Source organism: Hyperolius riggenbachi, chromosome 7, assembly GCF_040937935.1.
Source record: "Hyperolius riggenbachi isolate aHypRig1 chromosome 7, aHypRig1.pri, whole genome shotgun sequence".
NCBI classification, from domain to species: domain Eukaryota; kingdom Metazoa; phylum Chordata; class Amphibia; order Anura; family Hyperoliidae; genus Hyperolius; species Hyperolius riggenbachi.
Window position 1 is genome coordinate 26,418,795 of NC_090652.1, and position 101,711 is coordinate 26,520,505.

The following is a 101,711-nucleotide window of genomic DNA, read 5'->3' on the forward strand; positions in this document are numbered from 1 at the left end:
GCTCCTATGTACTTAACCACTTATCCCGTCCATGGCGCCATAGCTCCCAACTGTCCCTCTTTCGGAGCCCTGTGCCTCTGTCCCTCTTACCTCCTCATTTGTCCCTCTTTCAGGACTTTGTCCCTCTTTCTATGTAAATATATATATTTCTCTACTGAAAAATGTGTTTGATTGACTCTAAACTTTATTCCCATCTTTTAAATTGATATATTACTAATTTTTAAATGTTAATATGAAGGAAAATGAACCAGGATACAGAGGACCAGTGTGGTTTGAATTATAAAACGACATATTTTTCTTATGAAATCTTTATAACATGCGTGACTAGGGTTGTGACGGGGGCATGGTCAGGGGTGTGGCAGGGGCATGGCTTAAGCTACGCCTTACAGGACTACAGTTCCTGCACAGGGTTGTAGATATATAGAGTTGTCGCGAACCCACGGATTTTGGTTCGCAAACAGCGAACGCAAACCTGTGAAAAAAGTTTGTGAACCGGCGAACAACGCGAACCGCAAGGGGTCTAACACCTGGAGGGGGGCATGGCGAAGTGGGATACACGGCAAAAGTCCAAGGGAAAATTACGGATTTGACGCACAGCAGGGTTATAATCACTAAAAGGCAGAAATCACATTGCATTGCTAAATTGAAGGCCTAAAGTGCTTGAAAACATCTTGCGTGTGTAGACATGGATCAGCAGGTAGTGTAAGTAGTGTACTGCTTTACACTGACAGACCAAACTGTGTAACGCACCGCAAACAGATGGCCGTGCTGGTGCGCACGTTGGCGAGAGTGCAGGTGATGGCGGCTTTCCAGCCCATATGGTCGCCGGGCTGAGGTAGCTCAATGATAGAACAACAGTGACTGTCCAGCTGATTGATTTTGGTCTGTCCACAATGAAGCAACAACCCTATTATCTTGGGTTTGCCCCCAACACACTTATATAGCCGGTCATTGCTTCATCGTGATAAAGCTGGAGGAAGCCCCAGGTATGTATGAATCTATTGTTTTATTTGTCTCTGGTTCTCTTTAATGGCTACATACGGTGTACATCTTGGAGGGACAAGGGGGGAGTTTTCGGGAAGCAGCACTACCACTATTATCATGTTTGAATACCTAAATGGACCCAAGCACAGAATGTATCAAAAACAATTTCAAAAACATATCAAAAATAAGTATCTCTCAGAGTATAGGTTAAAAAAAAAACCTTTTTGGCACCCACGCTCTAAACTGAACTCCCTAAGGCACTTTATTGACCTGAGGAAGCGGGAAGAGACCTGTGAAACGCTTTGACTTTTTTTAAACTGTGCTTGATGAAACCGTACCTGATCTTAACCCTTGTTTTCCTGGGTTGGTTCATCTGGAGAGGTGAGATACCCCCTGTACTTTATTTTTGTTTTATAACGTATACTCTGAGAGATGCATATTTTTGGGTGCCCCCACTCTTCTACGCTGTTTTTAAAACAACCTTTCTCAATCTTTTAACCATGGAGGAACCCTGCAAATAATTTTGGGATCTCAGGGAACCCCTGCATTTATTTGTTAGGAGGCATGGTCTTTGAAAGTAGGTGTAGCTGTTTATTTCACTGACCCCTATTACAGTGCCCATCATTATACGCTCTCCTTATTCTAGTGTTTTTTAGTGCTCATCATAATTCTAACCCTCAATTTAGTGCTTCTTTTTACAGTACCCCCTATTATAATGTGCTCTATTATACTTCCCCCACGATGGTGGAAAATGCCAGGGAACCCCTGCAGAGTCCTCAAGGAACCCTGGGGTTGCAGGGAACCCTTGTTGAGAAATCCTGTTCTAAAACAACTATGTATCAGCTCCTTGGTAACATTTCTGGCCTTGTGAGAAGCTGCTTCTCTTCACAACTCAGGAGTGTTTAGAAAGGGAGGTGAGGTGCATAGCAGGGCTGGTTTAAGTGGCCCAGGGGCCCGGAGGCAGAGGTAACCTGGGGGTTCCCTCCACCCCCCCCCCCCCCTTAGCAAAGTCATCCTCTGGGGCATAGTGGCATAAAACAGCCCTCCTTTATTGCATCCAGTGTGATGGGGTATTGCATTGGCTCCAGGAACTGTGGGATGGGGTGGGGCTGCTTTGCCAGTCTATCTCCATCCCATGGCTCCGTGGAGGCGTTGCCCTGCGACAGGGTGGGCTTCTATCTCCACCAGTGAAACGCCTCCTGCTGTGGGGAGGAGCATTGCAGTCCACTTGCAGGGAGATTTACAGTATCTCACCTGCAAAATTGGCATCTCCCAAGCGGAGTATATGTATGGGGCCTGGGGGTATTGGGACTCTCTTAGGTAAGTGACTGAGAAGACAAAAAAAAAAGTAAAACCGTGCTTTAAAGTTTAGGTGACACGATAGGTGACATGATGAAATAAACGTTTGTGTACAGTAAAAAACATATTAAAGGGACTCGGAGCACCTCTCATGGGCATGCCTTTAAGACAGATGACTACCAACAAAGTCGTGCTATGACCCCTCTGGAGGGGCCTCTTGCAATGGCCATGTGTGTCACTTCCTCTTCCTGCTTCATTCAGTGATGCACTTCTCTAACAGAGAAGACAGGGGTGCCCCGGAAGTTATAACATAGCCAAGATGGCAGCCGCAATTTTTAAATTGAAATCGAACGAAAACTATTTGGTGTAGAATGGCGATTCAGGCATCAAATGAAAGAGGAGAGCAAAAGCTACAGAAAGGTATGCATCTTTAAGTACTTTGCAGTACTGGTCAGATCTTAACCACTTGCCGACCGCCTACTTCATATTGGCGGCGGCAAAGTGGCAGCCCCAGGACCACGTAACGCAGATTGGCATCAGGTCCTGGGGCACTCTCTGGCCGGGGATCGCGCGCTGGGATGCGCGCGCATCCACCGGCAATAGGCTCCGCCCACCCGCGACGTCAACCCGCCGGCCAATCGGAAGCGCCGGCGGGTTGTTAACCCGACGATCCCCGGATAGGAAGCGTAAAATACGCTTTGTAATGTTTACAAAGTGTATTATACAGGCTGCCTCCTGCCCTGGTGGTCCCAGTGTCCGAGGGACCACCAGGGCAGGCTGCAGCCACCCTAGTCTGCACCCAAACACACTGATTTTCCCCCCCCTGCCCCCTGATCGCCCACAGTACCCCTCAGACCCCCCCCTGCCCACCCCCCAGACCACCATTTGCACACAATCACCCCCCTAATCACCCATCAATCACTCCCTGTCACTATCTGTCAACGCTATTTTTTTTTTAGTCCCTAAACTGCCCCCTGCTCCCTCCTGATCACCCCCCCACCCCTCAGATTCTCCCCAGACCCCCCCAGACCCTCCCCCCCCCTGTGTACTGTATGCATCTATCCCCCCTGATCACCTGTCAATCACCCGTCAATCACCCATCAATCACCCGTCAATCACCCGTCAATCACCCGTCAATCACCCCCTGTCACTGCCACCCATCAATCAGCCCCTAACCTGCCCCTTGCGGGCAATCTGATCACCCACCCACACCAATAGATCGCCCGCAGATCCGACATCAGATCACCTCCCAAATCCATCGTTTACATCTATTCTCTCCTCTAAACACCCACTAATTACCCATCAATCACCCATCAATCACCCCCTATCACCACCTGTCACTGTTACCCATCAGATTAGACCCTTGCGGGCACCCAATCGCCCGCCCACACGCTCAGATTGCCCTCAACCCCCCCCTTATCGATTCGCCAGTGCATTATTTACATCCGTTCTTCCCTGTAATAACCCACTGATCACCTGTCAATCACCCCCTGTCACTGCCACCCATCAATCACCCCCTGTCACTGCCACCCATCAATCAGCCCCTAACCTGCCCCTTGCGGGCAATCTGATCACCCACCCACACCAATAAATCGCCCGCAGATCCGACATCAGATCACCTCCCAAATCCATCGTTTACATCTATTCTCTCCTCTAAACACCCACTAATTACCCATCAATCACCCATCAATCACCCCCTATCACCACCTGTCACTGTTACCCATCAGATTAGACCCTTGCGGGCACCCAATCGCCCGCCCACACGCTCAGATTGCCCTCAACCCCCCCCCCCCCCCCCTTATCGATTCGCCAGTGCATTATTTACATCCGTTCTTCCCTGTAATAACCCACTGATCACCTGTCAATCACCCCCTGTCACTGCCACCCATCAATCACCCCCTGTCACTGCCACCCATCAATCAGCCCCTAACCTGCCCCTTGCGGGCAATCTGATCACCCACCCACACCAATAGATCGCCCGCAGATCCGACATCAGATCACCTCCCAAATCCATCGTTTACATCTATTCTCTCCTCTAAACACCCACTAATTACCCATCAATCACCCCCTATCACCACCTGTCACTGTTACCCATCAGATTAGACCCTAATCTGCCCCTTGCGGGCACCCAATCACCCGCCCACACGCTCAGATTGCCCTCAGACCCCCCCCTTATCAATTCGCCAGTGCAATATTTACATCTGTTATTCCCTGTAATAACCCACTGATCACCTGTCAATCACCCATCAATCACCCCCTGTCACTGCCACCCATCAATCACCCCCTGTCACTGCCACCCATCAATCAGCCCCTAACCTGCCCCTTGCGGGCAATCTGATCACCCACCCACACCAATAGATCGCCCGCAGATCCGACATCAGATCACCTCCCAAGTGCAGTGTTTACATCTCTTCTCTCCTCTAAACACCCACTAATTACCCATCAATCACCCCCTATCACCACCTGTCACTGTTACCCATCAGATTAGACCCTAATCTGCCCCTTGCGGGCACCCAATCACCCGCCCACACCTCAGAACGCCCTCAGACCCCAGCCCTAATCACCTCGCTAGTGCATTGCTTGCATCTATTTCCCCCCTCTAATCACACCTTGAGACACCCATAAATCACCTCCTGTCACCCCCTAGCACACCTACCCATCAGATCAGGCCCTAATTTGCCCCGTGTGGGCTCCTGATCACTCGGCCAAACCCTCAGATCCCCCTCAGACCCCCTTCCGATCACCTCCCCAGTGCATTGATTGCATCTATTTTCCCCTCTAACCGCCCCCTGAGACACCCATCAATCACCTCCTGTCACCCCCCTAGCACTCCTATCCATCAGATCAGGCCCAATTCATCCTGTCATCTAAGAGGCCACCCTGCTTATGACCGTTTCCACAAAATTTGCCCCCTCATAGACCACCTGTCATCAAAATTTGCAGATGCTTATACCCCTGAACAGTCATTTTGAGAAATTTGGTTTCCAGACTACTCACAGTTTTGGGCCCGTAAAATGCCAGGGCAGTATAGGAACCCCACAAGTGACCCCATTTTAGAAAGAAGACACCCCAAGGTATTCTGTTAGGTGTATGATGAGTTCATAGAAGATTTTATTTTTTGTCAAAAGTTAGCGGAAATTGGATTTTTATTGTTTTTTTCACAAAGTGTCATTTTTCACTAACTTGTGACAAAAAATAAAATCTTCTATGAACTCACCATACCCCTAACGGAATACCTTGGGGTGTCGTCTTTCTAAAATGGGGTCACTTGTGGGGTTCCTATACTGCCCTGGCATTTTAGGGGCCCTAAACCGTAGGGAGTAGTCTAGAAAACAAATGCCTCAAAATGACCTGTGAATAGGACGTTGGGCCCCTTAGCGCACCTAGGCTGCAAAAAAGTGTCACACATGTAGTATCGCCATACTCAGGAGAAGTAGTATAATGTGTTTTGTGGTGTATTTTTACACATACCCATGCTGGGTGGGAGAAATCTCTCTGTAAATGGACAATTGTGTGTAAAAAAAATCAAAAATGTGTCATTTACAGAGATATTTCTCCCACCCAGCATGGTTATATGTAAAAATACACCACAAAACACATTATACTACTTCTTCTGAGTACGGCGATACCACATGTGTGACACTTTTTTGCAGCCTAACTGTGCTAAGGGGCCCAAAGTCCAATGAGTACCTTTAGGATTTCACAGGTCATTTTGAGACATTTGGGTTCAAGACTACTCCTCACGGTTTAGGGCCCCTAAAATGCCAGGGCAGTATTGGAACCCCACAAATGACCCCATTCTAGAAAGAAGACACCCCAAGGTATTCCGTTAGGAGTATGGTGAGTTCATAGAAGATTTTATTTTTTGTCACAAGTTAGCGGAAATTGATATGTATTGTTTTTTTTTTTCACAAAGTGTCATTTTCCGCTAACTTGTGACAAAAAAAAAATCTTCTATGAACTCACCATACCCCTAACGGAATACCTTGGGGTGTCTTCTTTCTAAAATGGGGTCACTTGTGGGGTTCCTATACTGCCCTGGCATTTTAGGGGCCCTAAACCGTGAGGAGTAGTCTAGAATCCAAATGCCTCAAAATGACCTGTGAATAGGACGTTAGGCCCCTTAGCGCACCTAGGTTGCAAAAAAGTGTCACACATGTGGTATCGCCGTACTCAGAAGAAGTAGTATAATGTGTTTTGAGGTGTATTTTTATACATACCCATGCTGGGTGGGAGAAATCTCTCTGTAAATGGACAATTGTGTGTAAAAAAAATCAAATAATTGTCATTTACAGAGATATTTCTCCCACCTAGCATCTGTATGTGGAAAAATACACCCCAAAACACATTATACTACTTCTCCTGAGTACAGCGGTACCACATGTGTGGCACTTTTTTGCACCCTAAGTGCGCTAAGGGGCCCAAAGTCCAATGAGTACCTTTAGGATTTCACAGGTCATTTTGCGACATTTGGTTTCAAGACTACTCCTCACGGTTTAGGGCCCCTAAAATGCCAGGGCAGTATAGGAACCCCACAAATGACCCCATTTTAGAAAGAAGACACCCCAAGGTATTCCGTTAGGAGTATGGTGAGTTCATAGAAGATTTTATTTTTGTCACAAGTTAGCAGAAAATGACACTTTGTGAAAAAAAACAATTCAAATCAATTTCCGCTAACTTGTGACAAAAAAAAAAAATCTTCTATGAACTCACCATCCTCCTAATGGAATACCTTGGGGTGTCTTCTTTCTAAAATGGGGTAATTTGTGGGATTCCTATACTGTCCTGGCATTTTAGGGGCCCTAAACCGTGAGGAGCAGTCTTGAAACGAAATTTCTCAAAATGACCTGTGAAATCCTAAAGGTACTCATTGGACTTTGGGCCCCTTAGCGCAGTTAGGGTGCAAAAAAGTGCCACACATGTGGTATCGCCGTACTCAGGAGAAGTAGTATAATGTGTTTTGGGGTGTATTTTTCCACATACCCATGCTGAGTGGGAGAAATATCTCTATAAATTGACAATTGTGTGTAAAAAAAATAAAACAATTGTCATTTACGGAGATATTTCTCCCACCCAGCATGGGTATGTGTAAAAATACACCCCAAAACACATTATACTACTTCTCCTGAGTACGGCAATACCACATGTGTGGCACTTTTTTGCAGCCTAACTGCGCTAAGGGGCCCAAAGTCCAATGAGCATCTTTAGGCTTTACAGGGGTGCTTACAATTAGGCACCCCCCAAAATGCCAGGACAGTGAACACACCCCACAAATGACCCCATTTTGGAAAGTAGACACTTCAAGGTATTCAGAGAGTAGCATAGTGAGTCCGTGGCAGATTTCATTTTTTTTTGTCGCAAGTTAGAAGAAATGGAAACTTTTTTTTTTTTTTTGTTTTGTTACAAAGTGTCATTTTCCGCTAACTTGTGACAAAAAATAAAATCTTCTATGAACTCACCATGCCTCTCACTGAATACTTTGGGATGTCTTCTTTCCAAAATGGGGTCATTTGGGGGGTATTTATACTATCCTGGAATTCTAGCCCCTCATGAAACCTGACAGGTGCGCAGAAAAGTCAGAGATGCTTGAAAATGGGAAAATTCACTTTTGGCACCATAGTTTGTAAACGCTATAACTTTTACCCAATCCAATAAATATACACTGAATGTTTTTTTTTTTTCAAAGACATGTAGCAGAATAACTTTCGCGCTCAAATGTATAGGAAATTTTACTTTATTTGAAAAATGTCAGCACAGAAAGTTAAAAAAGTCATTTTTTTGACAAAATTCATGTCTTTTTTGATGAATATAATAAAAAGTAAAACTCGCAGCAGCAATCAAATAGCACCGAAAGAAAGCTGTATTAGTGACAAGAAAAGGAGGTAAAATTCATTTAGGTGGTAGGTTGTATGACTGAGCAATAAACCGTGAAAGCTGCAGTGGTCCGAATGGAAAAAAAGGCTCTGGTCCTTAAGGGGTTTTATGACTGCAGTCCTTAAGTGGTTAAAGAGAATCTGTACTCTAATATTCTTACAATAAAAAGCATACCATTCTATTCATTATTTTCTCCTGTGCCCCTCTGTGCTGTTTCTGCCACTCTGTGCTGCAATCCTGGCTTGTAATTAACAGTTTTAGGCAGTGTTTACAAACAAACTAACCAGCTTCTAATAGGCTCAGCTAAGCATAGTGTATGAGTCATTCAGAGTATGCAGGGGGCCTGCAGAGGGTGTGTATCGCTTCTACCAATCACAAGCAGCCCTGCACATTCCACACAATCAAGCTTAAACAGGACAGAGGAAAGATACATTGATTTATTACAGAGACAGTGCAGTTAGGAAAGACTGCAGTAAGCCAGAGCAGATTAGAACAGGCATAGGAACTTATAGGATAGAAGAACTAAGGCTGAAAAAATTGTTACAGAGTCACTTTAAAGGCATGCCCATGAGAGGTGTTCGGAGTCCCTTTAATAACTAGGCTGTTTTACTTGCTTTATTTTGCTTCCTGAAACAGTTTTAGGCATGGAAGTGGCAGCTTCTGTCTTGTCGGTACAATGAGAATATAGTAAACATCACTGATAAGCTAATTACAGCCATCAATGTTTTCCTGGCAGAATTCAACTTTTGAGGACGGGGAGTGGTAGGAAAAGTTCAATAGTTCATGTATTTTCACTCTGGGACACTTAGAGAACCCGAGGTGAGTTCTAAGAATCCTATTAGCACACAGAGGCTGGGTCTGCATATAATGCCCAGCCTCTGTTGCTATACTGTTTCCCCCCAGGCCCCACCCTGCGCTCTGCTGTCCCTCATAAATCACACAGCCATGCTAACGACATAGCTAGCAGGCTGTTTACATCTGCACTGCCACTCCCCCGTCTGCGTCCCTCCCCTCCCCGCTGATTGGAGGGAAGGGATGCAGGTTGGTGCGGTGCTATAGAGGAGGCGGGGGAACGGCAAGAGTGACTGTGCTGATGTAAACAGCCTGCTATCGACACGCTGCGTGTGGCTAGCACAGCTGTGTGATTTATGGGGGATAGCAGAGCGCGGGGGGCCTGGGGGAGACAGTATAGCAACAGAGGCTGGGCATTATATGCAGACCCAGCCTCTGTGTGTCAATAGGATTCTTAGTACCCAACTCGTGTTCTCTTTAATAGATTGCCACTGATTAGAGACAGCAAAACATTCAACCTACTTTGTGAATGTTTAAATATAAAAGAAATCCCTGGGATACTTAAAACAAGGTCATTTTTAGGAGTAGGAGGATAAATATAATTGTTTATCTCATCGGTTTATTTTTCACCTTGAATTCGCTTTAAAAGACCTCAAGTAAATATGTTGTGTAACTGAAAAGATAAAGCTATATGTGACCGTTGCTAAAACCTGTCCCTTTATTGTTCAGGTGGAGAAGATTCTGGCTCCGTATCAGCATGAGAAGGTCCATCATGTTAAGACCGGTTACGAGGAAATATTTGAAGCAATCCCTTATACAGACAAGAAAAGGTGCAGTATTTTTTAGTGTTTTCACACCTCTTTGTTTATCTGTCTAGCTGTCTGTAAGGTGTATATCTAGACAAATACTAAAATACTACAGCAGGCAGCCGTTATGTATATAATGCAAAGTGTACATGTGCTAGTTTATGCAATTCAGCAGCAAAAGAGTTTATGGTCAGCTCAACTTCTTGGCTGCTGCCGGTCTGATCTGTAAGTGGCTTATAGCTTTCAGCATAGCATCGCCTTCTACATTATATAGATCAGGCGTCCCCAAACTTTTTTGGTCAAGGGCCAGGTCAAAATACTTCAAACTGCTGGGGGGCCGGAACATACATAAAATGATGTTGAAAAACATTACATTGAGTCTAGGTATTGATTCCCCCCAATCATGCCAGGAGGAGAACTACCAGCAGCAGCCATTCAGTCATGCGGTGCCCGGAGAACGTCTTTGAGCATCAGACAGTGAAGTATACCCAGGTGACTGCCTGCCGTTCAGTTGGACAGCAGTGTCACCTGATGCGGAATTCGATTGAAATACAGCGAATGCCAGGACCGCTATTCTATATGTGGGCCACCGATATTTAATGGTGCAGTGGGCCGCATCTATAAGTGTTACATTATGTGTTTAGGGGCCAGGGAAAAAGCCTAGGGGGGCCGCATTCGGCCCGCGGGCCTTAGTTTGAGGACCACTGATATAGATCATTTTTGGTATTACTTAGACTGTTTATTCAGTGTTTACTCTGTACAGTTTTACAGTATTACATCTGTTTGCCCTTTGCAGGTTAGAAAAAGTGGTGACGAAGATCCCAATGTCTTTGGCAGCCGTCATGGGTCTCATTCAGACCTTCTCCATGTACCAGCTCTTCCTGGGGGCGGAGCCTGAAAAAGCACAGAAAATGGTACAAACAACTCAGGAAAAGTAAGTCAGTAAAGTCTTTAGTATATAACTCATGTGCTCACACTTGATTTTCACTGACCACAATGAGTATTCACCGGCACACAGCAATTTTGAATAAACATTTACGTACAGATACGGCAATTTCGGCACAATGGCAACCGGCGCTGTCGGCAGCCCCATAGACTGCAGCACTGTTATTACTGTGGGGGCGTCTGAGCTTTTGATGCGGGTGTGAGAAAGCGGTGCGAGTGATTTTAAAGAGAATCTGTACTGTAAAATTCTTACAATAAAAAGCAGCATACCATTCTATTCATTATGTTCTCCTGGGCCCCTCTGTGCTGTTTCTGCCACTCCCCGCTGCAATCCTGGCTTGTAATTGCCAGTTTTATGCAGTGTTTACAAACAAAAGGCATAGCAAGTGATAAGCTGAGAGGAGCTCCGTGTGTGAGTCATACAGAGTGTGCAGGGGGCCTGGAGAGGGTGTCTATAGCTTCTAGCCAATCACAAGCAGCCCTGCACATTCCACACATTCAAGCCTTAGCCCGACAGACCAGACAGAGGAGAGGAGATTAGAACCTATAACAGAGATAATACAGCCACTGTGCAATTAGGAAAGGCTGCAGTAATCCAGAGCACATTAGAACAGGCATAGGCACTTATAGGATAGAAGAAATAAGGCTCAAAATTTTGTTACAGAGTCTCCTTAACCAGCGGCGGGTTGTTTGATGTATTTCCTTTTCCTTTTTTCTCTAGTTAAAAAGTCAGATAAGTTAATCACTTCACCACTGAGGCTTAAAGGGTCACTTAAGACTAAAAAAAAATGAGTTTTACTCACCTGGGGCTTCCACCAGCCCCCTGAAGCTGTCCCGTGCCCATGCAGTCTCCCTCGGATGCTCCTGTCCCCGCCAGCAGCTACTTCTGTTTTCAGCGACAGGCCTAGGAACGCAAAGAGATTCTTTGCGTTCCTTTTCCACAATAGCACCCTCTATACTGCTATTGCGGCCAGGAACGCGAAGGATCACTAGCGTTCCCAGGCCTGTTGGGCCTGTCGCCGAAAACAGAAGTAGCTGCCAGCGGGGACAGGAGGATCCGAGCGAGACTGCGTGGCAAGGGACGGCTGAAGGGGGCTGGTAGAAGCCCCAGGTGAGTAAAACTTTTTTTTTTTTTTTAGTCTTGGGGCTAGAGCAATTTTCACCTTTCAGCCTTTTAGGTCTTTCCATTCATTTGCCAATAACTTTATCACTACTTATCACAAAGGAATAATGTATACAGTATGATCTTGTTATAGTAAACTCTGATACAGTAAACATTTAGGTATAATAATATTTATTCAGATTTTTCTCCAGTTGGACTCCAAGCTCTCAAGAGCTGCAGCCACTGGGACGCGCTCAATGTTGTGGAGTCTTGCCTTAAACTCCTTACTGAATAGGTACCGACCCTTGCCAGTATTTGAACCCTGGTCTGCCATGTCAAAGGCGGTGCCCTTAACCAGTACACTATCCAGCCACGCTAAACTAATGTCCAGGTCCCGGCCAAGCACCATTATAAGTACATGGGAGTAACACTTGGTATAGTATAATCTGATATACTAAACCTCTGGAAATAGGAAACTCAGTCCACAAGTCCCAGCAAATGTGTCTTTATAAATATTCAATTTCCCTGCTCCCTTGGAGTTCACTATAAAAGTATAATAGAACTTCTGTTATAGTAAACCTGTTTCTTTGCCCCTGCGGTATTCTGTATCCCTCTATAGTGGGAAGTGGGCGGCTGCATGCGCCATATGTCAGAGGAGTCCCATGAGCTATGGGCAGGCTGGCAGCAAATTGTAGCCTGCTTGCTAACTGCTCACTACTCTGGGCCTGCAAGGATTAGATCAAAAATAACAGCCAGTGAGACCTATGCTTCCTGTGTAAGCTGCTGCTGCTGCTGCCTGATTACTGAGGGAATTGCCTGTCACCTGTGACCTGCTTGTGCATGGCTTCAAGGCCGGATTTACCATAAGGCACTGTAGGCACGTGCCTACAGGCACCTGATGATGGAAAGGCATCTCGCTTCTCTCCGCAAGGGCTCCCTCCTTCCCTATACAGAGTCCTAATGAGAGTGTAAATGAGAGGTTACTCACCCACCTCTCGGTATTCCTCTGGCCAGATCTCCCTTCAGTCAGGGGCACCTCTAGACACTTAATACTGAGGGTACCTCTGGCTACCTATTACTAAGGAGCACCTGTAGCTTCCTATGCCAGGCAGGGAAAGTAAGGGAGAAGTGATAGCTGGGACAGCCAGCACACTTGCAGTGCGGTTCGGAGGGGGTTTGTAGGTTCATGGAGGGTGCAGTCTAGGGTGCCAGGACATCTGTGTCTATAGGCTCCTGTGATTTAAATCCAGGCCTGATGGCTGCAATACTACAGTATCATCCAGGCTTCACAGAAATGTGGACAGATGAGCACATGTACCTGCAATAACTAGTGAGAGCTATGCTTCCTGTGCAAGCTCTTGCATGATTATTCTATGTAAATCCCTGCATTGTTGAACACTGTGCATTCTAATCTAGCTTAAACACTGTGCTCGCTTGCTGAAGCACTGGAAAAAAAAATTACTCCCAGAATTAACATACAGTACTACAGTATACTTTAAGTGCTTGAGCATGACAATTTCTGATGTAGTTAACTTCTACTATAGTAAACCACTTTTGCTTTTCCCTTGGAGTTTACTATAAAGGGATTCTACTGTATCTTGTTGTTTTTTGCCACCATGGTGGGTGTCCTGGGCGCGACATCCGCGTGCACTGCACATTACAAGCAGAAGACGAATAACTACAACCTGGAACGGGAACAGTCTTCCCACAGGGCATAGATATACTGCCACAAAGATGGCTAGTGAATAAAAAGCATAACGCTAAAACATGAACAATGCACACAAAAAAAAGCAATTGAGAACACATTAAAGTGCATGTTTTTCTTCACATGGATAAGTGTGCTCCCATGTATTACCGATTAAGGCAAATGCAGGACCACAGATTTCCTGTTCACTTATAAGACACTGAATTAGAAAACATACAGACCAGAAATAGGAAAACAAATCCTTGTTGCTCCCCATGATATCTGTACATGCTTCCAGCCATTTTTGACACAGGTTTGTTTTAATTTTAAGGTGTGTACCTCTTGGTGTGATCACATGACCTCCTGGAGTGATCATATGACATCTTGGGAGTGATCACATGACCTCTTTAAATGATCACATGGTGAATCTTGGTTCTGTTGCAGGTTCCTCCAGATTATGGGCGTGTCCTCCACGGATACGGAAGTTGAGTTGTGGATGTTTAACGTCTTGGTGCTGGCTGCCAAACCGCAGTGATGGTGAGGCTGCTGAAATGGAAGCTCTGCTGTGGAACTCAGTGCCGGCTGAACCAGAGTATTCTATTAGGTCTACATAGAAAATTTCAGTATGTATAAAAAAATATTGCACTAAAACCTTTGTATTTTTCTTGTATTCACGCACAAGGTTTATTAAAGAGAAATGGTAAAATATTGGCGACCCTGCCTGTTCTTTTCACTATTATTATAATGGTACAGAATGCGCCCACCCACTAAAAACTTTCCCAAGATTAATTAGTAGTTATGTCCACAGCAAGTTCAGAGTCTTCGCTATCATCAATCCACAGACAGTCTATTGATATATATGCAGACAGCGCTCCTCTTCTCATATCATAACCTGCAGGATGAAAACCTGTACATAGTGCATTACTGTTATATTTTCACACTGACACCCCAGTGATTTAAAGTGCTCCACACGTGCTCCACACTTGATGTAATAATTGCCACGACCCCTTCAGAATGCAGGCTCACCAGATATGGTCCACCTCACTTTTCAGGTGGGTCTCTCGCATGAATCAATAAGCCAGCGAACCAACCGCCTCAAATCTTCAAAAGAGTTTAATCCAGATTCCTCTTAAAATCACAATAAAACAACAAGGCCAAACATAGCGTAAAACCGTAAAACATTAGTAACCAATGCCCTGCGCTAAAATGCACTCACGTCATATAGGTGGATAATGCGCATATCAGGCCCAGATAAGCCTTGCGGTGTCACCTCCAGTGCGGTTTCGGCGTCCCGTCTCCGCTGCGGCGCTTCCGCTTGTGTATAACTTGTAACCGGCTCGTGCTTCCCAGTATGCTCCCAGTGACGTCAGGCGCTCCAAGCTCCGCCTTACGCGTTTCGTCCGCAAAGGACTCATCAGAGGCTGACGTCACTGGAGCGTCCAACGTCTTTTATACCAATTTCCCCCGCGCTGACTCCAACGCGACCCGTAGGTCGCGTGCGACCACGTCATCACATCCTGATTAAAATATGCTGAAGCGCATCATCCATCTTGTCATGCGCCTCAGTTTCGCTTCCGCATCAGTGGGCCTTTGATCTTATATCAGCCATATATCTCCTGCACTGACGCCATCTACTGGATGACTACCTAACTGCTATCATTCTATGTTTAATGCACATAAAAAACACTTTGGATTTGCAATTAAATTTTAAAATTTGTACATATCTTTTCCTGACTACTACATCAAAACCTCTAAAAATGGCTCATCTAATGAACAATGCCCCATTTGACTCGTCATGCATGGAGGTGGCACCCTGGTGATTAACCCGCGAATCACCATTTATTATTATTAATTTTCATTTACTTCACTTCTCAAACATCTAATTCATGTCTGTGCAAAATAACCTTCTTAGGTTAATAACCTCCTATTTAACCACGGATGTCCCAATCAAAGGGGCCCCATTTACATGTGTACCATTGCACTGTTTCACCCCGTGTTATTTTAGAAGGGCGAATGGGGAGTAGTTAAGCCTTAGGGGCACAGGGTAAGTAAATATTGGACACAGGCTTCTCCCCCATGGGTGGCCATAGTATATATGGTACACATGTAAATGGGGCCCCTTTGATTGGGACATCCGTGGTTAAATAGGAGGTTATTAACCTAAGAAGGTTATTTTGCACAGACATGAATTAGATGTTTGAGAAGTGAAGTAAATGAAAATTAATAATAATAAATGGTGATTCGCGGGTTAATCACCAGGGTGCCACCTCCATGCATGACGAGTCAAATGGGGCATTGTTCATTAGATGAGCCATTTTTAGAGGTTTTGATGTAGTAGTCAGGAAAAGATATGTACAAATTTTAAAATTTTATTGCAAATCCAAAGTGTTTTTTATGTGCATTAAACATAGAATGATAGCAGTTAGGTAGTCATCCAGTAGATGGCGTCAGTGCAGGAGATATATGGCTGATATAAGATCAAAGGCCCACTGATGCGGAAGCGAAACTGAGGCGCATGACAAGATGGATGATGCGCTTCAGCATATTTTAATCAGGATGTGATGACGTGGTCGCACGCGACCTACGGGTCGCGTTGGAGTCAGCGCGGGGGAAATTGGTATAAAAGACGTTGGAAGCTCCAGTGACGTCAGCCTCTGATGAGTCCTTTGCGGACGAAACGCGTAAGGCGGAGCTTGGAGCGCCTGACGTCACTGGGAGCATACTGGGAAGCACGAGCCGGTTACAAGTTATACACAAGCGGAAGCGCCGCAGCGGAGACGGGACGCCGAAACCGCACTGGAGGTGACACCGCAAGGCTTATCTGGGCCTGATATGCGCATTATCCACCTATATGACGTGAGTGCATTTTAGCGCAGGGCATTGGTTACTAATGTTCTTTTCACTGCATCACATTCACATCCCCTTCACTGAGCAACCACTCCAGCAAAAAAAGTAAGCAGTTAAAATCTGACAGTACTGACAGGTTTTGGACTAGTCCATCTCCTCATGAGGTATTCTCAGTTTTCTTTGGTTTCAAAAGCATTTCTTGAACAGCAGTGTAACTGCCAAAATTAGTAAGATAGCAGCCAGCCACCTTACTTGCTTGCACACTATTTTGGCAGTTAGACTTGGCAACTGCCATTCAGGAAATGCTTTTGGAAACAAAGAACACTCTGAGAATCTCTCATGAGGAAATGGACTAGTCCAAAACCTGTCAGTTCTGTCAGATTTTAACTGCTTAGGATCCGGTGATCGGATCCGGTCTCCGCTTCACCGGATCCCGATGGCTCTGTCCGCGGCCCGATTCACATAGTGAAAACGTATCTGATCAATGATTGATCGGATCAGTTTATACTCAGCAAATACATACCTAATCTTCAGTAGCAGCCGGCGGAAGAGGCTTCCTCTTCTTCCGCTGTGACTACACAGCGCGTCATGTGACTAGTCACATGACGCGGAAGACGACGGAAGCCTCTACCGCCGGCTGCTACAGAACATTAGGTATGTATAAACCCTCCCTAGCCCACCCGCCCGGCTGCTGCACCCTCCCTCACCCACCCGCCCGGCTGCTGCACCCTCCCTCACCCTCCCGACGCTCAGGTTCGCGTTGGCCCATGCCCCCATCCCCCGTGGAACGATCCGTTTGAAGAAACGTTCCGTTTTCCATTGCCCCAATGCTGCAGCATTTTTGGTCTGGATCTGTTTCGCTGGGCAGAACGGTCCAGAAAATTAGGGCCTGCAGCAATTTTTAGATCTGGGGACCGGAACGTATGGAACATATCCGTACCAACGGACGCATGTGAATGGATCCATAGGTTAACATTGGATCCTTTCACATCCGATCCATTTGTACAGTATACGTTCCGATCCAGAAAAAAACGCTAATGTGAACCGGGCCTTACTTTTTTCACCAGAGTGGTCCTTTAATGGACAACTATCAAAGCTTAGGTTGCTGTCAGAACAACAGTAACAGAGGGGAGCAGCACAGGCAAGATAAATAGTAGTTGTCCTTTTCCTTTCCCTCCCTCTCCGTCCCCTAAATTGCCATGCAAAGGGGTCCCATTGAGGTGTTGTCGGGCAGAAGAATCCATGTGCCTGAGGGGATGCCATTATGTGGGAAAGTTTCAGCTGGAATCCTTGAAAAAGAGCCTCTCCCCTCTGCACAGTGCTAAAGCCGCACATGGCATCAGAAGTGCGTGAGAGAAGCGAGAGACAACCACCTTCGCTTCCTCTCTTCTGCAGACACTGTCACCTGACAGAGGACGCTGAGTACCGCTGAGGAGCAACGGCACACAGCCTTGTCTGCAGAAGAGGAAGCGAGGGTGGTTGTCTCTCGCTCCTCTCATGAACTTCTGATGCCACATGCGCGTGCGGCTTTAGCACTGTTGGGGGACACGACACTTTTTCTCAAGGATCCCAGGCTGAAACTTTTACACATAACTGCATCCCCTCAAGCACATGGATTCTTCTGCTTTTCGACACCGACACCACATCAATGGGAACCCTTTGCATTGCGGGTGGGGAAGATACAACTACTATTTATCTTTCCTGTTCTACTCCCATCTATTACTGCTGTTCTACAAGCAACCTCAGCTTTGATAGTTGTACTATAAATTGGCGTCAACTCTCTGCAAACTGAAAGATAAAACTTTACTGAATATAGCTTAAAGAGAACCCGAGGCGGAATATTAAAATCTTAATAGGACACAGAGGCACGTCATGTGCACAGTGACATGCCTCTGTGCAGGGCTGTATTTAGGGTTCAAGCTCCCCTAGGCACCCAAAACCTATGCTACCGCCCCCCCCCCCCCAGGAGGGCGTTGGTGGCGCTAAATGGCCACAGAATGCAGTGGGCGTGTCCATAACATACAGTGGGTGTGACCAATTAAAATTTCCTAGTAAGAGTGCAGCCCAAAGTCGGTGGAGCCATGTTTTCTCTCCAGATATGAGTAAAGTGACCCTAAAAAAGCAAGTAGGAAATGTCCCCCCCCCCCCCCCAAAAAAAAAAACACACATTAGCCAGTGTTCTCTTGCACATATAGTGGTAGGTATTAGATTGCGAGCTCCCCTGAGAAAAGACAGTAACATGACTGTTCTCTGCAAAGTGCTGCAGAAGATGCCAGTGCTATTGCTATATAAATACATAATAATATGGAAGGACATTAGACTATGGCAGGATTAGAGTGTGAGCTCCTCAGAGGACAGTCAGTGACATGACTACGTACTCCGGGAGTACTGCTGAAGATGGCAGTACAATATAGTACAGTAGTATGGCAGCATGGTGGCGTAGTGGTTAGCGCTCTCGCCTTGCAGCGCTGGGTTCCCGGTTCGAATCCCAGCCAGGTCATCATCTGCAAGGAGTTTGTATGTTCTCCCCGTGTCTGTGTGGGTTTCCTTCAGACACTCTGGTTTCCTCCCACATCCCAATACCATACGATACAGATAAGTTAATTGGCTTCCCCCTAAAAATTGGCCCTAGACTACAATACATATATACACATATGACTATGGAAGGGATTAGATGGTTAGCCCCTCTGTGGGACAGTTAGTGACAAGACAATACATACTCTGTACAGCGCTGTGTAATATGTTGGCGCTATATAAATAATTAGTATAAGTACAGTATAAAGTAGCCAGGTCTATAGGTGTCCCCAATATAGACATACTATAGGTGTCCCCAGTATAGATAGCCAGGTCTACAGGTATCCCCAGTTTAGGTAGTAGTTAGGGGATTAACTAGAAATCGAAATTTGGATGCCCCCCCCCCCATAGGTGCCAAATAATCGTAATGGGGCAGCGTTTCACTATAAAATAATTGTAATGGTGCAGCATTTCACCATAAATTAATCGTAATGCAGCAATGTTTCACCATAAAATAATCGCAATGTGGGCAACATTTCACCAGAAAATAATCGCAATGAGTGCAAGATTTCAGCAGAGAATAATCGCAATGTGGGCAACATTTCACCAGAAAATAAACGCAATGAGTGCAACATTTCACCAGAAAATAAACGCATTGAGTGCAGCATTTCACCAGAGAATAATCACAATGAGGGCAACATTTCAGCAAAAAATAAACGCAATGAGTGCAACATTTCAGCAGAAAATAAACGCAATGAGAACAACATTTCACCAGAAAATAATCGCAATGAGGCAACATTTCACCAGAGAATAATCGCAATGAGGCAACATTTCACCAGAGAATAATCGAAATGAGAGCAACATTTCACCAGAGAATGATCGCAATGAGGCAACATTTCACCAGAGAATAATCGCAATGAGAGCAGCATTTAACCAGAGAATAATCGCAATGAGGCAACATTTCACCAGAGAATAATCGCAATGAGGCAACATTTCACCAGAGAATAATCGAAATGAGGCAACATTTCACCGGAGAATAATCGCAATGAGGCAACATTTCACCAGAGAATAATCACGATGAGGCAACATTTCACCAGAAAATAATCACAATGAGGCAACATTTCACCAGAGAATAATCACAATGAGGCATCATTTCACCAGAGAATAATCGCAATGAGAGCAGCATTTCACCAGAGAATAATCGCAATGAGGCAACATTTCACCAGAGAATAATCGCAATGAGAGCAGCATTTCACCAGAGAATAATCGCAATGAGGCAACATTTCACCAGAGAATAATCGCAATGAGGCAACATTTCACCAGAGAATAATCGCAATGAGAGCAGCATTTCACCAAAGAATAATCGCAATGAGAGCAACATTTCACCAGAGAATAATCGCAATGAGGCAACATTTCACCAGAGAATAATCGCAATGAGGCAACATTTCACCAGAGAATAATCGCAATGAGAGCAGCATTTCACCAGAGAATAATCGTAGTGAGGCAACATTTCACCAGAGAATAATCGCAATGAGGCAACATTTCACCAGAGAATAATCGCAATGAGGCAACATTTCACCAGAGAATAATCGCAATGAGGCAACATTTTACCAGAGAATAATCGCAATTAGAGCAGCATTTCAGCAGAGAATAATCGCAATGAGGCAACATTTCACCAGAGAATAATCGCAATGAGGCAACATTTCAGCAGAGAATAATCGCAATGAGGCAACATTTCACCAGAGAATAATCGCAATTAGAGCAGCATTTCAGCAGAGAATAATCGCAATGAGGCAACATTTCACCAGAGAATAATCGCAATGAGGCAACATTTCAGCAGAGAATAATTGCAATGAGGCAACATTTCACCAGAGAATAATCGCAATGAGGCAGCATTTCACCAGAGAATAATCGCAATGAGAGCAGCATTTCACCAGAGAATAATTGCAATGAGGCAACATTTCACCAGAGAATAATTGCAATGAGGCAACATTTCACCAGAGAATAATCGCAATGAGAGCAGCATTTCACCAGAGAATAATTGCAATGAGGCAACATTTCACCAGAGAATAATTGCAATGAGGCAACATTTCACCAGAGAATAATCGCAATGAGAGCAACATTTCACCAGAGAATAATTGCAATGAGGCAACATTGCACCAGAGAATAATCGCAATGAGTGCAACATTTCACCAGAGAATAATCGCAATGAGGCAACATTTTACCAGAGAATAATCGCAATGAGTGCCACATTTCACCAGAGAATAATCGCAATAAGGCAACATTTCACCAGAGAATAATCGCAATGAGGCAACATTTCACCAGAGAATAATCGCAATGAGTGCCACATTTCACCAGAGAATGATCGCAATGAGAGCAGCATTTCAGCAGAGAATAATCGCAATGAGAGCAGCATTTCACCAGAGAATAATCGCAATGAGGCAACATTTCACCAGAGAATAATCGCAATGAGGCAACATTTCACCAGAGAATAATCGCAATGAGTGCCACATTTCACCAGAGAATGATCGCAATGAGGCAACATTTCACCAGAGAATAATCGCAATGAGAACAGCATTTCACCAGAGAATAATGGCAATGAGGCAACATTTCACCAGAGAATAATCGCAATGAGTGCCACATTTCACCAGAGAATGATCGTAATGAGGCAACATTTCACCAGAGAATGATCGTAATGAGGCAACATTTCACCAGAGAATAATCGTAATGAGTGCCACATTTCACCAGAGAATAATCGCAATAAGGCAACATTTTACCAGAGAATAATCGCAATGAGTGCCACATTTCACCAGAGAATAATCGCAATAAGGCAACATTTCACCAGAGAATAATCGCAATGAGGCAACATTTCACCAGAGAATAATCGCAATGAGTGCCACATTTCACCAGAGAATGATCGCAATGAGAGCAGCATTTCAGCAGAGAATAATCGCAATGAGAGCAGCATTTCACCAGAGAATAATCGCAATGAGGCAACATTTCACCAGAGAATAATCGCAATGAGGCAACATTTCACCAGAGAATAATCGCAATGAGTGCCACATTTCACCAGAGAATGATCGCAATGAGGCAACATTTCACCAGAGAATAATCGCAATGAGAACAGCATTTCACCAGAGAATAATGGCAATGAGGCAACATTTCACCGGAGAATAATCGCAATGAGTGCCACATTTCACCAGAGAATGATCGTAATGAGGCAACATTTCACCAGAGAATGATCGTAATGAGGCAACATTTCACCAGAGAATAATCGTAATGAGTGCCACATTTCACCAGAGAATAATCGCAATAAGGCAACATTTCACCAGAGAATAATCGCAATGAGGCAACATTTCACCAGAGAATAATCGCAATGAGGCAACATTTCACCAGAGAATAATCGTAATGAGTGCCACATTTCACCAGAGAATGATCGTAATGAGGCAACATTTCACCAGAGAATGATCGCAATGAGTCAACATTTCACCAGAGAATAATCGCAATGAGGCAACATTTCACCAGAGAATAATCGCAATGAGTCAACATTTCACCAGAGAATAATCGCATTGAGAACAACATTTCACCAGAGAATAATTATACAGTGGGCAGCATGTCACCACCAGAGAGGATAGAGCGGAGCACACAAAGCAGCGTGAAGGCAGGCCCACTCCCTCACCTGGGGCTCCTGCACCCCCTTCCCCTCAGTGCAGCCAGATAGGGGCAACCCAGGCAGCGGCCAGCAATCAGCTTACCTGGTCTGGCTCTGCATGCCGCCGCCTGTCACTAACTAGACCACACCAGCGGCATGTAGAGTGCAGGATCACGCCCCAGCTGGCCGCTGCCATTCTGCTGGAGGGCGGGGGGGGGGGGGCGCGTTCCCCTCTATGTGTGTGTGCTCTCCGCCGTCAGTTTAGTCAGTATTTGCCTATTGTAAAAACTTTATGCTGGCAGGTGCATTACAAACAACACCTGCTCTCCCAGAGTGCTCTGGGGCTGAAGGCTTCATGATGTCATAGCCTAGGCTAAGCATCACTGGGAGGGTTGGGTTTTGCACCAATATCCATCAATTTATAGATATAGGAAGTATTTGATGATGAAACCAGGATAATTAGCATAAAACTGGGTATCCTAAATAAAGTTTTACATTCTACTGCATGGCGGGTTTAATCGCGCATGCGCAGTACTGTCACGCCAGCCGCCGTGATGACGCGAGGCGGTCGACGTGGTGACGACTGACGTCATCTTTCAGGAAGAAGGAGCCTGACACTCGGGCCCAGTGTAGGCCAGGAGCCGCCGGGGAGCCATTTCTGAGCTAGGCCTAGGAGAAGAGCCAGATGGATGCCGAGGAACCTCCCGACCTACGGTGGGCTGGAGAAAGCCCCAGCAAAGTTCAGATTTTGATTTTAGTTACTGCTCGGAGTCCCTTTAAGCAGTAGCCTAAACTGCTCCGTGAAGCTGGCCCTCCCTACAATCAGCACAAATAAAAATTCCATCATCTCTGGTTAGTGCTGCATTTGTGCAAAAAAAAAAAAGATTTGTGCTGCTTTCATTTTGATGATAAAAGCACTTATGTTGTCCAAAACAATAACATCACCCAGCCCCCGTACAAGAACCTACAGACATGAAACTGATATGGGTGGGTAGTGCTATGCATGTGCTCATTTGTGCTGCAAAAATCATATTTCTATCTTTCATAGTTTTTGAGATATTCACGTTTTTATTAAGGTCAAACATTCATTCAACCCCCCTACAACATCGCAAAGGCTGATTAAGGCTCCCTGCACACTATAATCCGTTTTGCGATTCCGATTCCGATTTGCAATTCCGATTTTCCCTGAATGCAATCAACAGAAAAACGGAGGAAAAAACACAGCATGCAGTAACGATTAAAAATCGGAATCAGAAGTAAAAAACGATTAAAAATCGGAATCGGAATCGCATGCAGTGTGCAGGGAGCCTAAGGCTGAGTGAACTTTTGACCTTTATAAAAACGTGAGTATCTCAAAAACTATAAAAGATAGAAAGATGATTTTTCCATCACAAATGAGCACTCACACAGCACTACCCATTCACACCCATTTAAAGAGACTCTGTAACAAAATTTTCAGCCTTATTTCTTCTATCCTATAAGTTCCTATGCCTGTTCTAATGTGGTCTGTCTTACTGCAGCCTTTCCTAGTTGCACAGTGGCTGTATTATCTCTGTTATATAATCTAATCTTCTTTCCTTTGGTCACAGACTGAGCTACTCTCAGCCTATCACATGCTGTTAGCAGCCATGTCTTTTCTTTGTAAACACTGCCTAAAATTGGCAATTACAAGCCAGGATTGCAGCAGGAAGTGGCAGAAACAGCACAGAGGGGCCCAGGAGAACATAATGAATAGAATGGTATGCTTTTTATTGTAAGACTTTTAGAGTACAGATTCTCTTTAACCACTTCTGCTTTCAGCATATTTTCCCCTTATGGACCAGAGCAATTTTCACATTTCAGTTCTCCTCCCATTCATTCACCAATAACTTAATCACTACTTATCACGAAGCAATGATCTATATCTTGTTTATTCCGTCACCAATTAGGCTTTCTTTGGGTGGTACATTAGACTAAGAAGTTGTTTTGCCTCACGGGAAGGGTTTTTAAACCCTCTAACTTCACTCACCACCGTAGTGGGTAAAATGAATTGCAGCAAAACATGAAGAAGGGTTCAAGAGTAATATTTATTGAGCTACAATCCTGTTATAATAATTATCTAGGCTTGCAGAATCATAGTTACATTGTATTTGAGTAATTAGTGAGCATCAATATTATTTCTTACGGAGTATTGCAGCATCACCCAGAGAAGATCGGGGGACCTCAGCGACCGCGGAGGGGAAATACCTGGCTACACCAACAGACGGCATGTCTGCTTGTCCTGCTTGTCCTTCGAGAGTCCAACACCCCCCCCCCCCCCCCCCAGAGAGTATTTTTCCCTCCTTTATATAGACAGAATTCAATGTCTGCGCGGGTGCAGAACATGTTTCATCCATGCACCTGTGCAGATAAGGGTGCGTGATCACCATGTGCTTGTATCATTGCGCCTGTGCAGACAAGACACATGACTGCGTGATCACAACATGCTTTAGAAGTGTCACAAGACACGTCTGACTATTGTTGCTTATGTGAGAACTCTGCACATCATCTCATATTTTGACTAGTGTTGTAGATAGCAACATTCCCATGGTCAATCCTCCATGAGAATATTATGGTTCTGTAGCAACACTCTCATGGTCAATCCTCCATGAGAATATTATGGTTCTGTAGCAACACTCTCATGGTCAATCCTCCATGAGAATATTATGGTTCTGTAGCAACACTCTCATGGTCAATCCTCCATGAGAATATTATGGTTCTGTAGCAACACTCTCATGGTCAATCTTCCATGAGAGTGTTATGATTATAAATATCTCATAGCCAGTTTTTGATGAGAATGAACAAATGTATTATTTTGAATTATAACTGCCAGTGTTGTAATGAACTATCTTAGTACATCCAATACTAAAAGAAGGTAACACATATATACCGTGAACAATAATCAGACATTCATGTCACTTTTGTATCTCAGAAGTATTTTATTCTAAATTCATTTTAACAGGAATAATAAGAGCAAAATAGAAAAAAATCATAATTTCTGAGTTTTGGGCCATTATAGTTTTAAAATAAATACACGCTACCATAATTAAAACCCACATATTTTATTTGCCCATTTGTTCCGGTTATTACACCGTTTAAATTACTATGTACGCTTACAGGAAGTGAAGGGTGGATGGGAAACCTTTTTTTTTTCAGAATGATCGCGGCTTCTATTAGAAGCCACCGATCATTGCTATGGGGACTTAGAACAATGAATGTGAACTGCTTTCCCATTCATTGATCTCCGGGCTAACGGGCGGTAACGAGAACGATCGGGCAGAGTGGCGATCGTGGCAGTGGTGTGTATATCTATGCCCATGAGGCTTAGGTGAAGTTTTTAGGGGCATAGATAAACTGCCGTTGAGGCAGGAAAGGTTAATGGCCATAGATTATTGTACGTGGATTGGATCATGTTATAGTTTTGGAGAAAATAAGTGCTATTATCTTCAAAACGAAAGCAGCACAAATCTTAATTTTTGCAGGCACAAATGTAGCACTAACCAAACAGGATGGAATTTTTATTTGTGCTGATTGTAGGGGGGGGGGGGGGGGGGAGTAGCTTCACAGAGCCAGTACACTATGCACTAGCGCTTAGCAAGACGAGATGGACCGACTATAGGAAAGTAAAGTTATTAAATAACGATATCTTTTATTTATTCTGGTACAAATGAAAAAAAGAGCTGAACAAATAACTGGAGTTTGAATCCTCATGAATAAAAATTCCAAAGAAAAGTCTTGTGGAATGGAAACCAATCACAGATAGAATGATGAAGGCCGGCTTTAAATCACAGGTGAGGAATTTGACCTTACTACAGTGCTGCGCTCTAAAGCTGCGTTCCCACATTGCTAAGCAGATAGTGAACGGCTCCTATGTGATACATAGAAGCCGTTCACACTTGTCATGCTGCAACAGATCTATTGGATCCGTGGCAGTAAGCGGACCCAGAGCTGGAACAAGGTCCTCCAGCACCCACGGCTGAGACGCTAAAGTGCACCCCTCCACCCCTCCCAGGCTCCCACTTGCTGTCTCACACTGATTGCTATTAGACTAAGAGGCACCCCAGGGCTCCCAACCCCCACAACACCCTAATCTCTAGTTATCTGGCTTGCAGTCACTGCCATGTATCCCCTTTTCTTATTTCTCTCTGCTTCAAACACAATAGCAGTGATGAGCGAAAATGCAAAAATTATTTTCGCTGAATTTTTGCCTAATTTTGTTTCGACAGGCGAATTTTCGATCGAATATTTTCGCGTTAATTTTTGCCTAATGCCCGTTATTTTTGTGTTCAATTCGTAGTTCATCGCGTACGTATTTCCGCATAGTCGTAGTACCGCTATGCGAAGCCTCGCCACGAATGTATTAGCGGATTATTGCGGATATTTTTCCGCATAAGAGTCCGCATTTAGCGACGTTTCGTGCGGATTATTGCAGACAATTTTCCGCATAAGGGCATAAGCGTGTGCATACAGCAAAGCTTCTTGCGGATTATTGCAGACATTTTTCCGCATAAGGGCATAAGCATGCGCATACACCGAAGTTTCTGGCGGATTATTGCAGACATTCTTCCGCATAAAGAGCATAAGCGTGCGCATACAGCGAAGTTTCTTGCGGATTATTGCAGACATTTTTCCACATAGGGGCATAAGCGTCCACATACAGCGAAGATTATTGCGGACATTTTTTTCCGCATAAGGGCATAAGCGTGCACATACAGCGAAGTTTCTTGCGGATTATTGCAGACATTTTTCCGCATAAAGGCCATAAGCGTCCACATACAGCAACGTTTCTTGCGGATTATTGCAGACATTTTTCCGCATAAGGGCATAAGCGTGCGCATACAGCGAAGTTTCTGGCGGATTATTGCAGACATTCTTCCGCATAAAGAGCATAAGCGTGCGCATACAGCGAAGTTTCTTGCGGATTATTGCAGACATTTTTCCACATAGGGACATAAGCGTCCACATACAGCGAAGTTTCTTGCGGATTATTGCGGACATTTTTTTCCGCATAAGGGCATAAGCGTGCGCATACAACGAAGTTTCTTGCGGATTATTGCAGACATTTTTCCGCATAAAGGGCATAAGCGTCCACATACAGCAACGTTTCTTGCGGATTATTGCGGACATTTTTCCGCATAAGGGCATAAGCGTACGCATACAGCGAAGTTTCTGGCGGATTATTGCAGACATTGTTCCGCATAAAGGGAATAAGCGTCCACATACAGCAACGTTTCTTGCGGATTATTGCGGACATTTTTCCGCATAAGGGCATAAGCGTGCGCATACAGCGAAGTTTCTTGCGGATAATTGTGGACATTTTTCCGCATAAGGGCATAAGCGTTCGCATACAGCAACGTTTCTTGCGGATTATTGCGGACATTTTTCCGCATAAGGGCATAAGCGTGCGCATACAGCGAAGTTTCTTGCGGATTATTGCAGACATTTTTCCACATAGGGGCATAAGCGTCCACATACAGCGAAGTTTCTTGCGGATTATTGCGGACATTTTTTTACGCATAAGGGCATAAGCGTGCGCATACAGCGAAGTCTCTTGCGGATTATTGCAGACATTTTTCCGCATAAGGGCATAAGCGTGCGCATACAGCAAAGTTTCTTGCGGATTATTGCAGACATTTTTCCGCATAAGGGCATAATCGTACGCATACAGCGAAGTTTCTTGCGGATCATTGCAGACATTTTTCCGCATAAAGGGCATAAGCGTGCGCATACAACGAAGTTTCTTGCGGATTATTGCAGACATTTTTCCACATAGAGGCATAAGCGTCCGCATACTTCAATTTTCAATGCTGATCAAAAATGCAAATATTTCTGAAGATTTTCGCGAAAATTCGCCGAATTCGAAAACGGATTTTCGATGCGAAAATGACTTGGGCGAAAATTTGCAAGCAACACTGCACGATAGGGGAATGATAGCTGAGTGAGTTGTGCACCCCCTCCTACACTGCACCCTGAGGCTGGAGCCTCTGTCGCCTCTGCCTCGACCCGGCCCTGAGCGGACCACACTTCTGTGCAGTCCGCAATAATCCCGGCCAGGCGGATCCATTCTCCCATATAGCATATGGGGGGCGCATCTGCCCCGGGCACCAGCCGGATCATAGGAGCAGACACTACACTGTCTGCTCCCGCTGGCCACACGTGATCCAGCAGGTAGTGGGACCACAACCTAACTGATTCATCAGACATGGAGAAGGAAGAATTTTTCCAAGAAATTCATGAAACACTATGGGAGGCTAATAACAGACACTGCATAAAGATCTGGGATGTACTAGACATGAATTGGTGAGAGAAGATTCAAGAGAGATGTAGTGCTGCAGTGCTGGCTACAGAGAGTTAATAGCCAAGAGGAGGTGGGCGGGGATCAGCTATGTGCTCACAGGAAAAGACTGGCTGTTGTCTCCTCCCATCGCCAGTGTGACTTCCTCCTGTGAGTGATGACTGCAGGAGTAGGAACTGTTCATGGGATATCTCCTGACCCCCCACCCAGACCTCTTTGTGCCCTTTTATAAATACAATAAATAATAACATTTTACATGAGGGGAAGTTGGTTATGGCTGGGCAAAAAGTATATGTTGACCCTTATACTGTAGTGCAGTGTGCCGACTCGTTGATGAATTTTCCAGGTTCCCTCCCTTGCACCAGAGCCTAAATAGAGGAGGAATGGCTCCAGTCTATCAAAGCGCTCAGATGTTTACCTAGGGCCCAGTAGTGGTCACATGACCCCAGGCTTCAGCTTTCAACAAAGGTGTTTACAGGCAGTGGCGTAACTTAAGTTCATGCCCCCCCCCCCGCAAAACTTTGATAGGGCCTCCCCAATATTCCCACCCCTTCCCTTGCCTCCCCTTGGTGCCCTTCACAGCCTGGGGGCCAGGGACGGATCTTGGGGGGGGGCGAGCGGGTATCTTGCCCCAGGCGCAGTTTGTTGAATTCTTAAAAAGGCGGCAAAATGAATGTCAGTTTAGGCGCCAAAACCTGACCTTTAGGCGCCAAAACCTGACCTTGCCCCAGGCGCAACTTGGTCTTGATCCGTCCCTGCTGGGGGCCCATCCCACAAGGGTCATAAAACAAGTGGGGAAATCCTAATCTTCACTCCCATAACAAGTGTAGCCACAACACACACCTGATCTGAAGTATAGTGCCCTGTATGAGAGGAAGGGAGGGTTAGGAGTTAGGGGCCCCTGCGATAGGTACTGCTTCCCTCTAGTTATACCCCTGTTTACAGGTATTTTTATAAAGTGGTTTCCTAGAAGTAGTTGGGCGGAGGAATCAGTTAACCACTTGCCGACCAAGTGATTTCCCACTGATCTGTGCTGGGTGGGCTCTTCAGCCCCCAGCACAGATCGTATTGCAGGCAGGGCGACCAGACTTCCCCCCCTTTTTTCCCCACTAGGGGGATGTCCTGCTGTGGGGGGTCTGATCGCCTACGGCTTGCTGCGTGTAGCGGGGGGGGGGGCTCCTCAAAGCCCCCCTCCGCATCGCTATTCCCCCCTCCCTCTCCCTGGCTCTGTGGGAGGTACAGGACGGCGATACGTCCTGTACTGTCTCTAATAGGCTTCAGCCTATCAGACGGCGGCAATCCCCGGCCTATCAGAGGCCGGGGATTGCTGATCTCCTTTACGGCGCTGCTGCAGCTGCAGCGCCGTGCAGTGTGAACATCGGGGATTTCTTCCCCGCTTGTTTACATTTCGCCTGCGAGCCGCGATCGGAGGCTCGCAGGCAGTTCACGGAAACACCCTCCGTGAACTGACATGGAATGCCCGCTCGTGTTTCCATGGAAACCCGCAGACAACCAGTTTACGCCAATCGGCATTAGCTGGTCGTCAAGAGGTTAAAGGACAACTATAATGAGAGGGATATTGAGGCTGCCATATTCTTTTCTTTTTAAAACCATGCACATTGCCTGGCTATACCGCACATCCTCTGCCATAGCCCCTGAACAAGCATGCAGCAGATCAGGTGTGTCTGACATAATTGTCAAGATTAGCTGCATGCTTGTTTTTGGTGTTATTCAGACACTTCTGTAGCCAAATACATCAGCAGGACAGCCAATCAACTAGTATTGTTTAAAGAAAATTCTTACAAGGCATGGTCCAATTAGCCCCAAAAGGGACAAAAATCCTTCCCGACTCCAGATGGTAGTCAGATAAAATCCCTGGATCAACATCATTAGGCATTAGTAATTGTAGCCATGGATGTCTTTCAACGCAAGGAAATCATCTAAGCCCCCTTTAAATGCAGGTATAGAGTTTGCCATAACTACTTCCTGTGGCAATGCATTCCACATCTTAATCACTCTTACTGTAAAGAACCCTTTCCTAAATAAATGGCTAAAACTTTTTTCCTCCATGTGCAGATCATGTCCTCTAGTCCTTTGAGAAGTCCTATGGACAAAAAATCATCCGCCAAGCTTTTATATTGCCTGTGGTTATATATTGGGTTGCTGATGATGTTAAGGATAATACAGGAACTTACAGTTAGGGATGGTCGGAATGCCAATTTCCGATTCCGCGGTAAATCCGCATTCCGCCATTGCCAAATTACCGATTCCGCCTTCCGCTATCAATTTCCGCATTCCAATGCGGAATTTCCGCCGGAAATCGCGGAAATTCCGCCCGACTTTAACATCGATTTTCTCAAAAACTATAAGGTCTTTTTGAAAACTTTTTTTTGCATCTTGTTCACAAGATTCAGTTTAATAAACCCTGAAAATTTGGTGTTTCTAGGACTTACGGGGGCTTTGCTATTAACTGCTAAAGTCGGCAGATTTTTACTGTAATGTAAAATGCAGAAAATAGGCAGATGCAGATTTTCTGCATTTTACATTACAGTAAAAATCCACTGACTTTAGCGGTTAATAGAAAATCCCCCTTAAGTCCTAGAAACACCAAATTCTCAGGGTTTATTAAACTGAATCTTGTGAACAAGATGCAAAAAAAAGTTTTCAAAAAGACCTTATAGTTTTTGAGAAAATCGATGTTAAAGTCGGGTGGAATTTCCGCGATTTCCGGCGGAAATTTCCGCGATTTCCGGCGGAAATCCGCCTCCTGCACTTGAATTACCGATTTCCACATTCCGAGGCGGAAATGCAATTTCCGATCGGAATTTCGGAAATTGCATTTCCGCGGAATCCGAATGAGCATCCCTACTTACAGTGGGTTGCAAAAGTATTCGGCCCCCTTGAAGTTTTTCACATTTTGTCATATTACTGCCACAAACATGAATCAACTTTATTGGAATTCCACATGAAAGACCAACACAAAGTGGTGTACATGTGAGAAGTGGAACGAAAATCATACATGATTCCAAACATTTTTTACAAATAAATAAGTTTGATCTGAGTGCAGTCAGTTGCCTATAGACATTGCCTGATGAGTGCTAATGACTAAATAGAGTGCACCTGTGTGTAATCTAACGTCAGTACAAATACAGGTGCTCTGTGAGGGCCTCAGAGGTTGTCTAAGAGAATATTGGGAGCAACAACACCGTGAAGTCCAAAGAACACACAAGACAGGTCCAAGACAGGTCAGGGATCAAGTTATTGAGAAATTTAAAGCAGGCTTAGGCTACAAAAAGATTTCCAAAGCTTGAACATCCCATGGAGTACTGTTCAAGCGATCATTCAGAAATGTAAGGAGTATGGCACAACTGTAAACCTACCAAGACAAGGCCGTTCACCTAAACTCACAGGCCGAACAAGGAGAGCGCTGATCGGAAATGCAGTCAAGAGGCCCATGGTGACTCTGGACAAGCTGCAGAGATCTACAGCTCAGGTGGGAGACTCTGTCCATAGGACAACTATTAGTCATGCACTGTACAAAGTTGGCCTTTATGGAAGAGTGGCAAGAAGAAAGGCATTGTTAACAGAAAGCATAAGAAGTCCCGTTTTCAGTTTGCCAGAAGCCATGTGGGGGACACAGCAACCATGTGGAAGAAGGTGCTCTGGTCAGATGAGACCAAAATGGAACTTTTTGGCCAAAATGCAAAACACTATGTGCGGCAGAAAACGAACACTGTACATCACTCTGAACACACCATCCCCACTGTCAAATATGGTGGTGGCAGCATCATGCTCGGGGGGTGCATCTCTTCAGCAGGGACAGGGAAGCTGGTCAGAGTTGATGGGAAGATGGATGGAGCCAAATACAGGGCAAACTTGGAAGAAAACCTCTTGGAGACTGCAAAAGACTTGAGACTGGGGCGGAGGTTCACCTTCCAGCAGGACAATGACCCTAAACATAAAGCCAGGGCAACAATGGAATGGTTTAAAACAAAACATATCTATGTGTTAGAATGGCCTAGTCAAAGTCCAGATCTAAATGCAATCGAGAATCTGTGGCAAGATCTGAAAACTGCTGTTCACAAACGCTGTCCATCTAATCTGACTGAGCTGGAGCTGTTTTGCAAAGAAGAATGGGCAAGGATTTCAGTCTCTAGATGTGCAAAGCTGGTAGAGACATACCCTAAAAGACTGGCAGCTGTAATTGCAGCAAAAAGGTGGTTCTACAAAGTATTGACTCAGGGGGCCGAATAATTATGCACACCCCACTTTGCAGTTATTTATTTGTAAAAAAATGTTTGGAATCATGTAGGATTTTCGTTCCACTTCTCACGTGTACACCACTTTGTATTGGTCTTTCACATGGAATTCCAATAACATTGATGCATGTTTGTGGCAGTAATGTGACAAAATGTGGAAAACTTCAAGGGGGCCGAATACTTTTGCAACCCACTGTATTCTTCATTTTTCTGCCTGTGTCACGTGTATGCCTGCTAGAAGGGAGCTGTTGCCTTGAGTTGCTAGCTTGGGGCAAGGAAATGGCTCATTAGGCCTCTAGCCCGTCACCTTTAATCTGCTGTCTCAGGTGTGATTGTCTGTGAAACTACATTTGCTTTGTGTTCCTGGGGTAGCAGGGAACTGCTAATTAGCAGCCACTTGAGGAAGAATAGGCTGGTCTGCATGGCTTTTGAACTCTGGAGACAGCCCATTGTCCCAATATAGAAAGCAAGACTACCATAGTCTGGGGACAGTGGAAGCTAACACAGGAATGTTTGAAATGTACATATAACAGCCTACTGGAAGTGGGTGAAGGGTTGAAGTCCTTTTGATACAATTTTACCTGTGAAAATTGGGTTTATGGAAGTGTTCTGAAATCTCTGAAAAGATCAAACACTAACACAGGAATGCTTTGAAGTTGCACACCATAAACAGGAAATTCGATTATTCCTGGTCCTGGACATTGGGGTGGCCCCGGGGCACACATTTTGCTATAAAACAGCAGCTAGGACAGTCACAGATCATCTTCTCTTGGAGGTAGCGCATAGCTAGGGATGATCCCGATCAAATCGGAAACTGCGTTCTCCCGCCAACCACGTTCTAACCTATGATGGTAACGTTTTTTTATTTGCCTTTTATTTTTGTCTTGTGTGTATCCTTGTAACTTTTATTTTGTAACTTTTTAATTTGTTTTTGTAAATCTTTTGTATATATTATTTTCTGCATTGTTCCACTTTTTCCCTGGAATATTAAATCGTTATTTAATAAGTTTGACTTCTGCTGTACTAAGCTAACACTCATAGCCTAGAAGAGACTGAAGTGTAACTGTGTATAAGTCCATGCCTGATTGTATCACTGAGCAACACTACCATATAAGATTGTAATTGCATTGTGTGTATGGGGCACTTCTGCGCTCGACAGCAGAGTGGCAAGTCGCGGAGTGGCTAACAGTATCGTTCGGAACAACTGTTAGTGGTTTTTCTTCACTACAGTGTAAGATTGCAACTGTGTGTGTGTGCGTGCGTGGCGTTCCCATATTCGGCCTAAAGCGCAAAGCTGACCCGAATACGAAAACGGGGATTGCGTGCTGAGCACTCAACAGCAGAGTGGGCGTGTCTAGCAACAGCTAGTGGTGGCAGTGAGAAGTGTTCTGAGGGGTCACAGCCTTGTTTTAGCTTGACGAAGACTGCTCCCCTCTCGATCTCGTCAAACCCGCAGTCGGGAACCGTATCTGCAGGCGTGCCGCGGGCCGGTTCCTGACATTGCCCTCTGATGTATTTATACATGTTAATTAGATCCCCTCTAAGGCGTCTTTTCTCTAGACTAAATAAACCCAGTTTATCTAACCTTACTTGGTAAGTGAGACCTTCCATCTCTCGTATCAATTTTGTTGCTCGTCTCTGCACCTGATCTAAAACTGCAATATCTTTCCTGTAATGTGGTGCCCAGAACTGAATTCCATATTCCAGATGTGGCCTTACTAGAGAGTTAAACAGGGGAAGAATCTTTGGAACTTTTAATCCGGTGAAACAGTCTTTTGATGTTAATTTCCTCCCTTTTTGCAGACGGAAGGACACAAGGGGCACTTCCCACGCGGGTGCGATAACTGCTCTTATCTACTAAATCACACAGGAGATGGTTCCTGATGAGCTCAGGCTTTCTCATGTATATTTTTGCACACAGAGGACATGATGCTTCTCTCTCATGCTGGTTCGCCCAGTGTCTCCTCACACAGTCCATGCAGAAGCTGTGCCCACATGGCAGAGTCACAGGATTTCTGAAGATGTCTGTGCAGATGCAACAAGTCAGGCTTTCAGTCAGGTCAGGGGGTGGCGACCTGGAATACAAGATGACATAAGGGTCAAATTATTCCTACATTACTTCAGGCTTAAAAGATACATGAACTACCGTAAGTAAAAATGTACAAAGTGACCATACCTAGGGCTTTTTAAAGAGAAACCGTAACCAAAAATTGAACTTCATCCAAATCAGTAGCTGATACTCCCTTTCCCAAGAGAACTCCTTTCCTTTTCTCAAATGTATCATCAGAGAGCTGTGTAAGGCTGATATTGTGGTGAAACCCCTCCCACAGTGTGATGTCAGCACCTCACAGCTTTGAGGTCCTGATATTACACTGTGGGAGCCTTGCATTGTGGGAAATAACAGCTGTTTCCAACTACCAAATAAGCAAGCAGCATCTCCTTCCACTGCCAGCACCTGCCAGCACCTGCCAGCAGTAAAAATGTCACCATGTGATAAATTTCTGAATGCAAATCAGGGAGAGGAACGATTTTACAATGAGCAAACACTGACTAAATCATTTATACATAATTATTGTGAAGGTGGCCACTAACAATCCAATCAGGGCCGGCCCGCTCATGAGGCGGGGTGAAACTTTTGCCTCAGGCGGCAAAGTTCTAGGGGCGGCATCCGCCCGTCCGTGGGTGCGGGGGTGCCGGCCGCCTGGCAGGACGGGGGTATTAGGCCTAGCGATGGGGAGAGGGGTCGGACCCCCCCCCTCCCTCGCCTGGGTCTCATAATCTGCGCTCCCCTCCAGCTTTAAATGTAGCGTAAGCAGCCGACAGACAGTAAGAGGCACGGGCGGGGGATCACTCACCTTCCTCGTTCCAACGTGCGCTCCACTGACGTCACTTCCTGCAACGCCGCCCACTGTATTGTACAGGAAGTTACGTCAGTGGAGCGCAACGAGGAACGCGGAAGGTGAGTGATCCCCCGCCCGTGCCTGTTACTGTCTATCGGCTGCTTACGCTACATTTAAAGCTGGAGGGGAGCGCAGATCGGGGGACCCAGTCGAGGGAAAGGGGAGTCCGACCCTCCTCCCCACCGCTAGGCCCAATACCCTCCCGTCCTGCCAGCTACCCCTCCAGCTCAGCGGCCCCCCACGGGGGGGCGGATGGCGATGGCAATTTTTTCAAAACTTGCCTCAGGCGGCAAAAAGTCTAGGGCCGGCCCTGAATCCAATTTCTAGCGAAAAATCGTTTTGAGCGATCAGAAATTCTGATCGGAAGAAAAATCATTCACTACACCATCAACTAACCAATCTTTCCTTTCTATCAATCACAAGCAACTTGAAAAATCAAAAATTAATTCGACGAAAAATCTATCGGATGAAAATTTTTTCGGTCGTTCATAATCGATTGCATCCATCAACAGCAAAAAATTACAGCCAATCTGATCATTTCCGAGCGAGAATTTCTGATCGCTCGAACGATGGTTCGCTAGAAATTGGACCGTTAGTGGCCACCTTAAAACTTAGGCACATTTTTATTACATTATTTTCACTGGATTTCCTCTTTAAGTGGCCTTATAACATAGCCCCTAAGCTTTGCCAGCCTCCCCTCCATGTTGGAGCTATGCCCTCTGGTCAAAGTTTCATTTGAACAGTCATTAGTAGCAAATAACAGAGTCTTATATTGTCTTTAGTACAGGAAGAGTTAAGAAACTTGTTATCTCTGCAAAAGAGCTTTTCTGAGCTTTCCAACTAATTTGAGTCAGAGACAGTCCTATTTTCTGAAGCACTTATAAACAGGGCTGTAGAGTCGGTACAAAAATCCACCGACTCCGACTCCTCAGTTTAGGATTCCTCCGACTCCTCGACTCCGACTCCTCTAATTTGCATATTACAATCTTGTTGATTGAAAGTATGTAACATGAAATTTGTCTCTTAACTGCCAACGCTTAGGAATTTTAAAAGACAACTGAAGTGAGAAGAATATGGAGACTGCCATATTTATTCCCTTTAGTCATAGACTAAAACTAGTCCCTGGTAAGAGTACTTGTAAAAGGTACAGGCCGGAACAAAGAACATCTACCACCAGGCCCTAGGCAATGTAACTGTGGGTACATGTAAGAGTGATGTGCAGGTACTCTGCAGGGGAATGAGGGTATTCTTCCTCTATTACACATCTGAACATGGATCAGGCCCTAGGCAACGTAACTGTGGGTACATGTAAGAGTGATGTGCAGGTACTCTGCAGGGGAATAAGGAGATTCTTCCTCTATTACACATTCTTCATGCACAATCTGAACCAGGTTTATGGGTGATAGACAACACCTCTTTGTTTAATGTGCACAACATTCTCAGTGGATTCCCTGCAGCTCTGTGGGGAGAGCATATGTAGAGTATAGTACTACTGTGTAACAAAGTAAACCTGAGAAAGATGAAATTAAAGTTTTATACATACCGGGGGCTTCCTCCAGCCCCCTTCAGGCTAATCGGTCCCTCGCTGTCCTCTTCCGCCACCTGGATCTTCTGCTATGAGTGCAGGTACTTGAGCCATTCTGGCGTAATGCGCATGCACACACTCCGCCGCCAGGAGCGTACTACACCTGCGCAGCACTATTGCGCAGGTGCAGAACGCTCCTGGCTGTGGAAGCGGCATGCGGCCGGACTGCGCTGACTGGCTGAATTACCAGGACTCATAGCAGAAGATCCAGGTGGCGGAGGTGGACAGCGAGGAACTGATTAGCCTGAAGGGGGCTGGAAGAAGCCCCAGGTATGTATAAAACTTTTCTTTTCATCCGTCTCAGGTACCCTTTAATTTGTAGTCACCAAACCAAATTTTAACAACATATCAAATTATTTGATTTCATCAGCAAAAGGAGTGCATACATTTGCATAAATCAGAATCAATGCAGAATTATTTCCATCTCATTGACCATCTCTATTAGGCCCGGTTCACATTAGCGGTCGCCGTCCGGAATCGCCGTGCCGGAGCCGGACCGCATGCGGAACGGACGGAACGGACGCACGGCATAGCAATGAAAGTCTATGCGTCCGTTCACATGCGTCCGTTTCGTCCGGAGCCGGACCGGATCCGGACTCCGGCGTAAGACCCAACATGCGCTATTTTTTGGTCCGGCTCCTCCGGCAGACGTATCCGGAGCGGAGCCGGACTGTTGCATCCGGCCAATACAAAGCAATGAGAACCGGAGAGCGCACAACACACTGGCCGTAAAAAACGGACGCTCCACCCCACCTCCCATGCTTCCTCCGTGCTACAGCGGCCATCCTGGACGGGGACACATGGGCCCAGCGCCCACAGAGTGGAGCAGCAGCGACCTCACGCTGGAGCTCCCCGGCAGCAACATGTCCGATACGTCTGATAACGAGGAGGTGAGGCCCTACAACGACCCCAGAGCTTCTGCCGACCTCCCAGACCCCAGGTATTATTATACAGCTTCTTATCTCAAACGGATCCGGACCGCAACCGTGTTCATACCGCACGGAAAACGGATGCAAACGGACCGGATCCGGACCTGATCCGGATAGGAACCGTACGGATTAGGTCCGGTTCGGATCCGGTGCGGTCCGGACATCCGTTCCGGTTTTTACAAAACCGCAAGTGTGAACGGGGCCTTAGTGACACGGCTTCACATCAGGCTTTATACTTATAGCATAGATGTTATTTCGTATATATGTTACGGCCAGAACCCGAAGTGTGGCCACTTCTAGTTCTGGCCGGCCACTTCGGGTTCTGGCCGGCCAATGTGCAAAGTGGCCGCAGCGCAGCGGCCAATGTTAGAAATGGAATGTTTCCTTTGATTATTAATGTAGTTTTCCGGCCGTCTCTGGCCGCAAATGTAGCAAAACAGTTAGTTCATTTAATTAAATGAAGCTGGCGGCAATGTAGAAGGATGAAGCCGCCCGGCTTCTGCTCCGCCTCCTCTCCTCCGCCCCTGCCTCTCTCTCTTCTCCCCGATACTGGCAGCGGGGGGACATGCGTGTCCCCTCCAGAGTCGTTCGTCGCGGCAGGCAATCCTGTCGTTCGTCCCTGCAGAGCGGGTGCCGGCAGAAGCAATGTCTGCAGCGTCCCCGCTCTGCTTTCCTGCCGCCATGAACGACTCTCGGGGACACGCGTGTCCCCGCCGGCTGCCCGAAGAAGAGAGAGAGAGGCAGGGGCGGAGGAGAGGAGGCGGAGCCGCCAGCTTCATTTAATTAAATGAACAAACTGTTTTGCTACATTTGCGGCCAGAGACGGCCGGAAAACTACATTAATAATCAAAGGAAACATTCCATTTCTAACATTGGCCGCTGCGCTGCGGCCACTTTGCACATTGGCCGGCCAGAACCCGAAGTGGCCGGCCAGAACTAGAAGTGGCCACACTTCGGGTTCTGGCCGTAACATATATAAGAGATTCCTGTGTACACATCATATATACAGTCACAATCAGATGTGTATATCTGACTTTAAAAATACGGGGACTGCTTTATTGAAGCAGCACAAGTAACTAATTTTGATTGGTTTATTTCATTTTTGTGGACTAAGCACAGCTATTACTGTATGTATAAATTATTTATGATGACTATTATCTGAGAAATAGAACATTTTATCATATTTTCTATTTTAATTACAGATTAAATTCATTAGGAGTCGGAGTCGGTGCATTTTTTCGCGACTCCAGACACCCGAAATTGCCCCGACTCCGACTCCACGACTCCGACTCCACAGCCCTGCTTATAAATCAAAGAAACAGTAAGACACAGCTTCAGATAAACGTTTACCACAGGGGAGTTTAAAGGGTCAATAGCTCTGCTCTGTTTCATAGTTTAAAATACAGAGTGTGGTTTGAAAACTACATACATGACAGAATTATGCAATGTCATAGAAAGAAAAGATATATAACTGAAAATAAAAATATGAGACTCTTTCCTTTGCTACTAATGGTCTAGTAATTATCTGTACTACACAACCAATTCATTATATCATAAGTTTTTTTTTTCACTTCAGTGTCTCTTTAAAGGAAACCAGAGATGAACTCTTTGGCACAAAATAAACATATCCCCCGATAGATTTTACAAAATAAATACTATACCTGGTATTTTCGCCGCTTTGGTTTGTCCGTTTTTGTGTTTTTTTACTAAAACCTCATGCAAAACACAGTTCATCATTAAAAGCATATTATTTAGTGGGCTGTGTGCAAAATGATATCACCATTTCTAAAAACCTCTTATGACTAAAACATATAGATAAAAAAAAAGAAAAAAAAAACGTTTTTCAATATACCCTTACATTAGCAGACACAGAAACATAGCTCCTTCCTCGGCACTAGCAGCTCCTCCCATCTCATCACAGCTCTCTGTAATGCTGTGAGTATACAGAATAGGAAAGCAGAGCCAGCAGGGGGCAGGCTTGGAATTGAAAAGACATCTAAGAAGACAGACGTAGCTATAATGATTCCTGAGCAAAGCCAGACTGAATGCTCAGTCAGGGATTGGATCAGGGCTGATAACAAGCAGGCTGAGCAGTGAAGGATAAAGCAGGGTAGGTGTTTTCTCTAATGTTCCCACTGATATATATGGTAAAATACATGAGGGTGCTTCGTCTCCGGTTCCCTTTAAAGGAAAAAAATAGCATGACTAAGGGCTCGTTCACACTAGGGGTGCTTTCAGCCTTTTTTCCAGTGCAGGCTATTTTCAAAATCGCCCACAAAACGCTTGTGCAAGGAATCTCTATGAGAAGGTTCATATCAGCGCATTGTGTCCGCTTTGCGCTTCCCAAAGCAGTGCCTGTACCATTTTTGGGGTGATTTTGCTACAATGGATGTTATAGGACGAGCGCTAAACGCAAAAAAAAAGCGTTATGGGGTGATTGCGTTTGCAGTTTTTCTTCCGCACAGTCTGCGAGGGCAGAAGCAGCAAAAAAACAAAAACAAAGATGTTTTATTTCATTTAACCCTTTGCGGAAATTGGTAAGGGGTACTTTGTACCCCTATACTCATTTCTCCTGGGAGGGGGGTGGGCATCTGGGGTCCCCTTCTTATAGGGGACTCCCAGATGCCACCATGAACCCCCCCCCCCCCCAGGGAGTCATCGCCCCCACCTCCTCCTGGGGCACCAGAGGTGGGGAAGAGCCCCTTGTCCATGGATTGGACAAGGGCTCCGGGGGGGAAGGGGAGGTTTGGCCGCCCCTCCCCCCAGAGCCCCCCTATACCATGGACCATGCGGGCTGGTATAGCTCAGGGTGCAAAGCCCCAGTCGGCCGGGGCTCCGCATTCTGGCTATCCCAGCCTGCATGGGGGACAAGGGGTTACAGAGGCTCGGGAGGGGGGACCCCACGTCATTTTTTTTTTCAAATTTCCCACACTCAGCACATAACAATAATAATTAAAAAAAATATTTTTTTTAAAGGACTTCCGAGGCCACAAGTATGAAAAAAGTTAAATACCTTTTCATAATCCAGATCCATTGAGGACGCCATCCGCGCCCTTCTGTTCATTCTGCCATGGCACCCACAGTAATACCGGCCCCGGTCGGGTCCCAACCCCTCTGAACGGGTCGGGTTCTCATTCCCCCCCTCAATATGGCCGCCAAAGACTGCCGCGGCTGCGCAGTCCGCATAGATGCGCTGCGGTTGCGCAGCTCTAGGGCCTTCTCCCGATGCGTCCGATGTATGAACGCATATTGATGACGCGGCGAGAGCAGGCCCTAGAGTTGCGCAGCCGCAATCGCGTCTATGCAGACTGCGCAGCCGCGGCAATCTGTGGCGGCCATATCGAGGGGGAAATGAGAACCCGACCGGGGCCGGCATTACTGCGGGTGCCATGGCGGAATGAACGGGAGGACGCGGATGGCATACAACTTTTTTCATACTTGTGGCCTCGGAATTCCTTTAAAAAAAAAATATTTTTTTTTAATTATTTTTATGTGCTGAGTGTGGGAAATCTGAAAAAAAAATGACGTGGGGTCCCCTCTCCCGAGCCTCTGTAACCCCTTGTCCCCCATGCAGGCTGGGATAGCCAGAATGCGGAGCCCCGGCCGACTGGGGCTTTACACCCTGAGCTATACCAGCCCACATGGTCCATGGTATGGGGGGGCTCTGGGGGGGAGGGACGGCCAAGCCTCCCCCTCCCCCCCGGAGCCCTTGTCCAATCCATGGACAAGGTGCTCTTCCCCACCTCTGGTGCCCCAGGAGGGGGTGGGGGCGATGACTCCCTGGGGGGGGGGTTCATGGTGGCATCTGGGAGTCCCCATTAAGAAGGGGACCCCAGATGCCCACCCCTCTCCCAGGAGAAATGAGTATAGGGGTACAAAGTACCCCTTACCCATTTCCACAAAGGGCTAAATGAAATAAAAACACAACCACGAAAAAAAGTATTTTAATAATCTTAATTAACCAGAAATACTTACCTGTACCTTTTAAAAAAATGTTCCCACGGCAATATCCTCGGTAAATGATCCAACGTATACAGTATCCTCCAATCTTGCAATCTTCAATGAAGTTGATTGAAGATCTGCCATGGCAATTAACTATACGATACCTTAGAATGCGTCCTGCCGACACATAGTGCCAGCTCCCTCTGTCCTCCCCGCCTCCTCACCTGTCACCCTGACCTAGCCTGGCACCTGGTGCACCCATGGGTGCCAGCCTAGGTGAGGGTGACAGGTGGAGGCAGGTGGGGAGAGACAGCGGGAGCAGGCGCTATACATCCGCACAGGATGTATTCTAAGCTATAGTATCAGGCTCATCAATGAGCCGGTTCTTTTTGTATTGAATCGAATGAATCATTACCGAAACTACGCGTACAAAACTACACATAAGCGTAAGCTACGCTGATGGTAAAAACTACGCCTGCCAACTTAACTAAGTTGGAGAGCGTAATGTGCGAAGTACGTGTAGTTTACGCCTAGCGGCATGTGACTACGCGTTACTACGAAAGATAAACTACGCGTGTGAAGCTACGCATAACACGCACTAAGTACGCGTAGCAAATGTAGCTACGAAGTTCGGCAGAATGACTATGCGTATTTTACTACGCGTAGTTTTCAACATACGAAATACTAGGCGATGCGCATTTCGTCAACTACGATGCGTAGATTCGCATAGGCGTAGTTTCTGATCAACCCTGCTCCTAAGTCCTTCTCCAAGTTTGATGTCCCAAACTGTATCCCATTTATTTTGTATGGTGCTAGATAGAGATGGCCCGAACGGTTCAACCGCAAACTTATTCGCGCGAACTTTGGTGGTTCGTGTTCGCAAACGAACACAAACTTTATGGCAGTTCAACCCGCCTCCTATACTACATCATTAGGGTCAACTTTGACCCTATACATCACAGTCAGCAGGCACAGGGTAGCCAATCAGGCTACACTCCTTCCTGGAGCCCCACCCCTCCTTATAAATAGCAGGCAGCGTCAGCCATTTCACTCACTTGTGTGGCTGCAGTAATTATAGAAGGTAGAGGTGCTGCTGCTGCAGAGACATTAGGGAAAGCTTAGTTAGGCTTGTTAGGTTGCTCTTTCTTGCTGATCCTTATTGCTAAAAAGCACTCCTCATCCTCAACAGCTCTTTTGAGAGCTAATGTTGTTCTTGTGATCTATTTTTTTGGTGTGTGTGTGTCCCACAGACACTTGTGTTGCATATACAGCCCTGTCAGTCAGTCTTAGCTGCTGGACCTTGGCTCCTTGGTAATTCTTACTGTTTCCTACTGTGCCACTGCCAGGTCCAGCACATTCATTGACTACCTGTGTGTGTGACAGGCAGCTGCACATTTGTAATACCCATCACTGCATATACCTATCAGTTGTTCACAGTGCACCCACCTACCTACGTGACTACACGCAGTGTTACTGTACCTGTTCAGGGTACCTGTGTGTGTGTGACAGGCAGCTGCACATTTGTAATACCCATCACTGCATATACCTACCTGTTGTTCAGTGCACCCACCTACCTACATGAGCGCACGCAGTGTGATATTTAATACCGCCAGTCACTGTACCTGTTCACGGTACCTGTGTGTGTGTGTGACAGACAGGTGCACATTTGTAATACCCATCACTGCATATACCTACCTGTTGTTGTTCACCTAAGTCACAAAAGTGTTCAGTACCTCACCTTTATCAAAATTAATGAGGCATGGATCCCGGAGGGCTACTGCCTGCCTGAAGACTAAGTCAGTCCCCACACAGCATCTCTGCCTGCAGGCCGCTTGACTGCCTTCTCCGCCACCACCAACAGGGTACAAGGCTCCAGGCGGAATCCTGAATTTTTAAGGCTGCTGCTAGCAGTGGCCGCTATAATAATTTTTTCTGGTGCGTGTACATGCAGCTACAACAACAAAACAAAAGGCATGTACATGTGTCAATTCCCCTTTGTGACCTTGCCACAGTGAAGGGGCTTGCGTATCACAATGAAGCAATGACCGCCGGCTATATGAGTGTCTTGGGGGGGGAGGGGGGGGCACACCAAAGATAATAAAGTCATTGCTTCATTGTGGACAGAGACCAAATTCTATCAGCTGGACAGTCACTGTTGTTCTATCATTGAGCTACCACAGCCCAGTGACCATATGGGCTTAAAAACCGCCATGGCCTGCACTCTCGCCAAGGTGCGCACCAGTCCAGCATGGCCGTCACTACACAAACAGCTGTTTGCGGTGCGTTACACAGTGAGTTTGGTGTGTCAGTGTGAAGCAGTACTCTAATTACACTCCCTAATTGATGTATACACATGCAAGATGTTTTAAAGCACTTTAGGCCTCCAATTTAGCATGCAATCTGATTTCTGCCCTTAACCTCCTTAGCGGTAACCCCGTGCTGGACATGGGGTAAGCCGCGCAGGAGGATTCCTCAGGCCCTACTGGGCCGATTTGCATAATTTTTTTTTCAAACACGCAGCTAGCACTTTGCTAGCTGCATGTTTGGTCTAATCACCGCCGCCGATGCGCCGCTACCCGCCGCGATACAGGGCCCCCCCGCCGCATACCCCTTGCGCAGCCTGGCCAATCGGCGCCAGGCTGCGCTATGGGGTGGATCGGGATTCCCTGTGACGGGATTCCATGGCGACGGGGGGAAGCCCTCAAGGAAATCCCGTTCAGAACGGGATTTCCTTATGGGCAAGCGGCGCCGACGGCGATCTAATGGTACGTGGGGACGCCGCAGGGAGGGGGGAAGCATGTAGCTAGCGCTAGGCTTGCTACATGCTAAAAAACAAACAAAAAAAAACAGGTGAGAAAAACCCTCCCGCGGCCACGCAGCCGCACAATTCATACCACCAGGGAGGTTAAACCGCTGCTGTGCGTCAAATCCAGATTTTTCCCCGGGACTTTTGGCGTCTATCCCACTCATCCATGCAAAAACTCAGATGTTAGACCCCTTGAAACATCTTTTCCATCACTTTTCTGGACAGAATTAATGTTTCTAGTTTTCAACGTTTGCATCCCCATTGAAGTATATTGCGGTTCGCGAAAGTTTGCGCGAACTGAACTTTTGGGGAAGTTCGCATTCGAGGTTCGTGAACAGAAAATTGGAGGTTCGAGCTCTAGTGCTAGACCATTGGTATGACCAAAATGCATGACTTTACATTTTTCAACATTGAATTTCATCTGCCATTTATGTGCCCATATAGCCATCCTATCCAGATCCTGTTGCAATATGTCCCTGTCACAGGAGCCCTTGTGGCTGACCGCACTTAGCCTTCTAAACGGTGCCAGCGCACAGATCGTGCACTTACGGGTGCTGCAGCTCCTTCAGCAGGGAGGCTGGGCGGTGAACTCCGGCTGGCCTGTTGCACTTTTGCCATGTTTAGCTCATGCTGTCGTTGGCGCTCCCGTTCTCGCTCAGCGGCATCCCTCTCCGCGTGACGTTCAGCAGCAGCAGCTTTGCGTTCTGCCGATTGGCGCTCCCGTTCCTCTCGTGCTTCCATGTACTGCATGTACTTGTCCAGGTCAGTCTCCATCAGCTTTTGTAATGCCTGCTGCATTACCGGGTCAGCACCCATGGACAGTCCAGTACTGGCCAGTTCCGGGCGAGTAATGTCAGAAACTCTGGGATTGGGGTCCATACTGACAGTCTCTGGCGTAACTGTTGCAACAGGGCCCGCAGGATGCTCAACCTCTGTACGCCTAAGATCTTCAGCCTCTGGTTCCCCTTGATTGTCAGATGGGCTGGTATCCACCTCAGCGGACACTCCCGGCTCCCGCAGTTGCTGGGCATCCCATCTGGACAAGTCTGCTATCAGGTCCCGTTTTGTCTTGCGGAGGATGCCAATGCCCCTCTCTTCGCAAAGATTTTCCAGGTCTGCTAGGCACATGTTCTGGTAGTTCCCGGACATTTCCATGCCAAATAAAATAAAACTTTGGGGAAGGGGTACTGGCTACACAGTCTCTCTGTATATATAAAAAAATATATTGCCTTCCAGCTACACCAACGAATTAGTTCGTTTCTCGATAGCGCTAGCGCTATCGCAGATACTTTCAGCACAACACAGATCCCACCCGCTGCCTAACACTGTCACAGGAGCCCTTGTGGCTGACCGCACTTAGCCTTCTAAACGGTGCCAGCGCACAGATCGTGCGAACTCTGGTCGCAGTCAATGCGCAGGAACCGTTAAGAATTAGCCGCAGACAACTCAGAAGGGAGCCTGTGAGACACGGGTAATTACAACGTCACCTACTGGTTCAGAGTAAACTGCCACCACCGCGGTTACTATGGGACCGTGGGGCCCACTAACTGACTGACTAATCCTGCGAATAAAACGGTTAAACACACGATATTCTGTCTAGCCAACAACAAACAAACAGTAGCGTATCTTCAGAGACCCGGGATCATTTCTGTGTGTGCTGATAAGCAGGGTAGCGAAACAGTGAATGACTTGGGAAAAGTCGTTTATTCACGCAATATAAATAATTAATATATACAGACAATTATGAAAATCAACAATTATTAAAACAGTAATAGCCAGTATGAAAAATAAAAGAAGGGAGAAAAATACTTAGTTCCTGGAAAGATGTCCTTATTGTGGGAAGAATCATAAAGTCCTTGGTTTCAAATTCCAGAGTTCAGAGTTCAGACCAGGTGGATGCCAGCATATCCTCAAGCTGGCATCTGATGAGTGCAAGATGGTTCAGTGTGGAGGACTCTGAGTTTGGCTCCTCTGCCATTCTTATGCCCCTGATTCAGTAGGAGGAAGTGAGGGCGGGCCCACACACCCCCTTAGAACATGAGATGAGTCCTGCCCTTGTCCTGGAGACCAGAAATCATGCCTTAACTATATATGGGCTCTATCTCACAGAACCGTACAGGTCAGGGCAGATTTACTAATATTTTCAGGTCTGCCTCGATGTACCCAGCAGTCTGATACCAAACATGAGGGGTGGGACCCCTGTGGTACCATTAGGGCACTGTTGAACTGCCTAACGGGCAGTCTTTACCTCAGAAGGTTCTGAAATGTTCTCAGAACCAACGCCAGGCAGGGCCCTACCTGCTCTGTTAGTTTGGAGGGTCTGCCAGCCTGGCAACACAGAAAATATGATACATATAGCAGTTTATGGAATATGAGAGACCCCTGGGATTTATACCAGGTCATTCCCAGGCAAAGGTTCTTTGAAGTTGGCAGCAGCAAGCCACATGTCGGCTCCCTGCTGGGAAAAGGAGTCGGAGTGTCTGAGTTTCGTCACTCTAAATTGGTTCTGTCATGGTGTTTGTCACCTTATACCTGATGGATGGGCCATCAGCACAGCTTGAAGCCAGGGACTCTCTGGGCCCAGGCTCATTAGCATATCAAAAGGGCCAACCAGCATTTAGGCTGGGGCTCTCTCTCTGCTGAGAAAAGACTGCAGCTGCCCCTACACACTCAACCCGGATTGTATCGATTTGAAGCGCAATCGATGCAGGAATCGAGTGCGATCGTTCTTTTCTTCACGGGCGGTTCCAGGACGCGCCTGCGTCCCCGCAATCGTCCGTGACAGTCCCTATCTCCCTGTGAGTTGATGATTCTGCACAGTTTTGTATCATCTGCAAAAATAGCAACATTGCTTTCTACTGCATCTACTAGGTCATTAATAAATAAATTGAAGAGCACTGGGCCCAGTACAGACCCCTGTGGGACCCCACTGCTATAAGTCACCCATTTTGAGTATGATTCATTGAGCACAACACTTTGTTTTCTGTCCATTAGCCAGTTCCCTATCCATGCACATAGACTCTTCCCCAGTCCTTGCATCCTCAACTTTTGCACCAGACATTTGTGTGGAACAGTGTCGAAGGCCTTTGCAAAGTCCAAGTATATCACATCTACAGCATTCCCAATATCCACATTAGCATTCACCTCATAAAAGCTGAGCATGTTTGTCAAACCTGTCTTTAGTAAACCCATGCTGATGGTGAGAAATAAGATTATTTTCTACTATGGAGTCTTGTATAGTATCTCTTAGTAACCCCTCAAATAGTTTGCATACAACTGAGGTTAGGCTTACTGGTCTATAATTTCCTGGATCAGATTTTTTGCCCTTCTTAAATAATGGGAAAACGTGGGCTGTACACCAATCTACTGGGACTCTGCCAGTTGAAAGAGAGTCACAAAAGATAAGATAAAGGGGTTTATCTATAATTGAACTTAATTCCCTTAGGACCCGAGGATGCATGCCATCCGGGCCAGGTGCCTTGTCTATTTTTTATTTATTTAGTCTTGCCTTCACTTCTTCCTGCGTTAAGTATTTAGTATTACAATTGGAAGATTGAGACTTTTCTGCCTCTGTAATTTGCAACAGTGCTGTTTCCTTTGTAAAGACAGAAGCAAAGAAAGCATTTAATAACTCTGCCTTACCTTGGTCATCCACCATTGAGTTCCCACCCTCATCCTTTAGGAGTCAAATACAGTCAACCTTTCTTTTTTTAGAGTTGATGTACTTGTAAAACTTCTTTGGGTTAGATTTGATATCCCTAGCGATTTGATTTTCAGCTTCGATCTTTACCAGCCTAATTTCTTTTTTACAACTTTTATTGCACTCCTTATAAATGCTTAATGCAGCCTCAGTCCCCTCCTGTTTTAGGACCTTATAGGCATTCTTTTTACACTTCATTTTATCTCTAACCTTTGTATTCAATCATAGAGACCTTTTTTTATTCCTAGATGTTTTGTTTACAAATGGGATATATATACTACAATATTGATTGAGAATAAGTTTAAAAGCTTGCCATTTCCCTTCAGTCTCCTTCCCTTGTAGTACATTAGTCCAGTTCACCAAACTTAGTGCCTGCCTGAGTTGACTGAACTTTGCTTTTCTAAAATTCATAGTTTTAATTGTCCCGCTGCCCCTCGGCCTATTAGTCACTGGATCAAACGTTATCATTGTCAGAAACCGACCCACTGCACGCCTGCAGGAATGGTTCCCGACTGGGGGTTTGACCAGATCGCGAGGGGAAGCAGCCTTATCCACGCTAACACAAGGCTGTCACCCCTCAAAAAACACTTCTCACTGCCACCCCTAGCTGCTGCTAGACACAATTCCCACTCTGCTGTTGAGTGGCCTGCGCTCAGTCCAGCGTTTTCGTATTTGGGTCAGCTTTGCGCTTTAGGCCAAATACAGGAATGCCACACACACAATACAATCACACAGTAGCAAGGCACAATCAAGCACTGAACTTGTAAAGCAAATTACACTGCAGTCTCTCTCTAGGCTATGAGTTTTTGCTAGTACATCAGAAGTCAAACTTATTAAATAAATATTTAATATTTCAGAAAAAAGTGGAACAGTGCAGAAAGTAATATATACAAAAGATTTACAAAAACAAAGTAAAAATTACAAAGACACACAACAAGACAGTTTGTTCAAAAATAAAAAACGGAATTAAACGTTACCAGCATGAACAGAGTGTTGTTTGCAAAGAGGCACGCAGTCGCTGGTCAGAAACCAGGATAGTCCTAGCTTGTTTGCTATCTCCAGGGAACTACAAGTTGTGAAGGTCCTATGCTGGTTCTTATAGGCTGATTTGTGGCCTGGGGCAGTTAATGTTCAGTCCCAAAACTAATGCAATTTCCCAGATTGTGACATCACCGTCTGCAGAGCCCCCTGTCCCATCTGGGCTTGCTGTGACATGCAAATTTCAAGAATTTCAAGGGTTTCCTGTCCCACTTTTGAACTTTGCAGACTTCAGTCAGTCCGATTGTATAGTGAGAATAACAGGTAGCTGTTTACATGAATAGACGTCAAAGCAATGCAGCACCTTTCCAGGAGGTGCAGGACAAAAGAGTGTGTGTCGTTATGCAATTACCTGTTTCCTTGCTGGAGGCTACAGTGTCCGGAGGGACTGAATGCAAATGTACTTTACACTGCCATACAGACAATCAAATTAGCAGCTTCCTTCATCCTGGTGCCCAATTATACCCCAAAGCCAGCTGCCAGACTGGCTTCTGAACATACATACACATATGACATAGACAGAAAATGAAACATGGCTTCCAATGGATACAAGTTATACAAAATGGCCGCTGTATTATATCCAACATTACAATCATGCTGTGATCAATATTTCCCAAATGTTCTTGAACCTGCACATCTGATACACAGTGGTGCTCATTAGGATTCCGGATATTCGAACTAACAAATACTCAAACTGTTTTTCCAGTATTTGGGTTCGAATACCGAATCCGGATAGCTGGATAATTCAGACTAGCTTCTGAACATACATACACATATGACATAGACAGAAAATGAAACATGGCTTCCAATGGATACAAGTCATACCAAATGGCTACTGTATTATATCCAACATTACACCTCCCCTTTTCAAAATGGAGCAGGGCAGATGATCTCCACAGATCATCCTGCCAGCGCCTACACTGATGGTTCTGCTTGATGGGACAGTCCATCAGCATTCCCATGATTGTTCCCCTTCCTATGTTGAATGGTGAAGTTATATTGTTGGAGAACTAAGCTCCATCTTAGCAATTTGCCATTGTCACCAGAAACCCGATGTAACCAACTAAGAGGGTTGTGATCAGTGACGACCGTGAATACGTGAGAGTAGAGATAGTCCTGCAGCTTTTGTAGGGCCCATACAATTGCGAAGCACTCCTTCTCTATGGTGGCGTAAGCTACCTCCCGGGGTAGCAGCTTCTGACTTAAATACAGAATCGGATGTTCTTCCCCAGCTTGGTTTACCTGGCTTAACACAGCACCTAGGCCAAAGGCTGAGGCGTCTGTCTGGACTACAAACTGTCGGCTGAAGTCTGGAGCTTGCAACACTGGAGGGCTGGCCAGGGCCCTCAAACTGTTTTTCCAGTATTTGGGTTTGAATACTAAATCCGGATAGCTGGATAAATTCAAGTGCACTATTCGAGTACACTCGAATTTGCATTAGGTATTAGGGGTATTCGGACTAATACCTAGTTTGAATACCGAATCTGAATAGTGTAATCACAGAGATGTCGTCCATTGATGTCATTGAGCCAATCAGAGGGCTCCCAGCTGAGGTCCAAACAACCAATCACAGAGGGGAACCCTGGCCAGCCCCTCCTCTATATAAGGTGGGCGCCATTTGCAAAATCACGTCCTTGCTTTTGTGACTGCTTACTGAGAGACATCTCCAGTGCTGTTGGTCGAGCAAGTGTTTTTCAACCATTCTGAACCTAGCGTTTTTGCTCCTAAACACCTTTATTACACCAGTATTATATTGTTTAATAGTTAGCTAGCTTATATTTTGATTTTAGTCAGTGACAGTCAGACTCAGTGCTGCAGCTGCTAGGCTAGGTTAGGGGGCTGTGTGCGCAGGCTAGGCCGGCTGCTAGCCTTAGCTACAGTATAGCCTGTAGGTTAGGGATTAGATTACTGTACTGCTACTAGTGTTATTGTGTAGTTAGTTGTCAGAGTACTACTACTGTGTTAGCTCTATTTACTACAGATAGTTACTGCAGTGCTGCTGTTAGAGTCAGTGTGACAGACAGATAGACAGACAGTTAGTGTGTGCTCCTGTCACTCCGTTAGTTGAAGTTCTACTAGTACTACTACAAATAGTATACTACTACCAGTTATATATAGCTAATTTGTACTGAGTTAGCTTAATTTAATTACAGTGCTGTTAGAGTGTGACAGATAGACAGACAGTTAGTGTGCAGTGTCTGCTACTCTTCTGACACTCCGTTAGTTGAAGTTCTACTACTACTACTACTACTACTACTACTACTAGTCTACTACTATCAGTTATATATAGCTAATTTGTACTGAGTTAGCTTAATTTAATTACAGTGCTGTTAGAGTGTGACAGATAGACAGACAGTTAGTGTGCAGTGTCTGCTACTCTTCTGACACTCCGTTAGTTGAAGTTCTACTACTACTACTACTACTACTACTACTACTACTAGTCTACTACTATCAGTTATATATAGCTAATTTGTACTGAGTTAGCTTAATTAAATTGCAGTGCTGTTAGAGTGTGACAGATAGGCAGACAGTTAGTGTGCAGTGTCTGCTACTCTGCTGTCACTCCGTTAGTTGAAGTTCAACTACTACTACTACTACTAGTCTACTACTACCAGTTATATATAGTTAATTTGTACTGAGTTAGCTTAATTTAATTGCAGTGCTGTTAGAGTGTGACAGATAGACAGACAGTTAGTGTGCAGTGTCCGCTACTCTGCTGTCACTCTATTAGTTGAAGTTCTACTACTGCTACTATCTGCTACCAGTTATATATAATTAATTTGCTGCAGCTGCTAGGCTAGGTTAGGGCCTGTGTGCACAGGCTAGGCCTGCTGCTAGCCTTAGCTACAGTATAGCCTGAAGGTTAGGGATTAGATTACTGTACTGCTACTAGTGTTATTGTGTAGTTAGTTGTTACTACTACTACTGTGTTAGCTTTATTTACTACAGATAGTTACTGCAGTGCTGCTGTTAGAGTCAGTGTGACAGATAGACAGACAGTTAGTGTGTGCTCCTGTCACTCCGTTAGTTGAAGTTCTACTAGTACTACTACAAATAGTCTACTACTACCAGTTATATATAGCTAATTTGTACTGAGTTAGCTTAATTTAATTGCAGTGCTGTTAGAGTGTGACAGATAGACAGACAGTTAGTGTGCAGTGTCTGCTACTCTGCTCTCACTCCATTAGTTGAAGTTCTACTACTACTATCTACTACCAGTTATATATAGTTAATTTGTACTGAGTTAGCTTAATTTAATTGCAGAACTGTTAGAGTGTGACAGATAGACAGTTAGTGTGTCAGTGTCTGCTACTCTGCGGTCACTCCGTTAGTTGAAGTTCTACTACTACTACTACTACTACTACTACTACTACTACTACTACTACTACTACTGTTAGAATTTAAGTATTATATGATTGAATTCGTAGGCCTCAGTTACTTTAACTGAGGTTAGTTAAAAGACTTGATTTGCAGAGTACCTTTAAAAAGGATTTCTAGAAGCACTGAAGAACAGTGTGGTTCGGACTGTGAAAGACTACGTGATGTGCAGACAGATAGATAATCGTGTTCTGTAAACATCTAGCCAAGTACAGTAAACAAAGTTATTCCTCAGAACAAGATGACCGGTGCCTGGAAACATGGAATTTTACAGGCCATGCACAGTAAAGACTGTGCTTGTCATGATACCACGGGGTATCTCACGGGGTCTTAGCCAATAGCAGGTGATGAGTTATTGATACGTCTCTGTTCAGATGATGTCACATTTAACTCTTTAGTGGTCGGTATTAAAGCAGCCGACAGGCTCCAGGGAGCCACTTTTGACTACTGCTGCTTCTTCTGATGTCTGGCTGATGACTCCACCCTCTACTCTTTATGTAATGTATTGCCATCTTATCTAACTGTATGCTGTATATAGGCCTCAGTGCCACTTAGGATAGATGTAACATAAGAGAAAACCTGGGTGCTATGCAATGGAACCAAGAGCTGTAACGCAAAGAGGACTTACTACAGAACAATTGCTTCACTAAGATGTAACAACCTGTAGATATAAGCATCTGTATATCTGTTTACTGAATAAACTCCTGAAACTGTGATGATGCCCAGTGGTGCTCATCTGAGCTAAGATATCCGAGATACTCGGATATCCTAGCTCTTTTTTAACTATTCGAGCTCGAATACCGAGCTCGAATAGTATTAGCTATCCGGGCTGTGCTATCCGAGGGCACTCGGATAGCAAGCAGATATCCGGAGATATCCTAGCTATCCGAGCTCGTATAGCGTCACGAGCTCGGATAGCGTCACGTCTGCCGTCACCTCGAGTCCTCACAAGCGAATCAGAGGGCTCCCAGCCCTCTGACTGCAGCCAATCACAGAGGGGGAGCCTGGCCAAGCCCCCCTCTATAAATAGCGGACGCCATCTTGCCTCACTCGTCCTGCTTGCGACTTACTGACTAACTGTACTGAGAGACTGCTCCAGTGCTTTTTGTCTGTGTGCAAGTGCATTTATTGTGTTCTAAACCTAGCGTTTTGCACTCGAACACTTGATATTCAACTGTATTGCTTTGTATTGTAGATAGATTGTATTTTAGGCAGTTTAGTTTGTGTGATTAGGGACTAGGGAGGGAGACTGTCACTTCTGCAGCTGCAACCAGCAGCTAGGCCCTGTGCCTAGGCAAGGCAGCCTGCCCTGCTCTGTGCTCTAGTCTCTAGTTACCTGTGCTCTCACCTGTCCTACTCTACTGTACTACTTCTGTGTTAGATAGATTTGTACTATTTTGTAGTTAGCAAGGCCCAGCTTTACTGCTATACCTGTCCTGTATCTGCTCTCTGTAATCTAGTCACACCTGTTCTATTATTTAGCTAGATTCTTCTATTGTTTAGTTAGTAGTACTGTAGTGTACTCTAGTCTGTGTATAGGGACCGTCCGTCACCGCGTTACCTATTATTATTATTATTATTATTTAGTATTTATATAGCGCCGACTTATTACGCAGCGCTGTACAGTGTATATATATATCTTGTCACTAACTGTCCCTCGAAGGAGCTCACAATCTAATCCCTACCATTGCCATATATCTATATTATGTAGTGTAAGTACTGTAGTCTAGGGCCAATTTTAGGGGGAGCCAATTAACTTATCCGTATGTTTTTGGAATGTGGGAGGAAACCGGAGTGCCCGGAGGAAACCCACGCAGACACAGAGAGAACATACAAACTCTTTGCAGATAGTGCCCTGGCTGGGATTCGAACCAGGGACCCTGCGCTGCAAGGCGAGAGAGCTAACCACTACGCCACCGTGCTGCCCAAGGGTCTTTGTGTGCGCAGTGCACGTCTGCACTGTCCGCACCCTCTCGTTAGTGCTACATCCATCCTATTGTTTATATTACTTGTATTGTGTATTCGTTGAATTGTACTGTAGTCTGTGTATAGGGACACCGTCAGTCAGCGTCAGCTAGGGTCTTTGTGTGCGCAGTGCACGTCTGCGCTGTCCGCACCCTCTCGTTAGTGCTACACCCATCCTATTTTTTTCTATTACTTCTATTGTGTATTTGCTGACTTGTACTGTAGTCTGTGTATAGGGACACCGTCAGTCAGCGTCAGCTAGGGTCTTTGTGTGCGCAGTGCACGTCTGCGCTGTCCGCACCCTCTCGTTACTGCTACACCCGTCCTATTGTTTATATTACTTGTATTGTGTATTCGCTGAATTGTACTGTAGTCTGTGTATAGGGACACCGTCAGTCAGCGTCAGCTAGGGTCTTTGTGTGCGCAGTGCACGTCTGCGCTGTCCGCACCCTCTCGCTAGTGCTACACCCGTCCTATTTTTTTCTATTACTTCTATTGTGTATTTGCTGACTTGTACTGTAGTCTGTGTATAGGGACACCGTCAGTCAGCGTCAGCTAGGGTCTTTGTGTGCGCAGTGCACGTCTGTGCTGTCCGCACCCTCTCGTTACTGCTACACCCGTCCTATTGTTTATATTACTTGTATTGTGTATTCGCTGATTTGTACTGTAGTCTGTGTATAGGGACACCGTCAGTCAGCGTCAGCTAGGGTCTTTGTGTGCGCAGTGCACGTCTGCGCTGTCCGCACCCTCTCGCTAGTGCTACACCCGTCCTATTGTTTATATTACTTGTATTGTGTATTCGCTGATTTGTACTGTAGTCTGTGTATAGGGACACCGTCAGTCAGCGTCAGCTAGGGTCTTTGTGTGCGCAGTGCACGTCTGCGCTGTCCGCACCCTCTCGTTAGTGCTACACTCGTCCTATTGTTTATATTACTTGTATTGTGTATTCGCTGACTTGTACTGTACTGTAGTCTGTGTATATGGACACCGTCAGTCAGCGTCAGCTAGGGTCTTTGTGTGCGCAGTGCACATCTGCGCTGTCCGCACCCTCTCGATAGTGCTACACCCGTCCTATTGTTTATATTACTTGTATTGTGTATTCGCTGAATTGTACTGTAGTCTGTGTATAGGGACACTGTCAGTCAGCGTCAGCTAGAGCACTGCGCACTCTCTCGTTAGCGCTACACCGATCTCTGCTGTAGAGTACACCTGTCCATCACCTCACACACCCACCACCACCAGTCCCACCCCATTAAAGTACCCCACTTGTCCCACCCGCCTTTACATACATTTTTTTCATTTGTATAATATTAAAAATATACGATGTCTGGCACTGGCAGCCGTGGTTTGGGCAGGGGCAGCAAGGGTATCGCCAAGAGAGGAGGTCGTGGGCGTGGCAGCCGCGCCACCACCACCATGCGCAGTTCTGCATCTGCACCAGTGGCTATTCCGCCATTAGCCACTGGCCGTGGACGCCTTGGCGGCCCAACAGCTGGGAGTCACGCTGCAGAGACACAGCAGCAGCAGCGTGTGGCGCAGATGTTCCTCCCACCGCCAGGTCGTAGCCGTCCTATTGAGGAGAAGGACGCAGACTCTGTGGTGGAACTGATGGTGGATGAGCAGGCCACCATTAGCTCTGGAACCGAGTCCTCCACCCCCGCCACCACTCCTGTTCGCAAGAGCAGCAGCAGCCGGCTAGCACTGCCTGGGGAGGAGGAGGAGGAGTGCAGTTCTCCAGCCCCAGCGGGCGACACCAGCACTCTGTCACTCAGCACCTTCTTATCCCCAAGCGCAGTGGGGTTATGGAGTGCTGTTGCGGCAGAATTGGAGGAGGAAGGAATGCTCATGGGCACTTTGGGGGATGATGCTTTGGACAGTCAGACAGTGGTGACTGTCCATCCGCCCATGCATGCAGAAGGGGAGTTTGTGGGATCCCAGCAGGACATGTTTGCGGAGGGGGAGGATGATGATGACAGGGTGAAGGACAGAGACTGGGTGCCAGGTCCTGGGAGTGGGGATGTCATCAGCTCTGAGGAGGAGGAGGATGCGTCTGTGGGCCTTGCTAGAAGGATCAGCATCGCAGGCATGGGCAGGATCACAAGTGGGCATGGTGTGCAGGCCACACAGCGTGCTGATCCGGAGACGAGTTCTGCCAGTGCCACCACCAGCCGCACCAAGAACTCCCCCCCCCCAACCCCCACAGGGAGACCAGCGGCAGCAGCACCTTCCAGCCGAAGGGGCAACCTTACCTCCCCAATTTGGAATTTTTTCATCCTGCCATATGTGGAGTGCAAGTATGCCACCTGCAACCAGTGCCGCCAGCAGCTCAGCAGAGGGAAGGAGCCCTCTGCGTTTGGCACCACCTCTCTGGTCAACCATCTTGCAGGGAAACACTTTCATGAGCATGAGGAGTTCATGAAGTTGAAGGAAGCTGGCAGTGGCAGTGGCAGACCCGCCACCCATGCGAAGCCGTCGGCAGCAGCCACCCGCCCTCCTCCACCTCCTCCAGCAGCACCAGCAGGAGTGCGTCAGAAACGCACTGCTGCTCCTCCCTCTGCAACTCCTGCCGCCGACACTGAGGCCTGTTCTGGCAGCCAGTCCTCAGTGGCCACCTCTGCTCCCTCCACTGATTCCCGGGCCAGCAAAAGGCGTCGGCAGACCCTGCTCAGCGACACCTTCCAGGGGGTGGTCAGGGTTCTGCCTCCCAGCAGCCGTCGCGTGCGTCAGCTGAACGGCTTGCTGGCACGGGCCATGTGCTTCCAACTCCTGCCTTATTCCCTTGTGCAGGAGGGGAGCGACATGCGTGCGCTCCTGATGTGTGCAGCCCCCGATTGGCCAATCCCCAGCCGACATTTTTTTGCACGCACGGCCATCCCTGCACTTCCCATGTCGGGAGAGGGCTGGAGCACGCGGTGGGTCAATGGGTCCACGTCACCATGGACTCGTGGAGCAGCCGGTTTGGGACAGGCCACTATCTGTCCTTCACCGCGCATTGGGTCAGCTTGGTGGAAGGGGGTGAGGAGGGGGGAGCAGCATCGGGCACTGTCAGAGCAGCACCAACAACGCAGTGGGTGGTGCCACCATGCAGGGTCAGCGGAATTGCAGCAGGTTCCTCTGATCCGCTTCCATCCTCCGGCACACCAACCCAAACCCCCCGTCTCAGCAGCAGCGTGAAGCCCCGCCACTGCCAAGCGCTGCTGGAATTGGTCAGCCTGGGGAAGACCAAACTGACGGCAAACCATGTCCTAGCCAAACTCCGAGAGCAGGAGAGGAATTGGCTGACCCCCAGAGGCCTCAGAGTCGGAGAGGTGGTGTCCGACAATGGGGCAAACCTGGTTGCTGCAATCAGCAGGGGAGACCTGACCCACATCCCCTGCCTGGCGCACGTCCTGAACCTGGTAGTCCAAAAGTTCCTGCGGACCTACCAGGGGATGGACCGACTCCTTGAGGCGGCAAGGAAGGTTGTGCGTCATTTCCGGCACTCGCCTGCAGCTGTAGCGAGCCTGGAAGAGGTGCAGAAGGAGCTGCACCTGCCACAGCACCGGCTCATGATCGATGTTCCAACTCGCTGGAACTCCACCCTGGCGATGTTGGAGCGTCTGGTTGAACAGAGGCAGGCTGTCAGCCAGTACCTTGCATGAGCAACAGTTGCCTCCATCACTGCAACTGGGCGTGCTGCCACCAACCTCCCGTCCATCATCTCCACGGAGAACTGGGGGCACATGCAGCAGGTGTGCTCAGTCCTGGCACCCTTCCTGCAGGCCACCAACATGGTAAGCAGGGACCATGCAATGGTGTGCGAGTGGGTCCCCTTGGTGTGTGTGCTGAACAGGGCCCTGTATGCACTGCTGGAAGAGGGAGCGGCAGCCTTGGACCAGCAGGAGCTGCAGGCAGCTTCACAGGCCACCTCTGAGGAGGAGGGCTTGGAGCTGGTGGAGGTCCCTGACCTTGCTGCTGATGAGGGGGAGCAGCAAAGCGCAGCTGGACTGGTGTGGGGTGGAGAGAGGATGAGGTGGAGGAGGCAGAGGAAGAGGAGGACAGCACTGTCGGCTCTGGGGCTGCCGATGATGTGCCAACAGACGTGACCAGACTCTTCCCAATGGCAGTGCACATGCTGAGGTGCCTGCGCAAGGATCCAAGGGTGAAGCAGAGGGAGGACATCTGGATCAGCATGATGCTGGACCCACGTCTGAAGGGGAAGCTCAGCCAGTTCCTGCCTGCAGGAGGAGACCGTGCGCAACAAATGAGGGATTTGCAGCTGTCCCTTGTTGAGCGCTTGGAGGAAGCCTTCCCTCAGCCATCCACCCCCACTGTCCAGCCAGCACAGAGGCAGCAGCAGGTGCCTGCATCCACCAGCAGCAAGCGCATGCGCACCACAGACCTGCTGTCTCTGACCCAAGAGCTCTACATGAGTGTAGAGCTGCCAAGGACTAGAGAGGAGGTGCCTGCAGCAGCATCCTTCTCTAGTCACAGGCAGCGCTTGACCCGCATGGTGGCTGACTACATGGGGTCCTTCAGCGGGCTTGACAGCGTGGCCCCTGTTGATCCTATGGAGTATTGGGTCAAGCACCTGCCGATCTGGAGCGAGCTTGCGCAGTACGCCCTGGAAGTGCTCTCCTGCCCCCCTTCCAGCATACTGTCAGAGCGTTGCTTCAGTGCAGCCGGTGGAGTCGTCACTGAGAAGCGATCTCGTCTGTCTCACAAGTCTGTGGACAGACTGAAGTTTCTCAAAATGAACCAGGCTTGGGTGGAAGGCAAATTCCTGGCCCCTGTTGTCGGCGAGAGGGGGACATGAAGTGGCGCACACACATTACACCTGCATCTGCTGCTGCTGTATTTCTTCCTGCTGTCTGTGTCTCTACTGCCAGGGAACACATTACAAGGTGCTGCTGCCCATGCGCCACCAGCTATTACGCTCAAAAATAGCTGCCTGCCCTGCATTATTTATTTTGGAAAAAAAAAAATATTTTAGAGGTGTCCGGGTTGAAAACTGTGCTGTCCCAATTGTGTATTGGACACAATGTGGGCTTCACGACCGCTGTCTGGAACTCATGCTGTGTATTTACGGCCCTGGAACCACCGCTAGGACCCAGGGCCTATTATGTCTCGCTGCCTGCCCTCCTGCCAGTCTGCCACACACTCAACCTCCTCACGCTGCCTGTTGTTGTATTTCCTCCTGCTGTCTGTGTCTCCACTGCCAGGGAACACATTACAAGGTGCTGCTGCCCATGCGCCAACAGCTATTACGCTCAAAAATAGCTGCCTGCATTTTTTTTGGGGGAAAAAAAATTGTAATTATTTTAGAGGTGTCCGGGTTGAAAAATGTGCTGTCCCAATTGTGTATTGGACACAATGTGGGCTTCACGACCGCTGTCTGGAACCTCATGCTATTTATTTACGGCCCTGGTACCACCGCTAGGAACCAGGGCCTATTATGTCTTATTGCTTGCCCTCCTGCCTGCTGCCAAATGCCAGTCTGCCACACACACTCATCCTCCTCACGCTGCCTGCTGTTGTATTTCTTTCTGATGTCTGTGTCTCCACTGCCAGGAAACACATTACAAGGTGCTGCTGCCCATGCGCCAACAGCTATTACGCTCAAAAATAGCTGCCTGCATTAATTTAGAAAAAAAATTGTAATTATTTTAGAGGTGTCCGGGTTGAAAACTGTGCTGTCCCAATTGTGTATTGGACACAATGTGGGCTTCACGACCACTGTCTGGAACCTCATGCTGTTTATTTACAGCCCTGGTACCACCGCTAGGAACCAGGGCCTATTATGTCTCGCTGCCTGCCCTCCTGCCTGCTGCCAAATGCCAGTCTGCCACACACACTCATCCTCCTCACGCTGCCTGCTGTTGTATTTCCTCCTGCTGTCTGTGTCTCCACTGCCAGGGAACACATTACAAGGTGCTGCTGCCCATGCGCCAACAGCTATTATGCTCAAAAATAGCTGCCTGCATTATTTTGGGGGAAAAAAAATTGTAATTATTTTAGAGGTGTCCGGGTTGAAAACTGTGCTGTCTCAATTGTGTATTGGACACAATGTGGGATTCACGACCGCTGTCTGGAACCTCATGCTGTTTATTTACGGCCCTGGTACCACCGCTAGGAACCAGGGCCTATTATGTCAGTAAAATCACACTGCCTGACACACACTACTCCTCCTCCTGTAGCTGCATTGAGCTTCTGCTGTCTGTGTGCTGCTACCACTGCCAGGGAGAACAGAAGAAGAACTATTTTCTGCTGCGACCTGCCCACCCACTCTCCTACCGGCAGCTATTACCACACTACAATAGCTGCAACTACTTCCTCCTCCTGCTGATGTCTGTGTTTTACCACCGCCAGGGTACACAGAAAAAGGCGCTGTGGCTTGCAATGTGCCACTACCTATTATGCCATCAACACAAATATAACTATGGTGTTATTAAAATAAAATATTTCCACAAATGAAGTAAAAAAAAAATATTACAAGAGAAAGGAAAACCAAGACACATAATATAATGATAGAGAAGAAGAGGAAGAAGAAGATGAAGAAGAAGATATAGAAGAAGAAGATGAAGAAGATATAGAAGAAGAAGAAGATATAGAAGACGAAGAAGAAGAAGAAGATATAGAAGACGAAGATGAAGAAGATATAGAAGACGAAGATGAAGAAGATATAGAAGACGAAGAAGAAGATAAAGAAGAAGATATATAAGAAGAAGAAGAAGATATAGAAGAAGAAGGAGGAGAAGGAGAAGAAGAAGAAGAAGAAGAAGAAGAAGAAGAAGATATAGAAGAAGAAGAAGGTATAGAATAAGAAGAAGAAGATATAGAAGAAGAAGGAGGAGAAGGAGAAGAAGAAAAAGAAGAAGAAGAAGAAGATATAGAAGAAGAAGAAGGTATAGAAGAAGAAGAAGAAGAAGGTATAGAAGAAGAAGAAGAAGAAGATATAGAAGAAGAAGAAGAAGAAGATATAGAAGAAGAAGAAGAAGAAGATATAGAAGAAGAAGAAGGTATAGAAGAAGAAGAAGGTATAGAAGAAGAAGAAGAAGAAGAAGAAGAAGAAGAAGAAGAAGAAGAAGAAATAGAAGAAGAAGATGAAGACGACGTAAATGAAGTCTTCCAACTTACAACCATTTTGGACACACCTTCTCATGCAAACACTTTTCATGAAGTTAATTTACTATTTTTTATACCTTTTTTATAACTACTACATCACCACATAATCACTTGATGTTTTTATTTATTAAAAAGGTGGTTTCATGCATCATTGACCTCCAATACAAGTTTTACAAGCTATTTGAGGCCAGCTCGAATATTTTACTCGAATACAGACTCGGATAGTGACGTCGGATATCCGAGGTCGAATCGAATATTCGATTAACTCGAATATTGAACTTCGAGTGAATTTGGATAGTTTACTATCCAAATAGACCAAACTTGAATAGGATAATGAGGTATCCGAGCAACACTGATGATGCCTAAGAAGTTCTATCTCCTATGCTGTTGCTGTGATGAGAGTCAAGTTATCACACTTCCTGTGATACGAACGAAGGTGTGCCACCACCACCACCACTTAAGTGACTGAGGTTCAAATTTACTAAAGGGGCGGAGCCACAAACAGCCAATCAGATTTCCTTGCTGGATAAACTGCTGCCATTCACACAATTTTGATGCCAGGAACCTGAAAGCTCACAAACTTGGTCATTGAGTTACTGTGCGTTAAGGTTACAAAAACTGAGTGGAATCAAAACAGATTTCCCTGGGAAAATATAAAATGCAACCCTTCTTCACTGTTAATGGCAGGGTTCTCAAACTTTGCACAGTTGGTCACTGGGTGACTGGGATTAATATTCAGAAAAGTGGGTGGAGCCTTTAAAGCCAATCAAAATGTGCCTGTTGATTTTAAAGGGGCATATTTAATTTGCTGCCATTCTTGCATGGTTAATGTCACTAGCTTTAAACTTGGTACAGTTGGTTATTGGGTCACTGGGGTTCAAATTCAGAAAATGGGGCGGAGCCACAAACAGCCCATCAGATTTGTTTTGCTTTTTACTGGGAAAATACAAATTATTGATGCCAAGAACCGCTAAGCGCACAAACTTGGTGAATGAGTGACTGTGTGTCCAGGTTACAAAAAGTGGGCAGAGCCAAAAACAACTAACTATTTACATTGGAAAATATAAACTGCAGGCCTTCTTCCACTGTTTATGGCAGGGTTCCCAAACTTTGCCCAGATGGTCACTGGGTGACTGGGATTAATATTCAGGGAAGTGGGTGGAGCCTATAATAGCCAAATAAAAATTCACCTGTTGATTTTCAAGGGGAATATTTAAATCGCTGCCATTTTTACACTGTTAACAGCAGATGCCTCAAACCTGCTTCAGTTGGTCATTAGGTGTCTGGGGTTCAAATGCTGGAGAGGGGCATAGCCCCACATAGCCAATATGATTTGTTTAATTTCTATGGGAATATACAAATTATTGATGCCCTCCCACAGTGTAATGTCAGCATCAGGGTGTTGACATCACACTGTGGAAGCCTTGTTGCATTGTGGGTAGAGATGAGCCGAAATTTTCAAAATTTCGAACTGCTTTTATTACGAATGCGAAATTTAACATTACGACCCAAATTCGTAATTTCGTAATTAATTTTCAAATCGTAATTTACAATTTCGTAATCGAAATTTCACTCCCGTAATGACGAATTTCGTGTCTCCAACCGAAATTTTACTTTTTCAGGTTTGTAAGGGTTTCTATCCCTCTAGATGCCTAAAATGAATAGCCCAGCCAGCCAGCTCCTCCTCTCTCTCTCTCTCTCTCTCTCTCTCTCTCTCTCTCTCTCTCTCTCTCTCTCTCTCTCTCTCTCTCTCTCTCCAGAGATCTGTAGTATTTCAAAACCATACTCACATTCATGACATGTCCAGGGATCAAACCCAGGCCAACCACATGGAAGACAGCTATGCTCACCACCATACCACCAAACACACACTAAATAGACTGCTAACCTAAATCTTACTTGTAGACAGTCATATGAGACACATGCTGGGTGCAGGGCTTTGTGATTGGACCATGGACCATGCGATAGAGTGAGGTGCAAAAATGAAATCATGCCTAGCAGAGGATGGTTTCACAGTGCTAAATGCTAGGCTGGCTGTGGTGCAATTGGTTAATGCGTCTGGCTGGTAACAGCAAGGTTACAGGTTCAATTCCATCCAGGCATGTCTTTTCCTTTTGCGTTCAACAGTTGTCCAAACAGAGCCAACAGAGCCCCAGATAGCCATGTAGAGTTAGGTCACAGCTAGCCTGGCTGTGGTGCAATTGGTTAGTGTGTCTGGCTGGTAACAGCAAGGTTACAGGTTCGATTCCATCCAGGCATGTCTTTTCCTTTTGAGTTCAACAGTTGTCCAAACACCGAGCACAAAGTTTTGCATGCGTAAAGTTTTACGCACGCAAAATACCCCATGGGGTTCAATGGCGCAGCGCGCGCACGCAAAAGGAAAAGACATGCCTGGATGGAATCAAACCTGTAACCTTGCTGTTACCAGCCAGACACACTAACCAATTGCACCACAGCCAGGCTAGCTGTGACCTAACTCTACATGGCTATCTGGGGCTCTGTTGGCTCTGTTTGGACAACTGTTGAACGCAAAAGGAAAAGACATGCCTGGATGGAATCGAACCTGTAACCTTGCTGTTACCAGCCAGACACACTAACCAATTGCACCACAGCCAGGCTAGCTGTGACCTAACTCTACATGGCTATCTGGGGCTCTGTTGGCTCTGTTTGGACAACTGTTGAACGCAAAAGGAAAAGACATGCCTGGATGGAATTGAACCTGTAACCTTGCTGTTACCAGCCAGACACACTAACCAATTGCACCACAGCCAGGCTAGCTGTGACCTAACTCTACATGGCTATCTGGGGCTCTGTTGGCTCTGTTTGGACAACTGTTGAACGCAAAAGGAAAAGACATGCCTGGATGGAATTGAACCTGTAACCTTGCTGTTACCAGCCAGACACACTAACCAATTGCACCACAGCCAGCCTAGCATTTAGCACTGTGAAACCATCCTCTGCTAGGCATGATTTCATTTTTGCACCTCACTCTATCGCATGGTCCAATCACAAAGCCCTGCACCCAGCATGTGTCTCATATGACTGTCTACAAGTAAGATTTAGGTTAGCAGTCTATTTAGTGTGTGTTTGGTGGTATGGTGGTGAGCATAGCTGTCTTCCATGTGGTTGGCCTGGGTTTGATCCCTGGACATGTCATGAATGTGAGTATGGTTTTGAAATACTACAAATCTCTGGAGAGAGAGGGAGGAGGAGGAGGAGGAGGAGGAGGAGGAGGAGGAGGAGGAGGAGGAGGGTGGGTTGGTTATTCATTTTAGGCATCTAGAGGGATAGAAACCTTTGCAAACTTTAAAATACTAAATTTCGTAATCGTAATTACGAAAATTTGCGTAATTTGCGAAAATTACGAAATTTCGATTACTGCTAAAATCGTAATTGTAGTAATTTCGCGAAATTTCGGAAATTCGTAATTAGGTCATTACGCTCATCCCTAATTGTGGGAAATAACAGCTGTTTCTAACTGCCAGAAAAGAAGCATCTCCTTCCACATACATCACCTGCCAGCAGGAAGGATGTCGCCATGTGATAATTGTCAGAATGTAAATCAGGGAGAGGAAAGATTTTACAATGGGCAAATGGGAAAACACTGACTAAATAATCTATAAATGATTATTGTAAAAATTAAATTTTTTTCATTACATTATTTTCACTGCAGTTCCTCTTTCTATAATTTATCACTGGCAGCACAACCAGTAAGGCCCCGTTCATACTCTGAATCGCAAAACGCAATTGATTGCGATTTTGCATTGAGAAGTTTAGCGATTTCTCTGATTGCTTTATGCAATTCTCTTTCCAGTGAGTGAAAATCGCAAAACAATAACCTGGAAAATGCTGCATGCAGTGTGTTTGCAATCCTTAAAAATTGTGCCACAATCACCACAGTGTGAGTAATCGCATAGGTTTACATGTGCTGCAGTGCTTTGCTGATCGCTGTCTGAAAGCGTCCAAGTGTGAACAGGGACTCAGAGTTGGTTTATACTCTAAGCCTTTTTTTTAGCACTTTTCTGATTGCTTGTGGTTCGAGAAAGCATTTATTCTAATGTAAACCTATGGCAGTGATCCCTAGAGCTAATTGATTTTTTACAAAATCGCAAGAGAGCTGCCTGGAGCATTTCTTTCAGTGACTGTGCTCAGGGGAGGACTGGGACGTTTTGGCCTGGAGGAAACACAAACCAGAGGTCCGTTATCATGGCAGCCCCAGCCCAAATGACATCACACAGGCACCCCACGTCGTATATGCCAGTAGTCATGTGGAGCGCCAATGAGGAAATACAGGCAACGGGTGCACATAATACATTTTGAGGAACAACAGCCGGGGTATACGTCCTGTCTATCATTCGTAGTTATCGCATGCCATGATTATCGCACCTGACAACCACATTGGCCCGAGATTTCCCAACATCTCCAATTGATACATTCAACCAATTTCCACCCAAAAATTTTATCCGATTCGATAATATCAAAACGGTTGGTCAATCGGCTGTCAAGTCAACAGATGTATGGCCACTTTAATTCCCCAAAGCTCATTCCTCCCCCTCCCTCCCCCACACACACTTATGTCCTCCTCTTCGCCACTATCTCTACTAATCCCTCATATATGCCCCTTTTCCACCTCGGATATTCCCTCCCCCTTTACCAGACACATCCTTATGGCCCATACTCACGGGCTACAATTGTCGCCCGTGAGTATGGGCCGTTGCACGGGAGCACACCCCGACCCGTCGCTGCTGTCGCCGGGCGATTGGCGTGGTCAATCGCCTGGCGACAGTTTCCATCGCAACTCCGCCGCAACTGTCGCTAGTCCACGTGAGTATGCAGACTAGCGATAGCAGCCTCTTACTACAATACGGCGCTTCCGGCGACGGTAGAAGAACGTCGGCGACAGCTTCCATCGCAGAGCTGGTCCCTCTTCCGCGTGTGTACGCGGAGGGACCTGGCGACGAGCTGTCACCGGCCTGTCGCGCACACGCTCACGTGTGCTGGCGACAGGCCACTTTTGCAGCCCGTGAGTATGGGCCATTACTGACCTTCCTGTTGGCAACATGATCCCTGACTCGTTAATGTTAATTTCCAAAGTTTCGATACCCCTCCTTCCATCACTGTTTTAACTACCCCCCCCCCCCAACATCCATACCTTGCTTACCTGCTTTTTACTGGTGGTCAGTGGCAGTGAATCACTGCCTGCCCACGACCCACTTCACTATAGTATGAAACCCTATAGGCCACATCCATACTCAGTACTGACAGGTGGAAAAGCCATCATGATTCGATCATAGTGAAAGAATCTGTTTGTAACAATTGATGCATGTATTGCCAGCTTTAGATTATGGTTTCTAATAACAAGATTGGAGACAGGAGAGAGAAAGCAAAGCAGGTGGTTTTGGTGCACGGCGCCAGGGCTGTGGAGTCGGTACAAAAATCTTCCAACTTCGACTCCTCAGTTTATGAAACCACCAACTCCGACTCCAGGTACCCAAAATGGCTCTGATTCCAACACCTCGACTCCGACTCCTTAGTCTAATATTTACCAGGGCTGTGGATTTTGTACAAAAATCATCAGACTCCTCAGTTTATAAAATCTCTGACTCCGACTCCTCGACTCCGACTCCACAGCCCTGCACCGGTTACCCAAACCAGAAGCCCCATAGCAGCAATAATAAACTGCGCGGGGAGCGTAAGGGTAATTTGGGGCTCAGGTGATCGCCGTACCCCAAATTACACCTCCCTCTGAGTTCCAACGACTCGGAGGGGGAATAGTATTTAACACCGCCAGGGAGTTTAGTGGCAGCAGGAAGAGCCATCATTCGGCGCTCCTGGCACCCAACTTACCCGCAGCACACAAATACTAAGGGCTCAGACACACTATAAGCACTTTTTAGCCATCAGAGCTTTCTGAGAGCTTTTTAAAAAGGGCTCCCATTGACTTACATTAAAATCGTGGTAAAATCACGATTGCGGTAAAATCGCTCAGAAAAGCGCTTATAGTGTGTCTGCGCTCTTATGCAGAGAAGGGGAGAAAAGTGAGGAGAGAAAAGCTGAAAGAGAAGGAAGAAGATAGTTAAGTGACAAGACAATATGTTCTGTACAGCGCTGCGGAAGATGGCGGCGCTATATAAATACTAAATAATAATAATAATAATAATAATAATAATATTTTGCCTCACCAGGATTGCACTTTTATTTAGCTTTCCTGTATGACAAGAAGACACACCCAGCACTAGGGGAAGAGGGAAACAAAGGTGAATGAAGGAGGCTGGTGCACACCAAGAGGGCTTCTGAGCGTTTTTCAAATCAACAGAAAATTGAAAAACACTTGGCTAATGTTACCCTATGACGGTGTTCTCACAGCAGCGTTGTGATTTTTTTCAAAATCGCAAACACGTTGCATGTAGCAATTTTTGGAGCGAGTCATTCAAAAATCGTTCTGAAAATCGTTTCACAAAATCGCACTCACAAATTGCAAGCAATTGCTATTGTGATTTTGGCGTTCACTAGCCGAGAGAGAGACTGAGAATAGCCTGATATGGAGCAGAGCTGTATTGCTGTATTGCAGTCTCACATTACACAGAGGCTACTTGCCTGTAATAGGACTCCTGTCCCTGCTGGTCTTTCACACAAGTCAGAAAGCAGCCCTCCTGGAGTCTAGGGACTGTCAAAAACTTTTCAACTTGTTTAACCCTTATCCACACATGCAGTCATTATAACAATGGGGAGAGACAAGACAGATGTTTGCCCACGGACCCTCCAGGCAAGCTCTGCATCATGCTGTGTATATTTACAAGCTTCCTGTCCTCTAATTGCACTTTTATCAGCTAGCCAAGTGTTTCACATTGCCTTACAACAACAAACCTGAATACACCAGACACTGGACCAGCCCTAAATCACTGAATGAAAGGCAGCCTGGGGGGAGATTGCCCCCCTTCCCAGTCGGCCCCTGACTGTGCTTGTGTTTAACATACAGGAATGCCAAAAAATCTCAAATGCCTACAAAATCGCTTGCTACAAATGTGAAAAATAATGCTACAAAATTGCTCAGTAATTGTGATTGCATTCCCTGATTTACAGTGTGAACTAGGCCTGTACAACACAGTCACTGCAGCAATGTAGAATCTACATGATTATAATTAAATAAATAAATTATTATCAACCAGGACAAGATGGGTGAGAAAAAGATAAATTGTTTTCAATACAATGCAATGATGTAGGTCCTACTTTTCATTAAAGATGGTGGTGAGGACTTTAGGTGCGCTCTTCTTTTCATTTGAGTCTGTGGCTGATGCAGTATTACTTGCAGCTGCTTTTGCATTGCTTGTACTTGAGTCTGATGAGGATTGTTGAGGTTGCTTAGATGGTGGTGAAAGTGGCGATCGTCGTGGTGGTGCCTTGGAAGACTTTATCTGGCCTGAGGTCTGTTGGGCTTCTCCCTTAGTTTCAGCTAATTTTGTAGGATTTGTCCACCTTTCTGTTGGATCAGCAGATTTAAAGAGGAACTGTAAGGAGAAAGAAGCATTCTTTAAAACCCAGTATATGACAGTGATTTAGGTGTACAGTATAATATTGTTATAGTAAACACCAAGAGACCAGGAAAAGTGGTTTACTATATAAGAAATTGTCTTGGAAATGGCCCAGCATGCCCTGGTACACTGGAGGTGCAGTACAGGCAATTGCACATTTGGTGGACTACAAGGTTAAAGGGAACCTTAATTGAGAGGGATATGGATGTTTCTTTTTAAACAATACCAGTTGCCTGGCAGTTCTGCTGATCTCTTTGGCTGCAGTAGTGGGTGAATCACACACCTGAAACAAGCATGCAGCTAATCCAGTCTGACTTCAGTCAGAGCACCTGATCTGCATGTCTGTTCAGGGGCTGTGGCTAAAAGTATTAGAGACACAGAATCAGCAGAAGAGTCAGGCAAATGGTATTATTTTAAAAGGAAAAATACATATCCTTCTTAGTTTAGGTTCACTTTAAGTATACCTTAGGGCACAGCCGTCTCAACCACCAGGCAGGTATACATTCTTGCCTGGAGCGGCAGGAGGAGGCAGGAGCGCTGCTGCATTGAGTAGTGAGGGAAAAAAAAGCTTCTTAGCTCACTCAGGTATCAGTTTACAGCAGCAGCAGCAGCAGCGCCTGACTTGACTCATAACTGATTCACTGACTGATTCATTCAGTTCCTTCAGCTCAATGATTCAAAGAACCACAGTAATGAGTCAGTGAGAGAAGGCACTCCTCCCAGCTCACTCAGGGATCTGAGTACAGCATTAGCTCCTGAGTCCTGACTCTTCACTCTTAACTGATTCATTGATTCATTCAGTTCCTCTCTCTCTGCTACTGGTAACTGCATGGATGTAGAGATTGAGTCTAGCAGCCAGGCATGGACTGCCCCCCAGGCCGCCTTTTATTCAGTGATTTAGGGCTTGTCCTGTGTCTGGTGTATTCAGGTTTGTTGTTGTAAGGCAATGTGAATCACTAGGCTAGCCAATAAAAGTGCAATTAGAGGGCAGGCAAGCTGGTAAATATACACAGCATGATGCAGAGCTCTTCTGGAAAGTCCATGGAAAAAAAATCTGTCTGGTCTCTCCCCATTGTTAAAATGACTGCATGTGTAGAGAAGGTGTAAAATAGGTTGAAAAGTTTTGACAGTCCCTAGACTCCAGGAGGGCTGCTTTCTGACTGGTGTGAGAGACTGGCAGGGACAGCTGTCCTATTACCGGCAACTAGCCTCTGTGTAATGTGGGACTGCAATACAGATTAGCTCTCTGCTCCATCTCAGGCTATTCTCAATTTCTCCACTCCTCCTCTCTCTGGGCTAGTGCACGCCAAAATCACAATAGCAATCTCTAGCAATTTGCGAATGCGACTTTGTGAAGCGATTTTTGAAAGAATCGCTCCAATAAATGCTACCTGCAGCATGTTTGCGATTTTAAAAAATCCCAACGCTGCTGTGGGAACACCCTCATAGGGTAACATTAGCCCAGCGCTTTTCAAATCGCTGTAAATTTGAAAAGCGGTCTGAAGCACTCTTGGTGTGCACCAGCCTCCCCTCATTCACCTTTGTTTCCCTCTTTCCCTAGTGCTGGCTGGCTGTGTCTTCTTCTCATACAGGAAAGCTAAATAAAAGTGCAATCCTGGTGAGGCAAATATCTTCTTCCCTCTCTTTCAGCTTTTCTCTCCTCATTATTTCTCTGCATAAGGGATCAGACACACTATATAAGGTAGTGAAAACCGGGATTAGTAGAGATGGTGGTGAAGGGGAGGACATAGGTAGGTGTATGTGGGGGGGATTGGTCTTGAGGGAATTACAGTGGCCCTACTTTTGTTGACTTGACAGCCGATTGACCAACCGTTTTGATATTAGCGAATCGGATAAAAATTTTTGGGTGGAAATTGGTTTAATGTATCAATCTGAGATGTTGGGAAATCTCGGGCTAATGTGGTTGTCAGGTGCGATAATCATGGAGTGCGATAACCATGAATTATAGACAAGACGGAAACCCCGGCCATTGTCCCTCAAATTGTATTGTGCCCCCCTGATGCCTGTACTTTACCTGTCACACTGTTCCCAGAGTGTCCTTGCTGTATTCCCGCATTGGTGCTCCACGTGATTCCTGGCATATACGACATGGGGTGAGTGTGTGACATAATTTGGGCTGAGGCTGCCATGATAATGGGCCTCTAGTCTGTGTTTCCCCCAGGCCAGAAGGTCCCAGTCCTCCCCTGGCAGCAGCATAGTGTGTGTGTGTGTATAGTGTATGTCTACTGTGTTCTGTGTATAGTGTGCTGTGTGTGTGCGCGTGTGTATAGTGTGTGTGCGTGTGTGCTGTGCGTGTCTATAGTGTGTGTGTGTGTGTATAGTGTGTGTGCGTGTGTGCTGTGCGTGTCTATAGTGTGTGTGTGTGTGTGTATAGTGTGTGTGTTGTGTGTGTTGTGTGTGTAGTGTGTGTGTACTGTGTGCATGTGTATAGTGTGTGCTGTGTGTGTGCGTGTGTAGAGTGAGTGTGTAGTGTGTGTGCGTGTGTATAGTGTGTACTGTATGTGTGTACTGTGTATAGTGTGTGTGTGTGTGTACTGTGTGCATGTGTATAGTGTGTGTGTCTGTGTACTGTGTGTACTGTGTGTGAGTGCATGCCGCAATAAGTATATTTTATGGTGAAACGCTCTGCTGCATTACAACTATTTTCTGGTGAACTCATGCCGCAATAAGTGTATTTTCTGATTTCCTGGTGAAATGCTGCTGCGTTATGATTATTTTCTGGGGTCTTTGGGGTGGGGTTCACCACGGGGGTGGGGGGTATGGGGCTGGGGGGCAATCAAGGGGGGGGGGCGCCACAGGATTTCTCGCCTGGAGTGACAAAATGGCTAGAGACGCCCCTGCCTTAGGGCTGCATAGCCAGGCTGGACAGATTGCTGGTACAGTATCCAGGGCTCCTTAACAATTGCAGCCATAACTGAATAGAGGCAGCCACTTGCTTCCTGTGAGTTACTCCGATACCTCAGTGGGTGGGACTTGCAGCACGCGTCCTGCAAAACTTTCTGCTCACACTTGGGCGAATCATGAAGCCTCTCTTCAGAATGCAGCCAATCACGATCAGTAATCAGCATCTATAATGCAAGTAGCTCTGATACCTCCATGGGCAGAACTTAGCACTCTTCTCTCCACTATCCTTAAAGGAACACTATCGCGAAAAAATGGAAAATTTAAAATACCCGTAAACACATACAAATGAGAAGTATGTGTTGTCCAGAGTGAAATGAGCTACTAATTAATTTTCTCCTATGTTGCTGTCACAGTAGTTAGTAGAAATCTGACTGAAATGACAGGTTTTTGATTAGTCCATCTCTTCATGGGGGATTCTCAGTATTTCATGTATTCTTTACAAAAGCACTCCCTGGAATATATCGGTATAAAGATGCAGGCTGCACCCCTATTTGTTTGCACACTAGTCTGACAGTTGGATTGAGCAAATGCCATTCAGTAAGTACTTTTGAAAATAAAAAGACAATTCCTGAGAATCCACCATGAGGAGATGGGCTAGTCCATAACCTGCCAGTTCTGTCAGATTTCTACCTACTGTAAGTGACATTATTTAGGAGAAAGGTAATTTATAGCATATTTTATTCTGGGAGAAATGTACTTCTTATTTATGTGTTTTCCTGTATTTTGACATTTTTAACATTTTTCACAATAGTAGTCCTTCAATGTTGCAGCGAGTAGGCCTGCTCTGATCTGCACTACAAGTGAAAGTAGCCTGTACTGCATTCCACACGCTACCAGCAGCATCATCGCTAACGGAACAGATACCCGGGAGTACGTACAATCCCATGGGGGGACTCTGACAATACTTTATTCGGTGATTGCAAAGTGGAAGTGGAAACGCTGCATCTTTTATGTTCACATTACTCCTCATATTCCCTGGCTGCTTATTTGTAAAGTACTGTATATCCAGCGCCTGTGCCGTTCTCCTTGTCTTACAAATGTTATCAGGCATCAACTCACCTGCAACCAGCCTGAAGAGAGCAGCTGACCAGGGGTGTGTCAATAGCCGTAGCAGCCACAGCAGCTGCTATGGGGCCCTGGAGCACAGGTGGCCCAGGTGGTACTGAGGCTGCTTACACACTAAGACGTTACAGGCGCACGTTAGAGCAGCCTGTAACGCAGCCCACCGCACAGTAATGAAAAATCAATCAGCCCATTCACAGTGCACACGTTGCGTTACATTGTAACACAGCACATCTGTTGAGAGTGCTGCATGCTGTGCGTTATGCGTGGCTAAGCTGCGTTAGACTGCTTGCACATGCTCAGTAGTGTTGGGGGGAGCGGCCAGGCACATGGCTAATTAATATTCACTGCACGGTGTGACGTGCAGTGTTTACTTCCTGGAGCGGGCGCTCTGTGCGGCGATTGGCCGGCAGGACCACGTGATGCCGCATGCCTCCAAGAGTACGCATCACGGCATCACGGACGCCAGAGTGAGCTGCACAACGCGGCTCACTCTGACGTCCACATCAGAGAGCACCAGGCGTTGTGTTAGGGGCACGTTATTTGCCCTATAACGTCCCCTAAACGCAATGTCCTGCTGTGTAACTAGCCTTAATGTATTCACCATTAACTTTCTTGTGTTTCTCCACCCTCTGACTTTGTCTCAGTGCCCATAAACTATGTGCAGTATTTAGTGCATGAGAATGTAAATTGCCCCATTAACTTATATCCATAGGGTAGGGGCAGGAGGCATTGCTTAAGGGCCGGTTCACACGGACGCTTGGCGGCGTCTACCGTCAAGCGTTCGGGACCCATCGGCTAAACTCTCCCATTCAAGTGAATAGGAGCGTTTAGCATTGCGCGGTTACCGTCGATTACCGTCGATTGCATAAACGCGGCGTTCTGATCCCGATTTAACGCATCGTTTCGGCCGTCCCTAGAAGCCGCATGCAACGTCCAGGGACGGCTAGCCGGCGCGGCTATATGTCCCCCTGCGGGGACGAGAAACGCAGATCGCGACGATCTCTGTACCGCCGCCACCGAACGGGACGTCACAGGACGACGCGACTTCCTGGCCGCCCCAACGCCGCCTGCCGTCCGTGTGAACCGGCCCTAAGAGTGCCTCCATCTGAGGACCCCATGACATTTTTGCTATCATCTTTGGCTACGCCACTGCAGCTGACCATGGGTTTCGCACTGACATATGACGCATGCGCAGCCCACTGTTACTGGCATTTCCGGACTTATAAAATTCTTCCTCTGTACCACGATGGTCTGAGCCATGCTTATGCGCTTTGAGTCCTATGGGAGAAAAGCGCTTTATAAATGTTATTTGTTGTTGTTGTTGTTTGTTGTATATCCAGAGTCACGTCATGTAGGGGCCAAAAAACATGTTTACTTTAACAGATGTTATATTATAGCCAAATTTACTATAGCAGACCAGTGGTGTAGCAATAGGGGTTGCAGAGGTTGCGATTGCACCGGGCCCCTGGACCAGAAGGGCCCACTAAAAGCACTCCCTCATCCACCTTATTAGCTTTGCAACGGTGCTATGCTGGTAATGAACACCTCTATAATTGCATTGAACAGTGGTAATCCTTAACAAACTGTTTCCTTACTCTAATTACACTTCTCTGCAACTGTCATTGGTGAGTTTTGAGGCTCCTTATCAATACAGTGCTTGGGGCCCCATGTAAAACTCACACTGGGGGCCCCAAGCTCCTTAGTTATGGCACTGTACCAGGCATTGCTCCCATAGACATATAATGGAGATTGGCCCAGGACCTGGAGAGGTAGTTTGCTATATCCAATTGTTTACTATACCTGATTTATTATAACTAGAGATGTCGCGAACGGTTCCGGAGCCGGCGGCGAACATCTCAGCATCTCTGGGCTCTGTACTACTTCCGGGTCGCTATGACCAGGAGTAGTACACCTGCGCTGGCCCGGCAGTGCACGTCACAGATCTTGCTCCTGTTTCCTGGGCACTTTCTGCGCATGTGCGTGACGTCACTCATGACACATGCGCAGAGACTGCCCGGCAACAGGAGCAAGATCTGGGAAGTGCACTGCCGGGCCAGCGCAGGTGTACTACTCCTGGTCATAGCGACCCGGAAGTAGTACAGGGCCCAGAGAGATTCGCCCGGCGAACGGTTCGGGCCATCTCTAATTATAAAGAGATTATACTGTAATAGAAAAATAGAAAAACAGTTAGGGCCCATTTCCACTATCATGAATCTGCATGCATTTTCTGCACGCAGATTCGCACAACCAATACAAGTTGATTAGCCTGTTTCCACTTGTCAGGAAAACAGAGCGTTTTTCTGTGCAGGAAAAATCTGCACAGCAGAGCCATCAGAATCCGCACACCGCCTCACATACAATGTAATTAATAGGAAATTCACATGTGTTTTCGCTAAGCAGAGCCGGTTCTAGACTGGCACATATGAGGAGGCAGTCAAAAATGGGAAGGGGGTATCATGGATAAGGAAATTTGCGGCATGTGAAATGGGCGTGGTCATGAAATCATGTGGGCGGGGCTAACTGTAATGTAGTTATACCAGCTAGTGTAGTTACAAAAAATAAATATATATTTTGTAATGGTAAACACCAACCTAGTTGGCTCATGGAACGTACAGTGCTGACCATAATTATTCATACCTCTGGCAAATTTTTCTTGCATATTTTTCACAGCAAAGAGCACGTTATGCACACTTCAGATAGTTGCAGGATTTTTGAGGTGCAACACAGAAATATTTTTCTATAAAGGTTGATATGCTATGCTGTTGAGTATTTTTCACAGCAAAGAGCACGCTGACTTGAGAGATACAGTGTGACTGACAGTAGTGTTGGGCGAACAGTGTTCGCCACTGTTCGGGTTCTGCAGAACATCACCCTGTTCGGGTGATGTTCGAGTTCGGCCGAACACCTGACGGTGCTCGGCCAAACCGTTCGGCCATATGGCCGAACTAAGAGCGCATGGCCGAACGTTCCCCGAACGTTCGGCTAGCGCTGTGATTGGCCGAACGGGTCACGTGGTTCGGACCCGAACGCGCTCTGATTGGCCGAACTGTCACGTGGTTCGGGTAAATAAATACCCGAACCACGTCATATCTCCGCCATTTGTCTGTGGGTTTAGCTTTGGGTAGGCAGGCAGGGTAGTTCGCGCTCCAGCCACGCTAGCCAGGGTCCCCCCCAGTCATTGTGTGTCGCTGCTGGGAATAGTAGTACACCGCTCGCTCAGCATTCTGTTTACTGCCACTCTGTGTACCTCGCTCAGCCACACTATATAGCATTCTGTTTACTGCCACTCTGTGTCTGCTGGGAATAGTAGTACACCGCTTGCTCAGCCACACTATATAGCATTCTGTTTACTGCCACTCTGTGTACCTCGCTCAGCCACACTATATAGCATTCTGTTTACTGCCACTCTGTGTCTGCTGGGAATAGTGGTACACCGCTCGCTCAGCCACACTATATAGCATTCTGTTCACTGTTCTGTGTCTGCTTGGAATAGTGGTACACCGCTCGTTCAGCCACACTATATAGCATTCTGTGTACTGTTCTGTGTCTGCTGGGAACAGTAGTACACCGCTCGTTCAGCCACACTATATAGCATTCTGTGTACTGTTCTGTGTCTGCTGGGAACAGTAGTACACCGCTCGCTCAGCCACACTATATAGCATTCTGTTCACTGTTCTGTGTCTGCTGGGAATAGTGGTACACCGCTCGCTCAGCCACACTATATAGCATTCTGTTCACTGTTCTGTGTCTGCTGGGAATAGTGGTACACCGCTCGCTCAGCCACACTATATAGCATTCTGTTTACTGTTCTGTGTCTGCTGGGAATAGTGGTACACCGCTCGCTCATCCACACTATATAGCATTCTGTTCACTGTTCTGTGTCTGCTGGGAATAGTGGTACACCGCTCGCTCAGCCACACTATATAGCATTCTGTTCACTGTTCTGTGTCTGCTGGGAATAGTGGTACACCGCTCGCTCAGCCACACTATATAGCATTCTGTTCACTGTTCTGTGTCTGCTGGGAATAGTGGTACACCGCTCGCTCAGCCACACTATATAGCATTCTGTTTACTGTTCTGTGTCTGCTGGGAACAGTAGTACACCGCTCGCTCAGCCAGAGTATATAGCATTGTGTTTACTGCCACTCTGTGTACACCGCTCAGCCAGACTATATACCATTGTTTACTGACACTCTGTGTACACCACTCAGCCACACTATATACCATTGTTTACTGACACTCTGTGTACACCGCTCAGCCAGACTATATACCATTGTTTACTGCCACTCTGATTCTGCTGGGAACAGTAGTACACCGCTCGCTCAGCCAGACTATATACCATTGTTTACTGACACTCTGTGTACACCGCTCAGCCAGACTATATACCATTGTTTACTGACACTCTGTGTACACCACTCAGCCACACTATATACCATTGTTTACTGACACTCTGTGTACACCGCTCAGCCAGACTATATACCATTGTTTACTGCCACTCTGATTCTGCTGGGAACAGTAGTACACCGCTCGCTCAGCCAGACTATATACCATTGTTTACTGACACTCTGTGTACACCGCTCAGCCAGACTATATACCATTGTTTACTGACACTCTGTGTACACCACTCAGCCACACTATATACCATTGTTTACTGACACTCTGTGTACACCGCTCAGCCAGACTATATACCATTGTTTACTGCCACTCTGATTCTGCTGGGAACAGTAGTACACCGCTCGCTCAGCCAGACTATATACCATTGTTTACTGACACTCTGTGTACACCGCTCAGCCAGACTATATACCATTGTTTACTGCCACTCTGATTCTGCTGGGAACAGTAGTACACCGCTCGCTCAGCCAGACTATATACCATTGTTTACTGACACTATATAGCAGACTATATAGCATTGTGTGTACACCGCTCAGCCAGACTATATACCATTGTTTACTGACACTCTGTGTACACCGCTCAGCCAGACTATATACCATTGTTTACTGCCACTCTGATTCTGCTGGGAACAGTAGTACACCGCTCGCTCAGCCAGACTATATAGCATTGTGTTTACTGCCACTCTGTGTACACCGCTCAGCCACACTATATAGCATTGCGTACTCTGCCAGTCAGTGTGTATATTGCTGGGATCAGTAATACTCCACTCACCGTCAACCACTATATGAGCTCAACATGAGTTCCCCAGAGACCTCCGCTGTGAGCAGCACTCCCAACAACAGCAACAGCCAACGCCCCACGCAAGCTATAACATCCACCCCAGCAGCCAGTGGTCAGCAGCAGCCCTCCCCGGAGGAGAACGTTGTGTCCATCAGTCCGTCGCCAGAGCGATTAATGAGGGCTGCCATTGAGGAGATGATGGGGCCTGATGTGGAGGAGGAGGTCTGGCTCAGGCCAGCATCCCAAGTTAATGTTGAGGACGATGAGGGGTCTGTGTCTGGGGATGTTGGGGTGGCAGAGGTGGTGGGTGGGTCAGACTCAGGAGAAGAGTTGTATGATGAGGATGATGATCGGGACCATCTGTATGTGCCTCAGAGTCCGACCCCGGAAAACATGTTGTATCGTGTGTTTAGGTACTAAAATCTGCGTTCCCTCCCAGTAGTGTTGGGCGAACAGTGTTTGCCACTGTTTGGGTTCTGCAGAACATCACCCTGTTCGGGGTGACTATATAGCAGACTATATAGCATTGTGTTTAATGCCACTCTGTGTACACGGCTCAGCCACACTATATAGCATTGTGTTTACTTCCACTCTGTGTCTGCTGGGAACAGTAGTACACCGCTCACCCGCCACTGTATAGCATTGTGCTCTGTGTCACTGCTGACAATAGTGGTACACCGCTCACCCACCACTGTATAGCATTTCTGTACTGCCACTGTACTGCTGCCAGTCAGCGTGTACTTTAAGGATAAGTGAAATGAGGAAGAAATCCGGTGAAAGAGGGAGGGGCAAGGGAAGAGGTGTTTCCCCTGACGGTTCACGTACAGGCCACAGGGGAGCACCCAAGAAAACCCACTCAATACTGCCCATGTTGTCCAGGACAACAACCCTCACAGATCCAAAAGAACAGGACCAGATAATTACTTGGATGACCTCTCAAGCGTCCAGCAGTGGGTTAAGCAGCACCAGCACATCACGCACGAGGTCCGAGTCCTCAGCCAGTTAAAGTCTGGGCTTTCTTTGAAGACTGCACTGAGGATGTTACCATGGCGATTTGCAAGGTGTGCAAGACCCGCCTGAGCAGGGGGAAAAGTATTAACAACCTCTCCACCACCAGCATGAGCCGCCACATTCTATCCAAACATCCCACTCTGTGGGCAAACGCGGCAGGACAGGGTACCACCAGCAACACTGCCTCCCTTGGGTTCACCAGACTCACCACCAGACCCGCCTCAGCAGCAGCAGTAGCCCAGCCATTGCGTGGTTCACAACATTCACAAACATCAGACGATGCTGACACTGTCACTTTCCGGACTAGTGCTCTTGAGGTCTCCCAGTGTTCATCAAACACAACAACCAACAGCCCTTCGGTGTGCAGCGCTACGGTTGAGTTGTCTGTTTCTGAGATGTTTGAGCACAAGAGGAAATTGCCAGCAAATGACCCCCGGGCCGTGGCAGTAACAGCCAGCCAGCATAGCCAAGCTTCTGGCCTGCGAAATGCTGCCATATCGAGTGGTGGAGACAAACAGCTTCAAGGGCATGATGTCAGTGGCCATCCCACGTTACGTGGTTCCCAGCCGCTACCACTTTGCGCGCTCTGCAGTGCCTGAGTTGCATGAGCACGTGGTCAGCTAAATAACCCGAAGCTTGAAGAATGCCGTTGCCTGCAAGGTTCACCTCACCACTGACACCTGGACGAGTGCGTTCGGCCAGGGTCGATACATCTCCCTTACCGCGCACTGGGTGAACCTTGTGGAGCCTGGCAGCGATTCCTCACCTGCTACGGCGCGGGTGTTGCCCACGCCGCAAACAGCTGGATAACAACAGCAGCACCTACCTCTCTGACTCCTTCTCCTCCAACGCATCTCAAAGCTGTACCTCATCCGGAAATGCTAACCCAGCACCAGCAGCAGTAGGATCGTGGAAGCAGTGCAGCACAGCTGTTGGCATGCGTCAGCAAGCGTTGCTGAAGCTGATCTGCCTTGGGGATAAGCAGCACACAGGGGAGGAAATTTGGAGGGGAATAAAGGAACAGACGGATTTGTGGCTGGCACCGCTGGACCTGAAACCGGGCATGAAGCTAGACACCTGGCACGAACTGGCAATGTACGCAATAGAGGTGCTGGCTTGCCCGGCAGCCAGCGTTATGTCGGAACGCTGTTTCAGTGCTGCCGGAGGCATCATCACAGATCGGCGTATCCGCCTCTCCACAGAAAATGCAGACCGTCTGACTCAAATTAAAATGAATCAATCCTGGATTGGAAACGACTACGCAACACTCCTGGACCCCAACCAAGTAACATGACCGATGAACATCTGGGATGGTTTAGCGTTTCCGGTCCCTGTTTATTGAACCTCTCATCTGTATTACATTTATGACTGCATGGCGGCAAAAAGCATTGCTGCTATATCCGCACGCTTTTTGTCCTCATGCAAGGCCTGGGTTGTTGTGTCTCACAAAGCGTGGCCTTCTCCTCCTGCGCCTCCTCCTGTTCCATCACGTGTGCTGCTGCTGCTGCTGGGTTACCGTTGCCGCGTGGTCCCTGTTTATTGAACCTCTTATCTTTATTACATTTATGACTACATGGCGGTACAAAGCATGCTATCCGCACGCTTTTTGTCCTCATGCAAGGCCTGGGTTGTTGTGTCTCACAAAGCGTGGCCTTCTCCTCCTGCGCCTCCTCCTGTTCCATCACGTGTGCTGCTGCTGGGTTAGCGTTGCCGCGTGGTCCCTGTTTATTGAACCACTTATCTTTATTACATTTATGACTGCATGGTGGTACAAAGCATGCTATCCGCACGCTTCTTGTCCTCATGCAAGGCCTGGGTTGTTGTGTCTCAAAGCGTGGCCTTCTCCTCCTGCGCCACCCTCCTCCTGTTCCATCACGTGTGCTGCTGCTGGGTTAGCATTACCGGTCCCTTTTCCTGGAACCTCTTATATGTATTACATTTATGACTGCATGCCGACAAAAAGCATGTTACCTGTGCAAAGAAAACAGACATTTCCCGCATTTAAAAGACAGTTTTCCCTTTGAAACTTTAAAATCGATTTTCTCAAAAACTATAAGCTCTTTTTGCTAAATTTTTTTTTCCTCTTGTACCCACTCCCAAGGTGCACATACCCTGTAAATTTGGGGTATGTAGCATATAAGGAGGCTTTACAAAGCACAAAAGTTCGGGTCCCCATTGACTTCCATTATGTTCGGAGTTCGGGTCGAACACCCGAACATCGCGGCCATGTTCGGCCTGTTCGGCCCGAACCCGAACATCTAGATGTTCGCCCAACACTAACTGACAGGTGCACGCAGCGCACAGGGAGTCAGTCTGCCTTGAAAACAAACAAACAACAGCACTGGCTCTAATAGAGAGGAGGCAGGAGCCAGGCAGCCAGCACGCAAGCGAGAGAGCACACAGCAGTGTCTGTGTCTCTCTCAAACACACATATGGCACGGGCAGGCTGGCATGGCATTTAAGCTCCTCCGAGTAGCGTATGATGTCATACGCCAAGAGGAGGACTCGGAGGAGTGAGGACCAATTGCGCACAGCCTTGCGGTCATGTGACTGACTATGGTACGTGCTTCCAACTGTAATAGGATATGTCCTGAATAAATTATTGATTGTGGAGACAATAGTGCGGACCATCTCCTTTTTTCACATGGGACTAAACAGTCACATGACCGCTGCGCACCTCCCACGGATTGACGTCCGTGCCATCTCCTCGCCTCGCTGGTTCTGCGGTCCAGAAACAGGAAATAGGCAGAGGAGGTGGCCGGCTTGTTTGAGGGGGCAGAATGATAATTTAAGGGGGTGATACCCCCTCTTGCCCCATGTTATAGCCGGCTCCATCACTATGCAAATTTTCCATGCGAATTCATGTACGTTTAACCACTTAAGGACTGCAGTCATAAAACTCCTTAAGGACCAGACCCTTTTTGTCCATTCAGACCACTGCAGCTTTAACGGTTTATTGCTCGGCCCTACAACCTACCACCTAAATAAATTTTTCCTCCTTTTTTTGTCACTAATACAACTTTCTTTTGGTGCTATTTGATTGCTGCTGTGATTTTTAGTTTTTATTATATTCATAAAAAAAGGCATGAATTTTGCCAAAAAAAATGATTTTTTTTTTACTTTCTGTGCTGACATTTTTCAAATAAAGTAAAGTTTCTATATACATTTTTGTCCAAATTTATTGTGCTACAGGTCTTTGATAAAAAAAATAAAATCCAATAAGTGTATATTTATTGGTTTGGGTAAAAGTTATAGCGTTTACAAACTATGGTGCAAAAAGTGAATTTTCACATTTTGAAGCATCTCTGACTTTTCTGAGCACCTGTCATGTTTCATGAGGTGCTAGAATTCCAGGATAGTATAAATACCCCCCAAATGACCCCATTTTGGAAAGAAGACATCCCAAAGTATTCACTAAGAGGCATGGTGAGTTCATAGAAGATTTTATTTTTTGTCACAAGTTAGCGGAAAATGACACTTTGTGACAAAAAAAAAAGTTTTCATTTCTGCTTACTTGTGGCAAACAAAAAAGAAATCTGCCACGGACTCACCATGCCCCTCTCTGAATACTTTGGGGTGTCTACTTTCCAAAATGGGGTGTGTTTACTGTCCTGGCATTTTGGGGGTTGCTAAATTGTAAGCACCCCTGTAAAGCCTAAAGGTGCTCCTAGGACTTTGGGCCCCTTAGCGCACCTAGGCTGAAAAAAAGTGTCACACATGTGGTATCGCCGTACTCAGGAGAAATAGTATAATGTGTTTTGGGGTGTATTTTTACACATACCCATGCTGGGTGGGAGAAATATCTCTGTAAATGACAATTTTTTTATTTTTTTATTTTACACACAATTGTCCATTTACAGAGATATTTCTCCCACCCAGCATGGGTATGTGTAAAAATACACCCCAAAACACATTATACTACTTCTCCTGAGTACGGCGATACCACATGTGTGGCACTTTTTTGCAGCCTAGGTGTGCTAAGAGGCCCAACGTCCTATGAGTACCTTTAGGATTTCACAGGTCATTTTGAGGCATTTGGTTTCTAGACTACTCCTCACGGTTTAGGGCCCCTAAAATGCCAGGGCAGTATAGGAACCCCACAAGTGAATCCATTTTAGAAAGAAGACACCCCAAGGTATTCCTTTAGGTGTATGGTGAGTTCATAGAAGATTTTATTTTGTGTCACAAGTTAGTGGAAAATGACACTTTGTTAAAAAAAAAAAACAATAAAAATTAATTTCCGCTAACTTTTGACAAAAAATAAAATCTTCTATGAACTCATCATACACCTAACTGAATACCTTGGGGTGTCTTCTTTCTAAAATGGGGTCACTGTTTGGGTTCCTATACGGCCCTGGCATTTTAGGGGCCCAAAACCATGAGGAGTAGTCTAGAAGCCAAATGCTTCAAAATGACTGTTCAGGGGTATAAGCATCTGCAAATTTTGATGACAGGTGGTCTATGAGGGGCCGAATTTTGTGGAACCGGTCATAAGCAGGGTGGCCTCTTAGATGACAGGTTGTATTGGCACTGAAGTGCAGGAAGTTCTCAAATCGTGACCTGGACATGGCAGCAGAGAACATGGGCATGTGATGTATTAGGTGCGTAGACCAATAAGACCGCAATACATTCTTTTTGACTAGACCCATGTTAAGGAGAAGGCCCCCAAAAATGTTACATTCGGAAACTTGGAGTGGTTTCCACCGAATAGGCTGGGCATAGTAGCTTCTTGGATTGGCGGTTGCATATTGTGTGGCACAACGGTTGGTCTCAGCCACAATTAAGTCGTACCAGCAGTGATCAGAAAAAAAAATTCTGTCACTGCGGTGGCGCAGGTGAGGGTTTGGCCGGGTGATCAGAAGCCCGCAGGGGGCAGGTTAGGGCCTGATCTGATGGATAGGAGTGCTAGGGGGAGACAGGAGATAATTGATGGGTGTCTCAGGGGGTGATTAGAGGGGAGAATAGATGCAATCAATGCACTGGGGAGGTGATCGGAAGGGGGTCTGAGGGGGATCTGAGGGTTTGGCAGAGTGATCAGAAGCCCACACGGGGCAAATTAGGGCCTGATTTGATGGGTAGGTGTGCTAGGGGATGACAAGAGGTGATTGATGGGTGTCTAAGGGTGTGAATAGAGGGGGGAATAGATGCAAGCAATGCACTGGGGAGGTGATCGGGGGTATCTGAGGGTGATCTGAAGGTGTGGGTGGGTCATTGGGTGCCCGCAAGGGGCAGATGAGGGTCTGATCTGATGGGTATGATGGGTAGCAGTGACAGATGTAAATAATGCACTAGGGAGGTGATCAGAGGGGGTCTGGGGGGCTATCTGAGGGTGTGGGCGGGTGATTGGGTGCCTGCAAGGGGCAGATTAGGGTCTGATCTGATGGGTAGCAGTGACAGGGGGTGATTGATAGGTGATCAGTAGGTGATTACAGAGGAGAATATATGCAAGCAATGCACTGGCGAGTTGATCAGAGAGGGTCTGGGGGGCTATCTGAGGGTGTGGGTGGGTGATTGGGTGCCCGCAAGGGGCAGATTAGGGTCTAATCTGATGGGTAGCGGTGACAGGGGGTGACGGGGTGATTGATAGGTGATCAGTAGGTGATTACAGGGGAGAACAGATGCAAGCAATGCACTGGCGAGTTGATCAGAGGGGGTCTGGGGGGCTATCTGAGGGTGTGGGTGGGTGATTGGGTGCCCGCAAGGGGCAGATTAGGGTCTGATCTGATGGGTAGCAGTGACAGGTGGCGACAGGGGGTGACGGGGTGATTGATAGGTGATTACAGAGGAGAATATATGCAAGCAATGCACTGGCGAGTTGATCACAGGGGGTCTGGGGGGCTATTTGAGGGTGTGGGCGGGTGATTGGGTGCCCGCAAGGGGCAGATTAGGGTCTGATCTGATGGGAAGCAGTGACAGGTGGTGACGGGGTGATTGATGGGTGATTACAGGGGAGAGCAGATGCAAAAATTGCACTTTCGGAGGTGATCTGAGGGTGGGTCTGCGGGCAATCTGAGGGTGTGGGCGGGTGATCAGGTGCCCACAAGGGGCAGGTTAGAGTCTGAACTGATGGGTGGCAGTGACAGGGGGTGATTGATGGGTGATTGACAGGTGATCAGTGGGTGATTACAGGGGAGGTTAGATGTATACAGTACACATGTGTGGGCTCTTGGGGGGGGGTCTGGGGAGGATCTGACGGTGTGGGGGGGGGTGATCAGGTGCCCACAAGGGGCAGGTTAGGGTCTGATCTGATGGGTGGCAGTGACAGGGGGTGATTGACAGGTGATCAGTGGGTGATTACAGGGGAGGTTAGATGTATACAGTACACATGGGGGGCTCTGGGGGGGGGGTCTGGGGAGGATCTGACCGTGGGGGGGGGGGTGATCAGGAGCCCCCAGGGGGCAGTTTAGGGCCTGATCTAAAAAAATAACGTTGACAGATAGTGACAGGGAGTGATTGATGGGTGATTAGGGGGGTGATTGGGTGCAAACAGGGGTCTGAGGGGCGGGGCGGGGGGTCTGATGGGTGCTGTGGGTGATCAGGGGGCAGAATCAGTGTGCTTGGGTGCTGACTAGGGGGGCTGCAACCTGCCCTGGTGGTCCCTTGATCACTGGGACCACCAGGGCAGGAGGCAGCCTGTATAATACACTTTGTATACATTACAAAGTGTATTATACACTTTGTAGGGGCGATCGCAGGGTTAACAACCCGCCGGTGCTTCTAAACAGCAGGCGAGTTGACGTCACGGGTGGGCGGAGCCTAATGCCGGTGGATGCGCACGCATCCATGCGCGCAATCCCGGTATTTCCATGTCCCAGGACCCGACGCCCATCTGTGTTATGCGGTCCTGGGCTGCCACTTTGCCGACGCCCATAGGTAGTGGGTGGTCGGTAAGTGGTTAAGCATAAAAGCAAACAGACACTGACATGGTTAAATTTGCATGCTTACTAACATACGCGAAAACGTAAAACACTCGCATTAAAATTTGAGTACGAATTTGCATCCGTATGCGAATTCGCTTTCACGTTTTCTGCAACAAATTTGCACCACACAAGTGGAAACGAGCCCTTAAGATGGAGTAGCCATTAAATCTCCTTACCCTGACAGCGAGGTACTGTACAAATGCCATATCCAGCGTGGGAAGATTCATGATTACTCCTGGCAGCACAGAACGCAGAGCAAGAGATTGTTTTTATTATTCAAGTAGTTGTCACAGCCCCACGTTGTAACCCAGATGCGTGGAGTACGATCCACACCAGGGTGTTATTATGTTACAATGAGAGGGGGGTGACATCAGATGCCGCTGCAGCAGAGCTGCATTTTGACACCCCCAAAATGTGCTATTTTACATTACACATTCTTTCACTGAGGTTGGGAGAGGAACAGTCTTCCCTCTGTAGCTGGATCTGCAGCTGCTGGCTCACGGAGCCGATCTTTGTTTATCTCCCCCTGCAGACATTGCTGTATTGGACTGTGCTGGCCAGAGCATGTGACTGTGGCTATGGAGCCTCTGCGTTGCTATGCAACTGCTATGCAACTGAATGTAGCCACGCCCAGTGACGGACTGGGAGGTGGTAAAGCAGAGGAAAGCCACTTGCTGGCCAAGCAGCAGTAATCAGTAGAGATGGGAAGTTCGGATCTTTTCAATGATCCGGATGATTCGAATCGGATCATTGAAGAGATCCGGATCTTTGATCCGAATCTCGGATCATTTTACTACCAGAAGCATTCGGGGGTGAAATGAACAGCAGGACAGGTCTGTGGACAGGAGAAGGGGAGGGGGTGGACACACAGAGAAGGGGAGAAGATGGACAGAGGGCAGGGAGTGGACAGAGAAGGGAGGAGGGACGAGCAGAGAGCAGAAATGTTTGCACGTAATACCCACATGCTGAAGTCATATGCTTTACATATATTTCACCTATATCATATATGTTCATCTGTACACTTTGAAAGAAAAGGTCGCACAGTGAAAGAAAGCATTCCCAGAAGATAAGTGCAGCTGTTTAGTGCCGAGTGCAGGAGGATCATATTACGCTGCAATCACAGTGCCTGCAAAGTTACTGAGCTATGCTGAGCCAAAAGTTTACCATGTGATCACTGTGCACAACTACGGAACAGACAGCCTGTAATGAGCACGCAGCACGTTATAGCCAGTATGTGTGCTCTACACATATCTGGCAGTGGCACCCATGTCCCCTCTACCTGTCCCTGCAAGGCTGCCTCCCATTCAACAGAGCGATCCATCTCTGCTCTGCTTCCAAGACCCCGCTGCCCGCTGAGAGGGGGCGTGTCGCTCCTGGCCCCGCCCCTTTTGTGATCCGAATCACTCATTTTGATGATTCGGATGATCGACTCATAAAATAGATTCGGATCAAAGATCCGAATCGTTCATGATCCGGACAACACTAGTAATCAGGTGTTGCTGCTCACAGTGAAGACTTGCTACTAGTGATGGGAGTTCCGTCTCTTCCCGGAGAATCGGCTCTTCTGAATCGGCTCCCATTAAAGAGCCAGCTCTTACGGCTCTGAATCGGCTCTTCATTAACTATCACTAGACACCGCTCAGAATCGGAGTAAAAGCCCTGCCCCCATCTCCATGACAACTCCAGACTGCTTCTCTGACTGGGAAAATCCCTCCTGCTACTGCTCTGCTCCGCCCCGCCCCATACACTCCTACAAGCTGCAAGAGGAGGACTACATCTCCCAGCATGCCTCAGCGCCCTTTATTACACAGCAAATCAGAGCTGTGTGGGGCGGCTGAGGCATCGGCTCTTTCAAAACTGAGAACCGGCTCTTGTCATTCGCAGCAAAGAGACGGCTCTCAAGGTGGCCACTAACTGTCCAATTTCTAGCCAAAAATCGTTCGAGCGATCAGAAATACTGATCGGACGAAAAATCGTTCACTACACCATCAACTAACCAATCTTTGCTTCCTATCTATCACGGCCACAAAGAAAATCCAAATTTTCGTTCGACGAAAATTCATTCGGGCGAAATTTTTTTCATTCGTTCATAATCGATTGTGTCCACCAATGGAGATTATTTACAACCAATCCGATCAGAATTTCTGATCGCTCAAACGATTTTTCGCTAGAAATTGGACCGTTAGTGGCCAGCTTTAGAGGCGGCTCGTTCGCGAACGACCCATCACTACTTGCTACAGGTCTCTATTGGGAGTGATAACACAGGGTTACTGCTGCTTGGCCAGCAGGTGGATTTCATCAGTTTTTCCACCTCCCAGTCTGACACTGGCAGCTGCTGTGCCTCCTTATCTCTGCTCCTGTCACAGCCCTGATTGATGAAGTGAGGGGGAAGCTGGAGTGATCCTGATCCGAGTGAGCCCTGCACAAGTGAAGGGAATGGAGAAGGGAGAGAGAAGGATCTTAAGCCTGTGTAAGAGATAGCCCACCCTCTGCCATGCTTGTCTGTCACAGCCTCTCTCTCCCCAGTCAGCCCAAACACACACAAGCTGCACAGATGTACCCCCCTCCCATTTAGGCACGGTTCACATCTGCGTTTTGGGCTAAAATGGATCCGGTGAGCGGGTCCGGTCTCCTCTTCACCGGATCCGGATGGCCCAGTCCGTGGCCTGTTCACATAGTGAAAACGGATCTGATCAATGAAGAAGACGGAAACCTCTACTGGCTGCTGCACAGGATTAGGTATGTATTTAGCCTCTTTAGCCCACCCGCCCGGCTGCTGCACCCTCCCCTCACCCTCCCGTCGCTCAGGATCGCGTCGGCCCATGCCCCCATCCCTGTGGAACGGTCCGTTTCTTCATGCTTTTGGATGTTAGAGTGACTGTCCTCTCTGCCCAGCATTAACAAAAAATGCATGTTTTCCTCTATCTTTCTCTCTACTTGTCCCCTGCCCCCTCCTTCTCTCTCTTGTGTCCTCTCCTCTATCACTCTTCCTGCCCCTGGTCCAATGGCAGGCATCTGTGTACAGTTTTTACCCATCCAATCGATCTGCTATCAACTATTCATGCAATCACATCTGCAGTGAAAATTGCATGATGTGTACCGGGCCTTTCTCCATCCCTCTCTTCCTTGCTTCCATTCTCCCTCCTTTTCTATTTCTCCTTCTTTTTCTTGCCTTTTCTCCCCTTCTAACTTCCTCTTGTCACCCCATCCTCCATCGCTTGCTTAAAGTGAACCTCAGGACTCAAAATCTACTCAGCAGAACTGAAAATGCTTGGGGCTTGATTCACAAAGCGGTTCTAACCTACTTAGCATGTCTAAAGTCTTTAGACGCGCTAACCAGGGTGCTAAGTAGGTTAGCACCGGATTTCTCAATCAGATCACGCACTAAATACCGCACACAAAGTTTTGCATACGCAAAGTCCTATGCGCGCGCTAAGTCCCATAGGCTTTAATGGGCACTTCGCGTGGAGCGTCCTGCGCTCTGTGCAGTGCGCGCGCATAACTTTGCACGCGAAAACCTTTTCGACGTGCTAAGGGGCTTTTGACAGGCGTGCTAACAGTTAGCACCGCTTTGTGAATCAAGCCCTTGGTGTTTCTTTAACAGTTTCACAGCATCAGAACTTTGTTTTTCTTACCAAAGCACCATTCATTTTTAGCTGCATTTTTTTCTAAGCTCCACCCATCAAAGAAAAAAAGCCCAGGCTTTTTTTCCCTGATGCTGTGCAGAGCATGATGGGATTTCCTATGTTGTTATTCACGTTGCCTAGCAACTGGGAGAGGTGATCAGGACATAGGACAGTTGGAACTGTGTCTCATGCTCCCTGTCACCTGCTTTCAACCAAAAAGATGGCTGCCATGATTGCCATCATGAAATCAAACATTTGCCTGTTCTTTTAAAACAGTATGGGTAAGAGATGATATTACCTCTCTATTTTAATTAACATAACTAATGTAACTTAATGACAGTATGTTTGTTTAGGCTGGAGTTCCTCTTTAAGGCCAGTTTCCACTAGGAGCCATGGCCATTTCAGATTCGGCCGCGGTTGCTGTTCTGCTATGCAGCCGCAGCCTAAACACAGCTATAGGGATTCAGCTGCGTGCTGCATAAAGCTGCAGCATGCCGTCCACATTAACACTGAAGTGCAATCTGGACAGCAAGCCATAGGTGAGATGGGCAGCATTTCCCTGCCCCTCTTGTATTTTGCTTTGAGTTCTATGGGAGAAAAGCGCTATAGAAATGTTATTGTTATATTGGAGTGGAAATATGCCCTTGCTCCTTCATGACCAGCAGCACTTTGCAGAGCAGTCATGTCACTGACTGTCCTCAGAGGAGCTCACAATCTAACCCTACCATAGTCATAGTTTAATATCCTACTATATTATTATTATTATTATGTACTAGCTGGTGGCCCTGCGTTACCCTGGTATGTATTTGGCCGATGTTGGCTCAGCCCACTTTTCCTAACCCTAACACACAATTACTTATTGACCTAGTTTGTGAGCTTTGCGGTCTTTAGCATCAATAATTTGCATTGAAATAAAATAAATCTGATTGGATGTGGCTCCACCCCTTTTCTGAATCACCCAATGGCCAACTGTACCAGGTACAGGTAATTAACAGTACAAGAGGCTTGTGCCATTAACAGTTGAAGAATGGCAGCAATTACATATTCCCCTTGAAAATCAATAGGTGAATTTTGATTGGCTTTTGTAGGCTCCACCCACTTTTCTGAATATTAATCCAGGGGCGTAACTAGACATCACTGCCCCTCCCCCCCCCCCTGCAAAACTTTGGAAGGGGCCCCCCACCCCCCTCGCTTTCTGCACAGGAAAACTGAGGACCAATGTGTTTTCCCCATGCAGAGAAAAACACTTATGGTGGCCATACACGGTACAATAAAAACGTTCAATTATCCCGTTTATTTGATCTAAATGATCGAATCAAATGAAAGTTGAAAATATTTTTTTTCGATCAAGAAATTTGAACGAATAGCCCATTTTTTTCAAGAAAAATCAGATCGGACATGCTGGAAAAATCTTTATATTCGATCTAACGGAATAATCAAACTAAATTATCTAATTGAAAAAAAAGAAAAATTGTACCATGTATGGGCACCTTTAGACTTAAAGGTAGAGTGACCAGACGTCCCGGATTGCCCGGGACACGTCCCGGATTCGGGGTCCGCTGTCCCAGGCTTAATGAGGTCCCGGGAAACGTCCCGCTTTCAGCAGCGGGACGTCCCGGCCTCGGGACTCTGGCCACTCTCTCCTCACTGAACTGGCAGCGGCGTCTATAGACGCCGTGCCAGTTCATTGCCCGCAGCCCGCTCCAGCCTCCTCTTCCGGTGTCTGTTTCCGACACCAGCAGGCAAGCAGGGCTACGGCAAGATGGCTGCCGGAGCCCTGTACTGGAGACCTATTTGTGTCACTAGTACAGGGCTTCGGGCGCCATCTTGCCGTAGCCCTGTCAGCGCGGGAGACCAGAGCAGGAGGAACAAGACGGTCCCGGGACGGAGCAGCGCGCCAGAGGCCGGACACTTCTGCCAGGTGAGTAAATGCTTTCTTTTCCAGGTGAAATGTTTGCCCGCATTGTTTCTTTTCCAGGTGAAATGTTTGCCCGCATTGTTTCTTTTCGAGGTGAAATGTTTGCCCGCATTGTTTCTTTTCCAGGTGAAATGTTTGCCCGCATTGTTTCTTTTCCAGGTGAAATGTTTGCCCGCATTGTTTCTTTTCTGGTGAAATGTTTGCCCGCATTGTTTCTTTTTCAGGTGAAATGTTTGCCCGCATTGTTTCTTTTCCGGTGAAATGTTTGCCCGCATTGTTTCTTTTCTGGTGAAATGTTTGCCCGCATTGTTTCTTTTCTGGTGAAATGTTTGCCCGCATTGTTTCTTTTCTAGTGAAATGTTATTGTTTGCCCGCATTGTTTCTTTTCTGGCAAAATGTTTGCCTGCAGTGCGTTTCTTTTCTGGTGAAATGTTTGCCCGCAGTGCGTTTCTTTTCTGGCGAAATGTTTGCCCGCATTGCGTTTCTTTTCTGGCGAAATGTTTGCCCGCAGTGCGTTTCTTTTCTGGCGAAATGTTTGCCCGCATTGCGTTTCTTTTCTGGTGAAATGTTTGGCCGCAGTGCGTTTCTTTTCTGGTGAAATGTTTGCCCGCAGTGCGTTTCTTTTCTGGTGAAATGTTTGGCCGCAGTGCGTTTCTTTTCTGGTGAAATGTTTGCCCGCAGTGCGTTTCTTTTCTGGTGAAATGTTTGGCCGCAGTGCGTTTCTTTTCTGGTGAAATGTTTGCCCGCAGTGCGTTTCTTTTCTGGTGAAATGTTTGCCCGCATTGCGTTTATTTTGTACTGACATGTTTGCCCGCATTGCGTTTATTTTGTACTGACATGTTTGCCCGCATTGCGTTTATTGTCTGGTGAAATGTTTGCCCGCATTGCGTTTATTTTGTACTAACATGTTGCCCGCATTGCGTTTATTTTGTACTGACATGTTTGCCCGCATTGCATTTATTTTATACTGACATGTTGCCTATTGCGTTTATTTTCTGGTGTCCGGGGTAACTGTTACTGCATTTATTATTTAATGGTCATAGATGGCTATGTTTGCTGCTTTGTGGTTACGGTATACTATTAGCATCACACAGTTTCTGCACACCCATGATACAAAGTCTCGTTTGTCCACATCATGGCGTAAACACTGCTTTCTTATGCCTCGCTGTTACATCATTACGTTAGCTCCGCCCATACAATGTCATGGCCACGCCCATTTTTTCGGCGCGGCGCGCGCCGCAGCCCCCCTCCCCCAGTCTTCGCCGCTGCGTGCTCCTCACTCCTTCCCACTTTTCGCCGCGGCGCGCTACGCGCGCCGCCCCCCCCCCCCCTACGCCCCCCTGTCCCAGGTTGGACCCACAAAAATATGGTCACTCTATTAAAGGAAATGTCAGGTATTCTATGCTACCCCCAGATCTACTTACCCGGGGCTTCCTCCAGCCCCTTGCAGCTGACAAGTCCCTCGTCGCAGCTCTGCTCCCAGTACATACATACACACAGAGCCGTATTATTTTACTACATGAGAGCACATGCTATATATGGAGGAACAACAATGGCATTCTGAACATAATATATAGTATTCACTGTAACTTTGGCAAAAGTTTGGTGGGTGGGTTTGGGGGGGACAGGGACCCCCATTTAGCCGCGGGATAGCAGCGTTTTAGCAGGGGCACACATGCCCCTGCTATATATAAGAGCTGAAGCGAGATTTATTCTCGCTTCAGACTCTCTTTAAAGAGAACCCAAGGTGGGTTTGTGAAATCCTATTAGGACACAGAGGCACATTCTGTATACAATCACCTGCCTCTGTGTCCTTTCAGTGTGCCGCCAGTTGCCCCCCCGGCTCTGCTGTCCCCCATTATAATAAATGCCAGGCTAGCAACACGCCGATTCTCGCTAGCCTATTTGTTTTCAGGCTGCCACTCAGCACGATCCCCCGCCTCCTGTATAGCATGGCTTCCCGCCTGTGTCGCTTCCCTCCCCGCCTCCATAAGCCGATTGGAGGAAGCTTACGAAGGCGGGGAGGGAAGGGACACAGGCGGGAAGCCGCGCTATACAGGAGGCATTGGAGAAGTGGTGACTGGCAGCACTGAGGTAAATAGCCAGCTAGCTACAATCTGCATGTCGCTAGCCAGGCATTTTTTATAATGGGGGACAGCAGAGCCGGGGGGGGGGGGGGGACTGGCGGCACACTGAAAGGATACAGAGGCAGGTCACTGTATACAGAATTTGCCTCTGTGTCCTAATATTATTCCACGAACCCACCCGAGTTCTCTTTAACTCCGTCATTCATGCAGGCTGGGGGAGCTTGGAGTGCATGGGGCACCCAGAGCTATGTCAGCCCGCATGATCCACGATATTGGGGGGGCCCTGAACGAGAGGGGCAACAAACCATACTATGAACAGGGGCTTTTCCCCAAGTACTTACCTTTTAATGTTCCCACGCCAATATTCTCAGAAATGACCCCACGGCAGCATTCGTGAACCTTGATTGGTCTCAGGCAAACTCACACACACTCTGCTCAGGGGCGTAGCAATAGCCATAGCAGCTGCTATGGGGCCTTGGAGCAAAGGGGGCCTTACGTGGTACTTTATGTATTTACTATTAACTTTCTTGTGTTCCTTCACCCTCTGACTATCATTGGCCATGGACTATGTGCAGTATTGATTTCATGAAAATGTAAATTGACCAATTAACTTATATCCATGGGGTAAGGGCAGGTGGCATTGCTTAATAGTGCCTACAGCTGAGGGCCCCATAAAAGTTTTGCTATGGGCCCCGTGATTTCTAGCTACGCCACTGACTAAACAGCTGGCACTTGCTATAGCAAAACATGGCAAACCCTGGCAAAGAAAATTGGAGGGAGCAAGGGAAAGCACTGCTCAATCCAAAAACACTAAATATGAACCATAAAATCAATACACAAGTATTGCTGACTATGCCATCATAATGCAGTATGGAAAAGCAGTGGCGTAGCTAATGAGCTGTAGGCCCAATGCAAGTTTTTCATTGGGGTCCCCCAAGCACTCTATACATAACAAGGTACTTACGTATTATACCGTCTGAGGAGTTCAGAAGTTCCCTGTTTAAGTTTTGTTTGCTCCACTACCAAGATTTAACCCTTTTTGAAAAGCTGAAGGTCCTGGCTTTCCATTGCACAAGGTCCTGTGTCAGTGTAATGCTCCGTTGCTAAGTTAAAAGGTTTTGAAGGAGGGGTGTCCCCTGCGCCTTGGCTGCACAAAGCATGATTGCAGAAGTACCGGACAAACCCAACATTGATGATCAGCAGTACCTCCGGGAGGTTGTCTTCTGTCGCAGGGGTCTCATTACAGAAGACGAAGGAGCAGCCCAGCTATATATCCTCTTTACCTCTCAAGATGCAGGGGACAGCCCTCCTTCAAAACCCTTTAACTTGGCAACGAAGCATTACACTGACACGGGACCTGGTGTAATGGAAAGCCAGGACTTTCAGCTTTTCAAAAAGGGTTAAATATTGGTAGTGGAGCAAACAAAACTTAAAGGGAGGGTCCGCGCTGGAAATAATAAAAAAAAAACAACTCCACATACCTGGGGCTTCCTCCAGCTCCTGGCAATCGATCGGTGCCCTCGCCGCAGCTCCTCTCCCTCCTGGCATCCAGCGGTGAAGAAGCCGACCGCATCCAGGTCGGCTTCCAGGTCGGCTTCTGTGCGCTCCACGGCGAAGGGTCACGTGGTGTAGGGACGTCATCGGGTCTCTACTGCGCAGGCACAGAACTACTGCGCCTGCGCAGTAGAGACCCAATGACGTCACCTACACCACGTGACCCGCGCCGTGGAGCGCACAGAAGCCGACCCGGAAGCCAACCTGGCTTCTTCACCGCTGGATGCCGGGAGGGAGAGGAGCTGCGGCGAGGGCACCGATCGACTGCCAGGAGCTGGAGGAAGCCCCAGGTATGTGGAGTTTTTTATTTTTTTATTTCCAGCGTGGATTTTCCCTTTAAACAAGGAACTGCCAAACTCTTCAGATGGTATAATACGTAAGTACCCATAACAAACAGCAATACGGCGCACCAAAACCTGCCAATGGCAACCACAGTGTCAGAGGTGCAAGAAGGGAATCGGGAGCAGTTTGTTAATGATTACCACTATTCATAGTATCTATAGAAGTGATTATTATGAGCACAGGACCAATAGAAAACGAATACTGTGGTTGAGGGAACCAAGGGCCCTGATGCGATCACAACCTCTGCACCCCCTATTGCTACGCCCCTGCGGAAATCTAAATAAGGGGAAGTGTGGGGGGCACAAGAGAGCAATACAAAAATGTTCTTTTTATAAATAGGAAAAAAAAAAAAATTAATCATATAGCAAGACATATAACAAGATAAAAGTTGTTTTTACAACACGTACACCAATCTGAAATCACCACTGATACATGAGCAATTTAACATGCCGTACAATCAGGAAAACCAGTGACAGAAGTACAGACACATCCTCTCCGTTCACTAGATATCATTGCCGGTAATACGGCCAGTTGTGCACTTCTGTGCATGCACAGCTCGGATGCGCGCACGACCCCACCGCACTCCTGCGCCCGGCAGCGTTCTGTACTGCCTCAGTACTACAGCACAGGCGCAGAACGCTCCCTACTCTGCTTCAGGAGCGGGACTAGAGGTACATGTGGGGCTGGGCCACGCATTCGCAGAAGATTGCGGCCAGCTGGATTACCGGCAAAGATTAGTGAGTGGAGCAGCTGGCAAGGACGGTGAGGGACCACATGCACATCATGGGGCTGGAGGAAGCCCCAGGTAAGTATAAATACCACTTTAACATCAAAGGGCCTTTCTCCACCTGTTCATGCCTCCATGAAGTTTGGGATCCTATAATAGGAAGGGGAAGGTAAGGGAGGAGGGTGCAGTGGGTATCTTTGTCAGCAGACCTAGGTAATTCCCAGCACGTGAAGCTTATTAAATTCCCTTAAAGGACAATTGTAAAGAGAGGGATATGGAGGCTGCCATATTTATTTCCTTTTAAACATTACCAGTTGCCTGTCAGCCCTGCTGATCTATTTGGCTGCAGCAGTGTCTGAATCACACCAGAAACAAGCAGCAGTCAGATCTGACAATGTTAGAAACACCTGATCTGCTGCATGCTTGTTCAGGGTCTATGGCTCAACGTGTTAGAGGCAGAGGATCAGCAATACAGCCAGGCAACTGGAAATAAATATGGCAGCCTCCTTATCCCTCTCACTTCATTTATCTTTTAAAGCGGACCTGAACTGAGAACTTCCTCTCTGCTCTAAAAGATGTGCAACAGCATAATAACCTTTACAGAAAAACATTTCCTTGTTACAGCTGATACAAATCCTACAATGTGTCTACTTCCTGGTTTCATGGAAGCAGACATATTGTTAACATCCTGTGCGTTCAAATTATCCTCTATGCCATGGCAGTCAGCTGACACAGCTGAGGGATCAAATTACAACTTGTGATTAGTCACATATGAGAGGGAATTAGGCATGGAGCAGTGCTTTTCAGCGCAGGAGATTCGGGTGCAGCCAGCGCCACCATATTCTGTAATAGGAATTACGGCTATAGCGGCACACAGTGAGTAACGTTGGCGCTGTCAGAAGACGGAGCCAAAGTTGCTTTAAAACACAATAATTTGGCCACCAGCAAAAGCTGGAAGCTGAATTATATAATTCCCCCACCATTCATGTGGACCTGGAGGGGGAATAGTAATTAACAAGGCCGAGACTTGTGCAGCAGCAGGATCAGCCATATACCGGCTGTATCCTGCTCCCAAGTCTCTCGGCAGCGATTTCAAATGTATGCATTAGGCTAAACTCTCTAAATACATTTAGGGTGCAATTCTGTATGTTTTCCTTTTGCCCTGAGCAGGAGGTCCGGTCCACTTATTGGAATTTACAGCCAAGAGTTCCTGCTGGAACAGATGAATAAACCAATGGGGAGCCTTGGTGGCAGATTCAGACACACCCATATTTTGCATCCTAGTCAGTTCAGTTGCAGTAGGGATTGCAGTGAATATAGACAGAAATTAATTGAAACTCGAATTGACTAGACTGGGGAATGTGAGAAGTAGTAGGTTTGCTATGCATGCATATATACACATTGCATCCCTATTGCTACTCATGTTTATTTTGCTATTGATGACTTTATTAATTAAAATCAAAATAAAATTGGAGTCCCCTATTTGGGTAATGGCAATTATTTTTAAGCTAGCTCTCAACAATCGCATCGCACCTCAGCACTAAAAATAGCCTTAAAGAGGAACTCCAGTAAAAATAATGTAATAAAAAAGTGCTTAATTTTTACAATAATTATGTATAAATGATTTAGTCAGTGTTTGCCCATTTTAAAATCTTCCCTCTCCCTGATTTACATTTGGACATTTATCACATGGTGACATTTGTACTGCTGGCAGGTGATGTAGCTGCTGTTTGCTTTTTTGGCAGTTGGAAACAGCTGTAAACAGCTATTTCCCACAATGCAACAAGGTTCACAGACAGGAAACTGCTAGGAGTACCACGGTCCTCAGAGCTTCTTGTGGGAGGGGTTTCACCACAATATCAGCCATACAGCGCCCCCTGATGGTCTGTTTGTGAAAAGGAATAGATATCTCATGTAAAAGGGGGTATCATCTACTGATTGGGATAAAGTTAAATTCTTGGTCGGAGTTTCTCTTTAAGGGCTAGTTCACACTTGCTTTAAAAACGTATCCGTAGCTACGTTTTTTGTCCCGGACAAAAAACTGAGCCACGGATACCAATGTTAAAAATAGGAACAGTACACACTCAAGTTAAAAACGTATCCGCGTGCGATCCGCGGAATACGTTTTTAAACCCGGAACGCAGAGTCCGGACTTGCAGCATTTTTCACGGACCCGTATACACGTACGGGTAGTGAAAATCAATGGAGAAACGGGCCTCCCTCTTCACTGACATTTTGGGACACTGGAAACGGATCAGTTTCCAGTGTCCCTTGGTGAAGGATGGGGCCGCCATGCTGGAGGGGGTAGCAGCCAGGACGGGGGGCTGCGGGGAGAGCGGCGGCCAGGGGGGTCACACCACCCCCCCTTGCTCACCTGGGTGCCCCCCGTCCCCGCTCCCCCTCCAGCTCGCACATAATGTAATAAATTGTACCTAAGGAAGTTCGGCGAGCCCACACCGCTCGAGTCACTTCCTGCGATGCCGCACACTGAAATACAGAGGGCGGCATTGCAGGAAGTGACTTGAGCGGTGTGGGCGTAAGTGCCCGGCTCGCCGAACTTCCTTAGGTACAATTTATTACATTATGGGTGAGCTGGAGGGGGAGCGGGGATGGGGGGCACCCAGGTGAGCAATGGGGGGGGGGTGCGACCCCCCTGGCCGCCGCTTTGCCCGCCGCCTCCCATTGTGGCTACTACCCCCTCTAGGAAAAAAAAAACAACAACACGCAAACGGATCCAGAACGTGTGCTGCAAAAAAGGCAGCACGGATCCGTTTGCGTTCCGGTTTTTGAAAATCGGAGCCCGGACCGCGGATGCGTCCCGCACCCGGAGCTAGTGTGGCCCTAGCCTAAAAGAGATTACTGCATCAATGCACGGTAATCTCCCTTCTGGCTGCAAGCCAAGCAGGAAGTGAGACTCTCTCTAATGCTTACTTTCTGTGAATTCGAATTTCACGGAAATGTATTGAAAAAATACGATTTTGCACATGCGCGCTGCAACAGTACGCCGCAAAATAAAAGAAAAACTGCATCGCCATAGACTTACAGGATGCGCAAGGTGGCCAACAACGCGTGGATGTTCCAGCGTTACCCACGTGGCAGGTTGAGTACTTCCGGCGCATTGCACCACGCAAGTCTAAAATACCCCATAGACTTTCATTGGTGTAGCATTAACCGGCTGCAAAACAGGGTATCGCAACACATCAGTGTGAAAGGAGCCTGAGGGTAAATTGAGTGAATATACTGAACAGATAATATAAGCAGTTCCCTTATGTTTTTTGGGGGGGGCTTTTTTTTTCCAAAAAGAAAGTTTTATTGAAATATTAGCAAATACACACAATACAGTACATCCGAAGGAAATGCAAAAGCTCAGATTGTAAACGGTATTGACATCATGAAAAATGCACAAATGCCTTTGGGGCGAACAACAATTGCATAAACAAGAATATTATTGTAAGCAAGTAACTAAAGCTACAAAAGTAAACCTCCATGCCAACTATCATAGCCATGATATTGGAATTTAGCAATTTTTAGAAAATTTTAAGAGATTTTAAAGAAATTTTAACAGCCCTGTAAACCAGAATGCCAAATATTTCAGTAAGTACTCCATATGAGATCAGTTCCACCTATCGCTCTTGAAGCATGTATATAGTTATCATAGAAAAATATAAATCCAGTATAGGCCCCTTTAAAGAGAACCTGTAACAAAAAAAGTTCCCCTGGGGGTACTCACTTCGGGAGGGGGAAGTCTCAGGGTCCCGATGAGGCTCCTCCCTCTCCTGTAGCTGCAGGCAATCCAGTGCTGGCTCCCCTGAAGTGTACCGGAATCCTCCCCCGACAAGCCTGACAAGCACTGATTTATTTACCTCTTCTGGCTCTCCGCACGGAGATAGGCGAAAATAACCGATCTCTGTCGGGTCCGCTCTACTGTGCAGGAGACTTGCGCCTGCACAGTAGAGCGGGCCGACAGCGATTGGCTATTTCCGCCGATACTGTGCCTGCGCTGCAGGCGGGAAGGTAAATATCCCCACTGTTCAGGGACCTTTATCGCTGCCACCGTGGGACCGAGGAGGATCAATAGGATCCAGAGGCTCCCCCCACCCCAGGTGAGTACCCCGCAGGGGAGGTTTTTCTCATTACAGGTTTTCTTTAAATTCAGGTAAGTTATATTCAGATACTTATAGAAAAAGAAGAATAAAGGCTACTGAGATCTGCATCAGGCTGCAGGCGCACTCCCCAGTTCAAATGCCAATTGTGCTCAACATAGCACTACAGACCAGTTATCACTACTGAGCAGGACACCAACCTAATTCATTGCCAGCAACATTGTTACTGTATTCCACTGTGTCTTTAAAGTCGACCCATTGTGCCCAGGAGATAGTAAATTTATGTATCCTATGTAATTTTAGACAAGACA

General features: G+C 46.8%; 1 protein-coding gene and 1 long non-coding RNA gene across 2 annotated transcripts; one reads left to right on the forward strand and one right to left on the reverse strand.

Moving 5' to 3' along the window:
- The first annotated feature begins 9,682 nt into the window (after positions 1 to 9,682).
- LOC137524184 (uncharacterized) lies at positions 9,683 to 14,038 on the forward strand. Its single transcript, XR_011022641.1, has 3 exons — positions 9,683 to 9,779; positions 10,552 to 10,689; positions 13,931 to 14,038. It is a non-coding gene; the product is annotated as an uncharacterized lncRNA (long non-coding RNA).
- A 20,669-nt stretch (positions 14,039 to 34,707) lies between these two features.
- Positions 34,708 to 87,624, reverse strand: LOC137524182 (nuclear factor 7, brain-like). Its single transcript, XM_068243769.1, has 3 exons — positions 87,220 to 87,624; positions 69,649 to 69,926; positions 34,708 to 35,146 (listed from the first exon to the last, which is right to left on the reverse strand). Exons 1-3 carry the CDS (start codon positions 87,268 to 87,270, stop codon positions 34,798 to 34,800), a joined length of 678 nt encoding a protein of 225 aa, XP_068099870.1. The 5' UTR covers positions 87,271 to 87,624; the 3' UTR covers positions 34,708 to 34,797.
- Positions 87,625 to 101,711: the final 14,087 nt, after the last annotated feature.

What these genes read in the sequence shown, in the direction of transcription:
- LOC137524182 (XM_068243769.1), bottom strand. Translation starts at nt 87,270, where the DNA reads ATGAATCTTCCCACGCTGGATATGGCATTTGTACAGTACCTCGCTGTC. An exon ending in TACAGTACCTCGCTGTCAGG is followed by an intron (nt 69,927 to 87,219) that starts GTAAGGAGATTT and finishes TTCTCCTTACAG; the next exon opens with TTCCTCTTTAAATCTGCTGA. An exon ending in ACCACCATCTTTAATGAAAA is followed by an intron (nt 35,147 to 69,648) that starts GTAGGACCTACA and finishes CTTGTATTCCAG; the next exon opens with GTCGCCACCCCCTGACCTGA.